Below are 144,179 nucleotides of genomic sequence, written 5' to 3' on the forward strand. Positions count from 1 at the left end.
CACATTCTATACAATAATACACATGGGAACACGTGGAATGTAATTATAATTAAAGATAAAAAAATAAAGATTATTCTGGGTGTTGTACACAGACTTAAACAGGTGGGGGGGATCTCATATTATGCACTATATTCTTTACCATCTTACACATATATGATCAACACCCAATGTCATGCATTACATTATGTTTTGTAATACAGTATACTCTTTTAAGGTGTAGTTATGAGCATTGTAAAAGCATTGTAATGTATCATAAATGTGGTTGTGAAAAGATGAAATATGAAATGATAGATTACAGCAAAGTATTAAAAAGCAATATGAGATCTTTACAATACATTAAGAATACTTTTATGATGTATTTATATAAAGACTTCAGAAAGTATAAGTTTTAGTAATTCTGCTGTTGATATTTCACATTGTTGTTTTTTTTACATTTTTGTTTAGCTTTAATTTAGTTTTAGTTTTAGTACTTCAACTTAAAGTGATGTGTTTTAATTAGTTAGTTGCTCAAGGCAATGTTTCTAATTTTCATTTAAGTTTTCTTGTTTTAGTTTATAGGTACACTATGTAACCTTTGGCCCTCTAGTGGTTAAAAAAACAAAACTGCATGATTTTTGTGGAAGAACATCGTTTTGGTTGTGCCTCGGCTCTGAATGACTGTGAATATGAATATGATTATCCTGTTGCTCATAAAACATTCACTACCAGGTTTAAGAGATATAAGATGCTTTAAGAGTGCCTTTAAGTTCATCTAATGTTTATTTTTTATTTTATTTCAGGTTTATTTTAATTAGCATAACATTTTTAAGGTTTAGTTTTAGTTAACAAAAACAACACTGAATGGTACTAAACAAAATTAAATCTGCAAACTCCTAATTCTATACAATGGATTGAAACATGGTGAAATATGTTAAATGGAGCTGAAAGTACCACAGTCTTATTGGTAGTATCCACCTTATTTTTCAGCACGGAAGTAAGGCGTTTTCTGTGAATGTCTGAGATTTCCGATTTATAAGCACTATAGGGAAACAATGCGAAGAATATAAAAAGTGCAGTAAACTGTAAAACTGTTTGCGCTACAAACCACCCAGATAGCAACCATCGAAACAACGTCAAATCAATGTTAATGTGTCAATGTTAACTGCATTGAATCAACATCACTGTTGCACCTGCAATTAATGTTGAAAAAATTTTGAAATTTCATCCACAATCAATGGTAATGGCATTATATCAATGTTACAATGTGATGTTGGTTCATGCTACTCTCAGAAAATGAAACACAACAACTGACTTAAAGCCACACAGCCTGAAATCAACTGAAGATAAAAGAAGACAATAAATCTCTCAAGATCATAGCAGAAGTTATTTTTGAGAATTAACAGAGGTTTAGATGTTGATGTTTTATTGAAAATCACTATTATGGTGATCGGTGTTTCTTTTGTTTACAGCGTTTGACTTTTTATGTGTTTGCGGTCTTTGCAACAGTGTTTACCAAAACACATAATTTGTTGCAAAGAAAGCCAGAAACAAAAATAATCAGGTGATATAGTTTTCAGCATCATAAAATAGAATAATTCACTGATCTTATCCCTGACCAAAAGTGGATATTTGTTATTAATAGATTATATTCACCCACAATATTTTCTTTCAACAAATCAGACATTTTAGACACACACAGACATTAATGAATCAGCATATGAATCTCAACAATGGTGACATGCTTCATGCTGCAATGCATGCTGGGAGTCATGAGTTTTATACTATGGTGGCTCCCAGCATGCATTGCGGCATAAAGCATTTTTTTCCAAGAAAGTATTTTAAACATCAAAATTCAGAATGTATGATCTGTTGAAAGAAAGTATTGTTGGTGAATATAATCTATTAATAACAAATAACCACTTTCGGTCAATGATGAGATAAATGACTTATTCTACTTTATGATGAAAGCTGAAAACTATATCACCTGATCGTCGTTTCTGGCTTTCTTTGCAACAAATTATTGTTTTGGTGAACACTGTTACAAAGACCACAAACACATAAAAAGTCAAAGAGTCAAACTGCCCAACTAAAGAAACCCTGATCGCCATAATGGTGATCAAACATTTTCAATAAAACATCAACATCTAAACCTCTGTTAATTCACCAGAAGAACTTCTGCTGAGATCTTGAGAGATTCTGGGCAGCGTGTTTAAAATTAAAACAATACATTAAAATAATATGGTAAGCAATACCAGTTTGCAATATCAAGCAGCATAACGAGCTGTTTTGTACAGCTAAAAATAACTCAAAGCGTATGACACCGGAAGCCAGAGACAATAAAATTTACAAATGGCTGTGCCCGCTATTACCTGAAATATAAGGTGGATACAAGACACACACTGTTTTCAGAGATTTCTCACCCGCCTCTCCTTCAGTAAGGGAAAAGTCAAAGCACTAAAGTGTATCTGTGAGGCCGCCAAGACACATCGATAAAAGTCTGATCACAGAGGGGGAGAGACACACAGTAAGAGTGAAACGGAGATCCCTCCATCTCTGTCTACAACCAACACGCATTCACTTACGCTGGAGGAGCCGTGGATGCCAACACAGAACCACAGACCATCTGACCTCCGATGTCTCAATCTCTCAAAATGACGGACGGACCCTCGTGATCTCCAGCAGCACGGCTCCAAACGCTCAGCACCATCTGTTAGCAGGTCGTGAGAACACAACACAAATGATTCATTGCAGAGGAAGTCCTAATGGAACGGTCTGTCACAACAATTCATTTATAATAAGTATATTTCATATTGTATGTTTTATTTTTCATTTTGAGTTCTCAGTTTAAATGTTTCTGAGAAGTGCTATCATTTACTGTGGTAATACCATGGCATCAGATATTATTACCATAAATACTTCAAATACCACATTATTCAGTGAATAGTTCATGTCCCCCCAAAACAAACAAACATGGTACACATCCAAAAATACATGGTTGTACCCCAATAAATAAATAAATAAATAAACAAAACATGTCCAAAGTAGTACGTCTCAAAAATATGGGAGAAAAAAAAAAAAAGTAGTACCATGATGGTAAAAAAATCCAGAAAAAAAATCCAGAAAAAAAAAAAAAAACTGCTGTAAAATGGTAAATATGCTAAATAAATAAAAAATGAAAATATACATAAAATAAAAATAAAAAGTCCAAAATACATGGTAACACCATAGTGCACGTCAATAATATAGGAGAAAAAAGTAGTACCATAATGCAGGTAAATGGTATTTTGTAAATTAGTAATTCAGTCAATGATTTAAAAAAAAAAAAAAAAAAAAAAAAAATAATGGTACATGTCCAAAAAACAAAAGGTAGTACCATGGAATAGATCATAGTCCAAAAAATATTATTGTCATGGTACAATACAATAAATATGTTGTTGCCAAATGTTAAAATTCACAGAAATCTTCATTCAGATGACTAACCTGAAATATGAGCAATAGCAAATAACAAATGTCCAATTTAACAAGAGCCACTATTTATTGTTAAATCTTCCTGGTAATGTTTGACAGTGTCCGTGTGAGAGCATCGTTCATCGATACACACATCAGATCTGCTCCATCAGTAACATTCACTTCAGTCAAAAGCTTTGAAAGGCTCATTAATGCTGTGGTGATCCCGGTCAAAACCACCATCTGAGACAAAGAGCTCCAGCAGTGACCTGTCACTCAATCTCTCCCTTTGGGAGCATTATTTACTGTACCTGTCTGACAGTCCCGTCTCTGACAGCCAAACCCTGTAACTCCAAGAGAACAATGCTGTTTGAAGGTCTCATTTAATATGTCATGGAGTTAACAACAACAACAAACATTTTGTTGTAACAGAATTTTGCTTATACAAAGTCTGTATTTTTGTTCTCTTTTATTGCCTTCATTGCAACACATTCTGCATCCTTTGCAAAGAAGGCAATCCCATCCAAAAAATCCATCCAAGATGAAGCAAAGGAAATGATATTCATTCCATCAATACTAAGAAAATTCTATTATTAGTAATTACAAATTTAGTATTTTACCCAGTACTTGTGTGGTGTCATTAGCTCAGCAACATACATTTGTTTTAGGCACATTGTTACAAAATAAAAGCATGACTTAAGACATCTTAAAAGGAATCAGCAACTTTATTGAGTTATTTTTCAGTAACACAGAATAACAAACTATTCCATGTGTGTAATTTTTCCAGAAACTATAGCTGAACTGCAGAAATAATGACTGTTTTCAAACATACGGAACTGCTTTCCCATCATTTTCTCAAGATCACAAAAGTTATCTAAAGAAAACAAGTTTGACATTCACTTTTACATTTCAGCTCCTTCATTGTGATATTTAACACCCACTTTTAATAATCCAATCAGTTCTGATGGGCAAAACAAAGTCCCGTCCTTCATTTGTTCTTAATGAATTCTGTTTCACCCAGACATTCACCAGATTACAGGGGTAAAAAGAGTTTTACACTGATTTTAAAAGTCCTAAAGACCTTTAAACAGGTTTTAGGCAGGTTATGAATAATACTGTGGATGCCATGTGTTTTGTCTGGCTTACAGGAGGGAGGGAGGGAGGGACAGAGAGGTGCGTCACTGCTGCAGAGCAGGAAGGATCTTCCCCTCACACAGACCGAATCCCACTCTATAGCCGCTGCCCTCACAATAACCTGCACAGAGAGAGTTCAGATCCGTTATCACAGTTCTATCAACAGCTCTCAGGTAAAAACAATGGGATAAAACCCTCAAGCATGCACACACACACTCTAAAAGCCCACCTGAGAGAGTGACCTCGTCTCCATCCTTCAAAAAGGTCCTTGTCTCTCCATTGCCGAGGTCAATAGTCTTGGATCCCCTCCAGGAGAGCTCCAGCAGAGAGCCAAAACTCTCCGGATCCTTCGTGCACACAAACACAGCGTCAGTGCTATAATACAGCTCTGTGCTGAAATATGATAGTTAGTTTGTTCGGGTTTTTTTTATATACAGGAAATAAGAAAACTTGACTTTTTAATAATAATAATAATAATAATAATAATAATAATAATAATTATTATTATTATGATTAATAATTAAAAAGCATAAAGTTATAAGTTAAATGTTATATTATTTACTAAATTTAAGAGATTGAAATGATATAAAGATATAAATGTCTTACAGTGTATTTTTTATTATTATAATTATTGTAGACTTAAATTTAATAACTAGTTAATTATTATTTTACTCACAGAATTTAACAGATTGAAATTAAAGGTGGCTTCCAGTGTAGTTACTTGAATTAATTATTTTTTAATATATTTTAAATTATTATTAGTAATTATAGCAAAACTTGAGTTAATTATTATATAATTAACTAATTTAACAGACTGAAATAAAGTAAAAATATAAATGTGGCTTCCAGTGTAGTTAAATTATATTTTTTATTATTATTAATAAATATAGTTACATTTAATAATTAAAGTTAAATATTATATTATTCACTGAATTTAACAGATTAAAAAATAAAGACAATATATATGTTGTCTCCAGTGTAGTTAAATTAATTATTTTTTAAATACATTTTAAATTATTATCAATAATTATAGTACAATTTAATCGTTAATTATTATTATATAATTTACTAATTTAACAGATTTAAATAAAATAAAAATATGAACATCTTCCAGTGTAGTTATTTAAATTAGTACATTTTTGTATATTTTAAATTATTATTAATAACTATAGTTAAATTTAATAATTTAAGGTAATTGTTATATAATTGACTAATTTAACAGACTGAAATAAAATAAATATATAAATGTGGATTCCAGTGTAGTTACTTGCATATTTTTTTTGTATATTTATAATTATTATTAATAATTATGGTTAAATATTATATAATTTACTAATTTAACAGATTGAAATAAAATATAAATATAAATGTGGCTTCAAGCGTATTTATTTTAATTAATTAATTACATTTTTTTTTTTTTTTTTTTTTTTAAGGTCTCAGAACATATTTGTCTCTTTAGGCCCATAATGCGATGGCAGAATCATTGTTTCGAGTGAACTATTTCTTTAATATATTCCACATCAATGACATGCTCGCTCGCACACGTACCGGTCCGCTGATGGTGCCTGACGCCAGCAGGTCGCCCGCTCTGACGTTGCAGCCGTTGACTGTGTGGTGTGCCAGCTGCTGTTTCATGGACCAGTACATGAACTGAGGAGACACAACACGTTACATGCAGCGGCTGTCTATTACAAATAGAGAAAATGTCTTTCTCTGTGTGTGAAAGAATGGTGTAATCTCTTCTGTCTGCTGCAATGGAATGGTTTTTCCCAGAACCGATAACAGATAGATGGGGGTTCACTAAGAATGAATTGCTTTGTTTATTTGCACTGCACAGCCTGTGTTGTTTTAGTGCCTGATTCACTAATGGAGTTATGCAAATCACGTAATGGTGCAAAGTTGCAAATCTAAACTTGCATGGGGCAATTTCATGGCAAGATGCAAATCCACACATACACAGATGTATTTATGGAAAGAAAGAGACACCAAAAATAACTCCAGCTGGGATAAAAATAATCTCTATTGGGTTCAAAGGGTGATCAGAACATATTTTTGTGTAGTATGTTTGTCAATTCCTCTATGCATTTTTTTATTTTTTGCATATCTGGGGTTTTCCAGGGAAATTCATGTATAACCAAATGGATACAGTAACAGTTGTCAGTATGAGTTTGTTACTCTTGAAACAGCGATGTGTGAATGCAAAACAAATGCAAAACAATCTCCTACCTTAAAATTAGACTTGCAAATGGTGGCAGCCGCTTGCATCCCCTCACCTGGACAGATGAGAAATACATGAGGAAGAAAACAAGACTGAGCACTTAAAGGTAAAAAATGTCACACGTGCAGTAGATGCACAGATGTTACAGATGCTGACACACACCTTTCACAGCGACAAAGAGGTTGATATTGAACGTGTAGGGGTCATCGTGATGCAAGTATGGAAGAGGCACGGGGTCCTAAAATTATAAGAAAATAAAGATAAAATTCCCACCAAACATTAAAAGATTAGCTCACTTTAGAATTAAAATTTCCTGATAATTTCCTCACCCCCATGTCATCCAAGATGTTCATGTCTTTCTTTCTTCAGTTGAAAGAAAATGAAGGTTTTTGAGGAAAACATTCCAGGATTTTTCTCCATATAGTCAGTTTCAGTGCAGCTTCAAAGAGCTCTACATGATCCCAGCCGAGGAATAAGGGTCTTATCTAGAGAAACAGACATTTACTACAAAAAAATTAATAAAATTTATATACTTTTTAACCACAAATGCTCATCTTGCACTGCTCTGTGCCACGGATTACGTAATCACGTTGGAAAGGTCACGCGTGACGTAAGCGGAAGTACCGATCTGGTGTCTACAAAGAGAACGTGCAAAGACCAAGTCAAACGCCTTTTACAAAAAAAAAAAAAGGTAAAACAACAACAATTTTGAAGTTGGAGGAGAAAATGAGATGGAGTTTTTCACCACCTACGTCACGCATGACCTTTCCAACGTGATTACGTAATGCGTGGCGAATCGAAGAGCAGTGTAAGACAGGCATTTTGGGTTAAAAAGTATATTTTTTTTAGTAAATGTCCAATCGTTTCACTAGATAAGACCCTTATTCCTCGTCTGGGATCATGTAGGGCTCTTTGAAGCTGCACTGAAACTGACATTTGGACCTTCGACCTGTTGAACCCCAGTGAAGTCCACTTTATGGAGAAAAATCCTGGAATGTTTTCCTCAAAAACCTTTATTTCTTTTTGACTAAAGAAAGAAAGACATGAACATCTTGGATGACATGGGGGTGAGTAAATTATCAGGAAATTTTAATTCTGAAGTGAACTAATCCTTTAAGTGCACATCTTGGCCCGTATATGGAAGCAGAAAGGCATCGAGACACTTCTGCATTCAATGTTTGCATCAAGAGGTCAAGGTTTGCTTGGTCCCTGCTGTTAGATGCTGGAACTACATCCTTATGCGGGTAAAAAAAAAAAGTGAAATATTTGCTGTCCATGTTGAACCCCTGAAAAAAAACTGCATTCAAAAAGAAGCATCAGAACAGACCTGTAAGCCAATTTTGGGTGGCGACCCACCGACTGAGAATCACTGCATAAAAGAGAATAAAGCCTCATTCGCTCATAGTGGTTGAGTTTTTAATAGAAGAAAGTAGTAACTCAAAGAACAGCCTTCAGCACGACTCATTTCCTGCTTATATGCAAAGTCTGCACTCTGATGATGATGTGTCCGTTCCACAGAGCTGTAACAGGACTGTAAAGTTGAATAAATTCGACCATCATTTTTAAAGATAATGGGTTTGCAATGGCCCTTCCTGAGGTGCTAATCGGGTGCTTTGTCCAAAGCCTGTGTAGGCAGCATTTCAAAGGCAACACAAGCATTTTCTCAAAGAGCCGCTACAAAAGGTAGGCATAATTATACTGCCTTTTAAAGACACCCATCTGTTTTGCATGAAGAAGAGCCTTTTGTGTGACACACAGAGCTGAGAGATCCAAATCCGTCACTTATAGGGCTTTATTTGATAAAAAATACAGTAAAAACAGAAATATTATGAAATGTTATTACAATTTAAAAGAACTGTTTTCTATGTGAATATATTGTAAAATGTAATTTATTCCTGTGATCAAAGCTGAATTTTCAGCATCATTACTCCAGTCTTCAGTGTCACATGATCCTTCAGAAATCATTCTAATATGATGATTTGCTGCTCAAGAAACATTTATGATTGCTATCAGTGTTGAAAACAGATGTGCTGCTTCATATTTTTGTGGACACTGTGATACATTTTTTTCAGGATTCTTCAGGCCTTATTATAAATGATCTAAGCACATGGTCTGAAGCGCATGCCGCAGGTGTACTATGTCCGAATCCACTTTTGCTAGTTTAACAACAAAAAAAAATGGTCGGCGCGCCAGACCAATGGTCCAAAAGAGTTGTACCTATTCTCTTAATGAGTCATGGGTGTGTTTTGGGCGTAATGTGCAATAAACCAATCAGAGTGTCATCTCACATTCCCTTTAAAAGCCAGTTGCGCTCGCGCCATGGCGGATTCGCTATTTTGCAAGCGGAAAAACTGAACGCTTCTCAAGAGAGGAATCCTTTTATTTTCAATATTTGGCATGTTTGTGTGCTGCTGCACGTCCCTGTGTGTGTATCAAGCAGAGTGTACATGCGTTGTGCACCTGTCTATAGGCGCATATTACTAACGTGTCCTTTAACACACCAAAAAAAAAACTGTGCCATTGACTTTAGACCAGGTTTCAGTTGGTCAATGGTGCAGTTGTTTTCGGTTGCCTCAAAATAGCAACACGCCAACAATGCTCCTGTACACACCTCGTTTTCAGACCAGCACGCCCATGGACGAATAGATGTCCGCGAGTGCATTTGCCATTTAAACAATGTGACGCAGGACGTGAAAATGATAACTGCGTCGGGCTGAAACTAGCAAAAAACACTTGCATCGCGCCTGCCGTCGCATTGCACCGGGTGTATGATAGGGCCCCTACAGAAATGAAAGTAATCAAATGTAAAATAACACTGGATAGTTTTTATTGTACACATTAAATACAGAATAATGCTTACAATTAAAGTTACAAAAGTTATTCAGTCAAGAGCAGCGAGTGATTTTCTCTTTGTCTTTTGTTGTTTGATTAACATGACAGACAGCAGCAGGAATATTAGGCTGTTGTCACTTTAAGAGCTTATGCACAGATCCAATATACTGTTACACAACGTGTTTTCTCAGTTTTCTTCCAAAACTGACTGTGTTTACCTGAATATTCGGCAAGACGGGGCATTCTGACATAATTTTGTATGTATTTTACAGTTTAAGTGCAATAAACCATGAAATAAGTCAATTGGTTCTCGCAAGCTGTTTGAGAGGCAGCTTTATGAGAGCACCACTAATATAGATCAGTGGTGTATGCGCTTTTGGTGTGAGCGCAAACCTGCGGGAATGAATAAAATTATATACAATAGAGTGAGTGAGAGGAGGCAGGTGTGTCAATTCACCATCAGAGAGAAGAAAGAGTGAGAACATGCAGCTGGTATTGGTGTATCAATAATGCAGAAAATGAGTATTGGAACCCTTTCAGATATTTCAGTATCGATACATATCGAAATATTTTTGACAACACTACTTCAATGAATAGAAGGTTCAAAAGAACAGCATTTGTATGAAAACTACGTTACTGGTATGGCCTATATTATACATCTGCACTCAAATCTTGGCCAAAACATCAAAAATTAAATCTTCTTACATTGATAGCCAATGTATTGCGCATGCACAGCAGAGTTATTTTTAACTCATTTTAACAAATGAATTTCTGAATTTATAGTGTCATTTAATTGTTGAAATATGTATATTCTTACACTTAGAATTAACCCAATTTACCTGCACAGGATTGGGCTCAACAAAGGGCATCAGTGCTTCCATGGGAACAACCCAGGGTGAGATGGTGGTCCCAAAGTTCTTGCCCAAGAATGGACCTAATGGAACGTATTCCCAAGCCTGGATATCCCGAGCTGCAACATCAGAGAGAAAAAGACACTGTACAGTAAGTAACCTATACAAATCATGCACTGGCATTTGTGGCAGTGAGGTTTGCTGGGAAAAAAGAACACTACTCAAACTTTCACCAAAAACTGCAAAAATATAATTTGGTGCCTTTACCCTGTTGAAAACTCCTTAAATTTATGTGTCCTGAACAACTAGATTCATTAACATTTGAAATTTGTATGCCACCTCTTGAGATGTTAGCAGGATAAATTAATTGACGAGTTCTCACTGCTTTCTCTTTAAACTTTATCTCTTCTGCTTCTTGCCTGAATCTGGGAATGAATGGATCATTACTTGTGGTTTTTCCTCTTCCTTGCCTAATTCAATTAGTTTCTTCAAATAAAAAGTACAATTATTCACTGCACACATTACTATTCAGGCTGTGTTCCAAAACCTAGTGAGCTGCCTTGCTGTCTACAGCCTATGTAGGCATATGTGAGCATATGATCCCTTAAAATGCTGCCTATGTAGTTTACCAAGTTTTGCAGGAGAGCATAAAGAGCTTTATCTTAGTGATAAACTCTCCAAAACTACATTTGGTTCATTTAAGGAATAATTTATTGCAGCATAAATTCTCGCATTTCACCATAATGCATTACAGTGAAAAATAATTTAATTTTACAAACCAAAATTGCTTGGCAAAGTAAGTCTTCTAAAGCTTTTGTCCAGACAAATAAATTTGGTCACATTGAGCGAGATTATTGAATTTGAAACCTGCTTTTATAAAGTCTGCCGCCTCACAACACTGATATTCTTTACCCGTCTCATTTCTTTATTTATTCATTGCGCTTCAAATCCATTTTATCTGAAAATTGATACAGCCTTGAAATCCCATCCAGATTTTTCATGGCTTTACGCAGCAGAACAGATACCAAAGACACACTAATACACACCATTGAGACGTCATCGAGATATTCTGAGCTGTACTCAAATGAAACACAGATATCTACCCTTCTGCATAATTCTGACTAGAAGACATCTCGCTAGAAGACATGCAGCATTTCTGAGGAACGAGAACTGGGACTCGCTGCTGGAGAGGATGTAACTTTGGAGGAGAAAGAGAGGTTTTCTAAAGAAATGCAAGGAAAAAAACACTGATTGTAAAGTAAGGTTCGTAAGTAAGTAAAGTAGGTTAGTGCAGAAAGTAAGACTGGAATTACTGATGACTTGTTTTAGGCAGAATCGGTTCTTTCGTTTGGGAGAATTTAACTCCATTTATCTTCGAAACTTTGCAGACCACAAACACACTATATTACATGATACACAAACAGCGATATTACACACTACATCAAAGTTAATATCTGAAAAAGCATAACAGGGGGACTTTAAGCTTATATAACATCATATAAGATGATTTGGGAGAATATGTATTGCAGAAGAAAACATCTCACCACTCCAGTCGTTCATAAGCACCATGCCGAAGATGTGCTCGTGAGCCTTCTCCACTGGGATGGGCTCTCCCAGCTTGTTCCCTTTTCCCACAAAGAATGCCTGAAAAACAAACACAAAAACATCCTTAAAATTTGCATAAGATATTGCACCACATGCACAAAATATAACAATGACAGATTGCCCTGAAGCAGACAGCAAAACGTTAGTACAAGTATGTAGTACTTAATCTCAGTAGCATGTAAAAACATTTGTGAATGTAATTACCAAGATCCTCGGATCATTACGTGAAACCGAAACACATTTTATGGTTTTAGACACAAAGTGACACAAATAAATGACATTAATACATTTTGATTATTGCAAAGCCACTATAGACTATACTTAAGGGGGAAAGTGACAGTGAAAACATCTGGTGTGATGTGTATAAAAGCACAGTTTTTATTGTTGCGTAGAAAATTCAATTATTCAATATTTAGAGAAGAAACTGTGGGAAAACATGCCTTGACTATTTTAACTAGAGTTTTACTGACTTTACCTTTTGTAAAATGCAATAAAATCAAGAATCTGTGATTTGTTAATTCATTTAACCTTTATTTTCTGCACTTGTCATTGAGAGCATACTGTCATAATTTAGATATATATTTATATTTTGAAGGATTAGTTCACTTCAGAATTCAAATTTCCTGATAATTTACTCACCCCCAGTCATCCAAGATGTTCATGTCTTTCTTTCTTCAGTCGAAAATAAATTATGGTTTTTGAGGAAAACATTCCAGGATTTTTCTCCATATAGTGGACTTCACTGGGGTTCAACAGGTTGAAGGTTCAAATGTCAGTTTCAGTGCAGCTTCAAAGAGCTCTACACGATCCCAGATGAGGAATAAGAGTCTTATCTAGAGAAACGATCTGTCATTTTCTAAAAAAAATAAAAATTATATACTTTTTAACCACAAATGCTCGTCTTGCACTGCTCTGCGATGCGCCACGCATTACGCAATCATGTTGGAAAGGTCACGCGTGACGTAGGCAGAAGTACCGATCCAGTGTTTACAAAGCGAACGTCAAAGACTAAGTAAAACGGCCTTTACAAAAAAAGGTAAAACAATGATGTCAGATGATTTTAAAGTTGGAGGAGAAAATAAGATGGAGTTTTTCGCCCTACCGCGGTACTTCCTCCTACATCACACGTGACCTTTCCAATGTGATTACGTAATGTGTGGCACATCGCGGAGCAGTGCAAGACGAGCATTTGTGGTTAAAAAGTGTATAAATGATTATTTTTGTAGAAAATGACCAATCGTTAAGCTAGATAAGACCCTTATTCCTCGTCTGGGATCGTGTAGAAGCCCTTTGAAGCTGCACTGAAACTGACATTTGGACGTTCAACCCGTTGAACCCTAGTTTTCGACTGAAGAAAGAAAGACATAAACATCTTGGATGACATGGAGTGAGTAAAGCAGTGGTTAAAAAGTGTATAAATGATTTTTAATTTTGAAGTGAACTAATCCTTTAACTGACAAAAATACAAAGAAAAGGTGTTCAAAGTTTTCACTGACCAACTTGAGTGTATTTTGTAAATATAAACAAATTTTGATTTGATGGCTGCAACACACTTCAAAAAAGTTGGGACAGAGGCATGTTTACCACTGTGTCACATCACCTTTCCTTTTAATTACACTTTTTAAATGTTTGGGAATTGCGGATACTAATTGTTGCAGTTTTGCAAGTGACATTTTTGCACCAATCTCGTCTGATACAAGACATTTGCTCAAAAGTCTGTGGTTGTTGTTGTCTGATTCTCCTTTTCATGATGGGCCATACACATTCTCAGGCACATCCTCTCTACGGTGTAGAGTGTCTATGAAACCACTGTTTTAGCATGTACAGAATGATGTGTCTGGTGTCTTCTGGACCATCTGAGTGTGGGCTCAGAGAACATGACAGCATCTCTGTATAGAACTGATGTATAGATTTCTCTTTGCGTAACAGAGATTCGAGTTGCATCACCTCTTTTTTTCACAGTGTCTGAAACGGTTCGAACAAGGATCAGGTGTCTCTAAAACTGTTTCAGTTTCTTGATGCAGAGGTAGACGACTGTGTTAAGTGATGGTTTTCCAAAAGCACTCCCGAGCACATGTGGCTGTATTTAACACAGTAGCATGATGGTTTCTCATGCAGTGCCGTCTGAGAGCCCACATGGACTGAGATTTCTCTTGATTCCCTGAATCTTTTCATAATATTATGTACAGTAGATGCTGACCTACAGTATCTCACAGAAGTGAGTACACCCCTCACATTTTTGTAAATATTTTATTATATCTTTTCATGACGTGACAACACTGAAGAAATGACACTTTGCTACAATGTAAAGTAGTGAGTGTACAGCTTGTATAACAGTGAAAATTTGCTGTCCCCTCAAAATAACTCAACACACACCCATGTCTAAACCAGGGATTCCCAAAGTGTGGTATGCGCACCCCCAGGGGTACGCGAGCTGCCACCAGGGGGTGCGCGAGAGGAAAAATGTAATGGCGGTCTGTTTTTTTAAGTGGGATTTTTCCATACAATAAAAAAACATGAACAGTAAACATTTCCTTTGTAATCGCTTTTATTTTAAATAAAAAACTCTAATTCATTAGTTTTTGATAGAAACTTAGAAGAAGACAGCTACTGTCTTTTTCTATGCACTGCTCTTCTTTTATGCACTGCAGGCTAGGCTATATGCGTGCCAACTCGTTTCATTCATTCCATATATATATATATATATATATATATATATATATATATATATATATATATATTATAAATATGCTTAACTGGCTGAAATCAGGGAAACTGTCAAGTGGGACATCTTATGATAAAGTTGTTAGTCACGAAGGAGGAGAGGGACCAAGAGAGAGTGAGGATTTGGAGGCAACAGAGACGGAGAGAATAGAGAAAGAAAATGAGCGGGAGTCAGAAGATGCGCCGGAGGAAACTTTCGTTTGTAACTTCGTTGCAATTTAATTCAATGTACTGTCGTTCTAATTTCCATAACCGTTGTGTTATGATGATGACGATGCTAGCTCCACGGTCATTTAATAGGCCTATTGCTGCAATGTTTCTTTTACGCGGCTGAAAATAACCGTGCGTTTTTGTTCCTGAGCCTGTGTCTGTCACTCGTCCTCTTAAAAGTGGAAGCTTGTGCGTAGCTTTGTTGCATTATATTGAAACTTTGTTGATGTTGTTATTGTCATGCGTGTTCTGGTTATTTGCGCATGATTAAACATGAGTCTATATAGGGCGATAAAACAAAGCTTTGTTGCGTTTTTTTTTTGAAGTGGGGATTGGGGGTGCGCCAACCCGGTTGGGACATAGAAGGGGGTGCGCAGGAAAAAAAGTTTGGGAACCGCTGGTCTAAACCACTGGCCACAAAAGTGAGTACACCCCTAAGTGAAAATGTCCAAATCGGGCCCAATTAGCCATTTTCTCTCCCCGGTGTCATGTGACTGGTTAGTGTTACAAGGTCTCAGGTGTGAATGGGGAGCAGGTGTGTTAAATTTGGTGTTATCGCTCTCACTCTCTCATACTGGTCACTGGAAGTTCAACATGGCACCTCATGGCAAAGAACTCTCTGAGGATCTGAAAAAAAGAATTGTTGCTCTACATAAAGATGGCGTAGGCTATAAGAAGATTGCCAAGACCCTGAAACTGAGCTGCAGCACGGTGGCCAAGACCATACAGCGGTTTAACAGGACAGGTTCCACTCAGAACAGGCCTCGCCATGGTCAACCAAAGAAGAGTGCATGTGCTCAGCGTCATATCCAGAGGTTGTGTTTGGGAAATAGATGTATGAGTGCTGCCAGCATTGCTGCAGAGGTTGAAGGGGTGGGGGTCAGCCTGTCAGTGCTCAGACCATACGCCGCACACTGCATCAAATTGGTCTGCAAGTCTGTCATCCCAGAAGGAAGCCTCTTCTGAAGATGATGCACAAAAAAAGCCCACAAACAGTTTGCTGAAGACAAGCAGACTAAGGACATGGATTACTGGTACCATGTCCTGTGGTCTGATGAGACCAAGATAAACTTATTTGGTTCAGATGGTGTCAAGCGTGTGTGGCGGCAACCAGGTGAGGAGTACAAAGACAAGTGTGTCTTGCCTACAGTCAAGCATGGTGGTGGGAGTGTCATGGTCTGGGGCTGCATGAGTGCTGCCGGCACTGGGGAGCTACAGTTCATTGAGGGAACCATGAATGCCAACATGTACTGTGACATACTGAAGCAGAGCATGATCCCTCCCTTCTGAGACTGGGCCACAGGGCAGTATTCCAACATGATAACAACCCCAAACACACCTCCAAGACGACCACTGCCTTGCTAAAGCATGTCTCCAGACCTAAACCCTATTGAGCATCTGTGGGGCATCCTCAAACAGACGGTGGAGGAGCACAAGGTCTCTAACATCCACCAGCTCCGTGATGTCGTCATGGAGGAGTGGAAGAGGACTCCAGAGGAAACCTGTGAAGCTCTGGTGAACTCCATGCCCAAGAGGGTTAAGGAAGTGCTGGAAAATAATGGTGGCCACACAAAATATTGACACTTTGGGCCCAATTTGGACATTTTCACTTAGGGGTGTACTCACTTTTGTGACCAACGGTTTAGACATTAATGGCTGTGTGTTGAGTTATTTTGAGGGGACAGCAAATTTACACTGTTATACAAGCTGTACACTCACTACTTTACATTGTAGCAAAGTGTCATTTCTTCAGTGTTGTCACGTCATAAAAAGACATAATATTTACAAAAATGTGAGGGGTGTACTCACTTCTGTGAGATACTGTAAATACTTTGCAATCTTGAAAAGAAATGTGATTTTTGAATTGTTTGACAGTTCTCTCATGATATTTGGAGCAAAGTGGTGAGCCATGACCCATCTTTGCTTGCAAAGACACAGATGCTCCTTTTATTCCCAATCACGATACCCTCACCTATTACCAATTCACCTGCTAGTTGTGGACAAACAGTTCAAAATGGTTTGTGCCAACTTTTTTTGGAGCGTGTTGCAGCCATCAAAATCAAAATTTGTATATATTTACAAAATACAATTAATTTGACCAGTGAAAACATTGGAATTTTTTTCCTTGTACTTTTAAATAAAAGTTAAAGAGAATGAATAAATCACTGATTCTCTCTGAAATTTTCTGGATTTGGGATTGTAATTAAAACATCCTGAATCTTCAGTATTCAGCTACAATGGCTGTTCGGTTGAAATCATAGTTTATCAGTTCGAGCCTTTTAAGCCATTTCAAAGCAAATAAATGATTATTGAGATATATTGTAAATATCAGCTGCAAAACAATGAGACCTGCAGGGAGAAAGTCATAAATCAAGTGCAATTTAGGGAACATTTCCACTGAAAGCACATTCATTGTAAAGACATTTCTCTTGAGATTATGTGCCTTGTTTATATGAACAATGGGGAAGGAATGAGATCTATAAGTCTTTATTTCCTCACATCACCTCTTTGCAGGACTGAATCAGCAACAGCTTATGCTGACATGCTCAACTAATAAACTAATGAACTATATCACATAAAACATTAACTCACCATCTCTAACTCTATATCCAGCTGCTTGCTAGGTCCGAAGATGGGCGGCTGAGCTGAATCAGAGAAAGACAGAGAAATATAGTTATAAAACAAACAGATTTACAGCTGTTTTGATGGATATCACAGCAGAGTTCCTTACAGACTGAATTTACCTCAAATTTATAGTCCTCACTTAAACACATGTCAGATCCGTTCTCAAGTGAGGCTGTAATAATGAACGACGCGGGTTTGCTGACCAATGAAAGCAATCATTTAACGTAAATGAAAATATCAAAACAGCCCCATCATCACACTCCAAATGGAGGTTCCTTATGAAACACGATGCCATTAATCATTGCTATGATGTGTATAACACAAATAAAAAAATGCATGTATTGCGTTTTGTTAATGTGCTGACTTTGCTGTATGTTAATGCACAACACGTTATAGTCTACTCTGCTCTGATTGGTCAGATGGCCCATTTTTAATGACATTTTTAATTAAGTACAAGCAAACAGAAACAATTCATTTTATTTTTAATTGTATCAATTCTAAGCTACTTTGCAGCTGAATAAATCCAGTTTGTCCAGTGTCTTTTGTTTACCTGCGTCTGGTCTCATCTGTCCTTGAGGTCTTCTGATTGGTGTTCCAGACACCACCACAGAGGAAGCTCTCCCATGATACCCCACTGGCAGTCTCAGCCTAAAGGACAGGATAATATGTCATTCCCTTTAACACAACACATCATAACTTTCTATTTAACTTTCTTTCTTTTGTTCCAATCCAAAACTGTATGACTTTCTTTGTTCTCCAGAACATAAAAGAAGATAATGTGAAAAATGTTGACTTGAAAAATGTTCTTTCTGGGTGAACTATACTATTAAAAATCCTCTAATCATCTAAATATCTAATCTCAGCCTGTGACCAGCAACACCTCTCTCATCTACAGGTCGTGAAAGTAAAATAATCCGTTTAATGGAAAAAGAGCTAAGAGTAAGCTACAAAAACTGCCCAGTTTTCTGTAGTTTTCCACGTTTTATTATTTTATGCATTTATGGTTTAAAACATATTTCAAGTTTAATAAATATTAGCTGTTTACTGAAAATCTTTCTCTCTGGTCTTAAATCTCATTCTACACATTTGAGCTAATCAGAACCAGTTGTGCTTTATTTTTATTACACACACATTTTCTATAAATACACATTCGCTTTACCATATAAAAGTCAACTTTAAATTTCAGACCAAAGGCACATACACCAATCAGGCATAACATTATGACCACCTTCCTAATATTGTGTTGGTCCCCCTTTTGCTCCCAAAACAGCCCTGACCCGTCGAGGCATGGACTCCACTAGACCCCTGAAGGTGTGCTGTGGTATCTGGCACCAAGATGTTAGCAGCAGATCCTTTAAGTCTTGTAAGTTGCGATGTGGAGCCTCCATGGATCGGACTTGTTTGTTCAGCACATCCCACAGATGCTCGATTGGATTGAGATCTGGGGAATTTGGAGGCCAAGTCAACACCTCAAACTTGTTGATGTGCTCCACAAACCATTCCTGAACCGTTTTTGCTTTGAGGCAGGACACATTATCCTGCTGAAAGAGGCCACAGCCACCAGGGAATACCGTTTCCATGAAAGGGTGTACATGGTCTGCAGCAGTGCTTAGGTAGGTGGTACGTGTCAAAGTAACATCCACATGGATGGCAGGACCCAAGGTTTCCCAGCAGAACATTGCACAAAGCATCACACTGCCTCTGCCGGCTTGCCTTCTTCCCATAGTGCATCCTGGTGCCATGTGTTCCCCAGGTAAGTGACGCACACGCACCCGGCCATCCACGTGATGTAAAAGAAAACGTGATTCATCAGACCAGGACACCTTCTTCCATTGCTCCGTGGTCCAGTTCTGATGCTCACGTGCCCACTGTTGTCTCTTTCGGCGGTGGACAGGGGTCAGCATGGACACCCTGACTGGTCTGCAGCTATGCAGCCCCATACGCAGCAAACTGATGCACTGTGTATTCTGACACCTTTCTATCAGAACCAGCATTAACTTCTTGAGCAATTTGAGCTACAGTAGCTCGTCTGTTGGATCGGACCACACGGGCCAGCCTTCGCTTCCCACGTGCATCAATGAGCCTTGGCCGCCCATGACCCTGTCACCGGTTCACCACTGCAGACCGGGAACACCCCACAAGAGCTGCAGTTTTGGAGATGCTCTGACCCAGTCGTCTAGCCATCACAATTTGGCCCTTGTCAAACTCGCTCAAATCCTTACACTTGCCCATTTTTCCTGCTTCTAACACATCAACTTTGAGGACAAAATGTTCACTTGATGCCTAAAATATCCACCCACTAACAGGTGCCACGATGAAGAGATAATCAGTGTTATTCACTTCACCTGTCAGCTTAAGCATTTTTAAAAAAAAATCTTCTCTACATATTCGATCTCATGTCATTTTTCATACAAATAATAATGCCTTCAATGCAGGTAAATTCAAATCATTCTTGTTTTGGGTTTTTAAAATAATGTATCCAGTTAGGATAATACTTGAATTTAATAACGTTTTTATGTATGATCACCCCAAATTATCGTATTGTATGGTTTCAGTAGTAGTTTAATTTAATTTAATCATTTCACTGTATTAGATCAATAGGAAGCAACAATAGCACAAAACCAACATAAATTCATATCTTTCTCCTCTTCTGAAAAATGACATCAGTCAAGGTTTGTTGTATGAAAAATAGCAAAGGAAAAAAAAAAAAAACCCTTTTTATATTCAACATAAAAAAAAATGACTGCATACGGGTTTGAAGTGACATGAGGGTGAGTAAATATTGACAGATTTTACACTTCTACACCTATTTCACTTCAGATCTTCCTCCAAAAATCACCCAGACCACAAAACTCCAGCTCAGGCCTGCAGCTTTGAGACAAATGTAAATCAAACTATGGATTTTCCTCCAGGCTAATTCTCATTTTTTTCCTGAAGAGGTGACACGCGTTTGGAAAGGCCCAGTGACAGATTGACTGAGCTGAGGGAAACTTCAGGTGGGCGACTGAAATTAAATTTCAAAAAACTTCCTTTTCAATTTCCACACGAGTCCTTGTTCTGTCTCCAAGCGAATAACTCCCTCTCTGGGCCTTGTAAGTGAAAATGTGACAAGAAATACAGTTCTGTTTTGGAGGGAAGAGTTATTGCTAAAAGACGTTTTTCACAGCGAGCTGGAAAATGCGCAGGTGCATTATTTAGCCTGACAGGCGTATGCTGGGAAAGAATAAAGAGACTGTTTACGGGAATAACTTACAGGAACTTTGCCGGGTCTTTAAAACTCTAACGCATATGGTTGCTAATTTAAAAGATGAGTGAAATATATGAAGTCAGCAGGAGCTGGTGATGATGTGATTGTGTTTACGGCGATGTGATTGCTTCAGATGTTAGTATTTAAAAGGGTGAGGAATATTAATGGCCTGTCACGTACCAGTTGGGCATCAAGGCATTTTCTTTTCCACGGAACATTATTCCAACGTTGGTGGCATGATCTCTCGATGAGTAAAAGTCTGTGTAGTCGCCTGTTGGAGAGAAGGGATAATAAAACACGATGGAAAATGAGTAGGGGGTTTAATGAGGAATAAACGTAGTGACAGGAGTGAAAAATCACAATTTGTCCCTCCATGTTAGATTTCTGCTCAGTTTTTTCAGTGCTGGTATCTGTTAGATTCACTGTGCAATACAGTGAAGCAATATGTCAACCAAAAATTAAAGTTTTGTCATCAATATCTAATCCTTAACCCCCCCAAGCCCGCTCCTTCCCCAAGATCGCTTAGTGTGAGGAAATTTCCATTTATTTTTGTTATAATCGCTGCCTCCACTGTAGCTCTCAAATCTCACTGGCAATTTTCGGTTTGTAATTGGTCACTTGACAACTGATAACTAATGACATTCTGTATAAATTATGCAAATTCTAATGCGATGTTCCTAAAAGTGATTTGAGAGCTCCGGTGCCAAGGAAAAAAATAATGTTTCATAGAAGAAAGAAAATACAGAGATGGAATGACAGGACAAAATTTACAAAAAGTAAATGATTTACATTAAATTAAATTTATGAGTAACGTTTGGATGAATCATCCCTGTCACTCCTTTATCAAGCCATTATGAAACGATCTTTCACAAAAGGTTCCCACATCCAGAAACGTCTGATCTCTCTTCAAGACTCAGTCGATCTTTGACTTGTATTTAAGGACTCAGTTTGGCTATGTATCTGCAGCTATCTGTCCTTATTTATTAAAGGAACACGCCACTATTTTTGAAAATAGGCTCATTTTCCAGCACCCCTAAAGATAAACAGTTGAGTTTTACCGTTTTCGAATCCATTCAGCCGATCTCCGGGTCTGGCGGTAGCACTTTTAGCATAGCTTAGCATAGATCATTGAATCTGATTAGACCGTTAGCATCTCGCTCAAAAATGACCAAAGAGTTTCAGTATTTTTCCTATTTAAAACTTGACTCTTCTGTAGTTACATCGTGTACTAAGACCGACGGTAAATGAAAAGTTGCTATTTTCTAGGCTGATATGGCTAGGAACTATACTCTTTTTCCAGCATAATAATCAAAGAACTTTGCTGCCGTACCATGGCTGCAGCAGGCGCAATGATATTACGCAGCGCCTGAAAATAGGCTAACTTCCGTCAACATAACCAACGTGACCACGTGCTTGCACGATACTGTTTGATAGATACGGTTCAGAAGAGTCAAGTTTTAAATAGGAAAAATATCGAAACTCTTTGGTCATTTTTGAGCAAGATGCTAACGGTCTAATCAGATTCAATGATCTATGCTAAGCTATGCTAAAAGTGCTACCGCCAGACCCGGAGATCGGCTGAATGGATTCGAAAACGGTAAAACTCAACTGTTTAACTTTAGGGGAGTTGGAAAATAAGCCTATTTTCAAAAATAGTGGTGAGTTCCTTTAAAAGGTACACTGTGTAACCTTTGGCCCTCTAGAGGTTAAAAACAAAACTGCATTTTGCAGAAGTACATTGTTTTGGTTGTGCTTCGGCTCTGTGCAGATGTATATGATTATCCTAATGCTCATAAAACATTCACTCCTAGGCCTAAGAGATATAACCAGTTTAGATGGAAAGGATCTCAGACACTACTGTAGCGTTACCCATTAATAGACACAGTATTTCCATGCAAATAAACTCCAGCTCAGCGCTACAACAAACCCATAAAGACCCTTCACAATAGATAATGCTTTACAACGAAGCCTGTTAGAGAGCTACATTTATCTGTTCAATTAAACACCTTACTCACCTGTTAATAAAAATGCCATCGCATCACTTTTACAATATTTCAAATTTCTCAGTTATCACATCTCTGAAAAGCCGAGCCAATGTTGATTCTTGTTTTATTACGAGCTCTGTCTCGTTCTATCTTTGCCAGCAGACTCGGTGTTTGTTAAAAACGGGTGATTCCCTGGAGGTTGGAGATTTATCTGCTCCATGTCAATCTTTCTCACTCGTTGTGACGACTAACCTCTGCCACTCCCATACTAGACACAAGTAGCAACTTTACTCAATTTACGGATATAGGACTGTCACGATTCCTCGATTAAATCTGAATGCCCGATTTAAAAAAAAAAATCCTCGATTGCAATGTACCCATGTCAAGTAATTGGCAAAATACCGGAAATGGTGCACTCCATGGACAAGAATCCATGAATCGTATTTTTAGACCGTTTTCTAAGGCTGCACGATGTATTAAAACCATACTATAGCATAGTGCTATTGTGAATTCGCAAAGGCTGTGATTCAGTTAAAAAAATATATGCCCTGCGTGTTTAATGTATATGTGCTTTATTTATTTAGCGTTACATGCGTGTAGGTTACGTGCATCTCAGAGCGGTTCCTTCACAGTAAACGCTGCTCCACATGAACTGTTATCATTTACATGCGTCTCAAACTCTATCTCTACATATGCTGTGAGTTTGGGTTGCTTATAATGTTCATTTGGGAACACAATGTGCGCCATTTTATCAGACTTGTAAAGTAAATCATTTATAAACCTACGCCGACACAGGAGAATGTTTTTAAATATGCAAACTGTTAATCGCGATTTCAAAATAAAAGTTTAAACCTTCGCTCTGAGTTTGCATGTTTTGATGTCCACATGTTCTTGTTCATGAAATTACAGTGGTTGTAGCATTTCTATCGCAAAGAAGTGGCCAAATATTAAAGATTAAGTGAACATTTGAATTAAATGTTGTTTGGCCACTATTAAACTAGGAACTGATGCTGTAGTGTGTAACAACAAACAAGGCCGTTGGCGCCCTCTGCAGGTTATAATACATATGTACATTAGATGATTGTTTATATTATGTATATTATATATTTTAACAGTGTTGATCAGGTCTAAAATACAAACACTTATCATAGGCTTACCATAGTGAATCAGGGTAAGACAAAAAAAAAGTTACATAGTATACCTTCAGTTAACTGTGCTCTCAAATCAAACATATTCTTAAATAGTGCAAGAAAGAAAAGACCAATCAAATAATATGATGACAGCATTATTGTTAACATTTAGAATCTGATCAACATTCTATCAACCAGAATTTTTGAGGAAAATCAATATGATTAATAAACATACATAAGAAACATATACAAAAATAATACAGAAATAACACACACAAAAAACCAAGGCTGTAATCTTCTAGAACAGTGGATCTATGGCATGAGAAAGGGTTTTAAGGTTTCTGATTGGCTCTGACAGCTATAGTTATTGAACAGCGCACTCTAGTGGTCATTATGGAACATAACCATGAATGACACTAGTTTTATAACTAACATCCTAAAAACGATTCAATTCATACAGCATGAAAGTGTTGATTAAGTGGTATTCCTGAGTGCATGTTCTTCCAAAAAAAAAAAAAAAAAATCATCTTCAATAACTTGCTCTGCCTCTAAAACAACTTTAGTTTTGACATCACAAATCCATCTTGCGTTTCAATTCTTCACCATGTCATGATCCATCAATTACTTATGGATAATCTCGCCCTACATTTAATATCCTAGATTAATATTTTGTTTTATTCTGAAATATATGTTATAATCAAAGTAAAACAGTTGCAAAAGGAATTTCATGTTGACTTTAATCTAAATCAAAATTGAGAAGCAGAGTTGAAATTAAACATGAGTTATAGATGAAATATGGTTCTATATTATGGAAATATGGAGTTTCAGTATAAGACAGGCCATCACACTCACCTATCTCAGCTGGGAGATGCATCACTGCAGAACTCTGATGAACAAACGCCCTGGAGAACACACACACACACACACACACACACACACACACACACACATTGCTATAATGAACTTTTCTTCAGCTTCTCTTCTAAAAGTCAACTCCTGATTTAAATAACTTAATATTAAGTAAATAATAATAAAAATAAATAATATATACAATAATAAATTAATAAAAACCCCTAATCTAAATAATTTAATATTAAATTAATAATATAAAATGTATTATTAATGATAATAATAATAACAAATAATAGATCAAATAATCAATTAATAAAAACTCCTTATTTAAATAACTTAATATTAAATAAATAATATAAAAGTAAATAAATAAATAATAATAATATATAAAATAAGAAATGAATAAAAAAACTCCTTATTTAAATAACTTAATATTAAATTAATAATATAATAATAATAATAAATAGTATATAAAATAGGAAATTAATAAAAACTCCTTATTTAAATAACTTAATATTAAATGAATAATATAAAAATAAATAATAATAATAAATAAATAATATATCAAATAATAAATTAATAAAATGCATACTACTGTGTAAAATGTTTAATGTTGCATAATGTGTACTGTTTTTTTAAATTATAGGCCATATAGAGTGCATAATAATAACTTAGTAATATGCAGTATAAAGTACACTAGTGAATGGACTCCATAATGTGGGAGGGATTTTACCGGCTCCTTAAACTGACGTCATCACGCAGCGTGGACTCGTTTGCAGCCAGAAGCATCTGGAGGCACTTTCTTGCTTCTCTCCAAGCGTCATAACCCAGAGCCATAAACGCATTGAGGGTGGGCTTTGATGAAGAGGAAGAAAAGTGTAAGCATGCAGAAGAACACATAATATTTCATACAAAGCTGAAGTGATGAAGCTCACCTGCTCGAATACATCCTTGTGGGGCCCAAAAGCTGGTCCATTGAAGAGATGCTTGATGACACTAAGGTCCAAAATTTGGTCTCCAATGGCAACGCCGATTCTGTGCCTGGGCTGTTATATCCAAATATGTTATACAAGTTGAAAAGGATCTTGTGACTAGAACATTCTTGCATCAAATTCAGAATGTCTTTGGTTTTCAGCAGCACAAAAACCTGATTTTACCAAGTACAACATTGGAATCACCAATCAAACAGATTTGAGGTAAAAGTTTACAGTTTATGTCACGTTTACAACCAGTGCTTCTATATTAGTGTTATTTCCCTCTGATTTTAGGTATAATTTATGGGCAGTGTTAAGTTTAGGAGATTTGGTTAGGATTAAGGTTCGTTTTTTCAGGATCAACAAAATGTGTTTAACTAATTTGGTGAAATCAGGACGTGTCTTTTGTTGACAGAGAGGGTTTACTGATTTCACTGTGCTCTCTGACCCTTGAAACCAACTGTGTCCACACAGGATTGCAGTGAAGTAATAATATTCCAAGAAACATCATTTAGTTTTATAAAGTTAAACACACTCTCATTACATAACAAGACTTTATTAACTTTAACCACACATACTGTCATTCTCAGGATTGAATAAACCGTGTACTTACATTATCCGGCGTGGAAAAAACTCCGTAAGGCAAGTTGTGATAAGAAAAGTCACTTTTCTCCTCAACTTTAACGAAAGACATTTTGAAGTTGCAGTGATACTCTGAAACACTTCTCAGAGTAAACAACAGCGCGAGTAACTTCTTCCAGATGCCCAGTTGAGACATATGAAAGTTGCCGCCTCACGTGTCGAAGCGGCGAGCCAATCAGAGACGCCCCCTTCTATCCTCCCTACGTCAAGTACGCTTCGTCTATTCGACATGACTCAGCAGAAAAACACCAACCACAGAATCTGAAGGAAAGACTTTCTGGCTCAGCTGGGATTTAAAGTTGTGAGGAGACAGTGTGCATTATAGAGAATAATATTTGAGTAATTTACAGTTGGTTTGATACCTTTAGGCCAAACAGTGTTGAAGTTTAATGGGTTTACGCTATTGCATACATTTAAATTTCCAAAATTATTATAAAATATGTGAAATGCTAATTCTAAAAACAGCCTTATGCAATAAAAGGGATATTTTTCTGGACATTTTACCATTAGTTTGATATCATAATGTCATATAGTTAAACTGTTTAATTGATATTATATATATTATTTGTTAAAATTAAGTGCTATGCAAAGGACATTTGTTTATGCATGTCTGAGTTGGTTTGGGCTGAAAACATAAAATGTGCAGAGTTTAATGGGTATGAAACCGATTGTTTAACGAATGTCAAACGTTGAACTAACTTTACCGCACAAAACGTGGATATAACAACGTATGCACTGGGTATATAGTCAAAGTCACTTTCTAAAGGCTTTGATAAATCTGTTTAGCCTATGTGGTGAAATTTTTCTGTCTTACAACAACTATAAAACATTGTTCAATGTATTGGCAGAAAAACAGTTGTCTTTATAACATTCAATTCAATTCAGTTCACATTCATTTGTATAACACTTCACGATACATATCGTTTCATAGCAGCTTTACAGGAAATGCATGTCAACATTACAATTTAGAGTTATCTGTTATCAGAGGGGACTGTGTCCAAATTATGTAGTTTCAGAAATGTACATATATAAATCACACAGTTAGCTAACAATGTAATAATTTGATGTAGAAACAATGAGCTCATTAAAGTAATATGTGTTAAAAATGATTAGGATATTAAGCAATATTTGGAATAGTGCATGCTGATCCAGAGTTTGTGTCATCTGAAGTCCTCGCTGAGGTTGGGGTCTTCTCTTCACAGGTGTTCCTTCTACAAAGGATTGCAGTTCTTGAAACAAAGTTATTTGTGGGACTACCAAACCAGAAGGAACACACAACAGAGCTTCGTCATGGACGTCCTCAGCACACAGCACATCAGATCACAACCTCAGAGAGTTATTATGTCTAATTTTGAAGCAATTGATGGTAAAATTTTGGAAGAAAGAGTACAGCACCTTAACACATCAACCTGCGCCCTTGACACACTTCCCACATCTTTTTTTCAAAAGCGTGTTTAACTGTTTAGAAGCAGATCTCCTAGAAGTGGTAAATGTCTCACTTTTTTCTGGGACTTTTCCAAAATCCCTGAAAACTGCAGTTGTTAAGTCCCTCCTGAAAAAGAGTAATCTGGATAACACCATATTGACCAACTACAGACCAATCTCAAATCTTCCTTTCATAGTCAAGATCATTGAAAAAGTTTTCAATCAGCTGAACAAATTCTTAAGCTTGAATGGATACTTTGACAACTTTCAATCTGGTTTCCGACTGCATCACAGCACAGAGACAGCGCTCATAAAGATAATAAATGATATTCGCCTAAACACCGATACAGGTAAATTAGCAGTGCTGGTATTACTCGATCTCAGTGCTGCGATTGACACTGTCGATCACAACATTCTTCTTGACAGGCTGGAAAACTGGGTCGGGCTTTCTGGGATGGTCCTTAAATGGTTCAGGTCATACTTAGAAGAGAGAGGTTATTATGTGAGTATTAGTGACCATAAGTCTGAGTGGACATCCATGACATGCGGAGTCCCTCAAGGTTCAATACTTGCACCCCTCCTGTTCAACCTATATATGCTGCCACTGAGCCAAATAATGAGAAAGAACCAAATTGCATATCACAGCAGATGACACCCAGATTTACCTTGCCCTATCACCTAACGACTACAGCCCCATTGACTCCCTGTGCCAATGCACTGATGAAATTAAAAATTGGATGTGCCTAAACTTCCTTCAGTTAAAAAAAGACAAAACTGAAGTCATTGCGTTTGGAAACAAAGATGAAATTCTCAAAGTGAACACATACCTTCACTCTAGGGGTCAAACGACTAAAAATCAAGTCAGGAATCTTGGTGTGATTTTGGAGTCAGACCTATTTTGCAAAAATTAGATGCTTTGTCTCCAGTCAAGACTTAGAGAAACTTGTTCATGCTTTCATCACCAGCAGGGTGGATTGTTGTAATGGACTCCTCACTAGCCTTCCCAAAAAGACTATAAGACAGCTGCAGCTTGTACAGAATGCTGCTGCCAGGATTCTGAGCAGAACCAGAAAATATGAACACATCACACCAGTCCTCAGGTCCTTGCACTGGCTTCCAGTTGCATTTAGAATTGATTTTAAAGTACTGTTACTTGTGTATAAATCACTCAATGGCCTAGGAGCTCAATACATTGCAGATATGCTCATAGAATATAAACCTAACAGATCACTCAGATCATCAGGATCAAGTCACTTAGAAATACCAAGGGTTCACTCAAAGCAAGGAGAGTCTGCTTTTAGCTGTTGCGCCAGCCGCAGCTGGAACCAGCTTCCAGAAGAGATCAGATGTGCTCCAACAGTAGTCACATTCAAATCCAGACTCAAAACATATCTGTTTATGCATTTACTGATTGAGCACTGTGCTACGTCCAAACTGAATGCACTTTTTTTTAATATGTACTCTTTTAATTCTTTTTCATTTTTAACTGCTTTTAATGCATTTTATATCAATCTTTTATGCATCCTCTTTTTAATATTTTCTTTGCATTCCATTTTTATTAAGTTGTTTTATTTTGTTAGAGCTGAAATAGGGAAAGGAGAGCGGCAGAGCTTCACTCAGACGTGAGAGAAGAGTACCATGGAACTGGCAGGTGGACAGGGAGGTACATTAATTATACTAGCTTTATGATATTTATGATCATATAGTTTTGATATATAAGAAGTCGCTGGGAGCCGCTAACGGCAGGCAGCGCATTGAACGCACTCCAATACAGGGACACGAAAAGTGGCGCATCTGTGTAGAGATACCCCTACAGGGAGTGTAAAGCACTGGATAGAGTAAATCCAGTGACACCGTGAACCTGACCCTGTCTCTTCCACATCAGATAGGGGAACCCCGAACTTAGTGATTCAGGCAATTAGGGCTTATATATTTGTTTCCTGCTCATTCCATTTTTATTCTTATGTATTTGTTTCCTCTTCATGTAAAGCACTTTCAATCACCATTGTGTATGAAATGTGCTATATAAATAAACTTGCCTTGCCTAATAATCTTTAGGGGATCAATCGGCCCCTGACTGGAGCCCTAATAATAATCGTAAAGAAAACAATAGGGCCTTCACCAAATCCTGTGCAGCACTGCCAACAACTTCTGTAAAGCCGGATGGGCGGGTCTCACTCTTGCTCTGGCTAATGTGTGTGCGCGCTCTTCCGGGAGAAGCGCCCATATAAGGAATTCATATCATATAAAAAAAGTGCAAAGTTTGTGAAGAATCTGAAGAGTATTTTTGGCACAGAAATACTCCCGTTATACGTCCAACTCATGTTTTGAATCTTGGGCCATGTTTAACATGAGAATCCAATGCTTTTAACAGTGTTAATAAGTCAGAATGCATAAAATAACATTAGACCCCCCTCTTAAGTGAATGAAAAGCAATAATCAGCAATATGCGTTCACACAAATAACTTTTTAAAGTTTCAATATGCGTTGACACAAATTACTTTATTTGAATGTTTCATTGGTATAACATAACAGTGAGTTGTTAGAAAAGAAATGCATAGTGACATCATTTATGACATCAGGAACCTATGGATCAGCTTTTTGAACCTGTTCATTGAGCCGAACTGTCTAAAAATGAACAGGTTCACAGAAATGAATTGTACTTTACATCACTAAGTAATACACTTCATAATATATAGATGAATATGTGATCAGATATGGTGCTGCCTGTGTATTTTATTGCAGATATATTAACTCATGCATATGTATAAACACACATATATAGAGAAATATATAATGTAATATATTTCTTATATTTTTTAATTATTTACATTATAAATGGTTCATATTTTCAAACTAGATAACAAAAGCACTAGTACACCTGCATGTGCTAAAATATTTAGCAAAGAGACTGTACTGAAGAGTGCACAGCCATTTTTTATTTTATTTTACTTTTTTTTTTAACCCTTATATGCGGTCTTCGTTTGGGGGTTACACTCTTGGTCTTTGGGGTCCCCAGGCAACAAAATGTAATTTTGTAACAATATAATTTTTTTTTTTTTTTTTTAACAAATGTAATTTTACTCTGTTTATTAATGTTTTACTCAACATTTGTGCAGTTTATGGAGGATTTGTGATATCTTTTAAATTTTTTAAATTAATTAAAAAATATATTTTTTAAATAGGTTTTTATAGAACAGCTTTTTATGTAAAATTCACTTTATAAAAGACCCACATTTCTAACTTTCATGGGGATAACATGGATAATTTGACATGGTTTAGTGTAAGATTTTTGTCCATCTTTTGGAAAATGTAGTTTTAAAAGTAAAAAATTATCACTTTTACCAGTAGATGGCTGCAGAGCTCCACTATTTGCTAGTTGCCATTTGACTCATCTTTTCACAATTTTTTTTCTGTTGGATTCATATCTAAATATTATGAAATCACAATTACAACAATAAAAATTACTTTTTGTTAAAGTTTAGCATTTTTTGTACTGAAAAAAAAAAAAAAAGAATCAGTTTTGTACCTTTGTAATACACTGACAACCACCAAACACAGTGGTGATGAGTCACATGATGAATCAAAGTTCATCACAAGCAGCTTTTCCACACGCTGAGAAGGACAATACTAATATATAGAAGGTGCACAGTGTCATTCACACAAACACTGAACACCATCATGGTAACACACATGACATTTTAAAAATGCAATAAACATTAATTTAACAACATTAGATATAACATAAATCATTAAAGGGTGCACACACAAGGGTTTTTTATTTGTACTGAAGCTTCCAGAGCACATAAACAAATACAACAACATGAATCATAAAAATGTAAGAAAAAAATATAACAGACACGGTTAGGTTTAGTCATAATAAACATTTACAGATTTTGATAATATTTACAGCTTGTAAAAAGGCATGAAGGCCCACATCAGTAGAAAGACTCCAGTCATTTTACAGTCTTGATTTTACGGTTATGAATGAAAGTGAAAAATATAAACCACAATATGAACTCAAAGAACGTCACAAAGAATCCTTGAGCAAGAAATATTTTTCAATGATATCCTGAATCCTATTTAATTCTAGCTTTTGACAATGGTAACATTAATTATTGTAGGACAGTAGAATGTTCATATTCAGCATAATGAGATGTTGGTAGTTGGGCTGTTGTTCTCTGTCAGGTGAGTAGAGTAGCCAGTATTGTCTCAGCTGTTTTGTCAGATTGCATTTGATAGTCTTGTTTTAATTCGATCAATTTTATTCATGAAATTCTCTAACTGATTAATTCCTTTCTTCATTTCATCAATGAATTTCTCTGCTTTTTCCTTAAACTCCTTCTCCATTTCTTTTTCTGTGGTTGAGTCTGCAGGCCTGTCATTGTCATTTTGCCCCTCATCATCATCTTCAAGAATCTCATCAAGAAGGTCAAGCATACTGCTAATTTTATCTAACGTTTTTGAAAGTTCTCCAGTCAAGTTTTCATTCATTGGTGGTCCCACTTCTCTGTTGTCATCTACTCGGAAGAGCTGTATATTTTCAAAACAGTATGAAAAACATTCACGCATCGCAATGGCTTGGTGCTCTGATAGCTTGTGGTTTCTCATTATGTTCTGAACACGAAGGAAAATCTGTTTCAACACATCAATCACAGGGCTGATTTTAGTCTGTAATTCTGTCAGTTGATCCTCAAAGGATTTTCTTAAGTTCTTCTTCTGCTGTGTTTTCTTGAACTGCCCAATAGCAAGAGCAACTCCACCACCAGCAGCAACAGCTCCTCCTATTCCAGCAGCAATGGTTGAAATCCCCATTGTAAACGAAGATAAAGCTAATCCCAAAATCACGGCAACCCCTCCAAGTCCTACTGTTATTGCTGCTCTTATAAAGGCTTGACGAGTATGTCTGTAATCTTCTTTAAAATCATTGACGAGCGTGTTCATTTTCTTTATATGCTCCTGGCATTTAGGAGAAATTTTCTCATGAAGTTTGTTGAGTTCCTTTTTGAGATCATTAACATCAGATCTACAGAAACAAACACACAACACACACACAATATATATATATATATACACAATATATATATATATATATATATACACACACACAAATATACGAAGAGTTTGGTTCCAAAACGCTATAAATCCATTTTGATTAATTTGAGTAAAAAGGTGTTTTCTTTACCAAGAAAGCGGCAAGATGAAAACCACTATTTTCTGTTTCAAACTTTCACATAGCATCTTTTGGTTATAAAAACATTAAAAATTCAAATCTACATGTTGATTTTAAAAGGTTTATTATGAAAACTGATTATTTTTTCCCCAAAATACAATAAATCCATGACACGTTTTTTTTCAAAATGCAATTAATCCATCAATATAAAAGTTATTTTTCATATTGAAAATACACAACAAAGTAAGTTGATTCACATATATGACAACCTCTGAACTTTGTCAGTACTAATCTTATATTCAGGCATTTGACTAAAAATACATTCAATTGTCGCTCCTAAAATGAATTCAACGAGTCATCTTGTTTATGTTATAAATTAATTATGTCTCTGTTTGTCATTACCGATTAAAGAGTATCTGGCACCACCGCACGGTTAAAATAAACACATTTGCGGAGTACATTGGTATTAAAAACGGCTTTTAAAAACTATTCATGATTCAGTTTTGGGGACTGTGACAGAAGTTTGATGCTGTCGTGGAACAAGCAACAGCCGGCATTTTTCCTGCTCCCAACTCGAGTGCCTCATCTTCTTAATCTCCTCACCTAAATGATTACATTTCGATGACATTTCTTCCCCACCGCAGAAACCACCACAGGTTCATCAATGCCATCAAAATGATTAATTTTTCTGTTTTTGTTGATCACAAAGTACAAAGCAGATAAGGAAGACTAGGATGCCGGGTGTATTCAGAGCACCGCCATTACTGTTTACACTGCGTGGAATGGTGCGCTGTGATTGGTTGAGCGGATATATCGCATTCTGCAGAGAAGGTTTGGAAAGAAAGGGAGAAAACATGACAGAATAACACGACGGACAGGGACGTGCACAGACATTTTGGGGGGCAGGGATTCAATCAGAAAAAAAGGGCACTTCTCATAATGATTTATTTAAAAAAATAATAAACCCTTAAATATATTACGACAACTCTGACTTCCTTACCAATTTATTTTAATTCCTTCACACTCACGCAATTGTTTCATACTCCACAGATTTCTACAGAATAATTAGTTCACACAGAGACCATTGTCTTCTTTAGTGTTCACTAGGGTTTATCACAAGAGAAGGAAACAGCAAAGGAAACTATGCCACAATGTGCATGTTTTCTACACTACTATTTTCAAGTAGCTATATATTTAGAATAAATGACTGCACCAAGGAGAGGGACATAGTTTCACTAATAATGTTTATTTTGCACAAATCAGTAAATCGTTTTAATTCTTTTGGTGTTATTGGAATACTTCTTTCATGTAGTGAACAATTTTAAGATTGTGGTCCATTTTTGCTTCCATGTCTTTTACTCTAATGGAAAGAAAACTTAACCCTAACCCTACACATTTAGATGGTGTTTGTTTTAAGCCTACTACCCTTCGTCTGTTTGCATCTGTAGATTTCTTCTAAATTAACCAAAACAAGCTAATCTGCATATTTAAATACATCAAGAGTTTTTTTCCCCTGAAATGTTATAAATACATTATATATTATAACAAATGCCTGCAGAGGGCGCCAAACGCCTGCTGATTTTTGTTGTTACACAGCACAGCATGATCAAATCCACGATCAAAGCCAACCACCATAATTAAAAATATAAATTATTAGTTAAATAATAATATTCGGCCACTTTTTTTTTTTTTTTTGATAGAAATGCTGCAGCCACTTTTATTGATGTATTATCCTGTGTAAGCATAGATTTAAGAATAGCATTATGTAATGCTGTATTATGATTTTTAAATAGTTTTAATAAATCGTGCATCCTTAGAAAACTGTCTAATAATGCAGTTCATGGATTCTCCTCTTCTGGTATTGACAGCCCTACAGATATCTTTACCATGGTTCAAAACCCAATGCATAGCTCATTAAAATAATTTGAATTTTAATATGACATAAATTACATTAGTATTAAATCAGGCAGATGCGTTGCTGGTGGTCAAACTATTAACGCAGCATTAAACGTATAAATAATCTCACCCTTAAATAGTTTCACAAATTTCACATGTTTGTGAACATACATAGACTACCTGAAAGAGATGCATGGGATGGATCCATCTAGGCAGGGCCGTAACCACCATAGACACTGAGGGGGACAAGTCCCCCCCAATAATTAGAAATGGCCAACTCGTCCCCCCCAATATTTGAAATTCGTGCACTGCTGCACTTCATTACAGCACTCTGCATGTTGTTAGGATGACAAAAAGGTTTAAAAGTTACATTTTTAGTCTGGTCTGCCTCAGCGGTCTAAGAACGCTCGTCAATGTCAAAATGATTGAGATGGCCAATCAAATTAAAAAGTAGGCGGGGTTTACGTTGTCTTTTTGCTCGTGCACACAGTCTTCACAGAACAGACGGGCGCGTCAATCAATCGCTTAACGCCGTTGCGGAGGTTCTATTTTTCCGGTAAAATCACAAAACAAATGCACACAAACATGTCCCTGCTCTTGATATACAACCATTGATGGACATCTTTGATTTTAATGAGGAGGAATAAAAAAAAACTATGCGAGGGCGGATTAGAACACACAACCTTTGATACTGTTAACAAAAATTCTACCACTAGGGAATTTAAATATTTATTGCGGATTGATATATTTATTCACTAAACTAAAGAATCTCGGAACTAATAATAAATTGTATTGTGAAACTATCACATTAAAAATGAGTTCTCAATATACTATTGAAATTGATTTCTGGACATCGTAATGTTATTTTTTTAACAATTTTTCTACAATTGTTATTGTACATATCTGATATAGCATTGTATTAGCAGCAGTTTCGTTCACTGTTTTGTTTCTTTATGCTTCATTTAAAAAAAAAAGAAAAAAAAAAAGGTCTTTTAACGTTCAATTTAAATAAATGTAATTGCACAAACTATGTAGGCTATTATTTAATTTTGTTTATTGTGAAATAACTAATAATAATATTATTATATTTTTCTGTCTCCTGTTAAGCATTGTTCTGGGCTGCGTTTCCCAAAAGCATCAATGGTTTCTTACGATACTAAACGCAGCCCTGTTTGAATGTAGTGTCGGCAGTGAGCGAACGCTCTCTGTGATTGATTGGTTCTGACTCGCAGCATTTGTGTGTTTAGATGAGCAGGAAAACACTTCTACTATAAATTATTTGTACAATTCAATGCATAATGTATGCATTAAATTTATTGTTAAATAAACAAAATAACTGGTAAAAAAACACACCTTAGTATCGATATTTTAATTTGAGTATCGATACTTTCAATACTCAACGTCAGTATCGATATATCGATACTTCATATCGATCTGCCCATCCCTATTTTCAGCCAGCAGCAAACATGAAGTGGGGCGTGGCACGCGCACGTGCGAGAATGAATGGCGTGTCGCGGAGGGAGGGCATCTGAACTCGACAAAGCCGTCCTGATATATAGCATTTATTTTTTTATTTTTTTATTCAGTAAATATATTTTTGACAGCTGTGCGCAAACAGGAATATTTATTCATTTATTAAAAAAAAAAAGCACCCCAGAAAAAAAGGGCAATTTCTCTCGAGGAAGAAAAAGGGCAGGGGCTCAAGCCCCCTTTTATGTCTATATGTGCACGTGCCTGACAACGGATATTGCATTTTGAGCAAAATTAATAAATTACTTTTCAATACCGACCAGATACAATACTGATTTTGGCGGAAACTCGTTTGTTTATCGCGTTTTGTAACCAAAATCCTTATATATATATATATATATATATATATACACCTATATATATATACACCTATATATATATACACCTATATATAAAACATGTTGTAACATATCATAAAAACATAACGTCTCTCACAACATATCAGGTGGTTCCTCCATGGATCTGCGCCGGTGTTGGTCTCTATGTGATGCCATAGATGCTGCAATTAATAGAAAAGTGAAAACATTATCTTATTGCTGCCATTTTCAAAGACAAAGATCCCTTAGTACAGTGGTCTTCACTATTTCTTTCATGAGAGCCACACTAATAGGACAAAGTCAATAGGAGAGCCACTTTTACCGCAAAGTATCAAAAGTTACATCCAGTCATAAATAGCATGTCTGCTGATTTGAGTTGCCATAGTTTGCTGTAGCTCTCAAGCAATGCTGGATAATGTAGTCTTCCAGTGTGTGCCAGCGGTAACAACACCTATGTATTGACAAGCTTTACAGTAAACAACACAACAAACAACATTTCCATCTGTGTGTCTCGTTTGTGATAAGGCGATATAATAACACACCGCGACTTAAACTGATCTGTGGAAATGAGTCGGACGGACAGGGTCATAAAATGCGTATGGAAGTGTTCGTCCAATCCAGATACAAATTAACTTGGTAAATCTGGATATTATATGCATGATCAAATACTTGGGCAAAAAAAAAAAAAAAAAAAATGAAAAGGATGTACTTCTTGAAAATGGGCCGCAAGCCTCTGCCACTGTGCAACACTGCAGCTTCCCTTCAGATTAATTGATTGCTTTTCAAATGAAATGACAAAGTTTATCGCAAGGTAAGGCTTGGCAGTATTGTTATTATTTGTTGCTAATCTATTTAAAGGATTAGCTCACTTTCAAATAATTTTTTCCTGGTAATTTACTCACCCCCATGTCATCCAAGATGTCCATGTCTTTCTTTCGTCAGTCGAAAAGGAATGAAGGTTTTTGATGAAAACATTCCAGGATTATTCTCCTTATAGTGGACTTCAGTGGACACCAAACGGTTGAAGGTCAAAATTACAGTTTCAGTGCAGCTTCAAAGGGCTTTAAACGATACCAGACGAGGAATAAGGGTCTTATGTAGCGAAACGATCAGTCATCGTCATCTTCAACCGTTTGGAGACCAGTGAAGTCCACTATTAGGAGAATAATCCTGGAATGTTTTCATCAAAAACCTTCATTCTTTTTCGACTGACGAAAGAAAGACATGGACATCTTGGATGACATGGGGCTGAATAAATTATCAGGAAAATTTTATTTGAAAGTGGACTAATCCTTTAAGAACGTGCATGTGAACCCACTCAGTGTGTCTCTAATAATAGCTGGTGAGAAATGTCACGTAGCTTTTAAGTTTCTAATCTATCTTACTGATTAATTAATTCGCAGAGCAGCGATGAAAACACATTTCTGTGCGAGTGCATGTCCATACTGTTTGTGTGTGTGTTTGAGTAAGAGAGCAGGAGAAAGAGAGTATGACCTTTCAGGGCATAATAAAATGTATTTTGTGGCAAAAACGACAACAATTTGTCACTATTGTTTACTATATTTATTTGCTTGGTCAGTGTTGTTGTGGGTTTTGTTTCAGTTGTAGGCTGTAGGACCTTTTGAAATAACTGAAATCATTTGGCGAAGTGATATGAAACTGCAATGCGGTCAAGACCTGCCTGGAACTACTTTAGCCGTGCGTTTCCTTGAAAAAAATTGCACACCTTAGAATGCCCATCAACCAATCAGATTCAAGCATTCAACAGCCCTGTATACCGGGAGGAACAGCAACAATAAACATTTTAAAAACAGCTTCCACATCTGTTTCAATTCACATCATTATAAAGCTCAATAAACTGGTTTGGGAAATGGGGACAAAAATCAGGATAAACAGCCTGATGAACTCACATGGATTCCCATTGCCTCTCCTGTCTGACAGTGAATTCAATCAGATTCAGAACTGATCATTATTTTTACCAGGTTTAATAGTCAATTGAAGATTTACATGGTTAATGCACTGAATGCCACTGAAATTATTGGCCACTGAAACAGTTTTTCTAGCAAACACATTTGAAGTAGCAAAGGAAGAGAAATCAAAATAAGATGATGTTGGCTGCTTTTTTCACTCATAAAATGAATTATTATATTAAATTTACCTTATAGCACACGTACATCTCGGAGATGTCTGTTTGATATGCGTGTTTACATCTGGAAGATGTATTTTTCTCATCTGTCTATTGGATGTTTCCTGTCAGATGTCAAATAGAAGTTTAGAAGATGTCTTTAAGACGTGTGCACATTGTACTAATTTTGTGATTCTGCATGAGCGAGCAGTGTTGTGTCATCTAAAAGATGTTGAAAACAAGTATTGTAAATAAACTGGAAAAAGTTTTTTTTTTTTTTTTTTGTTTATATGCATTTTATATGCATTTTGATTTTGTGGTTGCACCTCCTCTTTTGTTGGTAGAGCACTTCTTTTCAGACATAACCCAGTGTTTAGGTAGTTTTTATTACGCAGATCCTGGATCCCTATAACACTGTTGATGTCACTGAAGCCCCACTCACTTTTGACAGCTGCAGCCTGTTCTGACTTCAATTAGTAGGCTTGCTTCAGTAGAGCAGTTTACTCTTTGTCCTTGTCTTTGCTGCTCAATTGTTAAATAGTGCTATGTAAGTTACCTTAATTTGGGTTGTTTCATATATTGTAAAGTTTGAATTGTTATGCAATTTACTGTTGATTTAACTTATTTTTGTTTACCTATGTTCTTCATGTATTTATGTCAAGAAATCCATCTGATGCACCCATGAAATGACTATGTACTGGCATTGGTGAAATAAAACTTTAAAATGGATGTTGCCTCAAGGTGTTTTAACTGACGCCCCACTGTGATGCTCCCCCTGCGATTCAGCAGTATCCTAAGAGTCTTTTGCATAACAGGCCGGCACGGGATCCAGCACCGTTACGGTGGAAACAAGACAACAGAGACTGGTCAATTACATTTGAATTACTTCTAAATGTTTCATTTTTAATTACATTTTTTCCCTAATATTTGTTAAACAAGCTTAAATATAGGCAATATGTATTCAATAATCTAAAATATGCTATACCATAAAATATGATTGTAAAAAAAAAAAAAAAAAAAAAAAGGAATTATCATGCAAACCAGTGGTTGTGTGGAGTATATAAAAAAAAGTTGAGGATTTAAGTTAATCCGTAAATATTAATTTATGTATGAAGTTAAAAGGATAAAGGGAAAAAAAAAATAAGCTAGTAATAGTAAAAATGAATCAACCCATTATGCTGGGTTAAATAAACAACCCAATTTGCTGGGTAAAATGAACCCAGCATGTGTTCTGTCCTATATTTACCCAACCCTTGAGTTGTTTTTAACCCAGTGTTTTTTTAGAGTGTAGATCGTTTCCACTTTAAACACAAGTAAAAAGACTTAGAACCTGCAATCTTTCCTTTTCGAAATGTATTGTGAAGGTGAATTATTTATATATACGAGAGCGAGTTAGGCAGCTGTTCATGCTGTTATGGCCAATACTTCTGATTAAAGAAAGAAACGTGAATCATCACCATTGTAACCTGTGTTTTAATTACATTATTCATGCTTATTCAACTGGAGTGTTCACAGTAGAAAATAAGGGTTACATTATTAAAATAACATTAACTGAAAATACAATATCATTTAATCAACTGAATGTAGTCAGAATACTGAAGCCCTCAGAGCTCATGCATTATATTGTTCTTGTAAATATACCATTCTTGTCATTTGTTTAATCTGCCTCTTTCAATCATCTTTCTATAACGACATAGATGTCCCACTTCCTCATAAAGTTCTGTGGCAAATAGAAAGTTTTATCCTCCCTTTCGAGTGTCAGACACAAATCAGAGACTCACACAATTAGAATTACAATTAGGTTTTTCAAATGAAAGTACATATAAATTCCTTCATCCATGATGCAGTATTTATAATGCACTAAAAAGTATTTGTCACACCCAGACAAGCAAGATTTTAAAAAATACATAAAAATTAGTAATGATTATGACAAAAAAGACAAAAATATCAATGCGTGTCCTTTTGTGTCTTGCATAATTTTTTTTTTCTTCCCAAAGAGAAAATAAATCGTCTTACCTGGACATGAAAACAGATTATACTGATGACCTTTTTCAATACATTTCCATCTGTTTTCAGTATATTGTCAGTAATTCAGACTTATGTCCAATAATATCTGCTTATGTCTGAGAAATCTCTTAGGATACAGTTCCTGCTCTCACAACTGTTTTTCAGTTTCTTGTGACTGTGTCGATGCTGCTGTTGGTTAATAATCTACAGAAATCAAACAATAAAACACTCACTATCAGGACTATATATCAGGACAGTTTGTGATTGGGTCCTGTACGAGGCCAAAGGTAAAATTCAAATCAATGAATGTATTGCCACACTGGTTAATGTCATTCTGTACATAATATATTGCATTATTGTGATATTGTTCATTATTATACAATATATAGACACATGACGCATCATTTGAAGCATCCTAGATCAATTTTTCACTGAGGGAGCATTTGTTAGGACATGTGTGAGATGATGTTTTCAGCTGATGGTTTAATTTGATTTGCTCACGTCACTTAAATCAATGAGTGTCTGACTATCATTCTCACAGTTCACTTTAAACATGGTTCATTTCCTTGTAAAGAAACAGCATTTTATTCTTTTATAACTTTGGACCCTGAATGAAAGTGAAAGCATTTTTTATATGGCCAACAACTATATTAATATGGAATCAACGTCGAAAGCATTTGAGGACACAGCGCGCCCCGTATCTGCGTCACCATAAACATTTTGAAACATTAAACTCATCCAGTTATTGCAAGCACTTGAAAATGTGTTCAGGTGGTCTCTAAAGTGAGTTAGGCTCATTTCTGCCCGTGCACTCATGATTAGAAAACGTGAAATCTGTCCAGCCATAAGAACAGACATTAAGGTCAAAATAATAATATCTTAAAAAGGATCAAGTGTGGCATATTGAACAAATATTACTTTATTTAGAACTTTTGTAGTTATTTAAAACGTCAAAAAAAACAAAACAAAACAAAACAAAAAACCCAACAACAAAAAAAAAAAACCAACAAAAAAAAAAAACTAGTTTTTGTTTCTGTTTTGCGATTAAACTGAATCTCGAGCTGGAACTGAGCTTTACAGATAAGAAATATACACGGAACTAATATATATATAAATTAGAACTTCAAAATGGACTGAGTAAAGTCGGGTTCCCACGCGCCTTGAAGGTAGGTTGAATTAACAGTGATTGGGACATAAGATCAAATGAGACAGTATAACTATATAGAATTTATTTTCTCACCGGATCAGTGAAAATAAAAACTTTTTTTGCTGAGCCCTAGCTGTGAGACCACATAATTAAAATGGGATGCCCTCATTGGTGTGACATCATGTAGGTGGGCGGGACATGCATCAAACAGGAAGCTGACCATGAAATGCATGAACTGAGGAAAATGACAGGAAAAGCTTTTGGTAGTTTTAATAATAAGGTCCTAAAATTGTCATAGCTACTATATTGTACAAACTTTTGATGGAAACATGAATATGATGCACTACTGCTATAAAATCAGTAAAAAAAATTGTTAATATCATGTTTCTATTTTCAGAATTATGTTGTTTTTATTTTGTCCCATCCACCCAAATTGTATAATTTTGGGTGATTGGGACAGTGCTTAAAGGCTTTGCTAAATAAGAAAATTATTAGCCTTGCAATAAAGAACCATTGTATATGTTCTATATGCTCTAAATTAGTGTTCCCAACCATGTGCAAGCCCTAATCAACCACTAAAATATTCATGAACTAGCTAGATTTTACTAAAGTAAAACAACCAAATTCTGAAAATATAAACATTATAGTTAAACTCTTTTTAATTTTTTGGATCAGTTTCCTTTTTTTTTTTTTATTATGAATTTTGGACCTATAGCATTTTTTTTTTTTTTTTTTTTTTTTTTTTTTTTTTTTACTTGTTTACTTGATTTTTAAATGTTTTCAATGACTTTTGGACTTCAAGCCTTCTCTTGTGGATGGATTTATAAACTGAGAAATAAAGTTGAACAAACATAAACACGGACTCTTAATGATGATGAACAGAAAAGTAAATATTGCATATAAAATTATATCAAAGTATGAACTAACATGTGCAGTACAGTAAATATGCTTACACTACCCTAAATCAGTGGAAAGATATGCTGTCCCAATCATCCAAACGTTGTGTCCAATTCACCCAAATGTTACCAATTTTTTTTTTTTTTTTTTGCTCAGTTTACAGAAAAGTGTGTCACACACCCTTTCATTATAATATAACATTGTTTCCTCCTCAAATGGATGGTTAACATCTTCAGTATTACAGAAATGTATCATGTGTTGGGCAGATGTTTTTCATTTATCACAAGAAACCTAGCACAAGGCGGAAATTAAAAAAAACTGTCCCAATCACCCTTAATTCACCCTACTTGAAAGTACTTGGATTTCAGACACATGAATTCAATGCCTGGAAAGTACTTGAAAACAAATATTGGTTCTTGAAAGTGCTTGAATTAAATTTGAAATCAATTTTGTGAAAATTATAACACGCCCCTCTTAGTCCTAGTATATTTGTTTTGGACTATTATTTTACAATCAGTTTCTGAGTGTTTTCCATTGCAGTACTTCCCCTTGCTTGTTATAGGCGGGGTTTAGACATTTGAGCAGCTGTGACACTTGCTGCGTCCAAAAATGAACATTCTTATAAGCGTGTGCGATTTTGATCGTGGACGATTAAAAGGTCTCAACGATCTGCTTTTGAAGAAATATCGTATCGTGCTATAGTGCTTTCTGTCAGTTGCGGTCCTGCCGCTTCTGTCTCAACATACTGTGTAGTACAAAGTGACATACATTCACATCACATGTTAACACATCGGTAGAGTTATACTCCTGGAACACTGCAGTTATTCACAATCACAAAAGTTCATTATTTGCATGAGTTTTAAAGCCTTGACGGTTAAACATTTTATCTGCGTGCTGGTCTGACACCTGCTTTTCTGAGCGGGTATACCCGAAGCGCGCACACTCTAAAAGCCTGTCAAACGCTGCATTTGCTGGACAAAGTTATCATTCGCATCTTACTCTGCTAATACTGTCAATACACACAAGGTTTACACCATCGGTTAAGTATAAAGTTAAAGTAAACAGTTGAGAGAAAATCAAATGCCTGTCAATATATTAAATGTGCGCAAAAGCCTTAAAGGGACAGACAACACATGCTGCGACTTGTCCGTAAAGGGATAGTTCAACCAAAAATAAAAATTCTCTTTTTTTTATTACTCACTCTAAAGTTATTCTAAACCTGTATTAATTTCTGTTTTATGCTGAACGCAAAAGAACATATTTTGAAGGACGTGGGTAACCAAACATTTGCTAGTAGGCTACCCATTGACATCCATAGTATTTTCTTTCCTACTAACTCACTGGGGACCAGCAACTGTTTCATTCTTCAAAAAACTGTTCATTCTTCAAAAAAAAAAAAAAAAAAAAAAACTTGTATGTTCAACAGAAGTAATTTATTTGGGTTTTAAACAACTTCTATGGTGAGTAAATAATGACAGAATTTCCTTTTTTTTTTTTTTTTTTTTAATTTCTTTAATACAGTAGCAGACCTGCCAACGTGTACACATTTTGCGTAGCGGGTATGCATTTTGACCTCAAAGTACGCTGGTACGTTTTGTCACTCTATACTACGCAAAAACCTGGCTCTGTGCACATAGTACTCAAATCACAGTACAGTACAGTAGTCACAGTACTTCTAACTCCTTAAGGTAAACGGGTATAAAATGCTCAAGTAATGTTGAACAACAAATCTAAATAAAATTGAAATCACTATATGGCTTAGTGATTATGAAAATGCTGTGATGTATGACTGACTGACAAGCGCGAGTCTGGGGAAACAGGCGTTTATTTATTTATTTTCAGTGTTCAGAAACGTATAGCCTACATGTGTTGCGTTATTGTGTTTTCTTTATAATCACGTTTAGTATTCAACATAATCAAGAGCCTAATCACTAGATCACACGTACCTATAATATTTGCTCAATTGGTTTATATGGCCAACAACTATATTAATATGGATTCAACGTCAAAAGCATCTGAGCGCGCACACGCGGACACAGCGCGCCCCGTATCTGCGTCACCATAAACATTTTGACACATTAAACTTATCCAGTTATTGCAAGCACTTGAAAATGTCTTCAGGTGGTCTCTAAAGTGAGTTAGGCTCATTTCTGCCCATTCACTGATGATTAGAAAACGTGAAATCTGTCCAGCCATAAGACCAGACATTAAGGTCAAAATAATACTTAAAAAGGATCAAGTGTGGCATATTGAACAAATATTACTTTATTTAGAACTTTTGTAGTTATTTAAAACAACGTCAAATAAAAAAAACAAACAAACAAAAAAACAGCCATTTTTGTTTCTGTTTTGCGATTAAACTGAATCTCGAGCTGGAACTGAGCTTTACAGATAAGAAACTTGTACGGAACTAATATAGTTTTAAACCATTTGTGTAACACAAATAAAAGATAAACAAGGTGAAAATCTACCCGAAATGAATGCCGTGTTCCGGGCAACCCGTAACCCATGTTTTTCCAACCTTCTATCCGTGAAAGTGCACTGGAACGGCAGTCAAACCCGTGACTTCCCACCCGTGAACTCATACTAGATCGATGTACTCCCAGTTCCGCGCTCTGACGTCACATAGTCCGCGAAACAACAATGGCAGCCCCTACGGATGCAGTGTTTATGTAAGTGCACGGTAAAATAATGTGAAATAAAAGGTATAACAGCTTCTTATGCGCCATTTTTCCTCCTCTGTTTCCCTCAAATAAGCAAGGAGTAAGCACCTTTGGCGATAGAAATTATTGTAAATGAGCATAAGCCCCATATGGTCCGCCATGCTGGTTTGTTTACACTCAGGCAGTTTGGCGTAACTTGCCTGGAACGCTACAAAATCGTGAGTCGTGGTTTGAAGTCGTGACTTATGGGCTCAAAAACCTGCCTGGAACGCAGCAGAAGTTAAAACAATAGTTTACTTGAACTTTCAGCGTGTCATTTGTTCCTTCCTCTTTTTCTGTTAGCTTCTGCACCGAACAGACTGAAACCGAAACCACTCACTACATATCTGTCTCAAGGGGTGAAGCTGATGTGCGGCCCTCTGCTGGGGTGTTCTTCTAAATTCTGAAATTAGAACTTCCAAATGGACTGAGTAAAGTTTTCTTGTCTCTACCACAGTTGCCAAGTCCGCCAATTAAGCGACTTTGGGCTTGATTTTCAAAAAGTTAGGCTATAGATTGTTGTGTTTTTTAGGCTTATTTCCAGAACACAGTTGTATTTGGGCTTTGTCGTGAGGTCACACTTACATATAATTAAATAGAGTAAAGGTTGTGCATTTGGTGTGCTGTCGGGGGAGGGCTCCGCTGCTCCGAGCTCGGAATTTGACTCGAACCCAGGCGGGCGCGCGCCTTCATGCAGATGCGCCTTTATCCTCAGATAACGATTCTAAATTTCTTTTAGAGCTCCATGGATTCAACCCCCTTTATTTGTTTGAAATAAATTTCAAATTAAACTTTAATAAACTGTATAGCCTATTTACAATTATTTTATTATTTAATTATTTATTCTTAAAATTATAGCCTTAATTATTGGGCACACAAACACACACACACTTGAACACAGTCTCGAAAAATACGAACAGATGAGCCATCTTTTCATTTCTTGAAATTCCATTAATGAACATCGCTCAGTGTGACCATTAGTGATGTCACCTGATGTTAATGAGTAAAATCATTGAAGGAATGAGGAACAAACATTTGAAGTTAACATTGTGGTGATCAGTGTTTCCCGTAGGCTCTTGACCCTTGATTGTTTTATTAATTTTTTTCTGGCTGCTTTAACAGTGTTTAGAAAACACATTTACTGTGTCAGAAGAATATGAGACAGAAATAACATCCGGTGATATTTCATCAGGAATTAGCCTGATTCATTGATCACATCGAAAATCTAATCACTGATCAGAAGTGTGTTTTGTTATTATTTAGTTTAAATATTATGTTACCGACCATGTGATACTATTGTGAAAATCAGAAAGTCTGAAAAATGAAACAATGTTCCACTAATATCAAGAAAATGCTCTGGTTACTAATATAATCCCGGTTCCCTGATATAATGGGAACGAGCATTGTGTGAATCACACTTTGGGGAAAATCCATTTTCTCAGAATACTGAAGCCTGATTTGATCACGTTTGTGCAGCTGCACAAAACTATGTCAAAACGGGCTGAGCTAACTGCCTAAATAAATCGGCGCCAAATGCCATTTCATCAAAATCTTTTGACTGAGAAGTGGCAGTGTCAACTCGCGTGCAGCTGTATAGCACATCAGGGTAAGCAATGCTCATTCCCGTTATCTCAGGGAACCAAGGTTAAGCATAAGCCAGGGCTATAGCATCAACTATCCAGTGGGATAATCTCTGCTTCATAACTGGTAGCCATTTAGGGTGGCCTCCGAAAGCACACAAAGAGCTGCTCTGATTGCCGATACTGGCTAAAGTGCTCCACATAAGTTCTGAGGGCCTGGAATGGGCAAAGTAATTTAGCTCCCTGCTCATCATCCGAGGCAGGGAGAGCTAACAGAGTAATGACTTGCGCTCTAAATGGAGTAGAGTTTACTTTAGGCACGTGCCCATGCCTGGGTTTGAGGACGACCTTACAATCATTAGGCCCAAACTCCAAACAGGAAGTGTTCACCAAGAGCACCTGGCCACCCTCACAGGGAGCTGCAAATGCTCCCGTAGAGAGACCACAGATGTAGGCTCCACAACTTCGGTTGTGGATGCTAAAACAATCATTGGCACCCTGAGGCGCAAACGTCCCTGACACTAAACAAGGGACAGGACTCAGGCTTTCAGCCAATACTGCAGGGGTTGCATGTGGAGCAGGTCTAAGGGTACTACAGAGGAGGTGCTGCCATCAGGCCGAGCAACCTCTGGAAAGCTTTGAGAGGAAGGAAAGCCCTGACTTTGAGAGACGCTGCTAGCCGCTGAATACTCAGTGAGCGTTCCGGCGTGAGTAAGGACTGTATATTGGTATGCCACCATCTCAAACGTGAATCTCAAGAACGGTCGGTGATGAGGGGCTATCTGGATATGAAAGAAAGTATCTTTCAGATCTACTGATAAGAACCAGTCCTCTGGGCAGATTTACATGAGAATCTGCTCAAAGTCAACATACCGAATGGCCGCTTCATTATTGTGAGATTCAGGAGCCTGAGGCTACCATCTTTCTGTGGACCGAGTAAATATTGGCTGTAAAAGCCTGACTTGCTGTTCTCTGGAGGGACTGCCTCTATGGTGCCCTTCACTGGCAGACTCTGGAGCGGAGCGGAGAACATGGGTGCCATTTTCCGAACCGAAGTTTGAACCACAACCCTGAAGCAGAAAGGCCTGTGAGTGAATTGAAGCAAGTTTAACAGAAAAGGTACTGGTAACTTTCTGCCAGGACATTTTATGTTTTTCTATGGTTTTTCTTACAGTGTATTTCACAGTCCTACTATATACAACCAAAACAGCAACTGGTCTGCTGTTTGTTTCCTTTTAAAGACCTCTATTGAATCTTGAAGACCATCAAAAACTCTGCATCTCCCTCACTAGCACAGAAATCATCTCCTGCTGAATCTCTGTTAATCTGTCATTAATTTTACTCAGATGTTGATTGTGTTCTGGAAATCACTGGTGATCATCTGATGTAGGTTTTTGACCATATTAGTGATGACACATGCTGTTTAGAGTCGACTGATTGATCGGTTTTGCTGATTAGTTGTGGTCAATAGTGGGTGAATTACACTGCACTATTGTGATTTTGTTCTTTATATATTTTCTCTGTTGCATATGAGTGTCAAAAATAAAACATCCTTTAAGTTGCGCGTAATGAACTTGGTCCAGACCTCTTGTTAAATTACTTTTTTATTAATGGATAATTTAGATAGATAATATAATGTTCTCAGGGAAAAGTATTTCCCATGGTGCGTACATACATATCACAAAAACATAAGACATACAATCTTATACAAAAGTGTACAAAAGAAAAGTCAAAGCTCTTTCTATAACTGGCCTTTCTGCACAAGAACTGGAGCAGATGTCCTGTATGATTGTATGTGCTTTACCAATCATAAATGAAAAAACTCAATCAAATAAGATGGAGGTGGGAATACTGATGAGTTTACTGGCTAAAAAACTGGCTCTTTAAAAGTTTGTTCTTGTTGGTAACTAAACATATGAAAGAAACAAGATGGCACAATAGAGAAGAACTGGCTCAATAATGCTATACGATGCAGGAGAAATTGGATGGAGCACTTTGAGATCTTCAGATCTTTACACTCACTCTGATAAACTTTGTAAAGGCCAAAATTCTTAAGTCATTTCATATCTGTTCTGTGTTAAATCCATACATGACTAAATAATCATCTAATCAATTCTAACAGAGCTAACTTTTAAGTGTAAAAGAGATGAGTGTCAACAGATGGTGTCCCTTCTTTGTTTGAAAATCATAATCATATTTTATAGATGTAACAGTCACTTCATACCGTATCAAATTGTATATGTATCAATAGGAGAATCACAATCCACCATTAATGAATTAGAGAAATCACTGATCTGGAATGTGATTCATGCCTTTTTACAGCAGTACAAAAATTATATATATATATATATACACACACACACATATATTCATATTTACTACATATATTTTAATAAGTGTACACACATACATACATTTGTCTATGTGTGGTTAAGACAAACCATGTGCAAATTCATCAGTCAATACCATTGATGAGTATTTTCTGTTTAAATCTCCAGCGATCTAAAGACAGTCTCAAAAACGCCGTTTGAAATCGCTGGTGCTTCTGATGTCACAAACTACCTTGTAACCAATCACGTCAACATGCCGGCAGGCTTTAGCATATCATTAACTGTGACCGCTCTGAAGCAGGAGAGTCTCAAGAGAAGTTTACCTTGCTATTTTTTTCTGTTGATATGAAAAATAGTGTAGATTTAGCAATATGGCGGGTGTATGATGTATATTATAAAGTTATGATGAACTATATGCCTTTCTCCACTGGCATTCAGAGTTGTTCAAAGCGTTTGTAAGGATGCTGATTGTTAGAAGTCAGCTGTCTGACTCTGAGATGAAGAATGGGAACATGGTTTGTGTAACATTAGCGGCACATTATTAGCTGTTTATTAACGTAGTCCGACGTTACCATTGTGCAGCGTTTACATCAGTAATCTCTGAGCTGGTGTGAGTGAGTGGAGGCAGGGATAATTAGCATATTAATAGTTCCCCATATACTAAATGAAGCAAAAGGTGTAGAGTTACATTCAAGCTATTTTAAGGCATGTATATGTTTTGTACATGAATCACTGTAGGACACTGAAATGTTCAACACAATGTCATGTTAATCACTAGCTGTGCTCTTGTTCTCTGTCAGGTAGAGTGAAAATCAGTGTGTCTCATTCGTTCGTATTGTTTTGTCAGATTTTATCCTAAAAAACTTCTATTGTGTCTTTTGTTTTCGTAATTTCTTCCATGATGTTTGTTCTGTAACTTGAGAATTAATTTCCTCATTCCAACAATGAATTTCCCGGCTTTTGACTTCATTTCACTTTCATCTATTTCTTCATGTATGGGTGTTTTTGCTAGTTTGTCCATGTCCTCGAGCGCTCTGGAACTTCAATAACTGAGAGGAGGTCAAGAAAAAGACTAATTGCAGAAAAAACTGCTTCTATTGTTCCAATCAAACATGTAGTTTCAGATATCTGCAACCATGTCTGCTCTCCGTATGATGTGTCTATTACTAGTGGAGGCAAAATATTCACTTACATCCCTGGCGTCTTGCTTCAATAAGGTCTTCCAATACTTCAATAAGCTCACTATTTTCTTTTGTATTTTTTTTCCATATGGTTGATTATATTCTCAAGATCATTCACTACATCTTCCATGCCTTGTACAGATTGTGTAATCTTGTGCATTCCTCTGCTGATTCCTCCATAAATTCCCACTTTAGTAGCACGTCTGAAATCTGCTTCAAAGTCTGAAATATGTCTGAAAACGTGTTTTTAAGACGCATTCTCTTTATGCACCGCTGGAATTGAAGATCTCTTTCATGGCATTCAGCATGATTCTTTTCGAGACAAGAAAGAATGGATCTAGAAAAAAGAAATATTAGGAGTTCATTTTATTGCACCTACAATTTGTCATACAAAATTTTTTATTAATGGTAACCATATGGTGAGTTTTTTTAGTTTAAGAGTTATTTTTATTAATAATGTTTCACAATATAATTGTCACAATCGAGTCTCCTGCACCAGATCTCCCGAACTGCCAGAGGGAGCCTTCACCCGAGTATTAACTGTATCTGGACTCCATTTCCCATGAACCCACATACCTGGGACTGATCACGCTTGCACCTGCCGCCAATCACACACAAACCCTTCACCCATAAAAGACGCTCTCACTGTCACTTCATGCCGAAGTCTTGATTAACCACGGTTGTCAGTTCTGAGCGTGAGACTGTTACCTGGACTCTGATTTCTGCCGCCTGCTTCGACCCTCTGCCTGGTATTGTTTCTGTTGCTTGCTGCCTGCCTCGATTCTCTGCCTGTTCTCTGGATTGTTTATTCTGTACTGCCATTGTTTCTAATAAACTGCAAATGGATCAATACACTTCTGACTCGTCACAATAATAATCACATTTTTGTAAAACAAAACATTCTATTATTCTGATCCTTTGAGTAAATTAATTAATCATGAGTAAATTAATAAGAATGTCTTCTTACCTCATTTTAGAAAGTTCATCCAAGCTGCAGCGATGTTTGGATGATGACACTGTTGCTATGATTCAATAACACAAGTCAATGCATTATCAGTCTGCATATATTAGATTATCACATCAAGTAATGATGAACACAAAATTAACACAGAGGGTCTTTTTCAAATAGCAATATTTGTTTAATTTCCTTTCCACTAATTCACATTTTTTGTGTAATAGTCCACACATTGCCTATTTTTTTTATTGAAAAAATGCTGCATCTTAAAAACAAGGAGAAATGCAGCAATAAACATCTTCAAAACAGCTTTCATCACATCTGTTCGAATTCACATCATTACAAAGCTGGTTTGGTTCCATCATGCCAAGACCATAAAGAGTTGCCTGAACAAAAACTCGGTTCAAATATTCATAATATAATTTACTGACTTACATTTCATTACAGGAGGATGGTCCATGCTGCCATCACTGAAGCTGTCACTGGAGTAAAAGCCAGAGTCATACTGAACGGGCTGCATTTTTACCGCCTCATAACACCGTAATCAATCAGAGGTGTGTCTGACCCTTCAAAACCTACAGGTAAAGAGAGACAAAAATCAGGATAAACAGCTTGATGAACTCACATAGATTCCCACTGCCTCTCCTGCCTGACAGTGAATCCAGTCAGAACTGATCATTATTTTTTATCAGGTTTAATAGTCAATTGAAGAGGTACATGGTTAATGCACTGAATGACACTGAAATGTTATTAAATATTGTTTGAGCTTACTTGATATTCAACAGTTCATTAACTATCACACACTTTAAAAAGATTCACAAGGAGTCATACATCACCTGCTGGATGTGCCTTTATGTAAAATGGATGTACTTTTTTTTTTTAAATTAGTGGCCGCTGAAACATTTTTTTCTAGCAAACACATTTGAAGTGGCAAAGGAAGAGAAATCAAAATGAGATCAGCTGATGTTGGCTGCTTTTTCCATTCATAAAATGAATTATTAGGCTATATTAAATTTTGTACTAATTTTGTGATTCTGCAGCATGAACGAGCAGTGTTGTGGCATCTAAAAGATGTTAAAAACAAGTATTGTGGAAGACATTTTTAAGTTTTGAGACAGACATGTTTTATTTGGGAATACTGAAATTAATTCTGCCTTCAGGTAAAAAAGGTTAAAAAAAAAAATGCTCATGTTGAAACTTAAATGCGATAAGCTCATAAACACAATTTCAGAAGTGGGAATTATTAAATTTCCAAAAGCACCTGAAGACAGCATTAATAACTCTGGTCATGTGACTGTTTCACCACCACATGAAATATATACACACACACACACACACACACACACACATATACATACATACATAATTTAACTGAACTTTAAGTGAATCTAAGCTGTTTGGCTTTTATAGTCATGTCTGAAACCTGTGTCTGTTTTATTAAATACAACAGAAAGCCTTCAAAAAATTAGCTGTTTTCTTTATAATCACGCGTAGTATTCAAAATAATCAAGAGCCTAATCACTAGATCACACGTTTTGGCCTATAATATTTGCTCAATTTGTTTATATGTCCAACAACTATATTAATATGGAATCAAGAACATCCAGGTAAACAAAAGCATCTGAGCGCGCACGCACGGACACAGCATGCCCCGTTCGTCACTATTTTGACACATGAACACAGATTTGTGGTAATACCAGACTCCATTTTAATCTACTAGAAATAATGATTTAAGAAGAATGCAGAATAAATCAAATCTAAAATTGTATTTGTTAGGTAAAAATGTATCATTACCAATTACATAATTAAAGTCCTCCTGTAGTTAATAATGCCTAATGCCTTAAAATAGCTTGAATGTAACTACACCCTTGCCTCATTTAATATACACAGATCTATGAATATGATAATTAGCGCCGCCTCCACTCACTTGCAAAAGCTCAGACGAGATCCACTCGGTCAACTTACTGAGGTAAACTCTGCACAATGGTATCACTTTTACAACGTCAGACACATAACGGTAATTAATATAGTGTTTTGCTTGACTACATTATCAAACAGCTAATAATGTGTTGCTAATGTTACACAAACCATGTTCGCTTTCACGAGTCAGACAGCTGCCTTCTAACAATCAGCATCTTTAGAAACGCTTTGAATAGCTCAGAACGCCAGTGGAGAAAGGCATATAGTTCATCATAACATCGTAATATTCATCATACACCCGCCATATTGCTAAATCTACCCGGTTTTTCATATCAACAGAAAAATATACCGGGATAACCTTCTTTTGAAGGTTATTATAATCAAAAACTTGATTTTCACCACAGGGAGACTTAAAACAATTAGAAGCCAATTCAGAAATAATAAATACATAACATCCATTGCTCAAAGATGACTCTAAGAGTAAGAAAAGCATACACACAGTGGTGTGTGAGTGTTTTTAAGACACTCACCCATCATTGTATGGGGGTTACTGGCTACAGATTTTTCCCCAAATGGCTGCTCTGCCATCTTCCCTTAAATACCCAGACTTGGCGTGCTGTCCAGGAGGAGGGCTCCGAGCTCAGAATTTTGGCCCAAACCCGGAGTACTCCCCCCCCGGATGTGGTAATAATAGATAATAGTTAGAATGGGGTGGTGGACGGATGCTGATGAACTGTCAATGAACAGAGGTGAGTCTGCAGTATATACACTTCTTGTTGTTGGTTGATTAGCTGAATGCTTTCCACTTGTGCTAATTAGGTTAATTATCTGAACCTGCTCCTCCTGAACTAACCACCAATATCTTGGATCATCATCAAGCACTTCATGACCACAGTTTCCCATACAACCCCTCATTTAATGTAGATTACTACATTTTTTCATCAATTCATTCATTCACTCATTCATTTGCAAAACAAAAAGACTTTTTTTTATTTAAGTTTATTAGACACATTTAAATTGTCCTCACTGTGTCATGATTAATTCAAGAACAATTGAGAATACATTAAACAAGTAAAATAATGTAGTTTTACTGTATGATACACCTCTTGAAATTATTAATATATAGACTATACTGTCTTCTGGTTTATCCACAGGTGAATAGCATTAAAAAAATAGTTTACAAAAGCATGCTACAGTGGAATGTTCAAGTCATTAAATTTCACGAGATGTTAGTAGCTGGAATTCTGTTGTCCTCTGTCAGGTGATTTGAGATCTGCCAACAAGTTGTCACAGCTATTCACATTGTTTCATTTTGTCTAGTTCGATCCATTCATTTTAAAATTGAGTCTTTTGTTTTCTTAAACTCATCCATGATGTTCTGTAACTCATTAATTACTTTCCTCATTTCAAAAATGAATTTCCCAGCTTTTGACTTGATCTCACTTTCATTTATTTCGCCATTTTTTGCAAGATTGTCCATGTCATCGAGGACCTTGTTATCTTCAATAACTGAGAGAATGTCAAGCACAAGGCCAACGGCAGCAAAAATTCCTGTAAGGGTTCCAGTCAAACGCACAGTTTTAGACACCTGTGCAGCCACTTCACCGATGTCATCTATCCGTATCATGCGTACAATTTCACTGGCGGAGGCAACACATTTACTAAAACCACTGATATCATGCTCTGGTTTATTAAGTTCGCTCAGTATTTCATTAGTGTATTGACAAATGACTTTCATAATGTCAGCCAGAGGGATAATTTTGTTCTGAAATTCTTCAAGTCCATTTCTGATGATTTGACTTATTTTTTTCTGATGATTCATTTTCATGAAGATTAATATTCCATTACCAATTCCACCACCTAAAGCCACCGCTGCTCCTGCTCCACCGACAATAGCTGAAGCCCCCATAGTGAATGGAGCTAAAGCTAATCCTGCAATCATGGTGACCCCTCCAGCTATTCCTACTATTCCTCCATTTCTGGTGACTTTAGTAGCACGTCTGAAATCTTCTTCAAATATATTGATGAGATGACTCAGTCTCTTTATGCACTGCTGGAGTTCAAGGTGATCTCTCTCATAGAGTCTAATGAATTCCTCTTTGAGACGAATCATTTCATATCTAAAGAGAAGATAAACAATTAAGAATGTTTTGTAATTTAGTGTAATATAAATATCTAACTGTATTAATGATGTTGATGAAACAGAGTTTCTTTAGTTTATTTTGCATAAGACAATCTCTTACAGCATACTGGGAGGTTCATCTTTGCTGTTGCGCCGGCGGGGAGGATTAGGTGATGCCATTGTTGCTGTGATTAAGAAAACACAAGTGAATATGTTGTCTGTTTGCATTTATTATATGATCACATAATATAACTATAAACAAAACTAAATTCTGAGGTTCTTCTTCAAATATCAAAATTTGTTTATATTCTTATTTCACATTTCTTTTTCAAAACTGTTAAAAACATTTAAAAATTAAAGATTTGTGTGTGCCTTTTACACTGTTCAAGAATAATCAAATCTGCTTAAAAGAAATAGAAATCAGACTTTGGGGTTTATAGTCCACACTACTCAAGTAAGTAAATTTGTAACGTCATTTACAAAAACAAGCATACTTCAAGTTAATTTTATTATGTATACTTAAGTAAAGTTCAAGTATATTTTAAAGTATACTTTATGTAGTAAGTATACTAATATCGATGTACTTGTAGTATACTTGTAAGTGTACTATTTCAGTACTACTTGGTACTAAATTGGCCCACTTTTTAGTATTTAAAAAGTACACCTTTAAGTGTACTCTGAGTGTAACAGGAGTAACTTGGAGTATACAACTAGTTTACAACTATGTTTTTTGTTTGTCCAGCAACTATACTACAAGTGATGCTACAAGTATGCTATAATACTTGTCGCTCATTTTTTTACTTTATGAAAGTTTAGTAGTTTATACTGCAATTACAGTATACTTGTAAGTTTTCATTATAAATCACTATTTACAAACAATGCAAGTTTATAAGACTAGCTGAAAAAATTATTTAACAGGCTACTCAATCAAAAGAGTAAACAACTACAAGCCAAGTGTACTTAAAAGTATAATTATGTATATCATATAGGCCAAATATACTTAGATTTTAAGGTTCAAGATTGTTTTATCTATATAGCACATTTAAAAACATCAAACATGGCTGACCAAAGTGCTGAACAAAACAGAAAGCGAAGGAAAAAAAAAAGAGAACACTCTATCACCTCTATGGTTTAATCACGATCTGGGGACAGAGAGAAGTCTCTTATCACCGGACCTCAGATTTTGTGTAGGATTGTAGGGGTAGAGTAGCTCAGACAAATAGCTCGGTGACTGGTTATTTAAGGATTTAAAAACAAAAAAGAATTTTGTAACCAATGCAACAATTTCAAAATTGGAGTAACATGATCAAATTTGCGTTTTCTTTTGAGGAATTTTGCAGCAGCATTTTGCACTAATTAGAGACGAGCAATAGAGGATTTGGACATGCCATATTAAAGAGAGTTGCATTAATCCAAGTGAGATGTAAAAAGCGCATGGATCGCAATCTCTAAGGTTTTCTCAGAGAGCGAGGATCTGATCTTAGAGAGAAGACGTAGCTGAAAAAAGGAAGAACTAATCACAGAATTTATTTGTTTTTTAAATGTGAAGTTCTGATCCCATAAAAAACACCTAAGTTTTTAATGCAGGATGAGGTAAAAGGAGCAAGGTAGTCCAGGTCAATGCTTCTGCTCCCAGAGCTTTCATGGGGACCAAAGACTATAACCTCGTTTTTTGATTCATTTAAAAAACAAAAAATTTTGATAGAACCACATTTTCACTTCATCTAGGCACACAAAAAGAGATGCCAGAACAGCATTTATGTTATGTTTCAGAGGTAAATAAATTTGGGTATCATCTGCATAGCAGTGAAATGACAGTCGCTAACAGTATATCATTAAAAACCCATAATGAAGCCGACTCGATGCTGTGTAGAGGCTTCAAAAATGTGATTTGAGCTAAGGAAAGACTGAAGTTGAATAAAAACAGTTTTTTTTAAAGCTTTAGTAATGAAAGGAAGAGTCGAGATGGGTCTAAAATTATTGAAATCACTATCGTCAAGTGAAGGTTTCTTGAGAAGAGGTGTAACAGTAGCTTCTTTAAGGCATTAAGCATAAGCATTTATTCAGAAAAGACACAAAACATGGCCCAATTTGTTTAAAAATACGAGGAGGGAGAACATCATGAGAGTCAATAATAGTCAATAATTTGACTGAAGACTGAAGAGAAAGTGGGTCAAAAACACTCCATATGGCTGAAGAACAACAAAGGTCAGGTGAAACATTAGCAGATGGTTGCAACTGAGATCTTAAAGTAGTGATCTAATCACAGAAAAACCTCGAGATCCCCAGGTGAAAAAGACATAGCATTAAATGTATTAAAAATATACTTGAAATGCAAGTAGTATGTTAATAATACATTTGTATTCCCAACAAGCGTATTTGATGTGCATTAAAAATATATTGTATTGCATTTTAATATATTTCTAAAAAGTATACTAGAAGTACATTGGTAATAAATATATGCTTAGTTACACTTTTAAAAAATATGCTAAATAAGCGTACTTTGTGAAGTTAGTGTATTTACAGAAAACATATATGTATGTTAGTCTTACTTAAAGTACATTTTATGTGTACTTTAAGAACATTGCAAAATGATTGAGCTTTTAGTGGGTTTAAATGTATTATTTAACCATGTGTAGGCCTACTGCGATATATACTTACGTGAAGTATATTTAAGTACACATAATAAAGTAGTCAGAAAGTATACTTCCTTACTTTAGTTTAAAAGAAGTATATTATTAGCACTCTTGAATAAGCTTTTTTTTTTTTGTAACAAGTAATAGAGATTTTGATACTGTTGTTGCGGCTCATATGAGTGCAGTTTTTGTCCGTATTATATAGCCTTCATAGTAATATTTTAAACCATTCTCCTTTTAACAAACAATAATGTAATCAAAATTACTCACATTTCTGCTGATAGAAGGAAAACACATTAGTGTATCTCTGAATCTACTTCATTTCTGTAGAGTTCATGTGGACAACATTAACATCACATTTTTCCTCCTCTTTTAGAATTATTTTTTCCAGTAAAGCAATCCTTGTAATTCAACGGAGAGAAAAAGCTCTTCCCAGTAGACTTTATTGGTCTAAAGTACAACTGTATGGGTCAAACATCTTTATCTCAATCATAAAATTTTGAGGATGGGTTAACATAAGAACAATAAATCAAGTTCAAAGTGCAAAGTATCATGTGTCTCATACACAGTGGTACAAAAAACAGCAACATGTTGTTACTCTCCCAACAAAGACTGTCATATTATTCCTAAGAAAAAAGAATAATGAATATTGCACAAAACACTGCAAGAGTTATAGATGGAAGACAGGAGACAGTGTCATGATGATGAATGCCAAAGATTTTTTAAAACCCCATACAGTTTAATTCTTCTAAAACCATGGAAAACGTCTCAGGTTACGTATGTAACCATGGTTCCCTGAGAACAGGTAACGAGACTCTGCGTTAACTGCTATGGGGAAGCGTCACTCGTGACAGGTGTCCGAAATGCCAAAGAATCACATCACTCCAATCCTATTGGCCGGCGACAGCCTATGACGTAAACATGGCGTGAACCCGGAAGTATAAAGGGGGCACCCGAGGAAGCTGTCAACACCTACTCGTCTTGAGGGACTGTCCAGCAGGCAGCCCGAAGCATGGCATGGGAATGCAGAGTCTCGTTCCCTGTTCTCAGGGAACCATGGTTACATACGTAACCTGAGACGTTCCCTTTCGAAAGGGAACTCAACTCTGCGTTAACCGCTGTGGGGAACGATATACCCACGCCGCCATGCTAAGGAGAGTGCATGCCAATATGACTAGACAAACGCACAGCAGTTTCCAGAGAAACGCCGGGAGCAACTCCCCCTCTGGTCACGCAAGGCTGTCAGTGACAGCATTCCCTACGGCCAACAGCCCAAGCTGAGCCTAAAGAGGCCCTCAATAGAAAGCCTTCCAAGGCTGCCTAGGGCATCTGGGACCAGCATTCCGTGGAAAGTGGTCCCTTAAAGGGTATGTGGCTAGGAAACCAAAGGGAACCCCGGCCAGTCACAAGAGGGGAACAGAGTCAAGTCAAGTCAAGTCACCTTTATTTATATAGCGCTTTTTACAATGTAGATTGTGTCAAAGCAGCTTTACATTGATAACTGGTACATTATTTGGCTGCACAGCAGCTCTTAAAAGAATAGTGTCAATGCAGGCAGATCAAAGCACTGTTGAATATCAAATGGCAAGTCAAATGTCAAGAGAATCACCCTCGACGCCACCAGGGAGGCCGTACCAACTTGGCGCAGTCCAGAATTAGTCTGGGCCAGCCCTGTCTGTCACACAGAATCTCCATAGCGCATTCTTCAGAGAAGAGAGCAAGTAAGAGCGACTGCGAAAGAGCAGTGAGCAACTCAAACCCACGCACAGAGATGGGCATCCCGGAGAGCAGAACTCAGCTGAGTGCTATAAACCCTCGTATTGAGGGGAGTAAAAACCTGCTTATCCTGGGATCTACTCAGTGTCTGACAAACGCACCTGAGGAGGCTGTGCGCTAGAAAAAACCCTGGAACAGGGGAGCACAAACCAGCCTAGGGGGCTGGTCTCAGCGAGAGACTTCACAGAAGTCTACAACCAATGACCAGCTTAGGGAGCTAAGCACAATTACAAAGTCAACCCAAAGGGAAGTACGAAGCTCAAGCTAACAGATAGACCATACTGTAGGCACATAATTATGGAGGCCGGAAAGAGCCTACAACATAAATGAAGTTCTGAAGAAGAACTAGAATCACACCAGAGACGTAAAAACAGATGGTGGTATTTCAGGGTGGCAAGAAGCCACTCGCCTAGAACAAATGTGCCGTAGCGCACGACCAACCATACAATAAGGCTACTGTGGGTGCCCACAAACAGTCTATCCTAACACAATCCAGCGAGCAGTGTACTCAGTAAAGAACCTTTTACTCTTTAAGCAAGAGGAGTACAGCGTACGCCATCAAGCGCTAAAGAAGGCCAAATCTATTCTAAGCAGAATAAGGCCGTCTACACTCAACCTGAGTGTGCAATCCAACAGGTGATGCACTCAGTGAAGCACAAACCCTAACCGGGGAGTACAAAAAACACCACGCACTTAGATAGAGGCTAACCCAAGCCTACAATCCAGAGACAGGTGATAACCTGTGGCAGCACTAAGTAAGCTCACATAATCGAAGATATGTAGGGCTGCGGCTAAGAACCCAAAGCAAACAAGCTTTGTAAAACATGCCATCCAACAGGATAAATGTTTCACAGCCTTAACAACAGAACTAAGATCTGTGATGAACCCTTGAGAACAAGAGCTAAAATCATTTAGCATCGTACACTCAACTTGAATAATATCAAGGGGCTCATGCGGAAACATAAGCATGACAGGTTCTGAAAGTGGGGCCTAGCAACACTGCATAGCTACCACCTGGGGGAACAAACCAGGAAGGCTAATAGCCTATAACCTTAGCTGTTAACCCTAGCCATAGCACCTACATATAATGAAGGGAAAAAGGGCATATGGCCAACATCTCCCTCGGGAGGCGGCCAGAACTAGGAATTATACACCCTGAAAAAGGGGGTAACAAAATGGGGGTGATGTAACAAACAAACACCTAACCTAGCTCTAGCCTAGCTACAAGCTAAGGCCTAGCGGGCTTGGGCTTCACTTTGCAACCTTCAAACATGAAGGGAAAAATGAAGCACTACAAGCCAACAGAGTCAGATGGCCGAAACAGGCCGACTTGCATACAAATAACTGAAATAATAAGTGCAAACTCAAATAAGACTATAATATAGCTGAAAAGCTGCACTTAACACAGGGAGCTAAACCTAGCGGCCAAAAACAAGGCCTGCAAGAAACTAGCCAGCCTATTGATTCAGTTATTTTGCCCAAAATAACCCCTTCACAATTACTGACTATATGCTCAGGAAACTATACAGGAAAATAAGGTCTAAAAACATAAAAATTAGACCCATCTTACCTCCTGCGGCTTGAAGAACGAAGATTCCCCTTCCTTTCTTAGAATGAAGAAGGATAAAATCCAAAGTTCTTTAAGCCTAAAAGTACTTTTCACTATCAAGCCAGAAGGCGGGCATTCAGAAAAATATTCATCATGGGCCCAACCGTCAGCCTGACTGTCAAAAGCCTGAGCACATAGATGTCTGAAATGCTCCCGGGAGGTGGAGGAAGAAGAGAGAGCGAGGGCAAACAAATGAAATGCCCCGTGAGAGAGAGGAGATCGATCAGCGGTACTGCTGGCGCCTCTGATCGATCACCTCCCTCAGGTCCTGCTTCTTCCTCCTAGCATCCCGCCGTCTCTGCGACTTACTCCGAGGAGGAGGAGGCGCACGAGCGGTGACACTGGATTTCTGGGCCTGTCTCTGAGCCTCGACTCGAGACGGGCCCGGACCTCCTGGCTGTTTGGGCCCAGAGCTGGATCTGAGCGGGATACAAGATCTAAATGCTGCAGAGCGCGCCCTCGCCTCCCTGAATTTTTCGATCACCGCCTCGACGGAGGTACCGAAAAGCTCAGTAGGCGATACCGGGGCATCGAGGAGAAAGTTCTTCTCTTTCTCCCCAATGTCCACACAGTTCAACCACAGATGTCGCGCTGTGGCCACCATGGCCGCCATCGACCTGCCGATCGAGGTGGCCTTCTGCTTGGTGGCCCTCAGAGCAAGATCCGTGGTGCGGCGCAGCTCTGTCACCGCCTCAGGGGACAGACCCTGCCCCTGGTCCAGATCCTTAAGCAGGTCAGCCTGGTAGGCTTGCAACACTGCCATCGTGTGCAATGCCGCACCAGCCTGACCCGCAGCGGCGTAAGCCCTGCCATTCAAACGTGATGTCATTTTCAGCGCTTTGGTCTCAGTGTCGGTGCGCTCCCTGTAGTGAGATAGTTGGCAAACGTCTCATCAACAGGTGGCATCGACACATACCCACGCTGGCCCAATCCCTTAACATCAGCGAAACTAGCCCGCTGATATCGATGAATTCGGGCCGAGTATGGGTTCTTCCATGCCTTCTCGATCTCAGAATGCAAATCGGGGAGGAATGGAAGGCTCACTGGAGTTACTGGGTTATGGTCCGAAAGGAACCATTCGTCAAGCCTGCCGTGAACAGGTTCCCTCCTAATGCGCTCCCAAGGCAGCTGCAGCCTGCCCGAGGCGCGCTCCATAACCTCCAATAACTCCATATACGCCGGGCAGGGCGGCCTGGAGGGAGCCGCGGGCTCGCCCGCTTCTCCCTCCACGGCCATCTCCTGCTCTCTGGGGCTTGCAGCCAGAAGAGCACTCACTCCTGGATCCGAAGACGTCAAAGACAAGACGTCTTCGTCATCCAGGAGCGCGTCCTTGTCAGTCGCTTCGGTTTGAGAAAGGTTTACGCCCTTCTCAAATTTCTCAGCGAGCTCCACCTGCGAGCCCCATGATTTCAGCCGCCGCTCAGCCTCAGCACGAGCAGGGCCGGAACCACCGGGCAAAGGTGCCGACGCCTCTTCCTTCTAGAAGAGGGCCTGAAGAGAACGGAGCGTCCTCATAGGAAGACGCTCACAATTAACGCAGACAGCGCCCTCGAGCACTGTCCGCGCGTGCTCCTCGCCCAAACAAAAAAACGCACAGGTCGTGTGAGTCCTCCGGTGTTAGAAACCTGGGACAAGGATCAGCACACTTCCTGAAACGTTTGTCAGTCATGATAGAAAGTAATTCCTTACCGGAGATGAGATCAATGGCAAAGACAAGACAGTCCCGAAAGACGAGAAGATGTTGACTGCTTCCTCGGGCGCCCCCTTTATACTTCCGGGTTAGCGCCATGTTTACGTCATAGGCTGTCGCCGGCCAATAGGATTAGAGTGATGTGATTCTTTGGCATTTCGGACACCTGTCACGAGTGACGGTTCCCCATAGTGGTTAACGCAGAGTTGAGTTCCCTTTCGAAAGGGAACTATTTTTGTTCAACATAAATCTCAAGGCCAAATGGCATAAATCAACAGAGAAACACAGTAGGACAAATCTTCACTTTCTGCCAAAACAGACATGTGCTTTAATGACCTTAAACAAAAAGAACCAAAATATATACAATAATTTTGATTCTCATTTGCTACATAAATATACAACATTTAAAAAAAAATTAAATATTAGATCAAATTAACACAGAATCAACTTTGCATTGGTGTCTGAGATTGCGTCAATGATCATCTCAGTTACAAAGGTAACACTCGTACCCTGAAGGAAGGAACGGAGACATACGTCGGACAGTCCGACGAATAGAAATCTCGCTAGAGAGGCCAATCTGCTTTGAGTGTAACTAACGAGCCAATGCACATCTTCAGGTTTTCGCTGAGGAGCCGAACAGGTTAGGCGGCAGCATCATTAAATGTAAAGCGACTGTGGTGACGGGATGTAAGTCTCCGTTCCCTCCTTCGGGGAACGAGGGTTACCTTTGTAACCGAGACGTTCCCATTCAGTCAGTCACGTTTGACGTACGTCGGACAGACCGATGAATAGGAATCCCTACCAAAGCGCCACAGGAGCTACCCACTTCGAGCGCTCTGTTGCAAGCCTCCTGTACCCCCTTGCCTAAGGACAGTGGGACAGGGCTAACACAGAGAGTGTCGATCACTGCTGTTCCCCAAAAAAACCTATTCAGTGAGACTATTGGATAAGACTGGGAAAGCGTACTCCCAGAGGGAAAGACACGGGCTTCGTTTAGGAGCAACCGTGGAACTACACATATTGGATCCCTGTAGGGTCATACATATGGTACCCAGCCTTAAACCGGTTCTCAAGGATACAATGGAGAATAGGCCTGGTGCCAGATGCTCCGCCATGTCCGGCTGCCGAGGACTCGACAGGGTCTGCCTTGTAGGGACTCTCTGGAGTAACAAGCGCATGTAAGTGCAGCAAGCCGACACTAAGCCGAGGCCTCTCCGTGCCTCTGACCTGAGGTGAGAACACGGGAGGAGACAGGCTCGACATGAAGGCTATAGAATCTAGCAAACGTGTTAGGTGTCGCCCAGCCCGCAGCTCTACAAATGTCTGTCAGCGAGGCGCCACGAGCCAGCGCCCAGGAGGATGCAACACCTCTCGTAGAGTGAGCATGCAACCTGAGCGGGCAGGACACACCTTGTGCTTGGTAAGCCAAGGCGATGACGTCCACTATCCAGTGGGCCATCCTCTGCTTGGAGACAGCCTTTCCCTTCTGTTGGCCTCCGTAACAGACAAAGAGCTGGTCTGAGGTCCTGAGGCTTTGAGTTCTGTCTATGTACAGTCGCAAAGCGCAAACTGGACAGAGCAAGCCAGGGCTGGGTCTGCCTCCTCCAGGGGCAACGCTTGCAGGCTCACTACCTGGTCCCTGAAGGGAGTGGTAGGAACCTTGGGCACATAGCCAGGCCGGGGTCTCAGTACCACATGGCCATCGCCCGCGAGGAGCGAGAGTTCCGGGAACCAGGTCCAGTTGGGCCAATAAGGCGCAACTAGCAGGACCTGCTCCTCATCCTCCCTGACTTTGCACAAGGTCTGTGCAAGTAGGCTCACTGGGGGAAACGCATATTTGCGAAGGCCCCGGGGCCAGCTGTGTGCCAGTGCATCTGTACCGAGTGTTCCCTCGGATAGGGAGTAAAACAGCTGGCGGTGTGAAGTTTCTAGCGAGGCAAACAGGTCTACCTGAGCCTCTCCGAACTCTCTCCAAATCAGCTGGACCACCTGGGGGTGGAGTCGCCACTCTCCTGGCAGAGCAGCTCATGAGAGCTTGTCGGCCACACGGTTGAGCACACCAGGAACATGAATGGCGCGAAGCGACCTCAGATGCTTCTGACTCCAAAGGAGGAGATGGCGGGCGAGTTGCAACATGCGACAGGAGCGTAGACCACTTTGACGGTTGATGTACGCAACAGTCGCAGTGTTGTCCGTGAGGACCAGCACATGCTTGTCCTGTAACGGCTCTTTCAGGTGGCTCAGGGCAAGGCGTACTGCTAGCAACTCGGGGCGGTTGATGTGCCAATGCAGTTGGGGGCCCGTCCATACCCCTGATACTGCATGCCTGTTGTACGTGGCACCCCAGCCGGTGGCAGAGGCATCTGTGAACACCACAGCATGCCGGGACACCTGCTCTAGGGGCACTCCTGCCCAAAGAAACAAGAGATCCGACCACGGGCTGAAGGCTTGGCGGCATTCCGGAGTGATTGCCACTCGGAATGTGCCGTGTTGCCACGCCCATCTCGGGACTTGGCCACGAAGCCAGTGCTGAAGCGGTCTCATATGAAGCAAACCGAGCGGGGTTACTGCGGCTGCCATATGCCCCAGGAGCCTCTGAAAGAATTTCAGTGGGACTGCTGTCCTGTCTTTGAACGTATTCAGGCAGTTCAACACCGACTGAGCACATTCTTCTGTGAGGCGTGCTGTCTGTTCGACCGAATCCAACTCCATACCGAGAAAAGTGATCCTCTGCACAGGGGAGAGTTTGCTCTTTTCCCAGTTGACCTGAAGGCCCAACTGGCTGAGGTGACTGAGCACCAGGTCCCTGTGTCTGCACAACTGATCCCGAGACTGAGCTAGAATAAGCCAGTTGTCGAGATTTTTGAGGACGCGAACACCCTGTTCTCTCATGGGAACAAGGGCTCCCTCCACGACTTTCGTGAAGACGCAGGGAGACAAGGCCAGCCCGAAGGGTAGGACCTTGTACTGATATGCTCGACCCTCGAACGCACAGCGCAGGAACGGCCTGTGTCGAGGGAGAACTGAGACATGAAAGTACACGTCCTTCAGGTCAATCGCTGCAAACCAATCTTAGGGACGGATGCACTCGAAAATGCGTTTCTGCGTGAGCATTTTGAATGGTAGCTTGTGGAGGCTCCAATTCAAAATTCACAGGTCCAAGATTGGTCGTAACCCACCGCTTTTCTTGGGTACAATGAAGTAGGGACTGTAGAACCCTGACCTTATATCGGCTGGAGGGACCAGCTCTATTGCATCCTTCGCCAGTAGGACCGTGATCTCCGCATGCAAGACATGGGCATCGACAGCTTTCACTGCAGTGAAGTGGCCGCCCCTGAACTTGGGGGGACGCTGGGCGAACTGAGTCGCATAGCCGAGCCTGATGGTCCGAATGAGCCAGCGAGACAGACTGGGGAGCACTAACCAGGCTCGCAGAGACCGTACAAGTGGGATCAAAGGGACCGTAGGCGTACCCGCAGTGGGGCAGCGAGGTGCAACGCAGGGACGCGTCTCGGGGGGCTATCGTTGCGAGGCAGCCCGGAACGAGGTTTGAGTGTGCTGTGCAACACTGACCTGGTTCCACGGTCGGGCAGGGGGCGCAGGAGAGGCTTTGGCTGCCTTCTCGAACTGCACGCTGCTGCCCTCTGGCGAAGGAAGAGGGGGATGAGAGTGGTGAGGTTTTTCTTCTCCCACTGCTCTCCGAACCCTTTTTAGACCCAGAGATGGAGGAAACTGCTCTTAGAAAATTTGGGTACCGCTGGCTGTTGGGCCAGCGGCGGAACAGAAACAAAAGCCAACAAAGGATTTACCACCCAGCCCTCCTCCGGGGGGAGAAGAGCACCCCCACCCATCTCTGGGTCGCCCGTCTCTGGGGTGACTTTTCACCGACCACTTAAACAGCAGCAGAGACCGGTGGCGTCATCTCCCTGCAGTGGACACAGTAGAGCAGGCTGTGCCGGAGTTTTTTTTTTTGCAGGGGACGACACCCTTGGCAACGAGCAGACTGAGGGGGCCCACGTGGAACTCAATGGTTTGTCGGGTTACTAACTGAGGAGAACTGCTGGGCTCAGTCCCCGACATTCTCGCTGAAAAGGCCACCTTGTGAGATGGGAGTGTCGAGAAAGCATTCTTTTTTTTTTTTTTAGCTTGACGACCTCTCGCACCTCTGCAAGGTAAGCCAGGGGGTGCTTCTGGACCTCTCTGGACATCGTCTGGCCGAGGGCCTGCGCCATGACTTTGATCACGGTTAGTCAACAAGCGCAGCTCAACCCCGGCTCAGAACTACCTTCATGCATTAAGAGGCCTTGGCCTCACATGCAGGGTGGGTGTGGTCTGTTCACTGCCACCCCACCCTAGAGGGTAGTGAGAAAGAAAAAAAAACTTTATGCAGATTTTGGCACTTTTGGCGTTCCATATTTATGGCACCAATATAGCTCCATACTGCTAAGTTTTCCATGCATACCGGAAGACCCAGGAAAGCATGGCTGTAAACCCTGAATCTGAGTCAGCATAAGCACACACCATTACAGTGGGCAGCGTCACCCTCATTTCCAGAGCATAACAGCCCTCTCTCCGATGCAGCACTAGACATCTGACCCTCAGTTGGAGCCCTGAATGAAATGCTAGGTTCCCCTATGAGAAGGACCAGCAAGCCAATCCAGAAGCTGCACAGCTTGCAATGCACTAGAGAGGGAGGGGCCCTAGGGGGTTGGTTCCCCGAAGAAAAACCCTCAACCTCAAGTCACCCAAGCTATTTCACCAAAGTAGACCTCTTCTGGAGCACCAGAGAGGGCGTTACAATGGAGAATAAGCAAGGAGACCGTGCATCTAGAGCGCCGTGACAACCCGTGCTGCAGCCCGACAGCTCGATGGCACACGACATGCAGAGGAGCAAGAGGTTTGCTCTCGCTAATCTCCATGGTCTCCCAGAGTGTCGGGCTGACCTGCGGCTGTGCTTTTACACACAAGCGGCAGCTGGCCAACAACAGAGGGACTCAAGCTTCCCGGAGAGTTGCGACCGGCGTGTCGACGTGATCATGTTCTCGTACGAAAACATGAACCACCCACGAACATTGTTTCAGCACACGCCCAGACATGTGAAACCATGATTGTGGCCATCAGTGAGGACAGGAAACGACCGCATCCAGAAACACACAAGTAGAGTGTCATCTTTAAAAAGATGCAAGCTCCACTTGTGTGAGCTCTTTTAGGGACTTTACTCATTTAAAAGCGCTGAAGCACGCAGGGGAATGGCCACCGCGACACAGACAGGGATTGTGTGCAGCCTGTCGTGTGCTCTCTTCTCTTTGAAGGCGCTCACTCTTACCAGCCCTAAAAATGGCTTTCAGCGCTCAAAAGCGCACCATACTGGCTGTGAGAACAGCCTTCTGATGCTGTCAAAACAGCTATTTGCTCAATAATGGCAAACTAAACAATAAACAGAAAATAAAGAGAGGACTTCTGCTGTGCTGTACGCCCGCACTCGAGAAAAAGAGAAGTTCAACCAAAAAGCTCAACTCGTCTTCTAGCAGACACTTGCTTGCAGAGAACAGGAACAAACACCATTTTGCTCCGTTGCGAAAAGCTGAAGATGCAATGCACCTGTTGCTCATTTATATACCCACGCTACGAGGCAAGCACCTGCTGCATATGATTGCATGCCAATGTGCATTGGCTCGTTTTAGTTACACTTGAAGCAGATTGGCCTCCCTAGCGAGATTCCTATTCGTTGGTCTGTCCGACGTACTTTGAACGTGACCGACTGAATGGGAACAGTAAAATTCAAAAGCTGCTCTTCAGAAAAGTGCTGAGCTGAATTTTGGTGCCATCTAGTGGTTTAAAAGAGAATAAAGTCAAATATGCCTTATGATGCTCCTTTAGCCCAGTTGTACCCTACATCAGAGTTCGCCGGTAGCAATTTTGGTCCCTATGAAAGAAAATGAAGTTGGGCCCCCTACCGCTCCCATTCAGCACCAAACATACAAGCCAACCTAGCTATCCAAAATCTTTGTCTGCAATTTAATATACTGACCTATTGCTTTTGCTATTGCTTTTGACCACTAGGTATCAATGTTTAGTCAGAGACCTACCATGGCTGTAGCTAGCAATAGTAGATGATTTATTATGCAAATGTAAATGTAATAGAAAAATAAAGTACAGTAATCAAATATTCATAGAAAATGCAACATTCTTAAACAAAACCAATTGTTTCATAAAAAATTCAAGAAGGTCCATATTTTAAAGATCTTTCTAACTTGTACTCGGCCTTAAAAGTAATACAGGTCTTGTAATTGTTTAACTATAGCATTTGTTACAATAAGGATATAATTACAAGACCATTGATGGCTCCTCATTACCATTTTTTATTTCTTTCTTTTAATAGCATTTGTTATGAAAAATAGCAACACGGTTAGAAACTATAGTTACAACATGCCACAGTTGTAATATAAATCTTGAACCGAACTCATCTTGTGCCTCAGTTGGAAAAAAAAAATGCCAATCACCATCGAGTGTTTTACATTCAGCACTTATATATATATATATATATATATATATATATATATATATATATATATATATATATTATATAATCATTGAGGTCCCAAACTTGATCTAAATAGGGGGGTCCCCTAAGAACATTTGGATTTCTCTGATCTACATTTGCACATTTTAAGACATTTGAAGGCAAAAAAGGGGTAACAATAGCTTTAAAACCATATCAGTGGGTAGTAGATAATTTGTCAATAAAGTTACCTGCTCTCTCCTCATCTCCATCACTCTTTCTCCTTATCTTACCCTCTTATCCTCCTAAAGCTGAGCTTTGACTGATAGTCTTTTCATTTTGGTCTGTGTCAGTGAAGAAAGTAAACATAGAGTCAACTGATATTTATGATTTACGAATCATTTTCCTAGAGTAAACTATAGTTTACTGAAGTGTGTGTTACTGTGTCTTACTATAGTTACTGTGTGTGTGTTTGGTTTTTAGGGGGATGGAATAACAATCCTACTGCAGGCCAGTTTCAGGGCATTTTCTGGCATCTCATGGTCCAGTACGTTGTCTCTCCAAGCACTTCAGAGAATGTGGCACCACAGGATGAGACTGTGTCGCTATCAGCAGTTGAAATGTCATCTCTGGCTGTAGATGAGTCCAAGGAGCTTCCATCCCCTTTTGTGAACGTTTCTGCACTTGTGTGTGACCACAGCTACCTGCCAACCAGCTTTGGCACCCTTGTGGACAATGCCCTTGTAAACATTTCTGGTTTTGTGGTGCGTCAGATTTTTAGAAAGCTTCCCTGTGGTGTGTACCATGCTAGCTTAGTGGCAGATGCTGTGCCTGGTTCATTTGACCAGAACTACCACTTACTTACTCTGAAAAACAATAGAGGGCTGATGATTCCTTTTGAAGGTACAGTAAAAGTGGTCAGATCACCGGAGCGGTTTATTCGACAGTCATCCTCTGGGAAAGCCGTCAGAGTATCTTTGATCAATCAGTTTGTCCGAGCTGAGATTGGTTCGGAGGATGTGTTTTTTTTTTTTTTTTTTCTCAAGGAGCACATTTAGGAAACACTGTTTGGAATTAACAACCATCATTTTTCTCTCTTGTCATTAGTTGTGTCTGTCTTTCCCAAACTGAGGATGCACCACATTGCCAAACTGAACACACTGAGTGGCAACTCAAGAAAAAAGCTCTGCTAAGCAGTTCTGTTCAAAGGCTTTTAGCTCTAACCCCCCCTGACCCTACAAAGGATTAGTGATTTTAGATGAGTGATGGAAAATGTACAGTGGGGATCGAAAGTTTGGGCACCCCAAGTAAAAATTTGTATTAATGTGCATAAAGAAGCCAAGAAAAGATGGAAAAATCTCCAAAAGGCATCAAATTACAGATTAGACATTCTTATAATATGTCAAAAAAAAGTTAGATTTTATTTCCATAATTTACACTTTCAAAATAACAGAAAACAAAAAAAATGGCGTCTGCAAAAGTTTGGGCACCCTGCAGAGTTTATAGCATGCACCGCCCCCTTTGGAAAGCTGAGACCTGACAGTGTTATGGATTGTTCTCAATCATCGTCTGGAAAGACCAAGTGATGTCAATCTCAAAGGTTTTAAATGCCCAGACTCATCTGACCTTGCCCCAACAATCAGCACCATGGGTTCTTCTAAGCAGTTGTCTAGAAAACTGAAACTGAAAATAGTTGATGCTCACAAAGCAGGAGAAGGCTATAAGAAGATAGCAAAGCGTTTTCAGGTGCCAATATCCTCTGATCGGAATGTAATTAAGAAATGGCAGTCATCAGGAACAGTGGAAGTTAAAGCAAGATCTGGAAGACCAAGAAAAATATCAGACAGAACAGCTCGCAGGATTGTGAGAAAAGCAAGTCAAAACCCACGTTTGACTGCACGATCCCTCCAGAAAGATCTGGCAGACACTGGAGTTGTGGTACACTATTCCACTATAAAGAGATACTTGTACAAATATGGTCTTCATGGAAGAGTCATCAGAAGAAAACCTCTTCTACGTCCTCACCACAAAAATCAGCGTTTGAAGTTTGCAAATGAACATATAGACAAGCCTGATGCATTTTGGAAACAAGTTCTGTGGACCGATGAGGTTAAAATAGAACTTTTTGGCCGGAATGAGCAAAGGTACGTTTGGAGAAGAAAGGGCACAGAATTTAATGAAAAGAACCTCTGTCCAACTGTTAAGCATGGGGGTGGATCAATCATGCTTTGGGGTTGTATTGCAGCCAGTGGCACAGAAGGAAAAATGGATTCAATAAAATTTCAGCAAATTTTGGACGCTAACTTGATGCCATCTGTGAAAAAGCTGAAGTTAAAGAGAGAATGGCTTCTACAAATGGACAATGATCCTAAACACACCTCAAAATCCACAGTGGATTACATCAAGAGGCGTAAACTGAAGGTTTTGCCATGGCCTTCACAATCTCCTGACCTCAACATAATTGAAAATCTATGGATAGACCTTAAAAGAGCAGTGCGTGACAGACAGCCCAGAAATCTCAAAGAACTGGAAGACTTTTGTAAGGAAGAATGGGGGAAATAACTCAAACAAGAATTGAAAGACTCTTGGCTGGCTACAAAAAGCATTTACAAGCTGTGATACTTTCCAAAGGGGGCAGTACAAGGTATTAACTCTGCAGGGTGCCCAAACTTTTGCAGACGCCATTTTTTTTGTTTTCTGTTATTTTGAAAGTGTAAATGATGGAAATAAAATCTAACTTTTTTGACATATTATAAGAATGTCTAATCTGTAATTTGATGCCTTTTGGAGATTTTTCCATCTTTTCTTGGCTTCTTTATGCACATTAATACAAATTTTTACCTGGGGTGCCCAAACTTTCGATCCCCACTGTATAGCTTTTTTTTAAGTTGTTGTTGTTATACCATATTATTATTGTACTAGTATTTTTATTATTGTCTATATTATTCTGCAGTTGATATTAAATTGTATTTGCTATAATTGTTATTATACCAATACTATATTATACCATTTGAGATTATCTATTATAGTTATGCTGTTATATTACTGTCTATACTCTGTAAATGATACTACATATTCTATTGCGGAGCTTCTAACCATAGACATTATAAAATACATAGATGCCCTATTGGCCTCTTTGGACTGTTGCTGTGATACGTCAATGAGTCCGCCATATTGTGCGGGGCAAGACTGCGCTGTAAACAAATGCAAGTAAACGGGCGAGCTGCGGTTTTTCTGGATAAAAACAAAAAATAACGTTTATCAACCGATTTCAGTGGTTTATAATGTACGTGGTGTACAAAAAGTTCTAGTTACTTAAAATCTCTATAGTTAGACATATAAAATATTTATTTTAATAAGGAATAGTCAAATCTCAGGCTTGTCATGTATTTGGCTGCTTTATTCTTGCATAAGAATTGTGAAGATAACCATACTGAGATAAAACTTTATTTCATTTAATGTGAAAATTTAATTATCTTATTATGGAAAAGGCATTTTCTGTCTTTAACCCAATTTTACCTTTTCTTGACCTTAGAATTGACCACCATTGATAAAATGAAACAAATCATCAAATACAAATCACACAGGCTGCTTTCTGTATTTTTATAGCACTAAAATGATACAGATATTTACAGATAGATACTCCAAAAACACACAACAACAAAGATAACTGATGGATTCTTTATGGTGTCACAGACCCGCCAGGCTCAACCATCAGCCAATCACAGCGCACTCCTTCACCAGAGTTCTAACCACACTCACCTGATCCTCACCTCACCCAATCGCCACAGATACATAAGCACACCACTCACCTCTATTCACTGTCCGGTCTCGTTGATACCAAAGGACTACTCTTCCTATGCTCCAGTTCATTGTTGATACCTACCCATTACACTCCAGCGTGCTTCCTAGTCTTCGTGCCTTGTATCTGTGTGTGTGTGTGTCACCCTACCGTCTCCGTGAGTCTGCTACTCCACTCTGCTTCCAGCCATCCACGAGTCATCCACCTGCAAGATAAAGGACAGTATCATTACTACAGTTTCACCACTACAAAGTACCAATTTACCAGTCACTTACCTGCTCATCTGTGTTTCTCTGCTGTTAGTCAATAAACCATCATCATCACCTTTATTTATATAGCGCTTTTTACAATGTAGATTGTGTCAAAGCAGCTTTACATTGATAACTGGTACATTATTTGGCTGCACAGCAGCTCTTAAAAGAATTGTGTCAATGCAGGCAGATCAAAGCACTGTTGAATATCAAATGTCAAGTCAAATTTCAAGTGTCCCCAACTAAGCAAGCCAGAGGCGACAGCGGCAAGGAACCCAAACTCCATCAGGTGACATCAGGTGGCAGACAAGTGGCAAATTGGTGTTAAAATGGAGAAAAAAACCTTGGGAGAAACCAGGCTTAGTCGGGGTGCCAGTTCTCCTCTGGCCAACAGTGCTTTGTTACGATTCAGGTAGCTATCATAAGTCCGACAGGATCGCAACATTAAAAGTATTTATTCCAGTTCCATCCAATTGAGGATCGTATTCATCACGGCGGTATGGACGGTTGTTGAGGAACTGTGTCGTGGCTGTCGTGTCGATGAGGCCCTCACAGTGGATGATCTAGTTGACTCAATCTCTGCTGATACGTCAGGGCTGCGTTGTGGTCGTGTCAAGGTGCAGGTCCTGGTCTCACCTGGATACGGCCCGGATCCGGTTGACTACGGTGAACCTCGGGATAACCAGAAAGACTAATATTAGCATAGATGCCATTCTTCTTCTGATGTAACGAGTACATCAGGCGTTATAGGAAGTGTTCCCGGTTCCGGCTGACCTAATTTATGCAGCCTAATAATCCTTTAACGGATTTGAAAATATAAATTGGTAATGTGTTATGTGTATGCCAGGTTAAAGAGATGCGTTTTTAGTCTAGATTTAAACTGACAGAGTGTGTCTGCTTCCCGAACAATGCTAGGAAGATTGTTCCAGAGTTTAGGTGCCAAATAGGAGAAGGATCTACCACCTGCAGTTGATTTTGATATTCTAGGTATTATCAGCTGGCCTGAATTCTGAGATCGCAATAGACGTGAAGGACTATAATGAATTAGGAGCTCGCTCAGGTACTGGGGAGCTAAACCATTTAGTGCTTTGTAAGTAATTAGCAAGATTTTAAAATCTATACGATGTTTAACAGGAAGCCAATGCACCACACTTTACCTGCAAACCTGTTGTCTCCTACCCTTCTGTCCGTAACATATGGTAATACATATGACATGGTACAACTACAGTGCAATGCAAATAGTAAATGTAAGATACAGTGAGAATAGTAGTTTGTTATATACTATATATAAGAAATAGTTTATGTAGTATATAATATTGTCAATAAACAGTATACAGCAAATAAAATAGTAATGAATAGTACAATTATATAATATATAAGTACAACAATATAATATATACTGATAATAGCATATAGTATAATAATACTATAATAATAGCAATAGAATATGTAGTATCATTTACATAATATAGACAATAATATAACAGCATATCTATAATAGATTGATCTATTTTTCATTAAATCAACAACATAAATTGCTGTTAGAGACTATAGGAAATCTATAGTCTATAGGACTATAGGAAGAAATCTGTATCAACAAACTCCATTTACATCAATTTCAATTGCATTCTAAGAGAGTTTTACTGCTTACATACATTTTCAAAACTATGTGTTACGGGTCCCGGGCGTGCAACACGTAAACAGATTACAAAACCCTCTAGACGTCAGCAGCTGCCACAAGGTCACACGCAACCCTTTTTGTCGTCGTACAGTCTAGATCCCAAAACTGGCCTCACACTCTGGATGTTGATCTCGGTGGAACCTCCGTGAATCTGTTACGGGTCCCGGGCGTGGAACACGTAAACAGATTACAAAACCCCTGAATTATCAGGATAAAAGAAAACATCAGTGGCTTTCCTCAAACACAGCTTGTATCGTCTCTTTATTAACATCATATAATTTTGACTTTGTAATTATCAATGTCACAAAATACACACTATTCACACATCAGTTGTCTTAACTGTTATATTAGTATCTTTTAAAATGAAACTGTTTTACTGTACAAAATGATTACCGTCACTCTCATAACACATATACACTAAGTCTGAACAAATATACAAATACACTTTCTGAGTAATTTTTATATTGGTAAATTAGCGCATACTGAAATAAAATGTATTATTTACATGTGAATTGACCACAATCACAACAATCAACCGTTTTACCCTGTAATTACTTTCATCCTGACATCTAACTTTTAACACGAACAAGTTATTCGGTTTAAACACGAATAGGAAATGTGAACTGACATGTCTTATAAATTACCAATGGCACATATTTTCTTTTTTCTTTTTTTTTTTTTTGAATATATACCTGATTTATCAGGATAAATTAATGCAAGAAAACATCAGTGGCTTTCCTCAAACGCAGCTTGCAGTGTCTGTCTGTACACAATGTGCATCACCATAGCAACCTACAATGGACTCCCTCTAGTGGCAACAGTTGCATTTTCTTTTAAAACCTGTCTTTAGTAGTGATAATTAATGACTCAGTGTACAATGAACTCTTTTTGTCATATAAATAAAGAAATAAATACAGAAATAATTAAATAAATGCATAAATAAATAAATATTACTACCAAAAGAAACATTACCTTGTGATTACACATGGGTGTATCACATTTGCCTCTGTTTTTCAAAACTTTACACACAAATCAAAGTATGACTTTACAAAAGCAGATTACAAAAATAAAACAAAAATATAAGATAAATAAAACTGCATTTAACAAATATTTTTAACATTTATTATTGAATTTAATGTTTTCATTTTCACAAGTTGTTTATACTGTATAAAGAAATTACAACTTTTAAACTTTTAACTATTTTTAACTATTATTTTGCATTTTAGACACATTAAAATAAGTTTTCAAATCTGAGTGTACCTTCACCACGTGACCTTGTGAATGACATTTTTGACACCATATACAAATTAAAAATGTTTGTAAAAAAAAAAAAAAAAATACTGCTTGTTTTCATTCCCCAAAATCTATTTTGTTTGCTTAATTTGTTGTTGTCAAGTCAATTTGCGTAGGTATAAACATTTCAAAATTTTATGTTTTGAAAAGTACCTAAAATAAAGTGAAAGTGTCGTGACTGTGGCCAAGTATGGTGTCCCATACTCAGAATTCGTGCTCTGCATTTCACCCAAGTGCACACACACACACACACACACACACACAGTGAACACACACCCGGAGCAGTGGGAAGCCATTTTTGCTGTGGAGCAATTGGGGGTTAGATGCATTGCTCAAGGACACTTCAGAGAGTGCTGTTCATTCACTCCCCTCACCTACATTTCTATCAAATTAGATTTGTGCCAAAATATATTGAATGTAACATTTCAAGAAACTAATGAAAATGTTACGTGAAACTGAATAAAATGCCTTTGAAACTGAAAAAGATAAACTGCAGACAAAATTTTCTACATTTTTAATACACTGCATGCTTTGCTGTTTTCTCCTCTTTTGATGATCTGGACTTACAAATGTGCTTCCAGAGTTTTCATGTCAGAGCTGATAAATGTGAATTAGAATAATTATTGAGATACTGTATTTACACATTAGATTGTTAACATTAGTGATGACATCTAACAGCACATAAAGATATCTGTGAGAAGAGTGTCACATTTCAAGACAGTTTTAACATCTTTGACCAAAAGCCACTGAAAGAAAATATTACATCCAAAAAGAAAATGTTGTCAAGACCCAATGATCTAACATGTGAGTATTCCATTACCAGCTCTTCCAGAAATCTTGTATTAAAGTCTTGTTCTTCTGCTGAAGAACGATTAAGTGTTTCAGTCAGGCTCACATTTCCTCCTCTGCTTTCAGCCCTCTTCAGCTTCATTACAGAATCTTGAATGCTCATCTTGATTATGTTTACAACCAAACACTTAATTTGGAACTGTTTTATAAGCAAAGAATCACCTTCTGTTATCGACTCTTGGGTTGAAATTTTCACATGAAAAAGAATCAGTGCTAGACGTATCTTATACAGATCTATTCCCATGTTTGCCTTTTCCAGGTCAGCCAGTGCTTGAGCAACATAGCCAGCATCTTTCTTCATAATAGTGGCCAGTGCACGATTATAGAGAGGAATAACCTCCCAGCAAACACCATCCTCCAGAGCTTTGCTGTACATCTCAATGCTCTCCACAAGGCGTCCCTTCTCACGCAGATTGTTTCCGGACCTGATGTAATAGTAGACCATGGAGGATGGAGACTGTTTGCTCAAAAGTTTCTGCTTTGCATTCAACAAGTCCACCTTCAGCTGTTCCTTCAACATCTCAATAGATTTTTCCTCACTGAAGTTCATCAGGAGCCACAAACCCCAGCACTCATGGAGACAGGGCACAATTACATCACGCTGGTCGGAGAAAACATCATCTTCATAAACATTGTCCAAAACATCAAGGTAAAGAGAAAAAAGCTCTTCCTCTTTTGTGATTTTTGGAATGTCCTTTTCAAGAAAACTTGAGAGTCTGATCTTCACCACAGTGTTTCTGGCATCTTTTGCCTTTTTCAGATTGCTTTCCATCAATGGGATTGATTTCCTTGTTAAGAAGCCTGTAAGAGCAGAGACCATTTTTTTAAGATTTTTAGAGCTGTGATTCCCCATGTAACAATTAACTGTTTCCTCAAATACACTCTCAATGGAACCACATAACATCAGTGTAGCTGTAAGCTGGTTCAGACGGCTGAGTAAGCTGGTTAGAGATGTGTTTACGCCCATCACTAGTTTGACAGAGTCAGAGAAATGACTGCTGCACATGATGAGTTGAGCAGATCCTGGACTCCCTTGGCGAGCCGTTCGTCCGAAGGCTTGTTGTTCAACGCGGATGTTCAGAGGTAAGAAGGTTTGAACGACAAACAGTCCTCCTGCCTCATTTACACTCTCAGAAACCTTTAGATCTGTACCTCGACCTGCTAGATTAGTTGCAATGATGACGTCCCCTGCTTGCACTGTTGCACCTATTATTGTAGAGTTATCCATATTATTATTCACATAGAGCTTTAGTTTGTGTTTTGAGATGGTGTCTGCAAGGGTCTTATGAAGCATTTCTGCACGATTGATTGTTTCACAGATGACGAGAGCTGCTCGTGGACCTCGATAGACTGTAGAAGTCACTTGATCCTGAACAACATTACAGACGGTCCTGATCCACTCGTCCTCTTCTGATATCACCCTGCCTTCCAGCTCATAAAGTTTCCTTCGTCTAAATGAGGGAATTTTACAGGTGTCAATGCCATCGTAGAGCTTCTTCAGCATGTCAAGCTCTGTTGGGTCTCCTAAAGTTCCTGTGATCCCATATACATTGTTTTTGTATTTCTTGAATAAACCCACATTAGACATGAAGTTTGTGATGAGACTCATGTTGGACAGTTTAGTTTGGTGTTTCATCTCCAGGAACTGCTGAAGTCCTTCTCCCCATTTCATGTTGTTCTGCACAACACCAGTGCATTTGTAATCGACTGGAGCGACTCCATCTCCATGAAGGATGTATTCGTGGCCCAGAGTCATTTTGGTGGCTTGCAGAGCATTTTCAATCCAGATTTGCACTTTGCCAGTGATGAGATCTTGATGTCCTGGGATACAAGATTCATTTTGATCCCTATTTGATTCAGACTGAAAACTCTTTTTAATTATTTTACCCAATGATTTAACTAGTGAGTCCTCATCATAGTGCACTAAACGACATTTTCCATTTCCCAGGAGAAGAACTGATTTTTCTTGTCTCTTATTTGTATCTGTAGAACTGATCTTATTCAGTTTCTGTAAATTCCCATCAGGCCCTTCCTGGTAAAGTTTAAAGAAATACTCAGGGAAGTTTTCCACAAACATGGTTAAAAATGCTTCTGTTTGGGCAACACTTGCATTATCGAGTTGTTTTGCTGCATCTCCAGCAATCTGCACAATACTGTGTGGATCAATGTTTTTATTTTCATTTATGATTTCAGACAGAACCTTAGAGAAGAGCTGAATGGGACCTAAAATCTCTCCAGTCTCTAAACGCTTTAGCTGATTGATGATCAACCAAATTTCAGCCAGTATTCCATTGAGAGATTCCATGAGAGGTATATTACTATTCAAGTAGACCACTTCAAGACCTTTATCCAACATTAGCGAGTCCACCTCATCCACTATAACACACTGAAACTCTCTCTTAGGTCTCACATCTCTTCTGTGGAAGCGCTGTCTCAGAAAATTACCTGCAAAATCCTGAGTCGTACCGTAGACCACCTGACATTCATAGCACTTCTTCAGCTCAGTGTCTTTTGATTTATTGGAGTTCGCATCAACTGTTATATTCAATTCATTATAAAACGTGGTCCATTCTTTAGCGTCTCTTTCAGCGAGTACAGGAGAACTGGAGATGATATCTGGGGTTTTTCCCATCATGGCCTGATATGCAGCAAACATTGCCACGATACACGACTTTCCTTCTCCTGTTCCAACCTGAACCAACCGACTTGATTTAGAAAGAACAAGAATGCACCAGCTCACCATCTGAGTCACTCGAGGTGTTATCTTCATTGTCTTTTCTACAGCTTTACAGAGCTTAAACAAACTTTGCTTTATTCCTTGTAGATGTGGAGCTGTAGAATCTGACAGACATTTGAACACAGATAACACAATATCTCTCACTTCTGCCATTGTTTGTTTATCAATAACTGCTTGAACACAGATTTCCTCCAAAATTTCATCCAGTGTTTTCTCCTCAGTGTTTTTGGCTATTTTATTAATTTTGGCTTCAATATTATCCACAATCGTATTGTCATTTTGGAATATCAGTTCTGCCACGATTTTATGAATCTCCACTTGATGAAGGAGTTTCATCATCCATGTGTGAAAATCTTCATTTCTGCCATTAAATTCTTTCACGAGGGCTTCAAACAACTTAACAACATCATCTTTTTCCCATTGTCCATTCATAAGCAGGGAAAGCAGTCTTGATGACAGCAGTTTTCCAGATACTTCCATTTTCAAAATTCACTCTTAATATTTTTCACAATGCTGTATCTCTGTCTGTAGTTTAAAAGAATTACATGGAATTAAACTTCTGCTAAACTAACAAACATATTAAATGATTTATAAACAAGATAAAGAACAATAGACTTTATTTTACATAAAGAAAAATATGTTTTGCTTGTTTTAAAATTGTATACTCAAAGTATGTTTTTTTCTTCGGAATTTTCTCTGAGAAGGCATGTATTTATAATACTTACCTCTTTCGAGACTATATTGTTGTGGAGTTGTCATAAACCTCTTCTAGAGTCATCTGTGATGAAGTCTCATGGGAGTTTTCTTTATATCAGTATAAAAAGATGACGTCTCTCATGCTCAGGAATTTCCATTGGGCATAATCTTCAATTTGTCATGTGATTTGAAAGAAGAGCGTGCTATTATTTATTTACATAAAGAGAACAGAAACTATCTACAACTGATTTTAAATTATGACTAAAAAATCAACTATGCCCTAATTCAAAAATTTATCCTATGGTAATTGCAGGAAAATCGGCCATCAGCAAATTACTTGGTTATTGTTTCACCTTGTTAGTTAGCTCACTGCGTGTAATGTAATGTTACCTGTCAGCTCATTCTTTCAGTTTCACTCGTGTTGGTAAGTACCGATGGTATAATACAATGGTGTGATACGGTTGATTAGTTGTGTATACAGGTTTCTTTGCGTGTTAGGTGTGGTGTGATGGTGCGTTTCTTCACCGACTGGTTATTTATGGCGTGTAATGACTGTCTGGCATGACTGCTATGCTGGTTTCTTTTCCTCTTGTTTTGTTTTTCAGACATTCTTCATTTATCAATCTGCATTTTTTATAAAACATACTGGAGTACTGTTATGTACTTGAAGATTATGACTGATGTACTGTACACTTGCTGCGTGGTAAAGGTTGTTTTGTAGGACACACCATGTTGGATGCCTTCTGCCTTAAGAATATTCTTCTGTTAGATGTTGAAGTTTTTATAAATAATCTCTAGCATGGTTTTTGGTGATTTTTTTTTGGGTGGTGGAGGGGGGAAGGAGGGCTTTTACGATTTTGATGTGTGCCTATTAGTAATTACTGTTATCTCCGGAAAGAGCAGAAAGACTGTGCTGTCTAATTATTTTAGGTTTGTCTGTAAACAGTTATGATCATTTTAATCACAAGCATTGTTTATTAGCAAGTTAAAGCTAACTGAGTTAGGTTAAAACAATTACTTCATTTGAAGGTCAATAAAGACAGACTTATCATTTGTTGTGTATTATTTCTTACTAGGGATTTTGCATTTTTCATTTCTAAAGTCTGTGCTGTCATATAAAATATATACTGATTCAAATGTAAGAAACCCAAAACAGCTTTGAAGTTGGAAATGAACTCAGGAACAAACTAAAAGACTGCTGAATAATAAAGTGGAAAGCAAATCCTGTTAGAGTACACTTTTAAACAAAGTTGATGAAACTGCTTATACTCATTAACTCAATTCAATCTTCTCATCTGTTTAGCTTCACATAATCAAACATTCATCTGTGAATGAACATGCATGATGTGTTCAGTTTAAACATGCTTTCTTTGGTTGGATATTTCCTGCTGTGTTTAGTTTCACTTTCATTTTGCATTGTGGTAAAATCAGATGATAGATTCATATTTCTAGATATTTTTTATAAAGCTGGCTATTGATTATAGATGCACCAAGTGTATCTATAATCACATTAACTAAATAACATTACATTTTTGTGCAGGGGTGTATCTGTGACTTTCTGATTCTAGCTAACAACTAGTAAAATGTTGTGTAACTTTGAATGTATTTGTTGTTGGAACCCGAAAAATACTGAAATTCTGAACTCATCTTCGGGGCAACATGTTTAGTGATTCTAAAGTGATAGAAACTTAATTTGCCCTTGAATGGGACTAAACTGGATCCATTATTTGTTCATAAATCTGTCTACACTGGTTGTATATCTGATCTCAATATCCAAATCGTTTAAAGGAAGAATAATTAAGATTAATTGGAAAACTGGATGTTTTATTGAGCTGTCCTTCTGCAAGTCCACGGTTATTCCAGCTTATTCAAAGATTCAGAAAGCTTCATTTCTCTTATCCCTATTTTATGGATTAATTTCTGTATTTAATAGATTTAGAGGAGACACACAATATAGCAGTGGATAGATGGGGAGCCTTTATAACTTACATATTGTCTAGATGATGGAAAAAAAACTTTAATGAATAAATTAAACCAATTTTAACATGAAAAACACATTCTGTCTCTTGAAAGATGCCTTTTTTGCTTTAACTCATGTTCCCTGTATTTGTAATATGGCTCAATGTCCACTAGAGGGTGAAACGAGAGAGCAGAATGAGTTTCAAAATGAGAACAGGACAGAGAAAATCAAGATTTCTAAAGCTTTTTAATGGCATGTTGTGTTTATGATGAAGGATTTTCATCACCCATGTGTGAAAATCTTTATTTCTGCCATTATACTGCTCCACAAGGGCTTTAAACAACTTAACAACATCATCTTTTTCCCATTGTCCGTTCTAGAGCAGGGAAATCAGTCGTGATGACAGCAGTTTTCCTGGTGCCTCCATTTTCAAAACTCTGGGAATTTAGAAGGATATTTTTCATGACGCAGCATCACTGTCTGTAGTTTAAAGAAATTCACACAGAAGTTAAATAAACTTCTGATAATCTAACATTCATATGCAAAACTATACATTAGGATAAATATAATTACAAAAACTACAACAATATCAAGTGTAATGTTTTGCTTGTTTTAAAAGTGCTATCAAGAGTTTTATTCAGAAACTTTCCTTTAAGAGAGCATTAATTTATAATACTTGCACCATTCGAGAGCATATTGTTGTGGAGTTGTCACAGCAAATGTCTTGAGTCATTTGTGAAAAGACTGAAGTGAGTTACAATTATACATTGATAAGAAGAGGATGACTCTCCTGTGGTGGAATTTACAGGAATATTAATCGTCTCTGGTTTGTCACATGATTTAAAGGAACATGAGCTGCACGCCAATATTTGTGTTTAGAAGGCACGCCTTATGCAAATCTGTAGAATCATGCACAGCTGAATTTAAGTCAACTAATAAAAATAATTTTGATCTTTTGGATGCAAAACGTATTGTACATTACATGCAGGAATGTCTGTCGTCAGCTTTCTGCTTATTATATATTGTTTAACCTTCTCAGTTTATTCACATACACACACTGTGTCATATCCTGATGTTGTTATCTTAGTGTGTTCTTTCACTTTCAGTGTTGGTAAGTACCGAAAATACCAAATGGTGTTGGTACAATAGATTGCTTGTGTATACAGGTTTCTTTTTGTTTCTGGTGTGGTGTGATGTGATCCTTCACCTCCTGCCATGAATTCCTTGCTGGTTTCATTTCCACATGTTTTCTTTTCAGACATTCTTCTTTTATCAGCCTGCATGTTTTTTTTGTTTTTTTTTAAATAAAAATACATTTTTATTAAATATAACTGTTGGTCTACTGCTGAAACTGTTTACAAGTGTTCAAGGAGTTTTAAGGTACGTTTACATGACAACAATGTACACAGAAGTTTCATGTACAGCTGTGTCAAAATGATCCATAAAAATCAACTAAAATGACTGTATTAAGCATGTCAGGCAAGTAGATGGTGATGTCACTTTGTAAAGAGACATTACACATCTGTGCACATATGTACCTCCCGTGCTGCAGTTTGCCATTGTTGTCAAGTATTCGCTCCCAAAATGCACATTCTATGGGTCATTTTCGCCATATTGGAATGGTCATGACGCAGGTCCGTAAACACTTGAGAGCAAGTTGACTGTCCATCTGGAGCCATCGTTATGTTTAACTAACAAATGTTATGATCTGTTGTGTAGACCCAAACATTAAAGTGCTACACACAACAAGATGAAGGCATAACTAACATGAAATCAAAAAGTTTCCATAGTTTCAAAACCTGTAATTTTGATTTAATATATTGAAAACACAAACCAACACATTTTCTCCTGTGAAAGTGTGTCCCATTTCTTTGAGAATTTCAATTTTAGTGGGGTTTATTACCAGAGACTGCACAATGTTGTGGCATTATGAAAAAGTATTGATTTTTACTGTCAGTGATAACATTTGATATTCTGGTTGTTCGAAGATGGTGGACACGTTGACATGTCTGGACCACCCCCAAATATTTAGGCATATTTTTTTTCTTTTAATAAAAATAATTACATATTTGGTATGGAATTTACAGCATTGGTCAGCATATTGAAATTGACAAGCCCATTGAACAATCAACTGAATCTACTGTGTTGAATACATGACATAACAGCTATAAAAATCTATAAAATTATTAAATTATAAAATTGTTAATCAGCTATATGGGTAGAATGGTTCAGTTAAATTTAACAAGTCTTCTCATTTGTCCAACTTCACAATGTGGAAGGTGTATTTATAGTTTCTTTTTCACTATATGTCACATGATTTGCTAGAATCAAATTAAAGATTATTTTTCTAGATTAGTTTTGTAAAGCTATCAGTAACTTCAGACAGAATTGATACTTCTTGAGTAACATGCATCAGATGTACTGCTTGGAAGTTTGTAAACATTTTAGAGTTTTCTGTTCTGCATAAATTTACGACCCAAAACATCATCAGACAAGTCCTAAAAGTCATTTACACAAGTCCTAAAACAAGACAAAGTAAACCCAATCAAACAAATGAGACAAAATATTATACTAATACAAAATATTTTACCAATATTGCATATTTGTGATTGTCAAAAGCATGTGAAGCTCTAGGATTAGCAGTTAATTTGAAGAAGAATTTAGGCTTCAACTGTTCTGGCCTGTTGTTTTCAATCAATGACATTCAGGTGTCAGTTTGTGCCCTGATTTATTTAAAGAACAGGGATCTAGCAAAGTCTGAACTTCACAACACGTGTTTGTGGAAGTGTATCCTGGCACAGACAAAGGAGATCTCTGAGGACCTCAAAAAAAAGAGTTGCTGTTCCTCATCAGAATGAAAAAGGTTATAGAACCATTTCTGAAGAGATTGGACTCCACAAATCCACAGTCAGACAGATTGTGTACAAATGGAGGGAATTCAAGACAATTGCTACCCTCCACAGGAGTGGTCGACCAACAAAGATCAATCCAAAAGCAAGATATGTAGTCTGTGAGTTCACAAAGGATCCCAGGGTAACTTCTCAGCAACTAAAGGCCTCTCTCACACTGGCTGATGCTAATGATCATGAGTCCACCATCAGGAGAGCACTGAACAACCATGGTGAATTGCAAGGAGAAAGCCACTGCTCTCCAAAAAGTATATTGCTGCCTGTCTGCAGGGGCTATTGGAAAAATATTTTGTGGACGGATGAAACCAAAATAGAATCTTTTTGGTATAATAAGAAGCGTTACGTTTGAAAAAAAGAAATTAAAGAAAGAAAAACACTGTGTTCCAGCATAAGAACCTTATCCTATATTCTAAAGGAAAAAGTCAGGACATCTGTCCGTGAACTGAATCTCCAGAGAAAGTGGGCCATCCAGCAAGACAATGAGCCCAAGCACACAAGTCATTCTACCAAAGAATGGTTAAAGAACAAAGTTAATGTTTTGGAATTGCCTAGTCAAATTCCAGACCTTAATCCAAATGAAATGTTGTGGAAGGACTTGAAGCAGTTAATGTGAGGAAACCCACCAACATCCCAGAGTTGAAGCTGTTCTGTACTGAGGAATGGAATAAAATTCCTCAAAGCAGCATTCCTTGTTAGCAGTTACCAGAAACATTTAGTTGCAGTTATTGCTGCACAAGAGGGTCACACCAGATACTTTTGCCACTCACACAAATGTAATACTGGATCCTTTTTATCAATAAATAAATGACAAAGTATACATTTTTGTCTCATTTCTATAGTCTTTGGTACTAGTAACTGCAGTAATATAGTAGGCTAACAATTACGTGTCTTGTGTCATTAAGAGCTAAACCATGTTCTGTGCGATCATCCATAGGTCTTTTTCACAAGAATCGGAAATCACGTGACGTGGGGTAAAGTTAGTTCCGCTGTGGGTCTAAGGCTATTAGATTGATATGCTCTTTTCTCAAATATCGCTTCTTACCTTTTCTGTTTTGTCTGTTTTCCAAGTTGCTGTTGTATAATCTACAAAGAAATTATTTTCTACTTGTTGGTAGCTTATACGGCCACTCAGACCGTTGCTCGAATTTACCGGCAGGTGGATTTATTTTACCAGCTGTCATACAGTAAAGGCTACGCAGCTACTCATTCAGCAATTCCCCCGATCGTATTACGTACGACGAATATTATTTATATAATTTATTCATTAAAAAAATAAAATAAAAAAATAACTCCAATGGGGCATATAAAGTCGTGAGATACATAATATAGTCGTGAGTTTAATACGTAAAATACGTTTAATACGTTTAAAAATATATAGCATGCATTAATCTCATATGGCATTACATCCCACATTCAAGCATATGTTATAACTAATCCTGATCGATTAAAATGATTGAACTAAGACATAATTAATTTCCAACACCACACTACACAACTATCAGTCTTTGCATGTTGCAACAGCACAATAATACTGTGCATAATACACACTTTGAGATGATGACAACAGAAAAATATGAGTGAGAGATGACTGAAGTGTTTATATATATCCAGAAATATCCAGGGTGCAAGCGGTCCTGTTTCATGAATCAGATGGATCAGGCTTGCGTGATAAGGGAGCCGCCAGCTGATCATTTTCCCAGCACGTCGCGAAAAACACTCTATACATCCCAATGTGCATACTATCCACTCTAAATAGTACTGAATATTACTAATTTCACCTAGACTACTATTTAGGATGGATAGTATGCACGTTGAGACGCAGGCACTGTACAGCACATGGAGCGCGATAATGCACAGCCGCGCCAAACAGACATGAAGAAAATAACCAGATTAACCGCCATCACTTCGAATTATTTATTAAATTTAGTTCTTAATGAGAGCTCTGTAGTCTCACCAATAATTCACCAAGACCGTTCAAACATTTTCATGACATTTAATTCGTAAAACGTCTTTGATTCCCGAGCTGGTTCTGATCGAGGCTCGGCCAGAGATTGTATGTAATAGGGAGATAAGAGCTTCTATATCTCTTACCATTGGAGAAAGTGTAACGGCTAACTTAATCACGTGCGGCACCTCTCAGCCTATCGTGTAATGGCAGTGACATCAGTCGCAACTTTCCCTAGTCTGCCTTCTCTTGAAAAAATACATATAGTTCCCAAAGAAAGTATTGTTTAGTGTAAAACATGCTGAAGATTAGCAAACAGGCTGTCGATTAATCAAATGACAAGCTATTTCCCCACAAAAGCTGTTAAATCAGCATAGTGAAGCCTCTCATCCATTGACATCCATTCAAAAAACGGCCTCTGGTCTCCTTCTCTGTGTACCACCAGAGGCGGAGCGTTAGCATTAACCGTTACGCTTTTTTGGCTAAAGGTTGCAGGCTTGCCTTCCAGCAAAAAATATACACTAACACGAAGCGACACTTAATAGAGCGTTCCATTGCAACACCAGCGCCCAGCAGCAGCCCTGCGTTTCCGCCATGTTGGGGTGAAAGCGAGTTGGCAGTCCACTAGTTTCTATGGCAATATCAGCTGCTTTGTTAAAAAAAAAAAAGCTGAAATCCAACCTGAATGATGACAACACAGAACAAACTATCACTACTGATCATCAAATTCTTTTTACAGTTTATTTTACACACTTTGTGTTTAAGTCTTCCACTTTTTTCACAAAACCTTTGCTCTCTAGAAACCCAGTCAGTTTGGGTTAAAATTCTTTGAAGTTCAAGTATTAGCATTATTAACACTGAATTAACACCAACATATGAAATTAAATTAAGGACATGCATCAGAAAAATTGGGAATGTTGGACAATAAATACAGGTGCTGGTCATATAATTAGAATATCATCAAAAAGTTGATTTATTTCACTAATTCCATTCAAAAAGTGAAACTTGTATATTATATTCATTCATTACACACAGACTGATATATTTCAAATGTTTATTTCTTTTAATTTTGATGATTATAACTGACAACTAAGGAAAATCCCAAATTCAGTATCTCAGAAAATTAGAATATTGTGAAAAGGTTCAATATTGAAGACACCTGGTGCCACACTCTAATCAGCTAATTAACTCAAAACACCTGCAAAGGCCTTTAAATGGTCTCTCAGTCTAGTTCTGTAGGCTACACAATCATGGGGAAGACTGCTGACTTGACAGTTGTCCAAAAGACGACCATTGACACCTTGCACAAAGAGGGCAAGACACAAAAGGTCATTGCAAAAGAGGATGGCTGTTCCCAGAGCTCTGTGTCCAAGCACATTAATAGAGAGGCGAATGGAAAGAAAAGATGTGGTAGAAAAAAGTGTACAAGCAATAGGGATAACCGCACCCTGGAGAGGATTGTGAAACAAAACCCATTCAAAAATGTGGGGGAGATTCACAAAGAGTGGACTGCAGCTGGAGTCAGTGCTTCAAGAACCACTACGCACAGACGTATGCAAGACATGGGTTTCAGCTGTCGCATTCCTTGTGTCAAGCCACTCTTGAACAACAGACAGCGTCAGAAGCGTCTCGCCTGGGCTAAAGACAAAAAGGACTGGACTGCTGCTGAGTGGTCCAAAGTTATGTTCTCTGATGAAAGTAAATTTTGCATTTCCTTTGGAAATCAGGGTCCCAGAGTCTGGAGGAAGAGAGGAGAGGCACACAATCCACGTTGCTTGAGGTCCAGTGTAAAGTTTCCACAGTCAGTGATGGTTTGGGGTGCCATGTCATCTGCTGGTGTTGGTCCACTGTGTTTTCTGAGGTCCAAGGTCAACGCAGCCGTATACCAGGAAGTTTTAGAGCACTTCATGCTTCCTGCTGCTGACCAACTTTATGGAGATGCAGATTTCATTTTCCAACAGGACTTGGCACCTGCACACAGTGCCAAAGCTACCAGTACCTGGTTTAAGGACCATGGTATCCCTGTTCTTAATTGGCCAACAAACTCGCCTGACCTTAACCCCATAGAAAATCTATAGGGTATTGTGAAGAGGAAGATGCGATATGCCAGACCCAACAATGCAGAAGAGCTGAAGGCCACTATCAGAGCAACCTGGGCTCTTATAACACCTGAGCAGTGCCACAGACTGATCGACTGCATGCCACGCCACATTGCTGCAGTAATTCAGGCAAAAGGAGCCCCAACTAAGAATTGAGTGCTGTACATGCTCATACTTTTCATGTTCATACTTTTCAGTTGGCCAAGATTTCTAAAAATCCTTTCTTTGTATTGGTCTTAAGTAATATTCTAATTTTCTGAGATACTGAATTTGGGATTTTCCTTAGTTGTCAGTTATAATCATCAAAATTAAAAGAAATAAACATTTGAAATATATCAGTCTGTGTGTAATGAATGAATATAATATACAAGTTTCACTTTTTGAATGAAATTAGTGAAATAAATCAACTTTTTGGTGATCGATGGCTACAGCGCTTCGGATTTCAGGTTAGTATTTTTGTTTTATCTCAATACTTTAATACAATGAAATATATATGATACTATATTATTCATATAATACACTTGCCTGACAATATTGTTAACATGGTTACATGTATGTGAATTTTCCCAGTCAGACTTGACCAGGGGCGCAACTGCACATTTGCTGAGGGGTATGCAAGATCATGGTTGGCGCCATGTACAGTGGCAAGAAAACGCATGTGAACCTTTTGGACTTGGTTGGTTTTCTGCATTAATTTGTCATAAAATGGTCGTCTGATGTCACAAATATAGACGAAACACAATGTGACACACTACAACACAAACAAAAATTTTCTTTCATGCCTTTATTGAACAGAACTTGTGACTTTTTTTTTTTTTTTTTTTTTTTTTTTTTTTACCAGGATGACCCACATCTGTTTTTTTTTTAGTGTTGTGGTTGTTGTTCATGAGTCCTTGTTTGTCTTGAGCAGTTAAACTGCCCAATCTAAACTTTTCACCTACTTTTTTCAAAACACTGTGAATGATTAATGGGATGTTAAATAAAGACATGACTATATTTTTGTATGTTATTATGTTAACTACATTGTGTTTGTCTACTTGTGACTTTAATGAATATGACATTGAGCAATTGATATGATCAATTAATCCAGAAAATCCAAAGGATTTACATTTTCTCACATTTTTCAATTTTCTTGCCACTCTATACTCTATCCCCTAACCCTCACAGAAAACTTCCTGCATTTTAGTGTCGATTTAACACGATTCGGAGCGTTATGAATCAGCGTGTCGAATCATGATTCAGATCGCGTGTCAAACCGCCAAACTGCTGAAATCACGTGACTTTGGTGCTCCGAACTGCGGATTCGACACGCTGATTAATTACGCTCCGAAGCTTCCTGAAGCAGTGTTTTGAAATCGGCCATCACTATATAATTAGTTATTTTGTTTTATTTGTGCACCAAAAATATTCTCGTTGCTTTATAATATTAATATTGAACCACTGTACTCACATGAACTGATTTAAATATGTTTTTAGTACCTTTATGGATCTTGAGAGAGGAAATGTCATTGCTGGCTATGTAGGCCTCATGGAGCCATCGGATTTAAACAAAAATATCTTAATTTGTGTTCCGAAGATGAACGAAGGTCTTACGGGGAATTTTCATTTTTGGGTGAACTAACCCTTTAAAGCACTTCTTCTCAGGTCAGTTCAATGGATGACTGACATCACTGAGTTTACAGGTATAATGGAACTGATGTGTGAATGATATCTTCACGGTAAAAAGACGGAATGCTATTGCTTGTATGGACAGCACATTTGTGTATTTACCGGAAAGTCATTTTACAGAAATTTACCAGGATTGCTGTGTGAAAGGGGCTTATAATTTGATTGCTGGTCATCCTTGCTGGACAATAATATACCCTTTTTGTGAGGTAAGTTAAAATTAATGTGGCTATCACCAGGCACGGGGTGATGGGAAATGAAGTCCAAAACAAAGTTAGTACTCCGGTGATGGAGCCCCCTGGTGGTGATCGGAGGGAACCACAGAGGCTGAATTCGTGACAGTGATTGTTTACATCGTTCACCGCTGCAAAATCTATATGTAAATTACAACTCGTTTTACTTTCATTGTCTTAAATTTGCTTATCTAATCTTAATGGTTAATATGAGAATTCTTTGAGATAAGACACTACATTACCCTTAGTTAGAGAATATGAAGATGCTTCATAAACTAAGTTTTTTGTTGCACTTTATACACTCACAGTTTTTACATTCTATTTCAATGAGAGTACAGGAGTCAATTCAAAGACAACATCGTTCAATTATTTATTTTATTACCATGAAAATATAAATGTTTACAACAATATAAATATAATACATCAAATATAGGCTATTAGTATAACAAATTAGTTTTTTTATGCATTTTATTACAAAGAGGCAGTCTCTATCCTTTAGTTTATATAGATTTAAAATATTTTTTTAAGTACTGCTTGATTTCATTACCAAAAACAATCTATTTTGTTTACTTAAGTTGCTTCTTTGAAAAATAACTGTGTTAACTTCTGTAGGCATATGTGTTATTAAAAAAAGAAAATGGTATATGAAAACGTAGTATAGTGTTTGTTGTGTGATTGATGGCGCTATATCTGAGCAGAAATACATAACCATGTTTCGTTTGTCACATTTGATTTCGTCCTTAGTTACTAAAATTGTTCCTGCGGTGCAAACATGCCAAAAAGTGGCTACTTCTAGAAACTATGAAAATGTTCCTCTGTGAAAGCCCCCAGAGATGGCAAACACACATCTATTTCAAGACTGTTTTAACATTTTTGACAAAAGGCCACTTAAAGAGAATAACGTGTTCAAAGAGAAAATGGTGTCAAGACCTAGTGATCTGATGTGCATTAATTCCACTGGCAGCTCTTTCCGAACTCTTGGTGACCAGAAAATATAGTCTTCTGCAAGAAAAACTGTGAGCTTTTCAGTCAGTGTCACATTTCCTCCTCTGCTTTCAGCCCTCTTCAACTTCGGTACAGCGTCTCGAATGTTCATCTGCAGTAGGTCTACAACTAGGAACTTTACTCGAAACTGTGTAGTAAACAAAGTTTCACCTTCTGATGTCTGCTCCTGGCTTGATAATTTCACAATAGTATGAATCTGATCCAGATGTGACTTGTATGAATCTATTTCCTTGTCAGCCTTTTCCAAATCGGCCAGTGCTTGAGTGATGTAACCAGTGTCTTTCTTCATAATAGTGGCCAGTGCACGATTATAGAGAGGAATAATCTCTCTAGATACTCCGTTCTCCAGAGCTTTGCTGTACATCTCAATGCTCTCCACAAGGCGTCCCTTCTCACGCAGATTGTTTCCAGACCTGATGTAATAGTAGACCATGGAGGATGGAGTTAAATTACTTAAAAATCTTTGATTTGCAATCGACAAGTCCACCTTCAGCTGTTCCTTTAACAAGGATGGGCTTTTCTTACTGAAATTTTCCTCACTGAAGTTCATCAGGAGCCACAGACCCCAGCACTCATGGAGACAGGGCACAATGACATCACGCTGGTCTGAAAAAACGTCATCTTCATAAACTTTGTCCAAAACATCAAGGTATTCAGAAAAAAGCTCTTCCTTACTTATAATTTTTGGAATGTCTTTTTCAAGAAAGCCTGACAGTCTGATCTTCACCACAGTGTTTCTGGCATCTTTTGCCTTGTCCAGATTGCTTTCCATGAATGAGAATGAATTCATGTTTAAAAGGCTTGTGAGAGCAGAGACCATTGCCCCATGAGTTTGAGAGCTGTGATTTGTCAGGTAGCGATTAACTTCTTCTTCAAATTCACTCTCAATGGAACCACATAACATCAGTGTAGCTGTAAGCTGGTTCAGACAGCTGAGTAATCTGGTTAGAGATGTGTTTAGACTCATCACTAGTTTGACAGAGTCAGAGAAATGACTGCTGCACATGATGAGTTGAGCAGATCCTGGACTCCCTTGGCGAGCCGTTCGTCCGAAGGCTTGCTGTTCAACGCGGATGTTCAGAGGTAAGAAGGTTTGAACGACAAACAGTCCTCCTGCCTCATTTACACTCTCAGAAACCTTTAGATCTGTACCTCGACCTGCTAGATTAGTTGCAATGATGACGTCCCCTGCTTGGACAATTTTATCTGTTATTGTAGAGTTGTTCATGTTATTATTCACATAGAGCTTTAGTTTGTGTTTTGAGATGGTGTCTGCAAGGGTCTTATGAAACATTTCTGCACGTTTGATTGTTTCACAGATGACGAGAGCTGCTCGTGGACCTCGAAAGACTGTAGAAGTCACTTGATCCTGAACAACATTACAGACGGTCCTGATCCACTCGTCCTCTTCTGATATCACCCTGCCTTCCAGCTCATAAAGTTTCCTTCGTCTAAATGAGGGAATTTTACAGGTGTCAATGCCATCGTAGAGCTTCTTCAGCATGTCAAGTTCTGTTGGGTCTCCTAAAGTTCCTGTGATCCCATATACATTGTTTTTGTATTTCTTGAATAAACCCACATTAGACATGAAGTTTGTGATGAGACTCATGTTGGACAGTTTAGTTTGGTGTTTCATCTCCAGGAACTGCTGAAGTCCTTCTCCCCATTTCATGTTGTTCTGCACAACACCAGTGCATTTGTAATCGACTGGAGCGACTCCATCTCCATGAAGGATGTATTCGTGACCCAGAGTCATTTTGGTGGCTTGCAGAGCATTTTCAATCCAGGTTTGCACTTTGCCATTGATGAGGTCTTCAAGGCCTGGGATACAAGATTCATTTTTTTCCTTTGTTAATTCAGACAAACACTTTTTAATGATTTTACCCACTGATTTAACTAGTGAGTCCTCATCATAGTGCACTAAACGACATTTTCCATTTCCCAACAGAAGAACGGATATTTGTGGTTTATTATTTTTACCTGTGGAACCAATATCATTTAGTTTCTGTAAATTTCCATCAGGTAATTCATGGTATAGTTTGAAGAAATACTCAGGGAAATTTCTCACAAACATTGTTAAAAATGCCACCATTTGCACAACACTTGCATTGTCTAGTTGTTTTAGAACATGTGTTGTGTTTTCTTGCATTTGCATTGAAGATTTTATTGACATAATTTCCGCATCTCTAGCAATCTGCACAATACTGAGTTGATCAATAGTTTTATTTTCATTTATGATTTCAGACAGAACCTTAGAGAAGAGCTGAATGGGCCCTAAAATCTCTCCAGTCTCTAAATGCTTCAGCTGATTGATGATCAACCAAATTTCAGCCAGTATTCCATTGAGAGATTCCATGAGAGGTATATTACTATTCAAGTAGACCACTTCAAGACCTTTGTCCAACATTAGAGAATCCACCTCATCCACTATAACACACTGAAACTCTCTCTTAGGTCTCACATCTCTTCTGTGGAAGCGCTGTCTCAGAAAATCACCTGCAAAATCCTGAGTCGTACCGTAGACCACCTGACATTCATAGCACTTCTTCAGCTCTTTGTCTTCTGATTTATTAGTGTTGACGTCAACAGTGATACCTAGTTCCTTATAAAATGCAGTCCATTCTTCAGCGTCTCTTTCAGCGAGTACAGGAGAACTGGAGATGATATCTGGGGTTTTTCCCATCATGGCCTGATATGCAGCAAACATTGCCACGATACACGACTTTCCTTCTCCTGTTAAAACCTGAAGGAGCCGACTCGATTTAGAAAGAACAAGAATGCACCAGCTCACCATCTGAGTCACTCGAGGTGTTATTTTCTTCTTGCTCTTCTTTTGCACTGCTTTGCAGATCTTGAACAAATGTTGCTTTATTCCTTGTAGATGTGGAGCTGTAGAATCTGACAGACATTTGGACACAGATGACACAATATCTGTAACTTCTGCCATAATTTCTTCATCAATATTTCCTTGTTTTTGAATTTCCTCCACAACATCTTTAAGTTTTTTCTCTGTTTTCTCATCAGTGTTTTTGATCTCATTAATTTTGGTCTCAACATGATTCACAATTTTATTGTCATTCATTGTCAAATCTGACACACTTATTTTGTGAATCTCTACTTGATGAAGGATTTTCATCACCCATGTGTGAAAATCTTCATTTCTGCCATTATACTGCTCCACAAGGGCGTTAAACAACTTAACAACATCATCTTTTTCCCATTTTCCATTCTTATGCAGGGAAATCAGTCGTGATGACAGCAGTTTTCCTGGTGCCTCCATTTTCAAAACTCTGGGAATTTAGAAGGATATTTTTCATGACGCAGCATCACTGTCTGTAGTTTAAAGAAATTCACACAGAAGTTAAATAAACTTCTGATAACCTAACATTCATATGCAAAACTATATATTAGGATAAATATAATTACAAAAACTACAACAATATCAAGTGTAATGTTTTGCTTGTTTTAAAAGTGCTATCAAGAGTTTTATTCAGAATCTTTCCTTTAAGAGAGCATTAATTTGTAATACTTACACCATTCGAGAGCATATTGTTGTGGAGTTGTCACAGCAAATGTCTTGAGTCATTTGTGAAAAGACTGAAGTGAGTTACAATTATACATTGATAAGAAGAGGATGACTCTCCTGTGGTGGAATTTACAGGAATATTAATCGTCTCTGGTTTGTCACATGATTTAAAGGAACATGAGCTGCACGCCAATATTTGTGTTTAGAAGGCCCGCCTTAGCAAATACGTATGCACTGCTAACTTTAAGTCAACTAAAAAATAACAACTGCCACTATAAAAACTAAAAAACTTATTCTTACATGCAGGGATGTCTGTCGTCAGCTTTCTACTCATATATTGTTCAACCTTCTCAGTTTATTCACATACACACACTGTGTCATATCCTGATGATCTTACCTCAGTATGTTCTTTCACTTTCGGTGTTGGTAAGTACCGAAAATACTAAATCTTGCAGCAGCTCATTCGCATTTAAAGGGCACACACTGAAATGGCACGTTTTTGCTCACCATCAAAAAGTGGCAATTTTAACATGCTATAAAAAAATGATCTGTGGGGTATCTTGTAAATGGGGGCATAATAGGACCCCTTTAACACCTTGTTTTGTATTCTGTATTTTACAGGAAACCAATGAAGAGATATCAATACAGGTGTTATATGATCCCATTTTCTGGTGTTTGTTAAGATTCTCGCTGCAGAATTTTTAACATACTGAAGACAAGCAACCAGGGATTCACTTATGCCTAGATAAAGAGCATTACAATAATCCAGCCGTGTGGAAATAAAGGCATGCAAACCAGTCTCCAAGTCCTTGTTTGAAAGGATAGGTTTCAGTTTAGACAATTTTCTTAACTGAAAGAAAGATGTTTTCACAACGCTGTTAACTTGACGATCAAAGCGAATTTCAGAATTGAAAATTACTCCAAGATTTTTCACATAACCATGGATATTATTGAAAAAAGGTCCATAACTTTCAACCAGGTCATTACAAAGCTGTTTGTTACCAAACATAATAAACTTAGTCTTGTCCTCATTTAGTTGTAAAAAATTATTTGCTAGCCATCCCTTTACCTCAGTCAAACAAATTGTACAGCCATCCTACAAATGAATAACAGTCAAAACATTAATGCCACCATAATATTTATAAATAGAAATAAGTACAAATTTGTAAGTCGGTAAAATTGTTCATATGGAAATAATTTACGTTTTAGTGCTGCCAATACGTAAATTTTTGATGTTTTAGTGCTGTTAAAACGTTTTCATACACACTGAAATGTATAATATTGACGTAAGTAAATGCATGTATGGTAGAACTACACTTTACGTAAAAATACACACGTATTCTCATGAGATCTTGTTGGACAAATAGTGCTTTGAGCATGGTGTTTTTTTTCTAAATGTGTGCGCGAGTTATCCACTTGCATACCGTAAGTGGGTATATAAAGGGGAACTTAGTCTCATGTAGTCAGACCTTCAGACTGACGGCAGAAGGTCTGGACTCTATCACAGCTTTCATTGGCGAAAGACCGCCTAAGAGGACGTTTGATTGACATGTAACGCAACCAGTCTGCTTTATTTAGCGTCATGTTTAGGGGTGTGAAAATGTAAAGTCGATATCCCTACAATAACAGACGGGCGTGCATGTAATAAATGATTCATTCAAGAATGTTTACTGCAACAATAGAGCCTCAAACTTCACATACTTTTGAAAATCCAGTGTTTAGTTGATCCTGGTAAGCGTTCATTGTTACAGTTGTGTTACAGTTGTGTCTTCCACGAGGAGGTTTGGCATCACGGGATATGTTTCCAGGTGGACAATTAAGACGTGTCTCATGTGTCTCCTTAACATCCTGTAGAATTCAACCAACCAGATGATGACTTCGAAACACCTGAAGTGTTTCCAGTTAAGTGTGCCATATGCATCAGACGTTTAGCCAGCGGTCTGTGGGCGTGTCGTGAACTTTAAGGCACTGACTGCGTTTGAAACCGCATAGTTTTCTACTATAGTAGGCAAAAAGCATTAGGTGAATGAATAGTATGTCCGAATCCTTAATATTTATAAAAGAGTAGGTGAGAATTCCATTGGTGCATTGGTACTGTTGATAAATTAAGGAACATTTGTGTTGGATAAAAAGTGAGTTAAAACATCAACTACCTCAACATGTAAAAAAAAAAAAAAAAAGGGGTAAACCTGAAACAAAAAATATGAAGTTAGATCATTTTGTTACTTCTAATACAGAAATCAAATGACATTGTGCTGTTAAAATGACTGCTTTTGTATGATGTTTGTGCATTTTTGTAGGATGTGAAATGTCCTCAGACTGGTGTGAGCACTGAGGATGGAGAGCCACAGCAGATCCTGGAAATGGTACAGTGCCATGGACGAGACCCTCCATCACTCCACATGCCCTTACTGCCTCATCTGGCCCTGATGTTGCTGTGATTTCTTCATCCTCAGTGAGTCCAGAGCCAGCGAGAGCATCTAGAAAAAGACCAAAACACATTGAGGATGTGTCCCCTTTTGTGTTCAGAAAAAAAAGATGCTTGGCGGATGCTTTTATCCAAAGCTTACAGTGACTTACAGTGCTCTTATTACAGGGATGATCCCCATGGAGTAACCTGGATTAAAGGGTTAGTTCACCCAAAAATTAAAATTCTGTCATTAATTACTTACCCTCATTTCACAAGTTCACATATCCATATAATTAAATAGAGTAAAGTTATGCGTATTCGGCGTGCTGTCCGGGGAGAGGGCTCTGAGCTCAGAATTTTGGCCCGAACCCAGAGTACTCCCCCCGGTGTGGTAAAAGTAGATAGAACTAGAAGTGAGGAGATGGGGTGGAGGAGGGATGCTGATAAACTCTCAGATGAACAGAGGTAAGTCTGCTGAATTTATACCTCTTGACATTGGTTGAGTTGATTAACTGAATGCTCTCCACCTGTGCTAATTAGGTTAATTATCTGAACTTGCTCCTCCCGAATTTTGTTAATAAAACATCATGTCGTTCGACACCCGTAAGACTTTTGTTCATATTCGGAACACAAATTAAGATATTTTGGTTGAAATCTGATGGCTCAGAAAGGCCTCCATTGGCAGCAATGACATTTCCTCTTTCAAGACCCATAAAAGGTACTAAAGTCGTCGTTAAAAAGTCCATCTCACTACAGTGGTTCTACAATAATTTTATGAAGCGACGAGAGTAGATTTTGTGCGAAAAAAAAAAAAAAAAATAACGACTTTATTTATGTTCTAAAGGGAACAACTGGTGTTAAGACTTGTATGGCTTAATATAATGTAAATGATGTCTCTTACTGAAATATGTAGCAGAAAACCCATGAAAGATTTACATTATTTAAAAAATCCATGTTATATTTGGACCGATTGGACAATGGGCGGCGCCATTTTGTTTAGCTGTACAGTGCTTTCTATGTCGATGACGTCAAATGGTTGCACTCACTGAGATACTGACACTGTCCTGCTGCTATTTTTACCGCAATACAACTTGGAATATAATATACGATGCCACATATTGCAGCTTTTGGTTGTAATTTTCAGTCGATGAGCCATAAGAGAAGCGATGTAAGTCTTTACTGCTTTACTAGCGATAAGAGGAGAAAAGAATGGGAAGTTGCGTAGAATGTGGACGAATAAAACTTCCTAAAGATCCGCGTCTTTGTTCTCTTCACTTTAGCCCTGATGCCTTTGAGGCTTTTAGTAGAACACAGCTACTGAAAGAGCTTACAGTTGCCGATGGATACAAGTGTATGCTTTAACCAAATGCCGCACCTGTCATGGACAGCCTATAACACATCTGGATTGAGACAGACTGCCTCAAAGCTCGTGTGTGCTGTGATCGCATAAAACAGTAGCATCTTCTCAGCATGTTTAACTGTGTGTAATGCATTCAGGTGATCAGACGATTTTAACACATCAATCATACAACAGTAGTTCGAATAGCCACAGAGACATTGCACGTCTTCGATGTTTTCATCCTCACTAATTTTGCACTCAGGCTCAAATTGAAAACGCTGATCGGGTTTTAAAGGGAACCCCGCGGGAATTAAGACTTGTATGCGTTACTAGATTACCGTTGCACCAAAACATACAGATAAAAAGCCTCAAAGTCATCAGTTCTAAAGTGAAGAGAACAAAGACATGGATCCAGGGTAGTGTCAGTAGCTCAGTGAGTGCAACCATTTGACGTATTCAACATAGAACGCACTGTACAGCTAAACAAAAAGCCGATGTAGGCTATGTAAACAACACAATCACAGCTCTTACAGGTGGTTATGAAGGCAGGTAAATATAGGCTAATTTCAGTAAAAGGTCCAACATATTAGAAATACATTACATTTTACTCATACATCCGGCGCAATGCGGCACCAGGCACGACGCAAGTGTTTTGCTAGTTTCAACCAGGCGCAGTTATCGTTTCCAAGTCCTGCACCACGTTGTTTAAATAGCAAATGCATTTGTGCCCATTTGTGCGCCCATGAGCGTGTTGGTCTGAAAGCGAGGTGTGTTCAGGCGCGTTGTAGGCGCGTTACTATTGAGGCAACTGAAATAGACTGCACCATTGACCAATACGAATTGATAAATACGAATACGATAAATACGAATACGAATGCTGTTTTCAGTAACTTTTTTTCTGATCAGCTTTACTAGGGACGAACTCCTAGATATGACAAATAACACACCAAATAACTTTTTGCCGACTTTTAAACATTCAGACTTTTTACTGGACATTCTAGTTGGAGGAGCTGCGATCGTATACAAGTGCTCCAAGCAACGCAAACAAGGGAAGCACGCCGGTGCGCTCATGAAATTCCGACAGGGCAGGTTTAGGAAATCAGCTTCTTTGAGGACATGTGTGTTCCCACCAGGACTTATTTAACATATAACAACAACAAACCTTGGTTTACTGGAAAACTCCGCCAGGCCAAAGAGGATGCCTACCTCAACAAAACCTTGTACAAACAAGCCTAATACACACTAAGGGGATCAGTGTAGCAAAGAGAAGCTATGCTAAGAAGCTAGAAGACCATCTTTCAGCTACTGACTTAGCATCAGAGTGGAAGGGCCTGAAAACCATCACAAGCTACAAGACCCCATCCCCCAGCACTGTGGAGAACCAACATTTGGCCAACGATCTGAATACATTTTACTGTAGGTTTGAAAGGCCTGGTCTCAAACCCCACACACACTCTGACCGTCTCACCACACACAGCCATCAACACCCTCAACCCCTCCCTCCCCCCTCCTGCTTCTCAACCTGCACTTCAGATCAGTGAGAGGGATGTATGCAGAGTCTTCAGGAAACAGAAGATAAGGAAAGACAAAGGCCCAGACGGTGTTTCACCAGCCTGTCTCAAAGCCTGTGCTGTCCAGCTGTCATCCATCTTCACACTGATCTTCAACAGATCACTGGAGCTGTGTGAAATCCCCTCCTGCTTCAAATGCTCCACCATCATCCCTGTACCCAAGAAACCAAAAATTACAGGACTAAATGACTACAGACCTGTTGCTTTGACGACTGTGGTCATGAAGTAATTTCCTGACAGACAGGCAGCAGCTAGTGAGGCTGGGAAAATTCACATCCAGGACCCTCACCATCAGCACTGGAGCTCTACAGGGTTGTGTGCTCTCCCCACTGCTCTTCTCCCTCTACACAAATGACTGCACCTCTAAAGACCCCTCTGTCAAGCTCCTAAAATTTGCAGACTACACCATAGTCATCGGCCTCATCCGGGACGGAGACGAGTCTGTTTACAGACTGGAGGTTAAACAGCTGGCTGTCTGGTGCAGTCACAATAACCTGGAGTTGAACATGCTCAAAACAGTAGAGATGATAGTGGAGTTTTGGAGAAACCCCCCTGCACTCCCCCCACTCAGCATCATGAACAAAATTGTGACAGCAGTGGAGTCATTTAGGTTCCTGGGCACCACCATCTCTCAGGACCTGAAGTGGGACAATCACATCGACTCCACTGTGAAAAAGGCTCAGCAGAGACTGTTCTTCCTTCGCCAGCTGGGGAAGTTGAACCTGCACAGGAGCTGCTGACACAGTTTTACTCAGCTGTTACTGAGTCAGTTCTGTGCACTTCTATATCTGTTTGGTTTGGGTCAGCCAGCAAATCAGATATAAGAATACTGCAACGGACTGTTAGGACAGCTGAAAGGATAATTGGTGTGCACCTGCCCAACCTTCAGGACTTGTACAATGCCAGAGTGAAGAAATGGGCAGATAACATCATCACAGACCCCTCTCACCCCAGACACAACCTGTTTGCACTTCTGCCCTCAGGCAGACTGTAAGGCCGCCCAATCAACCCAACGGCGGTTTCCCACAGGACGGGGAAGGTTTCTTGCGCATTCTGTCTTTTCAGTGTGGCAAAGTAGTTTAATTTAATTCATTTCATTATGACCTCGAATTTAGGTTAGAATGCCAATTGATTGACTATTTATATGATAATTTATCTAGACATTTGATTATTCTATTTAAATCTTTACTTTTATTGTACTCATTCATTCGGTTCTCAGAGTCGCACAGGGTCCTCGCACCAGCTGTTATGCGGGCCCACGATCACAAACTCACCAGTCTGATCAATAACCAGAGGTTATGACTAAAGCAATTTAACAATGCTGCCCATGCTTGCTATTGTTAAAAGGTACCCATGTAGCCCCATACAATCGCCTATATAACAACTTAGTTAAAGCTCCGACAATAATCAGGGGTTATGACCAGTACTATGAGGCGATGTGGCAATGTCGCCCCTTGGTAGTAATTTATCTGGCCCCATATAGTTAATAATATAACTATATAACAACTTAATTAAAGCAGAGGCAATGACCAGAGGCAATGACCAGAGGTTATGACCAGTGCACCTTTGTCTAGCCCCATATAGTGAATGCGATTGCATAACAACTTAGTTGAAGTCAAGCAGTTAGTCAGAAATCTAGAATCTCGCCAGATGTGCCCCATGCTTCATACAATCCGAGATCTAGTATGTACTTTAACCCTGGCCGTAGATTTGCGGTAACAACGGATACATCGTAATCTACTGAAGTCAATAATTTCAGAGTAAGTCAGAATAAAGCCAAATGTAACAATTTATTAGTCAGGTAAATGTATCATGCCAATTACATAATTATTTTAAAGATGATCAATACAAAACATCAAATGCTCAGAAATAGAGTAAAAAGATGCATACTTGACATTAGAAAAATACACATTGCTGAGTGTCCTGGACAATCAGCAATGTGGGCTGATCTGATTACAGAATCGCGCCGAGCCTCCTGCAACATCTCTAAATACTCAGACCAAGACAGAAACTTCTTTCAAATGGAAACATGAGTTCACAATGGGAATTTGCAATAATCAGGGTCCTAGACTTAGTTTACACCTTTTGGGAACAGAAGGCCATTTGCATGAAAGACCCTGTGAAGGTGGACACACCCATTACAGAGAGCAAAATATCTCTAAAATCTTAAAACTTTTATTACCTTCTGGTTTACTTTTGTGGGAATGAGACATTTGTACCAGTCGCACTGAGACATTTCAAATGATACCAAACATGTATAGTGTTGTATGATAACTGTTCACATTAAACCATATAGATTTTGGGTGAATTTCAGGTAGAGAGAAGAGATGGGGGAAGAGGGAGTGAAGGAAAGGAAATGTACATTAAGGCAATACTGAGGTGTGATTGCGTCTCGGATGGGGATGCTAATTTTGCAAGAGAGAGTTCAAATGTTAATTTCCTTTGTTTTCTCAAAGAGTAGCCCTCTCTTGGTCCAGATAGTCCAGCATCAGTCTTACAAGACGTTACAGATCTCTGTGCACTAGAACATCTAGGCATAAGAACAGTTTTTTCCCTCATGCCATCTCCAGCTTAAACAGATAATATAGCAATTACCCCTGTTTTTAGTATTCACTCTTAGTACTTGAGAGAGAGTAAAAATTAGTTGTGTAAATACATACATACATATATATATATATATATATATGTGTGTGTGTGTGTGTGTAACAGAGTTTAAATATTGTGTTAAAATCGTGCATAAAAAAACTTGCCATTGGCTGTTGCATCACTTGCATTTGCGTACATAATATTGCGGGATGGAGTTATGTAATCCACAGCAGAGTCTCATCTCTCGCTGCATCGTTGATTGCTTCATCTTAAAAATTTAGTTTAAGTTGTTTTCAAGCACAAGTTTAAACTTTAAATTACACACAAGTTTACTCCTGTCAGCTTTCAGTTTCTATCAGTCGAGTCAAATGCATATTTCCAATGGTAAAATGGAGAGTATGTGTGTTAACCTGCTTGTGAACTCTGAACCTCTGTTTATTTCATTTAAAGGGGACCTATTATGCAAAATTCAATTTTGCATGGTGTTTGGCTATAAATGTGTGTTGGCAGTGTGTGTACACAACCACCCTATAATGATAGAAATCCAACCATTCCTTTTTTTTAATCCCCATAAATCATAAGCAGTAGGCGTGTAACGTTACACGTATTCGTATTGAACCGTTCGGTACGAGGCTTTCGGTTCGGTACGCATTACAAACTGAACGATTTGTTAGACTAATCCTATTATTTGTAAAAAAAAGTGTGTGAAATATAATGTTCTGCGCTCAACAAGACAGCCGAATGATGTAAAAGGCAACGTGAATTGTAACCGTGCTGAATCGTGCTGGTATATACTCCGATGTATTTGACCCTTCGCAAAGACCCGTCCCCCTTAGTTACTCTTGCTTTGTCCGACAAGCCATGGCGCTGTCACGCCACACAGAGTGAAAAATACATTGCGGAGCAAAGAGGACACTGACCACACGTCGACAGACAAGACAGCGCAGGTTACTTATGACATTAAAGTCCCAGCTTTCAAATTGTGTCATTTTTTAAGAAATTCAAACAATAAAAACCTTTTTGTGGCTCTTTAATGTGTCGTGACAGATCGCTGTAGTGCCTCAGTTCAAGCGTTTATAGCATCAAATAAACATGAATGAACATGAGAAGGAATGTTGTTTCAAGCGTGGAAAGACGTCAATACACACCACTTTTCAAGTTCAAGTCTACCGAGGTTAATCTTCTAACTCCTGACTGCTTTGTCAGACAAAATAGCGGATTCTGCGTTATGATTTGTTAGATCGCTTGTCAATCAAACTCCCGGCGAAGGGTCAATTGAGCCCCGTTACACTATTCCTTCACGAGCCCATCTTTTCTTTGTATTTGTTTATAACTACTACAATATTACATATCATGTTTTTTATATAAGGAGCTGTTTTTGTTTTATATGTTGCTAAGAAGACACCCCAGAAGATGGGTCATGTATAGCTCCATCATTGTTCAAAGTAAAAAAAAAATACTTTATGATAGGGCTGTCATGATATTAGATTTTCCACACCACGGTTATTGTGGCCAAAAGAATTCACGATATTGATATATTGTGATATCTATAGAACCCTTTGGGGGAAAAAATTTATCGGTCTAAATTTTTACTTTGTTTATTTAGTTTTTCTTTCAGGGTTGCTGCACATTTTTTAAAGTCAAATTTAAGGCTTTTTAAGACCTGAAGAAATAAAAATGAATACTAGCCTAGTAGCCTATACATTATGGCTGTTACCAATCAAATGAAATCATTATCAACAAAATCCATCTTTGCAATACAGAGGTGACACAGAATGATAAGTGGCATTAATATATTTACACAGCATTTACAATTTGTCTATATAAATGTAATTCAACATTTAAATATGGAATTTTTTTCTAATTTTCTAAAAAAAAAAAAAATTTTTTCTAATTTTCTAAAAAAAAAAATTTTTTTTCTAATTTTCTAAAATAAAAAAAAACGTACTTTAAATATGAAACTAAACTGCCAGTAGGGGGCAGCAAGTCACTGTCTTAATGAGTGAGTGAGTCATCATTCAACCGATTTGTTCAAATGACTGATTCATTCAGGAAGCAATCAAGTGACAGTCTTTATTGAATGGGTACTGATTCGTTCTAAACGCGGATTTAGTCAGTATAACAAAAACATTTCTGTCTGTTGCACGGGGCTCTGTTCTGCTATTCATAATTTTGATATTTTCGTTGGCGAAATAAAGAAAAAAATAAATAATATTAACAATACTGTGTCTAAAAAAAGAAACTCACATTGTTCATTTAACAATAAGTTAAATGAACATTGCATTTGTGCTGATTTGGGGGAAACGGCACTCTTGCTCGTGTGATATTGTAATGCAACTACATCTTATCATATGATATAATGACAAAAACCCGTCGGGGCAAAAATGGCCATGTATCTTGAATTTAGAGGGCATATAACTGCATGCATAGCTACATCACGCTGAGTAAAACGAGTAATGAAAACAAAAGAATACCCCTTTTTTTTTTAAATATATGAACACAGAAAATCTCTGTTAACAGGTTATGACATTTCCCGTTCCATGACTAGTAAAATAATCGCAATTTACTCTCTGTAATACGGCGTAATCCGCAGATGGACACGGAGGTGGGTAGCCTAAAAAGGTTGATGCGTTGCCACCCTACGCACTGACTGTAGCTAGGCAAATCCTGCAGATTGGGCTGTCTCGGGAGCTGTTTTCTTGGAAGCCGAAAAACTCCCATACTGTCGAGCTTACTTTTTTCGGGTGTGGACAGAGCCTCTCACTCTCCCGCTCGGACGACATGGCCCCTATTCTTCTATAGACCCTTTTCACATTACGTCACACAGCTTCCGTTTGGACTCGAAGCAGTGCATCCTCACTTCCGTCAGCATAGTGGAATACTAGCGCCGCTCGAATGAAGTGCACCCAATAGTTGTACATATGCTACAAATGTGGTTAGAAGATGACTGCAGTCGCCTAATTTCATGTCAATTCAAGACGAGGTGTTTGGCAGATCTCAAACGAACTTACCGATCGGCGAGATTTGCTGCTTGAAGTCAGAGGAGGATTTGAATACGGAGCACTGAAGCCGTACACTTTCTGCTGCCCGTAGTAACGTGCAAACTTTGCTGTCTTTACTGCAGATGAAGCTGTTTATATGTATTTGTCAGTATTTGTGAAATAAACGCACGTTTCCGACATTTACGTGCAGAAAAAAACTTTTCATTCAATGTTTAATGTACTACGTATTTCAGTGCCTGTATCTACAATGAAGATCAACATAAGCTTATTCTTTTTAAATATCAAAAAGTCTATTTTTTCAGTTTTATTTCGATAAATATGACATACATAATAATAAAAATTGTGTTTAATATGTTATTTCTACGTGAAGACTGTCAATGTTGTAAAAACTAACTCCTGTACATGGTATTTTTATTAGTAAAAAAAAACATAGTCATCATTCATCTCTTTATTGCAGAACAAGACTGTATGCGACATACAAAAATATACAGAGGATTTACAACAGTACTCATTGTTATAGCAGCATTAAATGAATTAAATAAAATTATTTCTCCAGGGAATAACATTAAATTAACACATACTTCCGTTTTGTATTTTCAATACACTTTTTACAAATTATACAATCTTAATATATTGCACCAGTTCAGTTTAAACTGGTATGATGTAAAATGATCTAAAATCTTCCCACCATTAATTTTTCGGAGTATTATATGTGGATGTACTACTTTCAGGTGTCCATTACTCATGAATAAATCTCACAAGAAACAATACCGTTATCATAGCCTACCAATTTCTAAAAATAAAGATTTGTTTTTAAAGACAATATTCTTGTTATTCCAAATAGGCTAACAGATTTGTGTGGACACACAATCATTGTGATAAAACTCTGACAGCAATTCAAGGACACAACATTGCTAAAGTTTCTGCTCACGGAAACCCTAAGCAAGGCAGTTACAGAAAGGAAATAATAAATAACGTTACCAAAAGAAACCGACTGTGTAAATTCTTGACATAAACAGTTCGCGTTTAAAGTTATTAAAGCATTTTCCCAAGATGTCGCCAGCGCGAAGGTAAGACGGAATAACAGATCCACTGCTTTGCGGATAGGCGGAAGTTAACTGACGTCATTGTGAAAAAGGCCTATAGCTGCGCGCGCTGCGTTCTTGTTTGACAGGCGTCAGCGTTAAGGTGCAATACTGCCACCTGAGAGGTCAACCAGGTACTGGCGCTGGAGTATTTACATGTCATGATATCATAAGCGTCCTATTCTTTTTAAATATTGTGGTTATCGCCAATACCGGTATATTGTCACACCCTAAATTAACACGATGTCGATATTTCATGCTTTGAATATCACGATTATCGTAAATACTGGTATATTGCGACACCCCTACTTTATGATGATATTTTATGAAAAAAATTGTAAAAATCAAGGAAATTTCTCTGGCATTTCTTTCTTTTTGCTGTATCGAAAACGTACCGAACTGTGACTTCACTGTGTCGTATCGAACCGAACCGTGAATTTTGTGAATTTTGTTACACCCCTAATAAGCAGTGTCTCAGAACAAGCTGTTTGCAGGTTCCTGGCAATGTGACATCACATTAGCCACAGGCCCCACCCACAAATGTTGACAGACACCGCCGTTTTAACACGGAACCGCCCTGAGCAGTGTTGCCAAGTCCGCGGTTTTCCCGCGGAATTGGGATACTTTTGCTCTGTTACCACAGGTTATTTTTCATGTCCGCGGGTTGAATCGACCCAAAATAACGTGATATTTAGTCCCTGGAATGTGAATTTTACCAGCGGAGCCCCGCCAAAAACGCTAATTTTACCCCCCGGAATGCAATTTTTACTGTGGGACCCCCCTGAATTGCCATTGGGCTAGTTTTGGGCTAGTTTTGAGGAGCAATTGGGCGAATTTTGTTGTGTGTAGAGTGATACTGGATACAGCAGTAATGAAGGTGAGAGCACTTTATTACAGTTCATCGGAAGATGATTTACGGATATAAAGTTTACCAGTTTATTAAGCACCACCCGAAAAGGCATAAGGTCTTTATTTATTTGTTTACTGTTAGTTGTAACGAGTGTTTCTGTGTAATTCGCTGTGTATGTTAATGATAATGCAAGAGGGAGAGAGAGAGAGAGAGTTTATGGATAATATTTTAATGCACACTTGCACTGTTTTATTAAGCTCTTACAGTGATTTTCTAGAGTGAAAACGGACGCTTCATCTTTTGTGTGAAGTACAATAAACATCATTAAACTCATCTGTAAAGTTTTGGTCATCATTCGGACGGGGTCCGTTATAACAGGCTTGTACTAATATAGTGGAAGAAGACAATCTAAGTTATAACCGTAATTAAACTAAACTATACCTGTTCTATCTCCATGCAGCATATATTCACAGTTTCTGACATTATAGTGCGTCCTGACTGAATCCTGACAGGGGAGAACGAGCTCTTGAAGCTCCGCCCTCTTAAGCCAGCGCAGCAGCTCATTTGCATTTAAAGGGCACACACTGAAACGTTTTTGCTCAATCCCAAAAAGCCGCAATTTTAACATGCTATAAAAAATAATCTGTGGGGTATTTTGAGCTAAAACTTCACACACACACACTCTGGGGACATCAGAGATTTATTTTACATATTGTAAAATGGGGCATAATAGGTCCCCTCACTGTAAAAAGTGATTCGTTGCCTCAACATCTATTACTTATCAAGATAAATAGAATAAACTCAAAAATATATATATTCATAACATTTCAAGCTCTACTTAACATTTTCTAGTGTATGCAACACAAAAATGTAAATTAAAAGGTGAACATAAGTGTATTCCTAAGGTAAATGAAAAAAACGTAAGTAACATCATCAATTAAGTAAACCTAACATAAAATGTTACGTATTTGTGAGCTGCGTGATATGCAAATATTCTATCCAGCCAATGAGCGAAGCTGGAGCCATTTTGAAGCGTGATGTGGTGAAGACAGCAAGTACTCTGTCAGGTAAGCTGTCTTTAAAGAAAACTGAATAAAATATTAGAGTTTGACTATTTAAACATTCATAAACACTCGTTTATTGTGTTAGTGGGGTGTATTCCTTAACCGGAAGCGCAACACAACATTTTCTGAAGTTCGATGTGGTGAAGACGGAGATAAGAGGTAAGCTAAAGCTTAGCTTTATATTAACAAAGTAAAACATTAGATTTTTACTTTTTTAACATTCATTAACACTCCTTTATTGTGTTAGTGGGGTGTATTCATAAACTGGAAGCACAACGCAACGTTTTCTGAAGCGCAATGTGGTGACGATGGTGAAAGGAGGTAAGCTAAAGCTTTGCTTTATATTAACGAAACAAAATATAAGTGTGTCGTTTAATGTCCACTCGTTTATTGCATTTATAGTCACTGGGGATTTGTTAAACTTGTATTTTTAATTGATATGAATTATTCAACAATCAGAAACATGTTACTTATGAATACTTTGCAACTATTTCTATATTGAGTTTTGCACGTGAATCAGGAAACCGGTTTGTACCCGATTATATAACGTTATATATATTTATAAATGTGCGTGCTTCCATTGAACGTATTGAGTGCTTATGCAGTGTTTGTATTCCCGAAGACTGCTTAAGGTAAAAGTATCGAATTTGCACTAATGCATATGCATTAATGCAATGAGTTTTCACACAGCTCCAAAAATTATACATAATAAAAAATGTAAAAAGCTAGCCTAATCATTTTTTTTATGTTGTTTAATACTGTTGTTTTTCTCTATCTGTCTTTCCAGTGCGAACATTTGTGGTGCAACAATAAAAGGATATGGTGCATCCTGTTTTTGGAGGTATACAATTTTGTTAATTTCACACTTGACTATTAATTGTTTTTGACAAATTAGCTTTGCCAAAATAAAAGGTGAACCTGGCATATTTTCTGCATTTTGGGTGATTTGTCTGCTTTTAAAGGCATCATATTTTTCTCAGTCAGTTAAGATACAGTATAAAAGCTTGTGTAAGGACCATGAAAATCAACTTTTTTGTTTCATGTACTTTCCAGTCCAATGCTGTCTGCGGAAATACACAGTGAAAGTTGATTCAGTGTTTAATGGTGTACATCTCTGACAATGCTGATAATCTCATCAGGCATTACCAGGTGAGTGTCTGGAATACATTGAACGCTATACAATTTTCCATATATTTGTATTATCCTACGCACATTTGAGAAAAAAGAACACATTTAATAGCAAAACAACCTATTTGCAAATTAGCATAAATCACATTAATACATTTTACAGTCCTACTAGCCTGTTGTTGCCACAGTTATGTTCAGTTTTCACAAACTTTTTAGTTTGTTTTTATTCGTCGCGTCTCCTTTGTCTTAGTTTCTCGCCACTCATCTGTTACCATGGACAATTCATCATTTAGTTCATCACCATTACATATTTAAGTTGCTCTTGTTCACTCAGTGTTTGTCCGGTCACGTTTAAGGGTATATTTACACGACAACGATGTACTAAAAACGTAAAGTTTTTTTCTTTCTACAGATGACAGTGTTAATAAAACTATCCCCATTCACACGGGTTCGCAAAAATGGCAAAAAACAAAAAAAAAACAAACAAACAAACAAAAAAAACTGTATTATGTATGCCAGACAAGTAGTTGGCAATGTCACTTTGAAAAGAAACTACTCGCCTGCACATACGCATTCTTTTACAGAGCACTCGCAGAAAACACCTTACCTTTGCGTTGAAAAATAAGGTGGATAGACTAAACACGTAATACGCATGTGCGTGCTATCGCTGTTTTCACAGATTCGTGTTCTTGCAGTTTATACGGAGATGACAATTGTATCGTTTTCAAAAACTTTTTGAAACCCATTTTCAAAAGTTTGTTTTCAGGCCACCAAAATGCTGTTGTGTAAATGAATGGCCATAACGGCTATAAAAATTTTTCCATTTTTTGTTGGAAATGGTGTTGTGTAAACAGCCCCTAAGTTAAGTGTGTTGCATCCTGTTTGCCTGTCATTTGGATTATTGTTATTAAAGCTTTGTGTTGGCACCTTCTTCTTCATCTTCGTCTGTTTGCCTGCAACCACCCGTGACCGTTGTTTAGAGTAAAATAAAATAAAACCGAAATGAAACGATAAACTAACATTTATTTATTAAATATAAAGGTGATTTCTTGTTATTTCAAAACATTCTATCTCATTTTGTGTTATATAAATACATTATATTTTTCCCACTGTAAAACAATCTGAAACTACCACGTAATGTTGTAAGTAAATACACATTTGCTATGCTTTTCTTTAGGATAGCCATGGTGACCTAAAGGAACTGAAACAGCACACACACTGAGGATTATCACAAAGGTGGCTTCATGGACGATCCTTTAGAGACTGTAACTTTCTTTTGGTCAAATTGTCTCTTTTTTTAGAAGTACTACAGTCATGATTTTTGGTTTTAGACTATTTAAGTTGCTGTTTCCAGAGTAGTATTGCAATCTCTGTCAGAAAACCTAAAATGCTTTATTTTTGTACTGATTTTACTAATTGTACTAATTGTGTGAAAACCTTTTGTTGAAATGCTGTCCAAAAATGAAGTAAAAAGCTGTTTTGTGTTTATTGTATGTTTTGTACTTATTTTAAGACATTGAATGTTCTAGAGCAGTACAGTAAGTTTTATTCAATAGCCCAAAGTTAAAATTAATTAAAATTTTAAGTTTGTTCAACTCAATTGACTGTCTTTTTTTAAATGTAAATTAGCTTAAATGTTAAGTTAACATAACTTGCTATTACTTGGTAAATTCAACTTGTGTTTTTAAGTAAAGAATGTTGGGTAAACAAATATATTTATGTACCTATAACAAAGGATTTCTTGTTAGTTTTACATAAATTTGCTTCAAGTTGGATTTACTTAAAAAGTGTGATGCAAAAATGGTGCATATGTATTTTAAGTAAATCCAACATTGTTTTGATGAACTGTACCCTAACCATTCTTTAATCGTGTTTGACCCAGGTACGTGTTTTATTTCGACACAGTTTACATTTATCTGCGATTCCTCAAAATATGTTGGCGAGTAACAATCGGGGCTAAAATCGTGCAGTGTGAACTCTGCATTAGTTTCAGTTATAACTTGGGCCCCGTCCACACGGAGACGCGTTTCTGTGAATACGCACAAATTTTTTATTGGATAGGCGTTTCGTCCACACGGATCCGGCGTTTTCGGAAGGTGAAACCGCTATTTTTTGAAACCGGGTCCCAGAGTGGATAAATCTGAAAACGCCGTCTTTGCGTTTTCGTGTGGACGGGGCCATCCGTATATTTTCTGAAACGATGATGTCATCACCCCACGTGTCGACCCTAGTCAGACACGGCTACGTCACATAAGAGCAACAACAACAATGGCGGACTACATGATTGTGTTCATGCTGCAACAGTTAATGAGTCTATTAGCTTTACTAAAGCAAAATCTTCTGCTCCTTTGCCACTACAGTGAGCAACAAATGATTATGGACAACAACATACGCCACATACTCTTAGGTCCACCATGGAGGACAACCAGGAAGGCAACCAGGAGAAGATTTTGGTTAAGACCTGACAGAACCAGCAGTTGGTGGGACAACTTTGTCAATGGCGTTGTTGTGGATGATGAATGGAGGGAGAACTTCCGCATGTCCAAATCATCTCTTGTTGCCCTCAGCAAAGAACTTACATCGTATATATCGAAAGGGAAACAACAAACATGAGGGCACTAACTGAACCGCTCAAAAGGGTTGCGTTAACGCTTTATTACCTGAGCGATGAAGGACGGCTACGGAAGACTGCTAACGCCTTCAGCCTGTCGCGACAGGCTGTGTCTGTTGTTGTCAGGCACACATACAAAGCGATCGCTATCCACCCGGGTCCAAAATACATCAGGTTGCCTTTTACCGAGGCCGACACCGAGGATCTGGTTTCGGGCTTCCATCGTGCTCATGGCATGCCACAGTGTTTGGGAGCAGTCGACGGCACCCATATCGAAATCAAGCAGCCATCTACCAACTCAATGGACTATATCAACAGGAAAGGCAAACATTCCCCTAATGTACAGGCGTCCTGTGATTATAAGTACAGATTTATGGATGTTGTGATAAAGTGGCCTGGGAGTGTACACAATGCACGGGTGTTTGCTAAATCAAAGCTGAACTTGTACTTTAAGACTGGCAAGATCTCTGCTCTGGAAAAGCAGATTGTGGACAACGAGGAGGACATACCAATTTTTCTTCTTGGTGACCCAGCCTACCCTCTGCTGCCTTACTTGATGAAGGAATATTCAAACGGTGGCTCCACACCGCAAGAACAGTACTTCGGGTATGTTTGTGTAGGGCACGTATGGTCATCGAGTGTGCTTTTGGTTGCCTCAAAGCCAGATTTGCTGCAATGAAAAGACCTATGGACATCAACTTGCAGGACCTGCCCCATGTCATTTACGCCTGCTTTGTTCTACACAATTTTTGTGAGGACAGTAAGGAGACTGTGGCTGAACACTCTGTGTTGGGATCAATTGAAGGTGATAAAGATGTACAGCCTCCTACACAATGCAACAACTACCTGACGGTAATGAGGGAGAGGGAAAGAGAGTGAGGAGAGTACTCACAAAGTACCTTGAACCATAGCAAAAGACTGCCCAACAAGACTGGTCTTTTGTGTTAAAAAAAAAAGCATTTAGTACATTCTCCAAATGTGAATTGTGTGATGCTTATCATTTTGAAAGTGTTATGTGGAATGTGCCCAGTGAAAAAACATTGACTGCAACCACTTCCAGAAATATATTTTTTTTATTGGAAAATAAAGCTTCTGGTTGAATAATTATATGCAACAGGTAAAATAAATACAACCGGTCAAAAAATAAACATATGAAACAAGTAAAAAAATTATAAATACACATTTTAGTTTTACCTGTTGCATATCTTTGTTTTTTTTTTGCCTGTTGTACACACACCCATACACAGTCACACAGGTAAAAAAATAAACAACTATATGCAACAGGAAAACAAAAAAACAACATATATAATGTGTATATATAAAATATATAAAAAATTATATATGTTGTTTTTTTCCTGTTCCATATAGTTGTTTATTTTTTACCTGTGTGACTGTGTGTGTGTGTGCAACAGGTAAATTTTTATATATATATATATATATAATAGGTCAAACTTCAAACAACAAACGTCAAACAACTCTATGCAACAGGTGAAAATTACAATTACATACAACAGGTCAAATTGTATGAACGAGGGGAAAAAAAGATCGAATTGGGGTAAGCTCCGGCTTCGTGTGGACGTAACCTTAGTAATGATATCACCAGGCTCTCCCTCGCTCACTCTGCCATCACATTCACCAGAGTATTACTCACACGCACCTGCAACTCATCAAGCCCTCATCACCAGCACTATAAAGAGCACATAGACTTTTTTAAATTTAAATACATTTTGAATTACATGCTGAGGATAGCGTAATTGCAAAGAACAATTTTGAAAGTAAATTGCAACACTGCTGTAAATTCATGCACAAAATTTAAAACATCTGTTTTCTGTTATTGTAATTCATCCCCCCTGATAGCACACATACATCGCGGAGATGTTTATTTGGTGTCTGCATTTGTATTTTTTATTATTATTATTATTATTTTTTTATCATCTTTAATATGTCTCTAAGATGTTTCCTATCAGATGTTAGACATTTAGAAAATGTCTTTAAGATGTTTATGATTTAGAATGTATGTAAAACTGCTTTTTCTAAGATATTTATCAGATGTACACAACAAATGTTTTTCAGATTAAGCACTCTTTGGCAGACATTTTAGAGACGTAGCCTACCTGTGCTGGTAGTGCTTAAAGGAACACTCCACTTTTTTTGAAAATAGGCTCATTTTCCAACTCCCCTAGAGTAAACAGTTGAGTTTTACCGTTTTCGAATCCATTCAGCCGATCTCTGGGTCTGGCGGTACCACTTTTAGCATAGCTTAGCATAGTTCATTGAATCTGATTAGACCGTTAGCATCTCGCTCAAAAATGACCAAAGAGTTTTGATATTTTTCCTATTTAAAACTTGACTCTTCTGTAGTTACATCGTGTACTAAGACAGACGGAAAATGAAAAGTTGCGATTTTCTAGGCCGATATGACTAGGAACTATGCGGTCATTCCGGCCTAATAATCAAGGAACTTTGCTGCCGTACCATGGACTATGCTAAGCTATGCTAAAAGTGGTACCGCCAGACCCGGAGATCGGCTGAATGGATTCGAAAACGGTAAAACTCAACTGTTTAACTCTAGGGGAGTTGGAAAATGAGCCTATTTTCAAAAAAAGTGGAGTGTTCCTTTAATAAAGCTAACCATCCCCACACCAATGATGATCCCTCCAGATATTCATGTTACTTTACATCTGCCTAGAAACAAATGATTATTCCGTTGGAGTGAGCTATATATAGGGTAAAACAGTAAGTGAAAGTCATATGAGAAGTCAGTCTCCTTGCGCTTGTGTGGATTCGTTTTCTCTCAGCATCGTCTTTAACAAAGTTAAGTATCTAACATATTAATTGTTTGCAGGATGCAGATGATGTGATTGTCCTTAAGTAATTATTCTACAGAGAGATGATTGTTCAGTCTCCAAGAAAACTGTATGTCAGTAACATCGTGTCTACACCAGACCGTTGCTAAAAGCTGTCACTGAACGCAACAAACCGAACATGGCAAAGCACTTGGATTTTGTCAGAAGTAGAATTCGTTTACTGTCGGGAACTTTTTGTGTCGCGTTGCCGCGTCGCATCCAGTGTAGACAATTTTACTGATTATAAAGGCCCGGGTATACTTTACTTTCCGCGCCCGGACGCGTCCCGCGCGCAGTCGTATCCGCACATCTTCCTATTGTTCTATTGTCCTTTGACGCTTCGCTTCGCGTCGCGCCGCGACACTCGCGTCCGGTGTAGTATGGAAGGCCAAAAGGGCCAAAAACACGTGAATTTTAACACGTCAACAACACGTTAAATACGTGTATTTGACGCGTGAAATACACGTTAAAAATCTGTTTGAACGGGTCAGTGTCATTGGCTGATGAAAACTTGGGTCAAACCATTTCTGTGAGCTTAAGGGGGTGTACCATTCATTTACTAGGAGACCACCATTTAACATGCTAGATCAGCTTATTCAGCCCTTTTATTTATTTATTTTTTTATATATATATAACCTATAGAAATAATATATTGAAATTGCTGTTTTATGAAAAAATAGATTTAATTTTTCCACTTATGCTTTTTTATTTTTTTATTTTTGACAATAAAATGCGGCATTATAAGCTCACTGAATCCGAGTATGCTCTCTCTCATCCATTTGACCTGCAAAGTTTTTTCTCTGGTATGTGTTGGGGTGGGACACATAGGCTAGCTGAAGAAGATTGGTGTGTGACTTGAGATGATAGACCTGCACAGTTTTGTTCTAAAGAAATAGTGCAGGTTAGTCATACACAAATACAATTTTAAACTGATAATAATGTACGATGCTCTCTGTGTTTGTGTCAGAACATGGGAGCGGAGTGCAAGCTCAAACCCTTGTGACACTGGATCGAAAATATGTGAAATAAGTTTTTTCTAGTCGACTAGTAGTAGTTAATTTAAGCCATTGGTTGACTAATCACATTTATATTAATTTAATTTCTTAAATACTGGAGAGAATAAACCATAATAATGCGCGTTTACGTAATATCTATATAGCACTCAAGCGCACGCATAAAGCTTTCCATAAAGAACCGGCAAAAGTTATGAGTATGAATGTGACAAAAAAAAACAGCAAGGAGACATTTTTTATTGTTTATTAATAAACTAATGTTTTCTGAATCAGTGTCGGCTGCAAAGATGTTGACATTGCTGACTCTCATCATCTCCGCTGAGATGCACATTTCATTCAGATTAGGCCTACGTAATCAGAGAGTAGCTTTTCGTTTTTAATTATTTCGTTTAAAAGTTGACATTTCACGCTTTCTATAGATATATTTCTCATGTCTGTGAGGCAAGCAGCCTGAGTTTCGGTTCATTTAGCCTATAAGACGCGTTCCAGTTCACGCGCCCGCGCCTCCATGTCAGGATTATATTGTCAGCTATATTTGCTTCTTATTTATTAAATCCAGGCAATTGGTTGATGAAACATTGATTAAAATTAAGATACAATTTTTACAAAACGAAATTCACTTTAAAGAAAGGATATCTACAAAACAAAACTTAATGAAGTGGTCAAAATCATGTCTGACCCACTCCATGTCTCCAGATATATACTGCGCATCTTATGATGTTTACTATCTTAGTCATGCAGTTCACTTTTCATAATCAAATAGATGAAATTAAAAAATAGCATTATAATAGGCCTATTTAAACATAAAGAAAACGTATTTGGTTTAATTTTTAATGGCTACCAACACGTATACAGTAGAAATGTCATGTCGTGAGCAAGAGCGGATTATGAGTCGAGACGGACCGAGCATAATTTATTTTTAGACTTATCTGCTGGCCAGTTGTGGTCTGTGCAATAGTTATTAAATGTTCTAAATGTTCGACTATAGTAATGATGTACAACGGAGCAAAAATAAAAATATACTTCTTTTTTTCATGAATCATTAAACGTGGTATTATGAGAATGCACACCGAGCCCAATACAAATATTTTTCATCTTTTCTTTCTTTTTTTTTTTTTTTTTTTTTTTTTTGCTTGCGCAAACAGCAGAACAACAAAACATGAGTATTCACACATTGTCAAATAATCACGGATAACTTCGGGTGAAAGTTGTATTACCTTACATACTTTGGATGTCATATCTTTGTTTTTTATTATTATTAAGGCCTTTGGACAAAAAAAAAAAAAAAAAAGACCCGTCACGTCATTATATATATATATATATATATATATTCAGTGTTATCAAAAGGTGTGATGAGGTATGACACAGTCATGAGGTTTTCTGTAGAACAGAGTTTGTTGCCAATGCAGTAAATGATCTCACTGTACCGACATGGAGGCGCCGGTGCGATCACTTAAAATAACTCTTATAACTTAAAATACTCCGTCATACAGATACGAGTAATACATCATAAAACTGTATAAAAAAATAAAATAAAATAAAATATTTGTGTAGGCCTATACTCACAATAACAACAAAATGTCGTGCTTTTGTAAAATAAAGCAATCAGGATGCGCTTTCTGACGTGTCTCCATGTGAACTTGAGCGCGCCACTATAAGCCTAAACGAACCGAAACTGAGCATATATTTGCCCCACAAACATAGCAAATATAGCCTATCTATTGAAATCTCGAATTTTCTAATCTTAAAGAACCAATTCAAATCGAAATACTCCCGGATTATGTAGTTCTTATGAAAGTTGCATTTCTCTCCAAAGGCGTGTCCTGCAGACATGAGAGCTTCGTCAACTCAAAATTATGCAGAAAATGAGAGTATGGATGTGCATGAATTATATTTGCTGAAAATGTGACTTTCGTAGAGCAGTATCACGACCTTATGTCCGCTTATAAGCATTTTCTGTGACGACATGAATGGCTGTGTGCATTGCCCTTTTTGCCAAGTTAAAACAAGGCTGATACAGTACAAAAAGTGTTCAAAATGTGGCTTTCGTTAGGGCAGTGCGTCATATTTACGGACTTATGTCCATTTTAAAGAATTTAACCTTGTGGCGGCCAAGAAATCGCGCTGGGAAATGGGCTCAGTGTGCATTGTCATATACCACGTTTAATGGTTCATGAAAAAAACCCAAAACAAAACAAAACAAAAAAACAAAAACAAAAAAAAAAAACATTGGCAGTGGCACAGTAAAAATGCTAAAAATTTGGTTTTGTTAGGGCATGCAGGCTATATTTATATTGTCCTAAAAATACTGGAACTGTAAAATGTAGGCCTACTAAAAGTCTGTATATTTCTGCAAAGGTCGGGGCTCCGTTGTACATCGTTACTAGCCTATAGTGGAACAATTAAACAATCGATGGATTAGAACATTTAATAACTATTGCACAGACCACAACTGGCCAGCAGATAAGTCTAAAAATAAATTATGCTCGGTCCGTCTCGACTCATAATCCGCTCTTGCTCACGACATGACATTTCTACTGTATACGTGTTGGTAGCCATTAAAAATTACACCAAATACGTTTTCTTTATGTTTAAATAGGCCTATTATAATGTTATTTTTTAATTTCATCTATTTGATTATGAAAAGTGAACTGCATGACTAAGATAGTAAACATCATAAGATGCGCAGTATATATCGGGAGACATGGAGTGGGTCAGACATGATTTTGACCACTTCATTAAGTTTTGTTTTGTAGAAAGCCTTTCTTTAAAGTGAATTTCGTTTCGTAAAAATTGTATCTTAATTTTAATCAATGTTTCATCAACCAATTGCCTGGATTTAATAAATAAGAAGCAAATATAGCTGACAATTTATTCCTGACATGGAGGCGCGGGCGCGATCACTGGCGCGTGAACTGGAACGCGTCTTATAGGCTAAATGAACCGAAACTCAGGCTGCTTGCCTCACAGACATGAGAAATATATCTATAGAAAGCGTGAAATGTCAACTTTTAAACGAAATAATTAAAAACGAAAAGCTACTCTCTGATTACGTAGGCCTAATCTGAATGAAATGTGCATCTCAGCGGAGATGATGAGAGTCAGCAATGTCAACATCTTTGCAGCCGACACTGATTCAGAAAACATTAGTTTATTAATAAACAATAAAAAATGTCTCCTTGCTGTTTTTTTTGTCACATTCATACTCATAACTTTTGCCGGTTCTTTATGGAAAGCTTTATGCGTGCGCTTGAGTGCTATATAGATATTACGTAAACGCGCATTATTATGGTTTATTCTCTCCAGTATTTAAGAAATTAAATTAATATAAATGTGATTAGTCAACCAATGGCTTAAATTAACTACTACTAGTCGACTAGAAAAAACTTATTTCACATATTTTCGATCCAGTGTCACAAGGGTTTGAGCTTGCACTCCGCTCCCATGTTCTGACACAAACACAGAGAGCATCGTACATTATTATCAGTTTAAAATTGTATTTGTGTATGACTAACCTGCACTATTTCTTTAGAACAAAACTGTGCAGGTCTATCATCTCAAGTCACACACCAATCTTCTTCAGCTAGCCTATGTGTCCCACCCCAACACATACCAGAGAAAAAACTTTGCAGGTCAAATGGATGAGAGAGAGCATACTCGGATTCAGTGAGCTTATAATGCCGCATTTTATTGTCAAAAATAAAAAAATAAAAAAGCATAAGTGGAAAAATTAAATCTATTTTTTCATAAAACGGCAATTTAAATATATTATTGCTACAGGTTATACAAAAAAGACAAAATAAAAAGGCTGAATAAGCTGATCTAGCATGTTAAATGGTGGTCTCCTAGTAAATGAATGGTACAACCCCTTAAGCTCACAGAAATGGTTTGACCCAAGTTTTCAGCAGCCAATGACACTGACCCGTTCAAACAGATTTTCAAGCCCTCTAACCAACACGTGAGATCCAGTGGCAGTACGTTCAGACAGAGGCAAAAGTCCTTCCAACAAAAATGACTGCCCCGCCCCAGTATTGCGGAGGATATGAACAGGAACCATTTCATCAGAGTCAGGCAAAGAAACACTTCCGTCAGTGAGAAATGGCCCAAAGTCAACACGCGTTAAATACGCGTGAAAAATCAACGCTTTAAATACGTGTATTTGACGTGTATTTCACGCGTTAAAAATCACGTGTTTTTGGCCCTTTTGACCTTCCATTCTCTGCTGCCTCTCTTTATAAAGATGTCGTCGGTAATCGAGGATTTCTTCGCCTTTCCTTCGGAAGTCTTGCTGGAGAGATATACGAAGAAAGAGCTGTTGCATATTGCCGAGCGCTTCAGTGTTGAGGTAACGAGTAATGATAAGAAGCTCAAAGAGACGTTGATGAAAGTTGTGAAAGACGCACTTTACGAGTTGGGGGTTTTAGAGGTAAGAGCTCAAGCCATTAATCCTGATGTGTCTTTAACCTCTCCTCTTCATGATACCGATCAAAATGCAAAGTTTAGTGAGATGTCTTTGCAAGAGAAACGGTTGCGTGTTGATGCGGAAAAACTTTGTGTCGAGCGTGATGCATGTGCACTGAAAGAGAAGGAGTTAGAAAAGGATTTTGAGATTAAGAAATTACAACAGCAATTAGAGTTGCGTATAATAGAGTTACAATTTGAAAAAGAGACAAGAACGAGAGTTCCGGTTAAAGAAACTTGAGTTAGAACTGAATGCAAAAACAGTTGAAATTCCTGTTCAAGCTTAATCTGATGAATTCGCGCACCTGTGTTTGACGTTTATAAAAAACATTCGATTAGTGCCGCCGTTTTTAGAGAAGTAGAGAAATATTTTCAACATTTTGAACATGTTGCAGAGTTGTTGAAATGGCCAAAAGAATTTTGGACCTTACTGTTGCAGTGTGTTTTAGTAGGGCGAGCACAAGAGGTGTATTCAGCGCTGACTATTGAACAAAGTGATAATTATGAAATCGTTAAGTCTGCTATTTTGCATGCTTATGAATTGGCACCTGAGGCCTACCGCCAGAAATTTAGGAGTCATTTTAAGTTTGAGAAGTGCACTTATCTTGAGTTTGCTAGAGAGAAAGAGAATCTGTTTGACCGCTGGTGTTCTTCTGTAAAAGTTACAACAAAAGAACAGCTAGGAGAGCTGTCAATTTTACTTAAATTGTGTTCCAAGTGCTGTTGCTATGTATCTCAATGAACAAAGTGACTAAATTGTCTGATGCTGCTCTAATGGCAGATGAATGTCTTACTCATCAAGGTTCTGTTCATTTAAATGAGCTGAGTAGGTCAAAGTTGAGCATCTCTGTTAAAAATAAAAAGATGGTTGCACGACCGAATGCTGTCAAATTCTGCTGACAATAATAACGCGCACAAAAGGTGAGATGGGTTGCTTTTATTGTACAAAGCCAGGACATAAAATTTCAGACTGTGCTGTTCTCAAAAAGAAAGAGAGAACTGTTAAACCTGTTGGTTTAATTTCTACGTCAAGTGTGAATTATAGTCCTGAAAAGCAGATTGGGCAGGTGAATATCACTGAAATGGAGAAAGTTAAAAACAGTGTTGACTTTGGGCCATTTCTCAATGACAGAAGTGTTTCTTTGCCTGACTCTGATGAAATGGTTCCTGTTCATATCCTCCGCGATACTGGGGCGGGGCAGTCATTTTTATTGGAAGGACTTTTGCCTCTGTCTGAACGTACTGCCACTGGATCTCACCTGTTGGTTAGAGGACTTGAAATGGACTACATGGAAGTTCCCCTACACCGCATTCATCTTAATTCCAGACTTGTGTCAGGTGACGTGGTCGTAGGAGTTTGTGCAATGCTTCCTATCCCTGGTGTTACTTTTATACTTGGCAATGACTTAGCTGGGAGAAGTCAGATGGTGGTGTTCCACCTATAGTAGTTCATGTTGTGGATGAATTGAATGGGTCTTCTGACCGTCCTAATTTATTTCCTGCTTGTGTGATAACTCGAGCGATGGCCAAGAGACAAATGTCCGATGAAACAGAAAATGTTCTTAGTGATACTTTTCTTGCTTCTGCAAATTCCTCTCAGCCAGAACCCAGTACTGTGTGTATTGAAGTTGAAAATGTTAACCCTATGCATGAGTTACAGTCTGATGACCACAAGATGAATAAGCCTAACTCCATGTCTGAAAGTCCATTTATGTGTGATGACCATGTTAACACTTGTTCTTTGTCTGCACTTTATAGTGTGACTCGAGAAGAATTTATCAAAACACAGCACGCAGATGAAACTCTTCGAGAATTGTTCTCTTTAGCTGCTGGAGGAGGAAATGAGACTTCATCTTCCTTTTATTTCATTCAAGATGGATTGCTTTGTAGACAACAACCTGTGAGTTTTGACTCTTACCTTGATCCTAGGATCCAAATTGTAGTTCCTCTTATTTTTCGTCAGGCCGTCCTACAGCTGTCACATCAGGGCCTTCCTTGTCATATGGGGGTATGGAAGACATATGATAGGACTCTGAGGAAATTCTATTGGCCTAGAGTCAAGAGAGATGTGATTAACTATACACGGTCTTGTCACATCTGTCAAATGACCGGAAAACCAAACCAAAAGTTTCCATTGGCTCCTTTACAGCCTGTTGCAGTAGTCACCACTCCTTTTGAACATTTGATTGTCGACTGCGTTGGTCCTTTACCACGATCTAAGGTGGGACATGCTTATTTACTCACTGTGATGTGCCAGTCTACACGTTATCCTGTAGCTTATCCTCTGAGATCGATTACAACTAAATCAATTTTAAAGGCCTTAACAAGTTTTATGTCTATTTTTGGCATTCCAAAAACCGTTCAGTCTGATCAGGGCTCAAATGTTATGTCCAGACAGTTCTCTAAAGCCATGCAACAACTCAAAGTTAAACACAACATCTCGAGTGCTTATCACCCTCAGAGTCAGGGAGGGCTGGAAAGATTCCATCAGACTCTTAAGTCACTTTTGAGATCGTATTGTGTTGAACTTGACTGTGACTGGGAGGATGGACTTCCTTGGATGCTGTTAGCTATTCGTGAGGTTGTGCAAGAGAGCACAGGTTTTACTCCTAATGAGTTAGTGTTTGGACATACTGTCAGGGGCCTTATTGCTGTCTTGGCAGAAGAATGGAAAACATTTGATCCACCTGAGAATGTCTTAGACTACGTGAGTAGTTTTCGTGACATACTGTATGAAGCCAGAGCTATTGCTCTACGAAAATTAGGTAAGTATCAAAGAAAGATGTAGAGGTTGTATGATCGTAAGGTTAAGTCCAGGAATTGATGTGCTCCTTTTGCTACCCGTTCTGAGTAGTCCATTTCAGGCTAGGTTCACTGGACCTTATACAATAGTGAAGTGTTATCCGAACAACAACTATCTTTTAAACACGCCTGATCGTAGAAAGAAAGTACAGGTTTGTCATGTTAATTTATTAAAACCATATGTGAATCCTGTACCTTCTCTGTCTGTTGATGTTGTGACAACTACTGAATTTGTAGATCCGAGTGTTTCAACAGCATCTGTAGATGTGGCTGACAATCTGGAGGAGATTAAAGGTCCTTCTCAAGGAGAAGTGGAAGGGCGCCTCAACAATTCTGAGGTTCTAGCTAATTTAACTGATTATCTGTCTCATTTGTGTGAATCAGAGAAGACTGATATAATCAAGTTGGTAAGTTCATTCCCCTCTCTTTTTTTCTGATGTTCCTACCCAAACTCATGTCATTGAACATGACATTGATGTTGGCATGGCTCAACCCATAAAACAACATCCATATCGTGTAAATCCTATAAAAAGGAAGTTGCTTCAGAATGAGGTGGATTATTTACTTACTCATAATTTAGCAGAACCTAGTTTCAGTTCTTGGAGCTCTCCCTGCATTTTGGTGAGTAAATCTGATCATTCTTATCATTTCTGTACTGACTACAGGAAGCTTAACTCTTTGACAAAACCTGATTGTTTCCCTCTTCCCAGAACCGATGACTGTGTAGATCGTGTGGGCTCTGCCCAGTTTGTTAGTAAATTCAATCTTCTAATAGGCTATTGGCAAGTGCCCTTGACCTCACGTGCTAAAGAACTATGTGCTTTTATTACACCTGATAGTTTTCTTCAGTACACGGTTATGCCTTTTGGAGTTCGAAATGCTCCCGCTACTTTTCAGCGGCTAGTAAATCGAGTGTTGTCTGGGTTGAGGGGATGTGAAGCTTACCTGGACATTTTGTACAGTTCTTCTTGGTCTGAACATCTCATACAAATTAAAGAGCTTTTTGAACGTTTGGCTAAAGCTAACTTGACTATAAATCTTGCCAAATGTGTATTTGGCAAGGCCACTGTGACATATTTGGGTAAGGTGGTTGGCCAAGGGTGTGTAAAACCCATCAGCGCTAAAGTTGGAGCTATCTGTAGTTTTCCTGTTCCAGCTACCCGTTGCGAGTTACGACGTTTCCTTGGGATGGTAGGTTACTACAGAGGTTTCTGTCAGAACTTTGCGACTGTTGTTGCCCCTTTGACTGATTTGTTAAGCCCAAAGACACCTTTTAAATGGTCACAACAGTGTCAGTGTGCCTTTGAAAATGCTAAATCCCTTTTAGCCAATGCTCCTGTGCTGAAGTCGCCTCAGTTTGCAAAACCTTTCCTCCTTGCTATTGATGCTAGTGCTTATGGTGCTGGCGCTGTTCTTTCACAAGATGTAAATGGGATTGAGCATCCGGTCAGTTATTTTTCAAAAAAGTTCAATCGTCACCAGCAAATGTATTCTACAGTGGAAAAAGAGGCTCTAGCCCTTGTTTTAGCCGTTCAACACTTCAAGGTCTATTGAGTCTGTGGTCCTATTGTATTATACACTGACCATAACCCGTTAACTTTTTTAGATCGAATGCGTGGTAAGAACCAAAGAATTCTGAGATGGAGTCTTATTCTGCAACCTTTCCACTTACAGATTAAACATATCTGTGGGAAGGATAACTTGATAGCCGATGCTCTTTCTCGTGTGTAAGATATCCCAGTAGTGTCGGGAATCTTTTCTCTTTCTTCCTCAATTCCATCCTTTCTTTTTCTGTTCTCTCTCTCTTCTCCTCTCTGATGGCCTAGGGCCCAGGATTCCAGGAGTGAAATGGAGTGGGATTACAGAGATGAGTATCGTTGTAATTTATATTTTTATATCTAATTTGTTTTGCATTGCAAATTTATTTCCTTTTTTTTTTTTTTTTTTTTTTTTTTTTTGTCGGTTCTTTAGAGAACCTTCTTTTGGAGTGGGAGGTGTGACATCTCTCAGTCTACCAAAGCTATTGGTGGAGAATGCGGGGGTTCCTGATTAGTTCCAACTCATTAATTGATTAATAAATAATTGAACAGAATAAAAATGGCTGTGTATTATTGGAGGATAGACACTCTCTGGGGAACATTCCTCAGGGGTGACTCATTTTTACCTTATACATGTAGCTTAATTTCTTTTTTTTTGTTTCTGCTATACCACTAGATTTCTGTTCATTATTATTGCTTGTATAATTTGTTGAATTTAATAAATGTTTTCTTGAATTAGATTTTCTGGTCTAATCCCTCTTTTATGTTATGGCTTGGAACGAGCAGGTCGTAACACCAGAAAATATGATATGTAAACATTATTTTAATTATTACGCAGACAGCTATAGGATCAGCTATAGTGTAAATACTCACGCATCTCTGCAGCTGCAGTTCACGCTTGCGGTGCGAAACCAGCGTAAGACCCATTTTAGTATGCGCCAGCAGCCAAATGGCACTTTAAAATCAATCAGAGCTATAGAAATGTAATATTTACAAGTAATTTAGGCTACAACACCCCTTAATTTGCATCTTCATAGCACGCAAATTTTCCTGCCCGTTTTGGCTCGTATGATTGCCAGCCTTTGCTTTTCCACCACACACTGAAGTGCGTGACGGTAGGTGTCCACTGGCACGGAGCGGGCAGAGCGAGCGTTTTCAATTAATTCCTATGGAAGTCGAGCTTCATGCTCGCGAGGTGCATTGTGGGATTGTGAAGCTCGACTTCCATAGGAATTAATTGAAAACGCTCGCTCTGCTTTGCCCGCTCCGCGCCAGTGGACACCTACCGTCACGCGCTTCAGTGTTTTGTCCAATGACCATTTAATTTTCCGTTAACAGCTTTATTGTCATGAAAGGAACTTTGTAGTAGTATGCTGGAGTAAAGTTCATAAAATGTACATTATTTCCCACTGGAATTTGTAAAACTATGTTGGGTGTAGGCTACCTCTGTCCCTGTAGGGGGGTCCAGGGGCATGCCCCCCCTGAAGAAAATTTTGTAAATTTTAAAGGGAACCCCTGGTGTTAAGACTTGTATGGCTTAATATAATGTAAATGATGTCTCTTACTGAAATATGTAGTAGAAAACCCCTGAAAGATTTATGTTATTTAAAAAATCCACAACATATTTGGACAATGGGCGGCGCGATTTTTTTTTTTTTTTTTTTTTTTTTTTTTTTTTGCGCGATGTCGATGACGTCAAATGGTTGCACTCACTGCTCTACTGAAACTGTCCTATTGCTATTTTTAATGCACCACAACTCAGAATATAATATACGATGCCACATTGTGCAGCTTTTGGTTGTAATTTTCAGTTAATGAGCCACAAGAGAAGTGATGTAAGTCTTTACTGCTTTACTAGCGATAAGAGGAGAAAAGAATAGGAAGTTGTGCAGAATAAGGATGGGCGATATGGCCTAAAAAATTTATCACGATAATTTCAGGTATTTATTGTGATAACGATACCAATGACAAGATATATATATATATATATATATATATATATATATATATATATATATATATATATATATATTATTATTATTATTATTATTATATTATTATTATTATAAATTATTTTCTTCTGTAAAATAGATTATTAATTAAGATTAAGTTGTGTTCCAGTGACTGTGCTGAAAAACATCACACAACAATTACACAATAATAATTAAAATCAATTACAAGTTTAAAATGTAAACACAGATTCTGTAATTATTTATACTCTCATGGTGCAAACAGTGGCAAAAATAGTGCAAACAGCAAAAGTAACAATCACCAACCATGTCTTCAGTTGTGTTTCAAAATTACAACAGAGTACAACTGCAAATAAATCCTGATAAAGTAACAAACATGTTAAAGTAACCTGCTAAAGTAAAGAAGTTCAGTGTGAAACAGTCAATAACACACTCTTAGAATGTAGATATAATAAGTATGTGGAACATGCTACCACCAATTAGGTAGTTAAATTTTCAACACTCTTGTCCCATGGAACAAATTGTAAAAATAGTGCAAACACGCCACTCACCTCACTCAGTTGTCCGGTCTTGTTCATATGTTGATGTATTCAAACGTAAAGGACCTCTCCCATGATTGTCTCCAGTGTTTCCAGTACCTACTGTTTCCACTCCAGCGGATCCCCTTTGTCTTTGTGTTCCTACGTCTGTGTATGTCTACTCACCTCCATCCTGTGTGCACTAGTGTGGTAGTGATAGCTACCTGAATCGTAACAAAGCACTGTTTGCCAGAGGAGAACTGGCCCCCCGACTAAGCCTGGTTTCTCGCAAAGTTTTTTCTCCATTTTAACACCTATTTGCCACCTGTTTTCCACCTGATGTCACCTGATGGAGTTTGGGTTCCTTGCCGCTGTCGCCTTTGGCTTGCTTAGTTGGGGACACTTGACATTTGATATTCAACAGTGCTTTGCATCTGCCAACATTGACAGCATTTTCTTTAAGAGCTGCTGTGCAGCCAAAATTATATAGCATTTATCACTGTAAAGCTGCTTTGACACAATCTGCATTGTAAGAAGCGCTATATAAATAAAGGTGACTTGACTTGACTCCGTCGACGATCATCCATCCACGAACATCTGCACCTAGTATCAGTCCATAACAGAAGACCGGAAAAACACAGCGACAAACAGCCACACCATGGGCCTATTTCTCCTCCCATCTGACCCCGCCGACCACAATAACATCATCTTGGCTGAGGACCGCCTTTGTGGTCTCAGGCAGAATGGTCGTCCATTGGAGAGGTATGTGGAGGAGTTTTCTGAGCTCTCTTGTCAGGTGGGCTGGCCAGATGCTCCCCTTAGTGCTTGTTTTCTGATGGGTCTGGATGAGGATACTATTCACTAGTCAAGTCAAGTCAAGTCAAGTCACCTTTATTTATATAGCACTTTTTACAATGTAGATTGTGTCAAAGCAGCTTTACATTGATAACTGGTACATTATTTGGCTGCACAGCAGCTCTTAAAAGAATAGTGTCAATGCAGGCAGATCAAAGTACTGTTGAATATCAAATGTCAAGTCAAATGTCAAGTGTCCCCAACTAAGCAAGCCAAAGGCGACAGCGGCAAGGAACCCAAACTCCATCAGGTGACATCAGGTGGCAGACAAGTGGCAAATAGGTGTTTAAATGGAGAAAAAAACCTTGGGAGAAACCAGGCTTAGTCGGGGGGCCAGTTCTCCTCTGGCCAACAGTGCTTTGTTACGATTCAGGTAGCTATCATAAGTCCGACAGGATCGCAACATTCAAAGTATTTATTCCAGTTCCATCCAATTGAGGATCGTATTCATCACGGCGGTATGGACGGTTGTTGAGGAACTGTGTCGTGGCTGTCGTGTCGATGAGGCCCTCACAGTGGATGATCTAGTTGACTCAATCTCTGCTGATACTTCAGGGCTGCGTTGTGGTCGTGTCAAGGTGCAGGTCCTTGGTCTCATCTGGATACGGCCCGGATCCGGTTGACTACGGTGAACCTCGGGATAACCAGAAAGACTAATATTAGCATAGATGCCATTCTTCTTCTGATGTAACGAGTACATCAGGCGTTATAGGAAGTGTTCCCGGTTCCAGCTGACCTAATTTATGCAGCCTAATAATCCCTTTAACAGATTTGAAAATATAAATTGGTAATGTGTTATGTGTATGCCAGGTTAAAGAAATGCGTTTTTAGTCTAGATTTAAACTGACAGAGTGTGTCTGCTTCCCGAACAATGCTAGGAAGATTGTTCCAGAGTTTAGGTGCCAAATAGGAGAAGGATCTACCGCCTGCGGTTGATTTTGATATTCTAGGTATTATCAGCTGGCCTGAATTCTGAGATCGCAATAGACGTGAAGGACTATAATGAATTAGGAGCTCGCTCAGGTACTGGGGAGCTAAACCATTTAGTGCTTTGTAAGTAATTAGCAAGATTTTAAAATCTATACAATGTTTAACTGGAAGCCAATGCAGTGTTGACAGAACTGGGCTAATATGGTCATACTTCCTAGTTCTAGTAAGAACTCTAGCTGCTGCATTTTGTACGAGCTGTAGTTTATTTATCAGGCGAGCAGAACAACCACCCAGTAGAGCATTACAGTAATCTAGCCTTGAGGTCATGAACGCATGAACTAACTGTTCTGCATTTTTCATTGAGAGCATATGTCGTAGTTTAGATATATTTTTAAGATGAAAGAATGCGGTTTTACAGATGCTAGTAACATGGCCTTCAAATGAAAGATTGGTATCAAAGAGCACACCCAGGTTCCTAAGTGACGACGAAGATTTAACAGAGCAGCCATCAAGTGTTAGACAGTATTCTAGGTTATTACGTGAAGAAGTTTTTGGTCCAAAAATTAGAATCTCTGTTTTTTCTGAATTTAGTAGTAGGAAATTACTGGTCATCCAATTTTTTATATCAGCTATGCATTCTGTTAATTTTGTGAATTGGTAAGTTTCGTCAGGGCGCAAAGAAATATAGAGCTGAGTATCATCAGCGTAACAGTGAAAACTAACGCCATGCTTCCTAATGATATCTCCCAAGGGTAGCATGTACAGAGTGAACAGCAACGGTCCTAGTACTGAGCCTTGCGGTACTCCATATTGAACTTGTGATCGATATGACATCTCTTCGTTTACTACTACAGACTGATAACGGTCAGATAAGTATGATTTGAACCATGACAATGCAATTCCACTAATGCCAACATAATTTTCGAGTCTATTTAAAAGAATATTGTGATCAATAGTGTCAAATGCAGCACTAAGATCCAGTAACACTAATAGAGAGATACAACCACGATCTGATGATAAGAGCAAATCATTAGTAACTCTAATGAGAGCAGTCTCAGTACTATGGTACGGTCAAAATCCTGACTGGAAATCCTCACAGATACCATTTCTTTCTAAAAAGGAACATAGTTGTGATGATACAACCTTTTCTAGTATTTTTGACAGAAAAGTGAGATTTGAGATCGGCCTGTAATTGACTAATGCTCTAGGATCAAGTTGTGGTTTTTTAATAAGAGGTTTAATAATAGCCAGCTTAAAAGTTTTTGGTACGTGTCCTAGTGATAAAGATGAATTGACGATATTTCAATAGCTTAGTCGGTATAGGGTCTAACATACATGTTGTTGATTTTGATGATTTAACAAGTTTAGACAATTCTTCCTCTCCTAAAGCAGTAAATGAATTGAATTTTTCCTCAGGGACACTACAATGCACTATCTGACGCGATACTGTAATAGACGGTTGCATGGTTATAATTTTTTCTCTAATATTATCAATCTTGCAAGTAAAGAAGTTCATAAAGTCATTACTGCTGTGCTCTTTGGAAACATCAGAAGTTGAAGCTTTATTTCTTGTTAATTTAGACACTGTATCAAATAAATACCTAGGGTTGTGTTTATTTTCTTCTAAAAGTTTTGAAAAATAAGCAGATCTAGCAGATTTTAAGGCCTTTCTGTACTCAATCATTCTCTCTCTCCACGAAATGCGAAATACTTCTAGTTTTGTTTTCTTCCAGCTGCGCTCCATTTTTCTGGCTGCTAACTTTAGGGCCCGAGTGTGCTCATTGTACCATGGCATTGGATTCATTTCCTTAATCTTTTTTAAGCGCAAAGGAGCAACTGAGTCTAATGTGCTGGAAAAGACAGAGGCAATAGTTTCTGTTACAACATCGAGGTCTTCTAAGCTTTCTGGTATGCTAAGGCGATGAAACTGATCAGGAAGATTATTTATAAAGTGATCTTTAGTGGTAGAAGTGATGGTTCTACCATATTTATGGCATGGAGGCAGTTTAGCCGCCTTGACTAAATGTAGTATACACGAGACTAGATAATGATCTGAGATGTCGTCACTCTGCTGCAGAATTTCAACAGCATCAATATCGATTCCATGTGACAATATTAGATCTAAAGTATGATTACGACAATGAGTGGGTCCTGACACATGTTGTCTAACACCAATAGAGTTTAGAATATCTGCAAATGCCAATCCTAATGCATCTTTTTTATTATCTACATGGATATTAAAATCACCAACAACAAGGACTTTATCTACAGCCAATACTAACTCCGACAGAAAATCAGCAACTTCTTTGATAAAGTCTGTATGGTGTCCTGGTGGCCTGTATACAGTAGCCAGCACAAATGTCAACCTAGATAATGTTACGTAAAGTACCATCACTTCGAAGGAATTATATTTGAAAGACTTTTGACTAATACTGTAAATATTACTATAGATTACAGCAACACCTCCCCCTTTGCTTTTCTGACGGGCATTGTGTCGATAATCAAAACCTTGAGGACTAGACTCATTTAAAGTAATGTAATCGTCCAGTTTTAGCCAAGTTTCTGTCAAACACAGCACATCTAGATTATTATCTTTGATAATATCATTAACAATAAGTGATTTTGAAGAAAGGGATCTAATATTTAACAACCCGAGTTTTATCATTTGTTTAGCATTATTATCTCTATTTTTTTATTTGTTGAACATCAATTAAATTTTTACCATTAAATGGGTTTGGAAGTTTTTTGTTTTTACTAATTCGGGGTACAGACACAGTCTCTATTTGAAAATATCTAGGTGTAAGAGTTTCTATGTGTTCGCTATAGCGAACCTGCCTGTTATTTCTCTCTAGTCAAGTCTGTTAATCTTCTTCTCTATTTAAATGGTTCTAATTTTGAAGTTGAAGAAGTTAAAGAAAGAAAGTATGTTCCTCATCCAGCCCCATCAGAAACACGTGGCCTGGTCAGCTCACTTCCTGCCAGTTCCATCCACATACCCCTCCAACAAATCTGCCCATTCCTGCTTGCCTGTATTTCCCCCCGGACGCAAATGGGCTTCCAACAGCGCTGACCTGGGGGCCAAGGTAGTAGACCCGATGTTAACATCGGTCAGGTCAGCACTAAAGTCTGCCTCCCTTCCAGCTACAGCTGCTAATGCCACTCCAGAGCCTCGTCACAAAATTGCCGCCTTCCCAGAGCCTTGTCACAAGATGGCCGCCGCCACGCCTGAGCCCTCGGTCAAGATGGCCGCCGCCACGCCTGAGCCCACAGTCAAGATGGCCGCCAACACACCTGAGTCCTCAGCCGTAATGGTCCCCACGCTTGTGCCCATAGGCTGTTTAGTGGAGTATGAGGGGATGTCCTGGAACCCAGAGATGGTTCCAACCCCTGAAACCGTTCCAGTGTCTTCTCCAGCCCCTGAATCCGCTCCAGTGTCTTCTCCTGAGTCCACTCCAGTGTCTTCTCCAGCCCCTGAATCTGCTCCTGTGTCTGTTTCAGCCCGTGACCAGAGTCCAATGTTGGCTTCAGCCCGTGACCAGAGTCCAGTGATGGCTTTAGTCCGTGACCAGAGTCCAGTGATGGCTTTAGTCCGTGACCAGAGTCCAGTGATGGCTTTAGTCCGTGACCAGAGTCCAGTGATGGCTTTAGTCCGTGACCAGAGTCCAGTGATGGCTTTAGTCCGTGACCAGAGTCCAGTGATGGCTTTAGTCCGTGACCAGAGTCCAGTGATGGCTTTAGTCCGTGACCAGAGTCCAGTGATGGCTTTAGTCCGTGACCAGAGTCCAGTGATGGCTTTAGTCCCCGAGTCGGCTCCAGACTCCGCTCCAGTCCCCGAGTCGGCTCCAGACTCCGCTCCAGTCCCCGAGTCGGCTCCAGACTCCGCTCCAGTCCCCGAGTCGGCTCCAGACTCCGCTCCAGTCCCCGAGTCGGCTCCAGACTCCGCTCCAGTCCCCGAGTCGGCTCCAGACTCCGCTCCAGTCCCCGAGTCGGCTCCAGACTCCGCTCCAGTCCCCGAGTCGGCTCCAGACTCCGCTCCAGTCCCCGAGTCGGCTCCAGACTCCGCTCCAGTCCCCGAGTCGGCTCCAGACTCCGCTCCAGTCCCCGAGTCGGCTCCAGACTCCGCTCCAGTCCCCGAGTCGGCTCCAGACTCCGCTCCAGTCCCCGAGTCGGCTCCAGACTCCGCTCCAGTCCCCGAGTCGGCTCCAGACTCCGCTCCAGTCCCCGAGCCCGCACCAGACTCCGCTCCAGTCCAGGGATGCGCAGATCCTCCCAAAGAAATTTTGGTGCGCAGGAGTTCTTTTGCGTCTTAGGGTTGAATGTTTAAATTAGCAAGGTTTAAATGAGTTTAGTTTAAGCACAGATAGCAACGTGAGATGTTCAGGCCTCATCTGCACTCGCGCGCTATCAACACCCGGGTAATGACTGCGTAAATGACGGCTCATAGAGCATACTGCTCTTGCATTAACCATTTGTTTATAGTGATTATGGTAGTTTGCTCCGCATCTGATTTTTTTTTTTTTATAACCAAAGTTCCAAATTGTGGAGGTAGCTCCTCGCTGAACAACAAGCTCCTCCTCAGCCTCACATCCACCTTCCACCATGCTTGTTTTCACTCCGCACGTGAACAGTGAATCGGTCGCACATGAACCTACATCATCAACTAGACTTATCGTTATTATCGCAAGGAGACAAATTTTTATCGTGAGAATTTTCAACAGTATATCGCAAACGATAAGATATCGCCCATCCCTAGTGCAGAATGTGGACGAATAAAACTTCCTAACTGCGTCTTTGTTCTCTTCACTTTAGCACTGATGACTGAGGCTAGTGAGGATAAAAGCATTGAAGACGTGCAATGTCTCTGTGGCTATTCGAACTACTGTTGTATAATTGACGTGTTAAAATCGTCTGATCACCTGAATGCATTACACACAGTTATATAGTCAAAAGCTGAGAAGATGCTACTATTTTACGCGATCACAGATATGTTGTGCATCACAGCGCACGTGCGCTTTGAGGTAGTCTGTCTCAGTCCAGATGTGTTATAGGCTTACCTTCGTCAGTCTCCACGACAGGCACTGCATTTGGTTAAAGCATACACTTATATCCATCTCCAACTGTAAGCTCTTTCAGCTGTGGTCTTCTAAAAGCCTCAAAGGCACCAGGGCTTGTGAAGAGAACAAAGACGCGGATCTTTAGGAAGTTTTATTTGTCCACATTCTTCACAACTTCCCATTCTTTTCTCCTCTAATTGCTAGGAAAGCAGTAAAGACTTGCATCGCTTTTCTTGTGGCTCAACGACTGAAAATTACAACCAGAAGCTGCACAATATGGCATTGTATATTATATTCTGAGTTGTTGCGTTAAAATAGCAATAGGACAGAGTCAGTAGCTCAGTGAGTGCAACCATTTAACGTCACCGACATAGAACACAAACAAAATGGCGCCGCCCATTGTCCAAATATGTCATGGATTTTTTTAAATAACGTAAATCTTGGGTTTTCTACTACATATTTCAGTAAGAGACATCATTTACGTTATATTCGTAAATTATTATATTCATTGTATAAGTCTTAACACCAGGGGTTCCCTTTTAAAGCTTCTTATTAAGAATTAACTGAGGTTTAAATGTTTATGTTTTATTGAAAATAATAAAGTTTGAAGTCACCGTTATGGAGGTAAGAGTTTGCTTTAGTTGGGCTCTTGACCCTTGACACTTTTACTTAAATTTTTCTCTGGCTCTTGTAACTGTGTTTCTGAAGCACATTTGTTATAGCAAAAGTTGTGAGAAGAAAAACTGATCAGATGGTGATGGTTAATTATTGGTGATTCAGTCATCATGTAGGAGCCTTATTCTCACCCATAGTCTTATCTCTGAGGTCATTATTTAGATTTAATAATTTCACAAGTAGAATACCACTACATGAAATGTTATCTTGCTTTAATATTTTGAATGTTTTTAAGTCATTATACAGAAATTATTTGCACAGGATCATATAGACCCACACAGACATCAACATTCCGCGTATGAACCTCAACAATGTTTTCAACTCAACAGATCAACTCCGAACATCACAAAACAAGCTACTAAAGTCACAAAAAAACTTTTTGTTGATTTTTCACCATTGTTGAGGATCATACACTGAATCTTGATTTGTGTGAGTCTAAAAGCAAAGCTAAAAACACTTTCTTTATAGTGAATAAAAAACTCAGAAGATCTGATGTAATTTCCTATCACAACGCTGCTGTAAAGCTGCAAAACAAACTGCTAATATATGTGACCGGGGATTTAAATTCACCACCAGGAACACATTGAGGGGTTCTACTTTGTTGTTTATTCATTTACTGTTTTCGAGAAAATGATTCACTATCAAAAATGACCTCTCAACTTAATTGAGAAGAAAGTTCACAAAAAGATCAGTAAAAGCGAAACAAAATTTAGATAAACAAAATGAGCACTTTCACACAGCTGATGACACAATTTAAACCTTCATAGCTCTACAGTGTCATTTCCAAAATGCAAGAGAATAGGAAAATTACAAAAATCTCAGTGCAAAATAATAGAAAGTAAAACCCTTACAAGTAATGCAACACAATATCAAAGTGTTACAACACAATACGGCAGTGGGAATAATCACGATGCGCTCCTACATAACACCACATACACTTTACAAAGGCCGAAATCCCCAACATATGTTGTACACTGTGTAAAGAATCACATTAAATACACATTACATAAAAAGCACAACAACATTGGAAAAATGAAGTGTATAACATTTTCTTAATGTTAAATGAACCGGGCTAAACCGCATGGTATGACGTCATATCATCACGGACATTATACACGACATAACGTTTCAAATATGACAGTTCTTCAAATCAACATAACAAAATATACATCCAAAATGGGTATTTAACCAAAATATAATCACAAAACCCGTGTATTTACCCGTGGATGATCACAAAAACTTCATTTCCAGAGAACGCGTCGCTCGCACTGCTTGCAAACTCAATATCCCAGAGTGAAAGCGCATGCGCACTGTCTCATACGCAACACACACAGTGCCACCTGCTGACCACTCCAAGAAAATACAGGTAACCACTGTTTATCATAACTTAATACACTGAACATAATGAGAATAATAAAATAATAAATTTTTAACATGCAAGGAGAGATATAGATTTCAAGGTTAATTACCACCCGGTTACATATACTCAGAGATCAGACTCTGGGTGAGATCAGACCACTACATGATGACTGAATCACCAATAAATAACTGATCAGATTTTCTTCTCGCTGCTTTTGCTATAACAAATGTGCTTTAGATTCAGTTACAGCAGCCAAAGAAAAACTAAAGTTAAAAAGTCAAGGGTCAATAGCCCAACTAAAGCAAACACTGCCCTCCATCACGGTGACTTCAAACTTCAGCATTTTCAGTAAAACATCAACATCAAAAAGTTTTGTATAAAAGAAATAGTCAAACTCGACTGTAATAAGTGAAAGCTAAGATCTACAGAGATCTGTTAGTGTTTAATGTTCTGTTGCTGCCAGTCATGTTTAAAGCTTATTTAAATAAGGAGATTTTACTTTAATTTTATGTTTTTTGTTTGGCAGCCGTTGCTGCCAGTCATTTGACCATTTTATCATCTATCAACTGTTTTGTTGTTGTATTAATTACAGATTATTTTGGTAATTTTACATAGATTTGTATGTAATTAAAAAAAAAAAAAAAAACAGAAAAATACTGTCTAAAAATACAGTAATTTTTCTGTTTAAAAAATGTGAATTATTGTCATTTGTCTTTCATTTTTATTCCTTCTGTGCAGAGTTATAAATGGAAGGTCTTATTGAATTTCACAATAAATTTTAAAAAGCAGCCAAACAGAGTGTGGGAAACGAAAAGTGGGCTGCCTACACAAAACCTGCATGGGCCTAAAGGTACAAAAGTTGCTCTGGGCCTGAACGGGCTGGCCCACACTGGGCCATCATGGGCTTAATGTGACAGTCCGCTAGTGTGGGTGGCTCACTGTGAGCCCAAAGCTGTGGGCCTTGTCTGGGCAAGCCCGCACTGAGTCTGTTTAGGTTTGGTGTGGGCTGGCCCTAGCCCACTGTGCCTGCAAAAAGCCAGCATGGGCCCTGCAGGGGCATGATTGCAGGGAATGTCCAACCTGCCCCAAACTTCACATGTTTGATAAGAGTCCTGGCCTGAAGACTTCTACATGCAAATATTAATTTAGTCAGAGCGCCACCTGTTGGCAACAGGGAATGGCATGCTTTACACTGTAATTCACTTCCTGAAACACATTTAAATATGCCATGAAGTACCAAACACGCTAGAAACATGTTAAATCATGCAACACAGTTCCCAAATGGTATTTAAAAGATCTGTTTTTATTTGGCTATGGAATTACATAATCATCAATTTTATTTTTTGAATGAAAAAAAAAAAAAAAAAAAACTGTTAGTAAGTGCAGCCATTTCTAATGATTTCACTTGGTATGACAATAACAGTGATGATTGCCTATAGCTTACAACAGTGCTGATTACCTTAACTTTTGTACAGTGTTGGTAATTCATTGTGAAATTTTTGCTGCCATATTTCTGAACTTAATCCATGAAGTTTAAAATAAATTTAAAATGTTTATAGAGTACTTAAGTTAATTATAATAAAGTGCAAATAAGCAACCAGTCTAAAAAGATTTTGTATAGTTAGTAATTTCATAATGGAGCTAATCAAAACCTTGTTTAAGTGAATTATTATCTATATTCTACACAATGTAAAGCCCCTTTGTTTTTCGGCTCTTCTCCAGCTTTCCTCAGGTCCTCCAGGTTCTTCATCCATTCATCTTTTCCCTCCTCCTTCAGTCTGGGAATCAAGAAATCCAGATGTTGAAGAGTGAGAGCACTGTCTGATTTTAATGCAGTATTACATACACTCATGATGCTGCAGCAGTTTGGACTTTTCATTTTGAATCTTCTCCAGATCACTCTTCAATTTTTCTTCTGTTTTTGTTTTATTTTCAGACTCTTTAATGTTGCTTTCAATTTCCTTTTTAGTATTTTCATATATTTGTTTGTCAAAGCTGATTTCAGGCTTTTTACCAGTGTGTTCATACTCCTGTTTAAGTGCATTAAATGTCATTTCAACTTCCTTTGTCTTTGTTACATATTTGCTACTTGCTCTAATGTGTTTGCTATAAAGACATTTCCCTGGACACACAGTGCAGTGTTCGTTTTTCATGACCTTAGACCGTAAGTAACCTACTGCACTGCTCCAGTTATTCTCATAACAGTTTTCCTGACAGTCGGGGCAGCAGGTTACATTTCTTTTCCACCACCATTCATTTTCAGTGGAATTTTTTTTTCTTTGAAAACTGTCTTGACTGTAAACTTTAAGTTCTTACATTTTTCAATCTTGTCTCTGTTCTGTCTGAGGGATTCCTGAATCTGATTCAGTTCAGTTTTTAGCCCCTTCTCATTAATTTTGATTTGCTGCTTCAGATTAGAGACACAAGCCTCAAGTTGTTTTTGCTCATTCTTCAGAACAACTGATGTTATCTGAACACTTTTTCTGTTCTTTTCTTCCAGGAGTGTGAAGAACCGATTCATGCTTTCATCTCCCATTTCCCATGAAGATTTCAAAATACTTGTATACCGTTGAATTCTTTTCTCTTTCTGTCGGTTGTTGAATAAGAAGTGAACAGGTTCATTGTCTTCATCTCTTCTGCAGGGTATTTCTGCTTGCTTAATGGCATTGAGGGCATTTGTTGGAGGTCCTCCATGTGAGTATGTGAATAGAAACACTATGTTGTTCTCTATATCTTTACCAAACAGACAGAACTGAGTGAAATATGTAAAACTCTTTTCCAGAGAGCCGATTCTGAGACACCTTCATCACAAAACACACTGCATCAATATAATGAATCCCATCCTCATCTGAAAATAATCTGACCAGATTATCAGAAATTTCTCTGTCTTTCTCATTTCTTTCAGTGTTTGTGTATCCAGGAGTGTTAATGATGGTCAGAGATGTTGGTTTCTCTTCAACAAACTCCTCATAAACCGTGATCTCAGATGTCTGGGATTGTTCTTCAGTTTCTTCTGTGATTTTGATAAAACTCTTGATCCTCAAACTTCACTCCCAGTAAGTAGTTGATCATGGTGTTTTTCCAGCACCGGTTTCTCCCACTATCAGTATGACTTTGTTCTGCTTGTTTCTGTCTCTTCGTCCATATGTCCATCATCTGACCTTTTTCTCAGTCCCATCAATATATTTTCTTTCTGTGTTCAGACAGTAAATTGCTGGAGGACCTGGATTAATGACAGTGGCTGCATGCCATGATCTGCATAAGGGAGAATGGATTCAGAATCAACATGGTAATTTAAATCAGCTATTTATGAATCTAATTGTCTAATAGGGCATGATATTTTATGAGTGAGGATATTGAAGTAAAAGGATACTGAATTGACTGTTTGTATGCTCTATCAACAGTTTATAAGCTCTATCCTTATTTTGCAACGCAGAAGTAAGCTATTTTCTGTGATTGTGTGAGACTTCAGATTCATTAGTGCCTCTAGGTAAATGACTAAGAACGACAAAATTCAGTAAACAGAAAACTTTGCACTACAAACCAGTATTTATGATCATGATATAATTAACTTAAAAACTTAAAAAAAAAAAAAACTTAAAAAAAAAAACTTTGGGTTTGGGTTACAATTTATTTTAGGTGTCTGTGTTACAGTGTAATTATGCTTTTAAGTACTGAGTAATAATTAACTACATATATTTACCCATTAGGATTATGGTTTGATTTAGAGTTAGTCACATGTAATTATACATTATTTATTGTTATTGCTACACTAACTACATGGAACATGTGTAAAAAGGACACTGTAAAATAAAGAGTTACCAAAGTTTGCAATATAAAGCAGCATAACGGACTGTTTTTGAACATGTAAAATGACTGAAAGCTAATGACACCAGAAGCCGGACAGAATTAAGTTACAAATAGCCATGCCCGTTCTTATACTGAAAATAAGGTGGATAGATTGACTGGCAGATTAGAACATTTGTTTGAAAATTCTACTTTTGTCATCAGCACCATTTCCAGAGGATACTCGAGAAGTTTGGGGCAACACCATTTGGTGGTTTTGTTAATTTTAGTTTTTGTTCTTTTGTTTATATATTTATATTTTTAGTAAACAAATCATTTTTCACTTCTTGTTTTCAAATTAATAGCTTTTATTTTAGTCCTTAAGTTGTTTTTCATGACACCAGCAGTATTTTTGTACAGTTCTCCTCACAGACAGAGTATTATATAATGAAAATATATGAAATAAAAATAATAATAATAATAATAAGAAGAAGAAGATGAAGATGATGATGAAGAATGAAAATGAAGTAAAATAAAATGAGAACCAGCAAAAAAAAGTTCAGTAATGACAATATTAAACAGATTTCAAACCTCAGTGGATTATTTAAAATAACTTTGGCAAATAGGGTTTATTATCCTATACAGAACCAGGAAAACAAGAATAAGATTTAACAAAACTAGACATGCAAAAAAAACTCTCTCTCGATAATTAACTCGAATAAATGCTATTAATAATTCAAATATTTGCTATACAGCAATTCATTCAAATAAATGTAATCTTTCCAAACTACTGTCTTAGAGTGAAGTAGTTCAACTTTCTCTGTGTTTGATTTAAAGCAGACAGAATGCTATCAATGTAACGAGCTTTAACAGATGAAAATAACGATCAATCCTACTCTTCCGGTTAAATTTGTGCTGCAAACACCAGTAAAAGAGTTAACTTGTCAAAGCTGGCAAATGACCATGGTATAAGCGGAATAATCTTTGCTTCCACGTCACGCAATAAAATCATTCAAAGCACAGCTAGCCATGGATTATCCTACCTTACTTAACCAATAACAGATTGTTTCCTTCAAATAATAATAATAATAATAATAATAATAATATTGATTATTATTATTATTATTATTATTATTATTATTGTTATTGTTGTTGTTGTTTTAGAAAAATCTGTTTTTCCGAAGTAGACTGCATTTTCTTTTATCTTGTTGTTGTTGTTTTTTTTTTTCTTTAACTAAACTAAAATAACTAACTAAATCAAAAATTTTTTTTGTACATATTAGCCAAATTATTGATTAGCTTAACTGATATCATAGTTATATTAGTATAATATAATACCAATATCATACTAATACAGTCAAAACAAACAAGAAAAACTTACTGTTTATCCTCTGGTTGGTTCCCATCACCTGTATTTTTCAAAGATTGTAATAATAAATACAATATAATTTTACAGTGTTACAAAGATTTCAGATACTACATTGATTTTTTTTTTTTCTGCTTTAAGTTAACAAAATTAATGTGGTTTCAGAAATTTATAATTCATAATTTACTGACTCACGGATGATTGAAGAAAGTTGTTCAAAACTGCAATCGAAGGATCGGCTGCCAGGATTGCTGTTGTCAGCACGATGGTGATGCATCTTTAGGAAATATTTGACTGCTTCTTGATGTATTCTTCAAATGTACCCATTTATCCATTAATATTAACATTAAATTAAACATGTACAAATATTTGATTAAACATAAGTATGAATATGAGTATATGCTACATACCAGGAATCTGTGAAGAGTTTCTGGCTGAACATCAATCAGCTCTGAACAGAAATTATGCTGTTTATTGGTGAACTAAGTCCCTCCCACCCATATGTGTCTTATCTAAATATTTGAATAATCAACAAACTGACTTAAAATGGTCCATATTTTTGTTTAGCCTTTATTCCACAGTTATTGGAATATTCATGTTTACATGTAATCAGGTAACATGATATTTTAAATGAATCAGGACATTCACATTCTTTTACTGCTATTCTGCAATACAGTGTGTGTGTGTGGGTGGGTGTGTGTGTGTGTGTGCGCGTGCACTGTATTGCAGAATA

General features: G+C 38.1%; 3 protein-coding genes, 2 long non-coding RNA genes and 1 pseudogene across 5 annotated transcripts; all 6 read right to left on the reverse strand.

The window, feature by feature from the left end:
* Nucleotides 1–4,132: 4,132 nt before the first annotated feature.
* Nucleotides 4,133–26,641, reverse strand: fah (fumarylacetoacetate hydrolase (fumarylacetoacetase)). Its single transcript, XM_051900376.1, has 14 exons — nt 26,427–26,641; nt 25,775–25,885; nt 25,573–25,694; nt 24,840–24,889; nt 21,053–21,143; nt 18,176–18,273; nt 17,593–17,645; nt 12,006–12,105; nt 10,450–10,580; nt 6,941–7,016; nt 6,787–6,833; nt 6,109–6,210; nt 4,790–4,907; nt 4,133–4,681 (listed from the first exon to the last, which is right to left on the reverse strand). Exons 1-14 carry the CDS (start codon nt 26,589–26,591, stop codon nt 4,605–4,607), a joined length of 1,341 nt encoding a protein of 446 aa, XP_051756336.1. The 5' UTR covers nt 26,592–26,641; the 3' UTR covers nt 4,133–4,604.
* Nucleotides 26,642–32,912: 6,271 nt separating this feature from the next.
* Nucleotides 32,913–41,112, reverse strand: LOC127516076 (uncharacterized). The gene is made up of 3 exons (XR_007930926.1): nt 40,938–41,112; nt 36,915–36,978; nt 32,913–33,873 (listed from the first exon to the last, which is right to left on the reverse strand). It is a non-coding gene; the product is annotated as an uncharacterized LOC127516076 (long non-coding RNA).
* A 13,540-nt stretch (nt 41,113–54,652) lies between these two features.
* Nucleotides 54,653–58,831, reverse strand: LOC127516023 (uncharacterized). The gene is made up of 3 exons (XR_007930915.1): nt 58,669–58,831; nt 55,884–55,947; nt 54,653–55,760 (listed from the first exon to the last, which is right to left on the reverse strand). It is a non-coding gene; the product is annotated as an uncharacterized LOC127516023 (long non-coding RNA).
* A 17,182-nt stretch (nt 58,832–76,013) lies between these two features.
* Nucleotides 76,014–81,371, reverse strand: LOC127516080 (protein translocase subunit SecA-like). Its single transcript, XM_051900380.1, has 2 exons — nt 81,314–81,371; nt 76,014–81,113 (listed from the first exon to the last, which is right to left on the reverse strand). The coding sequence occupies exon 2, from the start codon at nt 81,066–81,068 to the stop codon at nt 77,715–77,717; it is 3,354 nt and encodes a 1,117-aa protein (XP_051756340.1). The 5' UTR covers nt 81,069–81,113; nt 81,314–81,371; the 3' UTR covers nt 76,014–77,714.
* Nucleotides 81,372–92,464: 11,093 nt separating this feature from the next.
* On the reverse strand, nt 92,465–96,960 carry LOC127516079 (protein translocase subunit SecA-like). Its single transcript, XM_051900379.1, has 2 exons — nt 96,634–96,960; nt 92,465–96,433 (listed from the first exon to the last, which is right to left on the reverse strand). The coding sequence occupies exon 2, from the start codon at nt 96,378–96,380 to the stop codon at nt 92,949–92,951; it is 3,432 nt and encodes a 1,143-aa protein (XP_051756339.1). The 5' UTR covers nt 96,381–96,433; nt 96,634–96,960; the 3' UTR covers nt 92,465–92,948.
* A 41,734-nt stretch (nt 96,961–138,694) lies between these two features.
* Nucleotides 138,695–141,563, reverse strand: LOC127516083 (uncharacterized; annotated as a pseudogene).
* Between the last annotated feature and the right edge of the window lie 2,616 nt (nt 141,564–144,179).

The sequence above is a fragment of the Ctenopharyngodon idella genome, chromosome 7 (genome assembly GCF_019924925.1).
Source record: "Ctenopharyngodon idella isolate HZGC_01 chromosome 7, HZGC01, whole genome shotgun sequence".
Lineage (NCBI taxonomy): Eukaryota > Metazoa > Chordata > Actinopteri > Cypriniformes > Xenocyprididae > Ctenopharyngodon > Ctenopharyngodon idella.

Coding starts and splice junctions, on each gene's coding strand:
- fah (XM_051900376.1), bottom strand. CDS start 26,591: ATGTCTCAACTGGGCATCTGGAAGAAGTTACTCGCGCTGTTGTTTACT. Junction 10,581..12,005: donor GCTTATGAACGACTGGAGTG/GTGAGATGTTTT, acceptor CTGATGTTGCAG/CTCGGGATATCCAGGCTTGG. Junction 6,834..6,940: donor CCTCTTTGTCGCTGTGAAAG/GTGTGTGTCAGC, acceptor TCATCTGTCCAG/GTGAGGGGATGCAAGCGGCT.
- LOC127516080 (XM_051900380.1), bottom strand. CDS start 81,068: ATGGAAGTATCTGGAAAACTGCTGTCATCAAGACTGCTTTCCCTGCTT.
- LOC127516079 (XM_051900379.1), bottom strand. CDS start 96,380: ATGGAGGCACCAGGAAAACTGCTGTCATCACGACTGATTTCCCTGCAT.